Source organism: Macrotis lagotis, chromosome 1 (assembly GCF_037893015.1).
Source record: "Macrotis lagotis isolate mMagLag1 chromosome 1, bilby.v1.9.chrom.fasta, whole genome shotgun sequence".
NCBI classification, from domain to species: domain Eukaryota; kingdom Metazoa; phylum Chordata; class Mammalia; order Peramelemorphia; family Peramelidae; genus Macrotis; species Macrotis lagotis.
Window position 1 is genome coordinate 401,229,269 of NC_133658.1, and position 121,896 is coordinate 401,351,164.

The 121,896-nt window shown below is 40.2% G+C and overlaps 2 protein-coding genes across 5 annotated transcripts in view; one reads left to right on the forward strand and one right to left on the reverse strand.

Annotated features, from left to right (window-relative positions):
- The window catches only part of CDX1 (caudal type homeobox 1), a 13,035-nt gene extending 3,593 nt beyond the window's left edge, over positions 1-9,442 (reverse strand). Inside the window, exon 1 of the mRNA XM_074230418.1 lies at positions 8,986-9,442. Within this exon, the coding sequence (XP_074086519.1) occupies positions 8,986-9,442 (457 nt within the window). The remainder of the gene's footprint in view (positions 1-8,985) is intronic.
- Positions 9,443-48,477: 39,035 nt separating this feature from the next.
- PDGFRB (platelet derived growth factor receptor beta) lies at positions 48,478-117,387 on the forward strand. Of its 4 annotated transcripts, none has more exons than XM_074212646.1 (23): positions 48,478-49,027; positions 72,718-72,800; positions 75,000-75,308; positions 76,593-76,859; positions 78,473-78,600; positions 79,900-80,074; positions 80,350-80,542; positions 82,903-83,018; positions 83,191-83,314; positions 84,699-84,910; positions 91,814-91,908; positions 92,499-92,631; positions 98,205-98,309; positions 99,009-99,119; positions 100,225-100,378; positions 101,996-102,156; positions 102,661-102,779; positions 105,769-105,891; positions 110,598-110,709; positions 111,562-111,661; positions 111,790-111,895; positions 112,775-113,007; positions 113,562-117,387. In XM_074212646.1, the coding sequence occupies exons 2-23, from the start codon at positions 72,782-72,784 to the stop codon at positions 113,752-113,754; spliced, it is 3,288 nt and encodes a 1,095-aa protein (XP_074068747.1). In that variant the 5' UTR covers positions 48,478-49,027; positions 72,718-72,781; the 3' UTR covers positions 113,755-117,387. The 4 variants fall into 4 exon arrangements, with proteins under 4 accessions (XP_074068747.1, XP_074068748.1, XP_074068749.1 ...); XM_074212647.1 differs by having other exon boundaries at positions 48,478-48,915; positions 72,713-72,800; XM_074212648.1 differs by having other exon boundaries at positions 48,478-48,915.
- Positions 117,388-121,896: the final 4,509 nt, after the last annotated feature.

Below are 121,896 nucleotides of genomic sequence, written 5' to 3' on the forward strand. Positions count from 1 at the left end.
TGAAAAAGGCCCAGCTTTCATATTGATGGGAATTTGAGAAACATTGAACATGTAGGTGGAAAGGACCTTAGAAATCATTTAATCCAATTTTCTCATTGTGCAAATAAGAAAACTAAAACCCAGAAAAAAAAACCCTGAAACTTGGCCATGGCCACATAGTCTTAGAAAAGGTAGGACTATAATAATTAACCAATCCAGAGAGGAGAACTCATTTAAAACTTAACAAAGGGAAACAGAGGACCGAGGCCCCTGGGGAGTGATGAAGTTTTCCTAAAAACAAATTAACCAAAATATCCTCAGGTAGTTTCTCCTCTCTTCTTCCCTCATCTCCCTCTCTGGTACCCAGTGTGAGGCTCGGATATCCAACCTCCAGGCTTCTGTGGGACAGAGGAGTTGGTAAAATAGTAAAAGAGATTCAAGGGAAAAGTATATGTGGATTCCAGGGGAATTGGGAATTGGGCTAGGGAAAGAGTCCCACATTAGACTTGAGAAAATTTTTGTTTTCCAGTCATTTCTTCATTGTGTCTGACTCTTTATGACCCCATTTGGGGTTTTCTTGGCAAAGATAACAGAGGGGTTTGCTATTTCCTTCTCCTGTTCATTTTAAAGATGAGGAAACTGAGGCAAACAGGGTTAAATGATTTTCCCACAGTTACATGGCTAATAAATGCCTGGGAGATAAGTTATCCTGACTCCAGGCTCAGCATTCTCTATTGTACCACCTACCTGTCCCAAAAATAAGGAAGAAGAGGAAGAAGAAGAAGGAAGAACAAGAACAAGAGAAGGAAAAGAAGAGAAGAAAGAGGAGAAGAAGAAAGCCAAGAGGAAGGATAAGAAGAAGGAGGAGGAGAAAGAGGAGGAGGAGGGGAAGGTGAAGAAGAATGTTTACAAAGTACTTTACATTTTTAACTTCATTTGATACACTCATCACTAGGTTGTTGCTATTATTATTCCCATTTTACAGATGAAGAAATTAAAACTGAGAGATTAGGTGATTTTCCAGTGTCTGAGGCAGGCTCCAAGCTCAAGTCCTCTGGATTCCAGTCCACCCCCACCCACTGTACTTCATAGAGCTGCCCATAGAGCTGCTGTTTGACCCATGAAGAATTTCTGCTGAATGAAAGAACTTTCTAACAATCAAAGCTATCCAACAATAGATGGTATACCTTTGAGAAATAGTGATTTCCCCATCATAGGAGTTATTAGCATAATGAATCAAGAGTGAGACAAGGTAGGCAAGGAAGCTAAAGCTGTGTTAGGATGAATTAAAAGTCTGAGGTGCAGAGAAGGGCCAGGTAACTGCTTCAACTCTGGTTAGATAACATCTATAGTGCTGTGGTCAGTTCTGGGGGTGACAATTTAGGAAGGATGTTGACAAGTTAGAGAATGTTCAGATGAGGACCACCAGGAAAATGCAGCTCTCTCTATAAAAACTGGTTAAATTCTTATGAGATTTGGTTGGGGAATGGGGTGGAGGAAGAGGTTTGTGGATGAGATGGATGTCTTCAAATATCTAAAAGGATGTCTGAAGAAAGAAGAGGCTTATTCTGCTAGACCTCAGAGGGCAGAAGTAGGGATAATGAGGAGAAGGTAAAAGAGTCAGATTTCAACTTGACCTAAGGAAAAGGCTCCAAACAGCTTAAGCAGTCAGAAAGTGAAAATGGATAATGGAGTGCTTCCAATCTAATCATTTGGAAATGTTCTAGAGGGGGGATCAGTCTCTGCTCAGTTATGGATTGGACTAGATGATCTCTAAAGTCTCTTCCAGTTCCAAGTTCCCATGGTTCTAAGTAGAGACTGTCAGGGATGCTTTAAAGGGATGTCCTGTATTGGGCAATAAGTAGGTGGGATTACCAGACCTTCAGGCAGAGCACTCACTAGTATGAGAAGAAAAGGAAGAGAGGAAGGAAGGGAGGGAGGGAGAGAAAGAGGGAGAAAGGAAGGAAGAAGCTTTGGAGCTTCTTCAATTTGGCAGCAGTGGGGCTGTTGCAGAGGTTGTTTGTCCTTCATTCTAGAAGATCATGACTTTGGGGAGGTGATACAATGGGAGACCTTGACTTTTTTAAGCTAGGTCTTTCCCAGGTCACAGTTTGACAAAGGCAAGGCCCATTTGATGATTGTCTAGGTGAGAAAAGAAGCAAAAAATGGCCTCTTTTACTTGTCAAAAAAAAAATCAATTTGGGAGGGGAAGACCCTCAGAGTTTCTGGTCAAAAAAGAAAGAGTTGTTTGCATTCATTCTGAATCAGTGCCAGGTAAGATTTCTTGGGGTTTATAGGTCTCAAATCACTCTGGCCGTCCTTAATTGGCCAATAACAAGGTTAAACCCACTTGGTCATTGTTTGAATCTTGATTGGTTCAGAGTGAATGCAAACATCAATTCTTTCTATTTTGGTCAGAAAGGCTGAGAATTGTTCCCTCCCAGATTTTTTTTTTGACTATGCAAAAGAGGCTCCTAGCCTCTTCTTAACCTTATCTGCTTTAATCACTCCCCAAAACCTTTTTAAGATTTTTTTTTTGGAAGTACTCATTCTTGGCCTCTTTGCCTCATCTTCTCTCTCTCTCTCTTTTTTTTTAAGGTTTTTGCAAGGCAAATGGGGTTAAGTGGCTTGCGCAAGGCCGCACAGCTAGGTAATTATTAAGTGTCTGAGACCGGATTTGTTGAACCCAGGTACTCCTGACTACAGGGCCGGTGCTTTATCCACTGCACCACCTAGCTGCCCCTCTCATCTTTCTCTTATCTAACCTTAATGACTTGATGGTGTCAAACTGTGAACTGGGAAAGACCTAGTTTTAAAAGGTTAAGATCTCCCACTGCATCCAGGGTCATCTCCAGCAATTCTGATCCATATCTGTTCACTGGACCCAGGTGGTTCTGAGGGGGAAGGGCTGGTGACTTTGCACAGCTGGGGTGCACTCACTAAAATCCCAATGTCATGGTTTTCTTCAAGAACAAAGGACAAACAGCAACAAAGTGGGACTAAATGACCTCCAAAGACCCTTTGAACTCTGAGAATCTGTGATTCTGGACCAACTTAAAGGGGGTAAATTCTTCTCTACACTTTGGAGATATTTTTAGGGTTAGCATTCAGTAAGTGTAGCTATGGCAGATAGCAATAAAGATAAGGAAAACTAGGGCGGAGTAGATAGGACATTAGATTTAGAACTGAGTTCGTATCTTGCCTCAGTCACTTTCTAAGCTGTTTGACTTGGGCAAGTAAGCCTATAAAATAAAGGGGTTGGATAAGAAGATCTCTAAGCTTCATTCTAGTTCCCCAATTCTGTGATCATATTCCTTCTCCAAAGAAGGTACTTACCAGCAAATTGAGGGGATCTCTAATGAAATAAGTGTACCTCTCAGGAGGTATTGGTATTTCTCTATAAAGACTCATGTCAGTGTTGTGAACTGAACTAGGCTTCCTCCAAAACTCTCCTCTTCCATTCAATGATTTTTAGGAGGCCATAGTTCCTTTTGGAAATGCCCTCTTCCCCCTCTGCCCCTTATAGTCTTGATCCTTCTCTTTGGGAACCAAAAGGTAGCAGATGGCCAAGAGAGGCAGGAAAGAAATGGAGAGGCAGGATTAACTCCTAGGAGAATGCAGACCATTTCAGATCTTTCTGAGGGCAGGATTTCTTAGTTTATTCTAGCAAACTTGGGTCAGGGGGAGAGCAACCTCTTACAGAGGATCTGTGTTCTAATCCTAACCTCTGTGAGTTTAGATCAGTTGTTTTAACCTCAGTGAGTCTCAGTTGACTCAGGAAATTGGGGATTTGGACCAAAAAGTTTCTGTTGAATAGATCTGTGATTCTAATGTGATGATTAGCACATAGTAGGTGCTTAAAAATGCTTTTAGATTGTTATATGAAAACATGGTCAATTCTGCCATACTGGAAATCCTCATTTGGGTTCATCCTAGCATGTTAATGTCCCTATTAAAATGGGGTCATTTAGAAATATGTAAAAAATTCTTTAGATGGGGCTTGATTTGAAGGAAGCAGAAGGATGATATAGAGATTAGCTGGTTCTATTAAGGAAGTCAAAGGAGAGTTTTTCTTTTTAACTGCTCAAAGTGATTTTTTTTTTTTATCAATTATCACACTTGGTTCTCACACCTCAGATGAAGACAGGTCATAGGATTTGGAGCTGCAAAGAGCCTTAGAGATCAGCTAGCCAAATTTTCTCCTAAAAAAATCTCCATTTTAAAGATACAAGTGTGGGGGTCCAGAGATAATTTCTTGCCCTAAGCCCATTCAATAATCATTTCTTAAGTATGGTGCTTTAACACACAATGTATTTGTATTGTTGAGTTATTCCTGTCTAATTCTCTGTGGCCATTTGAGGTTTTCTTGGCAAAGATTCTGGAGTGGTTTGTCATTTCCTTCTCCAGATGAGAAAAACCAAGGCAGACAGAGTTGAGTGACTTGCCCAGCATTACACAGACCAATTTTGAACTCAGTTCCTCCTGACTCCAGAGTTGGTACATATCCTCTGTACCACCTAGTTGCCCCTGTATGGATTGATTTATTCTGGCTTCTTGCTTCTGCCATCATCTTCTTCCTAATAAAGACAGTGTTTTAAAGTTCCACAAGCTAGGTAGTATTATGCACCATAGGGAAGTTTGGTATGTATGATCTGGAGCCTAGACAAGGTGTGGAAGTGGGAGAAAGTCATGACATTCTCCTTGAAAGAACATAGGATAGTGTTGTTGTGGGCTGTAAGAGACCTTAAAGGCCATTCAATCATTCAAGTTCCTCATTTTATAGATGAGGAAGAAGAGGGTATGATTTTACTGAAGATCATAGAGGCAGAGAGTAGCAGGGATCTGCCTTTCCTGCCCTGGGCAAGTCCTCTTACTTCACATCCAGTTTTTCTTCCATGACCACAAAGCTGTCTCCTTGGTTTGAGCTGGTCAGTTGTGTGCCCTAAATATGGACTGTGATCCTTGACTTCTGTGGAGTCTCTTACCCAGTTTCCATGGGGGTTCATGTAACTGGTGGATGGCCTGGACATAGGAAGGATGACAAAAGCATTCAGGTATGTCAGGATGGGGACATTGAGACAGCTGAGTCTTCTGCCGCCAGTTTCCTAGACAAAGAAAATGCCCCAAACTCAAACCCCAGGAGTTCATTAAAGCTTCTATTGAACAACTAAATCCTGACTAGGCAGATCAGGTTGTCTCTTTTGACAAAGGAGAACCTGGGCAAGGGATCCTTGTCCCCAAGATATGTTCACCCTTTCCTTTCCTTGTCAAACAGTGTCACATTCATCAATAATGATGATGATGATGATGATAACAAAAACAACTACTTACATTTCTATTACACTTTTTTATGTTTTATAGAATCTTTTGTAGTCTGGTAGAGCCTATGGATTCCTTCTCAGAATAATGTTTTTAAGCATAACATATATAGAATTACAAAGGAAATCAATTATACTGACGTACTTATCCAAATATTTTAAAATGCTCATATACTTAAGCTACAGAACTGTAAAGTTTACAAGGCTTTTCTCTGTGAAGGGTCCTATAAATTGTTTGTGAGCATTATTATATCTGTTTTACAGATGAAGAAACTGAGGCTCAGTAAAAGCATAGTGTAGTGGAAAGAGAGATGTATTTAGGATCAGAGGACCTGGATTCAAACCCCAGTTCTGTTTTTATTATGTATATGATCTTAGGCAAGTCACTTAACTTTTATGGGCCTCTGTTTCCTCATCTAAAAAATGGTGATAATAATAGTATTTAACTCATTGCTATGTCTTGAAGATGAGATTTTTACACACACACACACACACACACACACACACACACACACACACATACACATATATCCCTTATATAAATGCCAGTTATTATTCAAATGTCCCTATTGTTTTTTCCCTCTTCTAATATTCTTTGGAGCTAAGAACTTCCTATTTTTCTTTTGTCTTCTGGTTCAGCTCTGTGATTTTATTAACAAAGGGGATTCCATGTATGTAAACTTTCTCCATCAAGGCAGTTAGGAACTTTTGTAGTGTATAGTTTCAGAGCTTAACCTTGAACACTGAGAAGCTAATGTTGAAGTCTGAGAAATGTTGCTAGCTCATAGCAAAGGTTATGTTTGAACCTGAGTCTTGCTGAGTACAAGACCTTGATTACACTACATTAAGTTGCCTCTGCCCACTTTAGGGCTGGAAAAAGTAAGATATTGAGATAGCACTCTCCAGATAATCTTCCTGAATGCCCTCTGACCTACTTAAAGGCTTTCCCCATCCCCCACTCTCAGAAGCAGCCTAGAAAGCAGTCTCTTTGATAACCTGAACAAGGATTTCTTTGAAGTTTACTATCTCAAAGGCAACTTCCTTGGCTTTAGTAAAGGAATCCTAAACAGTTGGAAGGGAGCAAACACCTGCTTTTTTTTTCCAAGCCTCTGTCTGTTGTGCCTCAGTTTCTCCTTCTGAGGACAAGACGAAAGAGATCATATTTAATTTCTCTTCCCTCACTAAAATTCCACATTTCAGAAACCCTTCCCCAACTAGAGATTATCTAGAACAATGCTCTCATGTTAGAGAAAACCAAGAGAAATTACCCAAGGTCACATAAATGATGATAATGGCTAACATTTATCATATCACTTAGTTGCAAATATTATCTCCTTTGATTCTCACAGCAATCCTGAGAGGGGGTGCCATCACCCCCATTTGGGGGAACTATTGGAAAAACTGAAGCAGACTGAGGTTAATAAGTCAAGGATCAAATAAGGACAGGAATCTATTCTGCTGATTCCCAGTTCGATGCTCTTCCTATTCTACTGCTCCTAGGAAGAAAGCTGAAGGTAAGTCTTGGGTAGCTGGACCACTGGACTTAGAATAAGGACATTGAAGACCTAGTCTAACCCATTCTTTTCTAGATGAGGCATCTGAGGCTTGAAAGGTAGACTAACTCGCCCATCATCACTCAGTAAGTAGCTGAGGTAGTCTTCAAACTCAGTTCCTTCCACTGATTCCTTCAAACCCAACTTTCTTCTCCTACTCCAGCTGTTTCTTAGAAATTCTAATGAGTGAGGGTGGTCCAGTTAACATTCACTGAAAGAGATGGAGTGACTGAAATCTCCTGCAGAGGGTTCTGGCAGAGCCAAATTGGGATGGGGAGGGGGGTAGGAAAGAGAGACTACCAGAGTACAGGACCCTCTTAACCCAAGAAACTGGACTATTCTTTTACCCCAGCACCTTAAATGAAAAGGCAAGGTGTTGGGGTGAGGAGGGATGAAAGAACCATATTTGTTTACTGAGGGATGGGTAATGGGTGTGGAAGGAACAGGCAAAAGAAGTTTGTGGAAGAAGATGGCCAGGGCGTCCTAGAGTAGAAGTAGAACTTAGAGGCAGATACCTTCAAGGCTCCGAAGTCACGGAGGAACTTCTCCCACCGAGTTGCTTCCTAGCACCTGCCCCAAGGCCTGGGTGGGAGGAAAGGGGAAGTTGGGGAGAATTTGCTGGAGCTGCTGTGGCAACAGCCTGAGGTGTCGGACCACATCAAAGCCTCCCAGGCAGGCATGTTTCCCCGCCCCCAAATCCAGGCAGCTTTTGTTAGGGACTAGGTTTGGACAATGGGATGCCCCCCTCACCTTCCTGCAAACAGGAGTCCCCCCGTGGGCCAGGCGTGCCCCGTTTACATGACAAAGGGAAATCCTTAGAAAGGCACTTGCCTTTCCCTCATTAAAGCCCGGGTCTTTGTACTCTTACCTCCCTGGGCCTTTGAAGAAAGGGGATCAGAGGCAGTCTTAGGGGAGGAGAGGAGAGGAGAGATGCCCACCAGCTTCTTTGGGGTTTCCACTTTCCCACCAGCTTTCCCTCCCCGGGGAGGTCAAGAGTTCAGGCAATGGTCAGAACTCCACCCTGGCACTAAGGAGGAGAGGGCTCAGGGAAGAAGACTAGAAAGTGCCATCCTGTGCCAAAGTTCATGGATGAGCTCTCTGGCCTTTAATTCCCCAAGTGGAAAAGGGTTTTGGGGTCCAGCCCCTTGAATCCTCCAGTCACAGCTTTTGAAGAAGAAAAGAGATACACAAATAAATTGGGAGACAAAATGTAGTGGAGACGATTGAATTTGATTCAAATAAAATTCAAATAAATTTCAACAAACATTTATCCAAAGTACACTCCAGTTCAAGTCCACTTAACAACTGAGGGAGATATACAGATAAATAATGCCTTCACAGTTTCCTTTTGAGGTTGAATTAAGAGAGAGAGAGAGAGAGAGAGAGAGAGAGAGAGAGAGAGAGAGAGAGAGAGAGAGAGAAGGAGTGTAGGTGTGTGGGTGTGGTAAATAAGAGGTCTGTAAAATAATTGAGAGTTGTGGGATTATGGACCAGGTTTACTCCTCCCTAACTCTGAACATTTTGCTCGGGTCTAGGACCAGTTGGCTCGGGAAGCTGGAATTGCTGGCTGACAGACATGAGATTCCACTGACCCCCCCCCCCCCCCCAAGAGATGATGGAGGCTAGAATTCCGTGGCTTTTTTTTTTTTTTGTGGCTGCTGGCCCACTTCCTGCAAAGCACCTGTTTCTGAGTTGGGGACTACTAAATTCAAGTGCTAAGTGGAGGTGGGGGATCAGAACTAAGAGTTTATAGGAACTATGCAGCAGAGAGGAACCCCCAGGGAGTTTACTTAATTTATAGTCTGAAGGCAGAAAAGCTTGGTAAATGAACTGGGTGTGAAGATCTTTTAAAAAAGGCAACAGGGTAGAAGGAAAATAAGGCAGGACATAAAACTATTAGACATGAATTTTAATCCTGATTCTTTCACTTACTGGGGAGATGACCTTGGTTAAGACACTGAACCTCTCGGGACCTCAGTTTCCTCATCTGTAAAATGGGGGATAGCAATCCTTGCCACCCTAGCCCACCAATCTGCTAATCTCACTTTAGACCTTCATGGCCATCTCTTAGTCCTTGTTAGCACTGGGTGTCACCCAGCCCTTGAGGAAAGTGGGAAGGGGTACAGGCTTGGGACCTGTTGGAGCCATCTTACCGCTGCTGTGGCCCGCCGACCCACTGCGCCTCATCCACTCGTAGGGTGTGCGCCTCTGTGCGCTGGGCGAAAGCGGTGCCCCCGGGGTGCTCAAGGAGGATGGGAGGAGGCCCAGGCCAGAACCTGGGGGAGCCTGGACGGCACCAAAGTCTGCAGGGCTGTAGCTGATCTGGGCCGGGCTGGCAGTAGGGGCTGTGGGGCCTGGTCCGTAGGCAGTCCAGTCATCCTTGGCTGGGGGGTAGGGTGAAGACCAGGCTGTCCCAGGCAGCCCATGGGAAGGATCGCTGTTAATCCCCTGGACATGTTGGTAGCTGGGAAAGTCCGAGTACTGAGTTGGAGGCGAAGGTACATAGCTTTGTGGACTGAGGTTGAGCCCCGCGTGCCGGACAGGGCTGGGGTACATATTGGCATCCTTCTCGAGCAGATAACCCACGTACATCTTTGGTGGGGAGCCCCCCGTGCATGCTGGGCACTGCTGCCACCTTCCAGGTCTTCCTTGGCTTCAGCCCGGGCCCCAGTCCCAGTCTCTGACCTGGCCCCAGCACTTTGCCGGATTAACTGTTCACCTGAACTTACTCGCCCCCAGCCGGTGAGGCACCACCCCGATCTTTTATAGGGCCTGGCCTCCTGGGCCCTTTGCTTGGAAAGGCGGGTTTGCATTTCAAAGCCTAGGAAAGCTCAGAGTCCCGGAATCAAAGGGAGGAAGACCCGGGAGGGGGCAGGGTTCAAAGGGAGACAAATTGCTCTGGCCTAGGGGGCAACTAAAGGACTGTCACCCTGGCGGGACCCGGGGTTGGGAAGGAAGGGGAAACTCTGACTAGGGTTGGGGGTGGTGGGGGGGCAGGGGAAAAAGGGGAGAAGACCTTTGGTGAGGGGGAATCAGAAATCTTAGACAGAAAGGAAAAGTGTGACCTTACTTAAATTTCAAGTGTCTGGTCTCAGTTTCCTTATCTGTAAAATAAGAGAGGTGAATTAGATTATCCTAACCTTTCTGTCTCTAAAGTCTAAGACCTGTTGCTCCCCAGCTTCCACCCCAAGGATTTCAGGTCTAAATGGGAGCTGGGCATGCCCATCCTCCATCCTGATCCCCTAAACTAGCTTGATTCTCCCCTTCCCTAAAGATGGTAGAGGAAAAGGGGTACTGCTTAGACTAATGAAATTGAGATGCTAAGAAGGGGCAAGGGTAGGGTTAGGATTTTAATTGACAATGGGGAGTCTGGGTCTCTTTAGACTCCAAGGAGAGGAAGGATTAAAACAGATTTGGAGATATCTTGTACATCAGGATCTTGAGGAGTATGGAACTTAGAGCTGGCAGGGACTTTGAAGACACCTGGGTCAAACTCCTTATTTTTAAGCTGAGAAAACTAAGGCCCAGTTAAGGAAAAGTGACTTGCCCAAATGAATTTAGTAGAATTGAAATAGAGATTCTTGGATACCAGATCACTTGCTCTTTGAGGTAAGTGGGGAGGGAGAAGAAAGGAAAAAAAAGGTTGGGGAGAACTTTATTAATGGAATTGTAGTGTGGAACAGTATTATGGCTTATTTTAGATCCACATGATCTCTTTAGTCCTAACCCTAGAACCAGAAGTGCTTGCTCTTATCTCTGGGGGTGGAAGTACTTGATCACATCCCCTCCCCTCCCCCTTTTTAGTGATTCCTGTTATAAGATGAACTAGTGCAGTAGATTCCTAAAAGTCATTTTTTTCTCCCAGAAACATAAGCACATGAGCCTGAAAATACTTAAGCACAATAAGCTATCTCCTCAACCTTCCCTTCCACTTCACTTCCCCAGCAACCACTTCTATTTCTTCTTTATTCCTCTGTACCTCTCTTTCCCCCACTGTTTCTTTCTAATTCTTCCCTTTGATTTTTCTCTCCCCAACCTCTTCCTCTTCCCTTTTCTCTCCCTCCCCCCCTCCCCACATGAAAAAGAAAGCATGGTTAGGCTTAATCACTCAATTTATATAAAACTTCAAAGGGAAATAGTGTTGGACAAAGCCCTCCCTTTCTGGCTTTTGACACCTCTAACCCTCAGCAGGGCTTCCTTCTAAGTCTAAACACATTCTTATGGATAGAGTTCTGAGTTTAAAGTTAGGAAGATGTGAGTTCAAATTCTGCCTCCCTCACTTAGAAACTATTGTAACCTCAACAAATAGCTTCACCTCTTCCAGCTTCAGGTTTGATCTCAGATACCTTCTGACTTTAAATATACAATGATCCATAATTCTATAGGTAAAGACCTGGGAATTTTTAGGATCTTTGTCTCTTATGGAGTCAGAAATGGAAGGAACCTTAAAGTTTCAAAGCTAGACATGATCTCTATAAGGCCATTTTCAAATATAGTGCCTTAACTGGGAAATACCTTAGAGTTCATGAAGCCCAATTTCCATTCACCCTTCTCTCACCCATTGTAGGCAAAGAAACTAACCTCCAGAAGATGAAATGATTTGTTCAAGATTATATCCTTTACTTGGTAAAAAAAAATTCTGAAAAATTAATAAATATCAAATAAATGAACATTTTCATATATATTATAACAGGAAGAGATTGCACTGTGATCTTTTATGATATAGAACTTGTTTTTCTTTTAAATTAAATTATATAACAAACTCAACATATAATTTTTCAAAGATATCCTGCTTGTCAGTGGTTCCTTTTGGCTTTTCTTCTCTTCTTTTTTTTTTTCTTTTTGGGGAAGCTACCCTTAGTCCTTTTCTCCCTCCCATCTCCACTATACTCAATGAAAAGAAAAAGACTTTTGTAATGAATTTGTATAATTCCCAAATTAGTCACATACAAACATGCATGTTGAATACATTAAAAAAATTTTTTTAAATTTTATTTAAGGCAATAGGGTAAGTGACCTTGCTCAAGGTCACATAGCTAGGCAATTATTAAATGTCTGAGCTTGGACTGGAACTCAGATCCTCCTGACTCCAAGGTCAGTACTCCATTCACTGCGCCACCTAGTTGCCCCTAAATAAATTTTTTGAAAAATTATTTATTTATTTTGAATTTTACAATTTTCCCCTAGTCTTGCTTCCCTCCTCCTTACTCCCCACAGGAGGCAGTCTGTTAGTCTTTACATTATTTCCATGGTATACATTGATCTATGTTGAATGTGATGAAAGAGATGTATCCTTAAGAAAAAAAATAAAGTATAAGAGATAGCAAAATTACATAATAAGATATTGGTTTTTTTTTAAATTAAAGGTAACAGTCTTTGGTCTTTGTTCAAACTCCACAATTCTTTTTCTGGATACAGATGGCATTCTCCATCACAGATATCCCAAAATTGTGCCTGATTGTTGCACTGATGGAATGAGCAAGTCCATTAAGGTTGATCATCAACCCCATGCTGCTGTTAGGGTTCTGAATACATTTTTTTAAATCATTTTTCTTTTAGGAGGTGAGTTGCATGCTTAATCATTTGTACTCTGAAATCATGGATGATCATAATATTGATTAGTGTTCTTAAGTCTTTCAAAGCTGTTTTTCTTTACATTCTATTTATTTTTCTTCTTTTTCTGCTCACTTCACTCTGCATCAGTTCATATCAGTATTCCCAAGTTTCTTTGAAACCATTCCTTTCATAATTTTTTATGACAAAATAATAATCCCTTAAATTCCTAACCCCCCACCCCCTTACTTTCTTTGTCAATAAAAAAAAGACTAGCTTTAAATATTTTTGTATTTGGATCTTTTCCTCCTTTTTTTTGATTTCTTGAACATAAGTCTAAGTAGTGTTTTCATTGGGTCAAAAAACAAAAATTAAGTAAATATCCTTCAATTGGGGAATGAATTAACAAACTGTGGTATATGTATGTCATGGAATACTATTGTTCTTTTAGAAACCAGGAGGGATGGGAATTCAGGGAAACCTGGAGGGATTTGCATGAACTGATGCTGAGCAAGATGAAGAGAACCAGAAATACATTGTACACCCTAACAGCAACATGGAGGGGATGATCAACCTCAACGGACTTGCTCACTTCATCAGTGCAACAATCAGGCACAATTTTGGGGTATCTGCGATGGAGAATACCATCTGTATCCAGAGAAAGAACTGTGGAGTTCAAACAAAGACCAAAACTATTACCTTTAATTAAAAAAAAAACCCGTTATCTTATTATGTAATTTTGTTATCTCTTATACTTTTTTTTTCCCTTAAGGATATGATTTCTCTCTTATCACATTCAACTTAGTTTAATGTATACCATGGAAACAGTGTAAAGACTGACAGACTGCTTTCTGTTGGGGGGGCGGAAGAGGAAAGCAAGAGTAGGGGAAAAATTGTAAAACTCAAATTAAATAAAATCTTTCTTTTATTTAAAAACAAACACCCCCCCCCCAAAAAAAACAGGCACAGTTTGGTGACTTTTGGAGTATATAGTTTCAAATTGCTTTCCAGAATGGATAGACCAATTCACAGTCCTACCAAAAGTATATTTGTTTGCCTATTTTCCCTGTAGTCCCTTCAATGTTTGTCATTTTCTATTTTTAAGATCAATCTTAATCTCAATCTCAATTATGGGTTTGAAGTAGAAAATCAGAATTGTTTAATTTACATTTTTCTAATTTGGAGCATTTTTATGCCACTGTGACTATTGATAGCTTGGATTCCTTCCTTCGAAAACTACCTGTTGGTATTGGGAATGGCTCTTGCTTCTATAAATTGGAAACAGTTTCTTCATGATTTAGAAATAGAATCCTTATCAAAGAAGCTTTCTACAAATATTTTTCTCCCACTTAATTATTTCTTCTTATAATTTTTCAAAACTGCATCCTAATTAATTAGAATTCAGGTCTCTTGATGGATTCCATGGGAGTTCTTTCCCCCTGCAACTCTGATGAGTTTGTGTAGGAAGGGTTGCTGACCAGGTTCTGTAAGAGCATTCTCTTCCCTGGACACAGTTCTGCTTTCCTATATCTTTTCTTTGAACAGTTGCCTGGGATTTTGTTTAAACAGAATAACCCTGGCTCTTCCTTCTTTCTGCTTCCTCATCCAAGAGAGGGTCCAGAATTCTTTCCTACCCTCTCAACCCTTAATAGTTTGCAAGATCAGTCCTTAAGGGGCTGTACTGCCCCAGGATCTTGGGCCAAACCTGGTTAACTATTTATCATTTGGTTTCATTTTATTGTTGTTTTCTTTTACCTTAAAGTTAGTCTTTGTGTATATTGTTTTCTTGGTTCTTCTTACTTCACTTTGTATCATTTCATGTTCTCATTCTTATCTGAATTCTTCAAATTCCTTATTATTTATTTATTTATTTTTAGATTTTTCAAGGCAATGGGGTTAAGTGGCTTGCCCAAGGTCACACAGCTAGGTAATTATTAAGTGTCTGAGGTCTGATTTGAACCCAGGTACTCCTGACCCCAAGGCGGGTGTTCTATTCACTACACCACCTAGCTGCCCCCAAATTCCTTATTTCTTAAGGAATGATAATATTCAATTACTTCATGTGCCACAACCATTTCCTAGTTGATGAACATCTGCTTTGTTTCTACTTCTTCCTATCACATTATAGCATTTATATATTTATAGTATATATATATATATATATATATATATATATAATATATATATGTATGTATTTTACTGTGTATATGAGACCTTTCCTTCTGTCTTTGACCAACTTGGGGTATATGCCTAAAAGTAGGATCTCTGGGTCCAGAGTTATGAAAATTTCATACTAGATGACACCTAAAGATCCTTCTAGATTTAGAGCTACTAGGTTTACTCATAAGAGCACAATCAATAAATGCATTTATCACCTTAAGTTTCCAAGCATTTGATTTTGAGTGTGCCATATGTATCACAGAGTGCATAGATTGCCAAAGGATGGCCACTAGGTTTATGAGATTAAGAATGAAGAAACCGAAGCTATTTCTATTGGGTGTAGGGTGTGGTGGTGGTAGAGAGTAATTAAATTTAGCAAATATTTAATGCTGTTCCTATTATATGCAAAGCAACAAGGTGGTGGAGTGGACAGGGCACTTAGCCTGGAGTCCAGAAAACTCATCTTTGTGAGATGAAATCCAGCTTTAGACACTTACTAGCTGTGTAATAATGGTTACTAAGTTCTATCATCTCTAAAGTGAGCTGCAGGAAATAGCAAGCTACTCTAGTATCTGCCAACAAAATCCTATGAAGGGTGAGACACAACTGAAATGACTTAACAACAAAACAGAGGAAAGATCACTGGACTTGGACTCAGAGGCCCTTGCACAGATTTCAAGTAAGTCCCTTAACTTCTCTCTGAGCTTCAGTTCCTCAACTACAAATGAAGATGTTGGTTAACTGTCCTCTAAGGTACCATTTAGCTGGACATTATAGAGTAGAATGGGGTAAATGAACCAGAGGAGCAAAGTTCTGGGAGGGAGAATGCAGAAGAGAGAGAAAGAAATCAGATGTGGCTAGGGAGATCAAGAAAGATTTCATGGAATAGGCATCATTGGAATTAAGCCTTGAAAGATAGGTTGGGAGAGACTGGAATTCCTGCCAGACAGAGCCGAAGGGAGTGGCATGTATATGATAAGGAAAATGGATCCCTCAAATCACATGTAGCAAGATTGATGAGCCCTGACCCTTTTCAGCCAGCCAAGTTGATCCAAAGTGTCAAACTATTTAAGTCACAAGAAGCTCATGCTCAGGTACTATACCCTTTGTTATGCACACTTATTCTGTCCAAAAAACATACTAGCTCTGACTGGGGCAGAAATAGGGACTGAATTGAAGACTGATCAGATGGGGAAATTGAGACACAGAGAGAGAGTTCCTGTTGGTGCCTAGAGCAGCTTTCCCAGAACAGGCAATGACCCTTGATTTTCAAAGGAAAGAAGGGTCTAACTTATTTAGCCATGAAGTTCTGGAGAAAAAGGAAGTATGGGTCAGTCTGCAACCTGATGGGTGGGACTTGCCTGGCCCTGGGAGGTCCTGAGAAAAAGAGAACAGCTGTGGGAAGAGAGGCCCTGGGACCAGTGGGGAACTTCTTGTTCCTCTCTCCAGAACCTTATCTCTAAGTTAATGCTTTTTATTGGACAAATAGATTGCTAACCTCCCACTCTCTCCCACAGTTCTGGGCCCCTTTCTCTACTCCCACCAGGTTCAGGACCTAGCTCCCCTTCAGTACCGCCCTTTCAGAAGGTGTGGATGTGGGAAGGGGATGGGATTGTGTGGGGAAACAGGGAGTGGCCAGAGACAATAGTGCTGTAAAGATCTTGCTGATAATGACTTTTTTTTATTCTGTTTATGGCTCCTGGGAGAGGACTGCAGATTCACATTTACTACCAGGGAGAATCTGTGGCCTCTGTGGATGGAAAGAAGGTTCTTCCTCAGCTTGCCAGAAGCCCATGACTCTCAGAATCATCAGCTACATGGAGGGCTGACTCCTTCCCCAACCCCAAGCAGCCCAGCTTCCCCCTACCCCAGTTTTGTCCTTTCCTCCTCTCTCCTCACTCAATCTCTGGCCTGTGCTCAGACACCATACTTGGATCCACCCTCAGATCCCAGGTGCCTTAGTCTACTCTAAACTTTTCTCTTATAGAGTCAGAAAAGGGGCTGGTCCGTTTCAAGGATGAAAGAAGTTAGGATCCTGGAAGATTGATGAGGAAACCCTCCTAAAAGGCAAGTAGAAATATCAAATGACATGCATTAAACATCAACAGTGTTGGGACAGTTAAGTAGTGCAGTAGATAGAGCACTGCCCTGGAGTCAGGAGGACCTGAGTTGAAATCCAGCCTCAGACACTTAATAATTACCTATCTGTATGACCTTGGGCAAGTCACTTAACCCCACTGCCTTTCAAAAACCAAAAAACCCAAAACAAAACCCATCTACAATGTATAAGAAACTACAGTTGATACTACCAAAAGAAAAAAGAAAAGAAAAAAGAGAAAAAAAACCTTCTTTCAAGAAGCTTTGGTTTAATAGGAGAGACAATATGTATATATGTGTGTACAGATACAAGACATAGGTAGTTGAAAGAATGAAGGGATTGTATTGTGATCAACTGTGAATGAATTAGTATTCTCAGCAATACAATGATCCAAGACAATTTCAAAGGACTTATGATGAAAAATGCTATATCCATCTCCAGAGAAAGCAGTGATGGAGTTTGAATGCAGATCAAAGCATACTATTTTTACTTTATTTTTCCTGGGGTTTTTTTTTGTTCAATGTTCTCTTTTGCAATATGACTAATATGGAAATATGCTTTGCATGCCTACATATTTAATCTATATCAAAATACTTATCTTTTCAATGGGGGGAGGAGAGAAGATATTTGGAACTCAAAAATTATAAAAAGTGAATATTAAAAATTGTTTTTACATGTAATTGAGAAAACATAAAATAAAAACATTTTCCAAAGAAAAGTGTATTTTCTGGACCTGCTAAGGTCCACTTCTATGAATCTCAATTTCCTTATCTATAAAATAAAAGGTTGAAAAAAATTGATACCTGTCCTTTGGGGAATGACTAAACAAATTGTTGCCATAATATAACAGAACAATTACTACTTCATAAGATATAATGACTATGAAGAATTCAGAGACACATAAAAAGACTAATGAAATGATGTAGAAAGAACTAAGCAGAACCAGGAAAATAATACAAGGACAACAGTGTATATACGAAGAGCCACACAGCTGAATCTAAATGTTATGTGGCTTGTTTCCAGTAAGAGATGAGGAAATGCAAACTCTTTTCTTCTTTGCAAATATGACGTTCAGTGCAAATATGGACAGATGTGATTTAGATTTTGCTGAACTGCTTTCCCCCTTCCCCTTTTTCTCATTCTTTGTCAAAATGAGCAACCCTTTTTTTAAAAGTTTTTTTGTAAGGCAATGGGGTTAAGTGGCTTGCCCAAGGTCACACAGCTAGGTAATTATTAAGTGTCTGAGGCTGAATTTGAACTCAGGTACTCCTGACTCCAGGGCCGGTGCTCTATCCACTGTGCAACCTAGCCTCCCCATGAGCAACCCTTTGAGTAAGGAAAAAGGGAGCTATATAGTTTAAAGACAAGGTGATATAAAAGCAAAAATATACCAATAAAATTAAAAAGAAAGAAAAGTGAGGGGGAGGGAGGAAATTAGATGATTAACTAAGCTTACTTTCAACTCAATACTATGCTCTTAAGCATAAAACAGAATCAGGAATACATCAGCATCAAAGTCAAAGAAACTACAGAAATATAACATTTGTGTGGCAGACAATTTGCTTCTTGGAGCTCTGAGCATTCATTTCCTGAGAAATACACTGAGAATACAAATGATTTCTACTGAAAATTTAATATTGATAAGTTTGTTTCCCTCAAATAATAATTTAAAGGATATGCTTCTCTAAACTTATACATGTTAAAAAAAATGCTAAATGTTCAGAGCCTCATTAAATTCAGCAATGGTTTTTATTTCCACTGAATCTTTTTGTGATCTCTAGTGGTTCACACACCTTTAGGACAGAAGCATTCTTGGATCTCCGAGGCTAGAAATTCCTAATCTCCAGGTATTAAAGTCATACCAGGAGGGAACTTGAAGATATAAGGATCTGATGCTCCTCATTCAGGAAATAAGAACCTGGGAACATATTAGGAGATTTCTGATACAAAAAGATCTTGACAGAATGGATTAAGGGCCGATATATATAACAAGATGAAACTGGAATAAGAAATAAGTATAATAATAATAATAATAATAAATGGCAACAACAGCTAATATTTATAGAATGCTTTGTGTTTAGCATTTAAAAATTATTAACTTATTTGATCATCACTACAACCTAAGGAAGTAGGTGTTGTTATTATCCCCTTTTTATAAATGAGGAAATTGAGTCAAATTGAGGTGAAGTGACTTGTTCAGAGTCACATAGCTAAAATCTGAAGCTAGATTTGAACTTCTTGACTTCAGGAAAGTTCTACATTTGGATAAAACAACAACAACCACCAAAATAAACACCCCCGAATAAAATATATGTGCAAATACATGAGAGTAATAGACCCTTACCTCTTTTTTACCAATCATTCAACTTTCCAAACCCTTCTTCCTCTTCATTGATTAAAAAATAAAGACAAATCAAAACCCACCACCAATTATGAACTTAAGATCCTCTATTTCTTTCAACTTGATAATTCCTAGCAGTTTTTTTAGTTTTCTTTTTGATAGTATAGTTTGCCCCCATATGACCCATCAGCAGTGGGCAATGGTTATTAGATTTGAGAAGTCTAAGGAATCTTTCAGACATTCCCTGGACATGGACAATAATATACTACTCAATTGTTAAGTTAGGTTAACATATGGCTTCTTCCTTGCTCTTTAGCAAGGGGCTGACAACGGCCAGAAAAACATCCTTTCTTCCTGTGGCCTATCCAGTGTCTTTTCTTCTAGCGATGGATTCCATGGAGTACAATGCGCTTTCTCTTCAGAGAGGCTCATATAACCACTATGGAAAGAACCTAGCATTAGGAATCATTGGATTTTCTTTCTTTCATTCCTTCTCTGTATTAGTTTTTTTAAAAATTTATTTTATTAAAGATATTATTTGAGTTTTACAGTTCCCCCCACCCCCCCATGGAAAGCACTCTGTCAGTCTTTACTTTGTTTCCATGTTGTACCTTGATCCAAATTGGGTGTGATGAGAGAGAAATCATATCCTTAAAGAAGAGAAGTCTAAGAGGTAACAAGATCAGACAATAAGATATCTGTTTTTTTCTAAATTAAAGGGAATAGTCCTTGCACTTTGTTCAAACTCCACAGCTCCTTATCTGGATACAGATGGCACTCTCCATTGCAGTCAGCCCAAAATTGTTCCCAATTGTTGCACTGATGGAATGAGCAAGTCCTTCAAGGTTGAACATCACTCCCATGTTGCTGTTAGGGTATACAGTGTTTTCTGGTTCTGCTCATCTCACTCAGCATCAGTTCATGCAAATCCCTCCAGGCTTCCCTGAATCTGTATTAGTTTTCTAAGTTCCAATCTCCTGACAGGCTTGCCAAAGAAACTTTCTCTAGTTTGAATTGGGGGAGTCACGGGTAGCTAGGTAGGTTAGTGGATAGAGTGCTAGGCCTGGAGTCAAGAAGACTCATCTTCCTGAATTCAAATCTGGTCTCAGATACTTACTAATTGTGTGTCTACTTAACTCTATTTGCCTCAATTTCCTCATCTATAAAATGAGTTAGAGAAGGAAATAGCAAACCACTCCAGTGTCTTTGTCAAGAAAACCCTAAATGGGTCATGAAGAGTGGGAAATAGCAACTACCAATGAGATGAGGAAAGCTGCCTACTCCATTTGAAAGAGTGTTGAACTTGGAGTTGTAGAATCTAAGATCACCTCTTAACTCTGATATTTACTATTTGTGAAGCCTTGGGAAAATCATTTGATTTGATTTATTTAAGGCAATGAGGTTAATGACTTGTCCAAGGTCACACAGCTAGGTAATTATTAAGTGTCTGAGGTTGGATTTGAACTCAGGTCCTCCTGACTCCAGGGCTAGTGCTTTCTCCACTGCACCACCTAGCTGCTCCAGGAAAACCATTTGAGCAAAACCTCTCTGAACCTCAGTATCATCAAATATAAAATGTTGGTCTTGGACTAGTTAGCCTCTTGGATTCCTTCCAGATTGCAATCTATGATCATTTTATATTAATATAGTTATTAATTGACTGTAAAATAATTGTAAACATGGAAAAATTTCTGCAATTCATTGGTCAACTCCTTTACTTTCCATATCTTACCAAAAATGAGATTTTCAAATCTCAGCAGCTTTTGCTAGTAATTTCCATTGTAAATTGCTTAGTCCTTATATCTGGAATTCTGTTGGGAGAGCTATTTGGAAGACTTCTAAATGAGGTAGGCTTTCCTTTCTTTTTATTGAATTTTCTGTCTTTACATAAGTAAATGAGCAATGAGTAATTAGCAGATTGAAGTCCTAATCCAATAACTCAGCTATTAATTTCTAGGTCTTTTAAAAATTCTAACTTCCAGCCACTTTTCCTCTTCTTTCCTCTCTGTCCTCTCCTTTTCTGTCCTTCCTTGTCCTTTTCTTTTCTCCCCTCCTCTCCCCTCCTCAACTCTCTACTCCTCTCTTCTTCTCACTGTTGTATCTGATTAGACATAAGTTGCTTCCATTTGCAATCTTTGCTATATTTTCTCACAAAATGAGTTTTTAAAAACTTTTATTTATTTAAGGCTAGGAGGTTAAGTGACTTACCCAAGGTCACACAGGCAAAATGAGTTTCTAAAAGCAGATGGAATAATACCAATGATTTGCTCTTATCTTCTTTATCCAGGAAAATTATCTTTAAACTGGAAGAAAAATAGAACAAAAATGACTAAGAAAGTTGGAGCCAGAAATTGAAGTTGGAGGGTACTTAGTGATGGAGACTGGTATTTCATTGGTATAGGGAACTCCTGGGTGAATAAAAGCTCCCTATTGATGTAGAGTTCAGAACCCCCTCTGTGATCCAGTCTGAGTACGTTGCCTGGGGGCATTGAAATATTAAGTGCCTAGCCAAGGGTCCTTTATTTATATGGATCAGAATCTGGACCAAAGCCCAAGTCTTTCTGACTTCAAGGCCAGCTTTATTTTATTTAAACATTTCCATAATAGTAGAATAGAAAAAAAAAGATGATTGCACATAAAACTTTAACTTTATTGTGTTCAACTTGTTATTCTTTTAAAATATATATTAACACTGGCCCTGGAGTCAGGAGCACCTGGTTTCAAATCTGGTCTCAGACACTTAATAATTACCTAGCCTTGGGTAAGCCACTTAACCCCATTTGCCTTGCAAAAACAAATTTTATATATATATATATATATATATATATATACTATATATATATATATATATATATATTAAAGCTATCATAACTCTTTTTTCCCTTTTCCCTCCCTCCTCCCAAGGCTACTATTAGACACAAATGTGTGTGTGTATGTATATATATATATACATACACACACATATATATGTGTATATGTACACAAAATCATCTTCTAGGCAGCTTTCTATCCACTATATTCCTTTGTCTCTACAATGTGCCTCCCTGCCCTCAAACTTATTCATGTGACCTGACCCATCCAAATCCTATTCCAGGATGCTGAAAGCATGAGCAGATATCATTAATGAATAACTGTAATTGATGTTTGAGAAACTGCAGAAAATGGGAGAGATTTTGCAAAACAGGAGATGGGAAAAGTTGTCCTATTTTCATAAAATGGGAAGTTGGAAAATTCCACAAACTTTATATACCACTGAGCTTAACACTGATCTCATCCAAATGTTCAAAATGGATTATTCAGGGAATGGTTTATGATCACTTAAAAAGGTAGTACTGGTCTTTTGAAACCAACATAGGTTCATTAAGAACATGTCATGCCAGAACAATTTTATTTCCTTTCTTGGTAAGATTATTAGATAAATAGATCAGTTAAATTCTATAAGCAGAATGTACCTGAATTTAGCAAGAGATGTGGGAAGATTTGGAACTTAGTTGAATGACTGGAGCCAAAGGATGTTGATGGATGTCGCTTCCTTCCTCAAAAAGTTCTGGGGACTGGCTCCCTATTGCCTCTAGGATTAAAAATAAACTGCTCTGTTTGGCATATTATGGTTCTTTACCTTCTGGACCCAGTCTTTTCTTATAGACATATTAAATGCGAATTCCATTCATGTACTCTTCGATCTTGTTGAACTGACTGCTTTCTGCCTTTTGTACATGAGATTCCATCTTCTATCTCTGTGCCTTTGAACTGTTTATCTCTCATGCCTAGAATGCCTCCTTCCTTGACTCAGTCTCCTGGAATCCTTTCTTCCCTTCAAGGCTAAGCTCAAGTAAAGGCCACCATCTTATATGAGGAGGCCATTCCTGATTCTTCTGCTTTAGCCACCTTTCCATAGAATTACCTTGTATTTATCTTGTATTTACTTATTTTGTATTGCATGCATACATGTCATTTCCTTTCTCCCCCTTCCATAGAATGTAAACCCCTCAAGGGCAGGGGCATTTCCCATTTTTGTCTTTTATATTCTCAATACTTAGAACAATGACTAGCACATAAGAGGCATCAAGTAAACATTTGTTGATGAATTTTTAAATTTTTTTATCTATTTATTTTTTTGCAAGGCAATGGGGTTAAGTGACACACAGCTACATAATTACTAAGTGTCTGAGGCTGAATTTGAACTCATGTCCTCCTGACTCCAGGGCCAGTTCTCTATCCATTTTGCCACCCAGTTGACCCTGTTTGTTGACTTATTAATTGACTTGAACCTTGGGCATGATTCTACTATAAACTTGTTATGTGACATTGAATAAACCATTCCATCACTAAGTTCAATATTCTTATATGTAAAATGGTGATAATATTTTGTACTATAGTATCTATTTCACAAAAGATAATGTGAAAAAAAAGCTTTGTTAATAACTTTATAAATCACTGTTAGCATGGTTTTTAACTTGAGTCCTATGAATCCCCCCCCAATATTTTGATAATTGTGTTTTAGTATAATTGATTTCCTTGGTAATTCCTAATATTTTATTTTTTGCATTTTAAATCATTATTTTGAGGAGTTCATGGGTTTTGTCATATTACTAAAGGATTCTATAGGAAGAAAAAGATTTAAAACTCCTGAACTATAGAAGGGAAGGGAAGAGGAAGGGAATAAGCAATTATTAGGTACCAACTGTGTGCCAGAATCACTGCCTTTTTGTGGCAGAGAGGCTTACTTGGCTAATGAAACTATGAACTCTGCTGTATTAGGTTATCTAAGACACACAGGTCTTAGTAGAGAGTTTTGACAAAAGGTGACCCATTTGAGAAGGAAATGGTAAACCTCTCCAGTATCTTGGACAACAAAATCCCAAAGACATAAAGTGTGATGTTATAGTCCATGGGTTGTGAAGAGTTGGACAAAATTGAATAACAGTCTGCCAGGAATTATATAAGCTAAATGCTTTACAAATGTTTTCTTAAATAATCTTATAAATTCAGCAGATATATGTATTTATTTGATTATTTTTATGAATAATTAACAGTTTCTTTAGAGGCAATCACACATTTAAATCATCAACCACAAAGTCATAGAATCCCTAGCTTGTTCAGCACTTTTTAAAATCAGTGACTGGGAGGAGTCAAATTTGTGAGGAGTCAGTCAGTTGCTGTTTCCATCTTCCTTTGTTTGTTCATAGACACTTGAGAATTGGAGACATTTTTTTTTTGAATTCAGGGAATTGTACCTGTTCTCTCTCCCCCTCCCAACTTGAAAGTCCCTAATTTTTCTTCTGATTAAAAATCAGATTATCTAATGTTGTGTCTTCTTTTAATTAACTTACTTCATTTCATTAATTGTTTTTAATGTATAAAAGTCTGGCTCTCCCTGTATTCAGGGAGTAAGTTGAGTAAAGGCTCTAGTACTGATTTGTTAGGCAAATACCATGCATTGCTTAATAAATTGATATGGAAACATCAAACCTCGGTTTCCTCAGTCATTTCATCTTTCATCTACCACAGAAGCTAGGAATTAATGTACTAGATGCTAGTTCAGGATAAAGGGAATTATCTACAATAATTGGAAATTGACTAGAAATAGTCCTAATGTTCTGAGTTTTGGGTTATAATAATCAATTATACAAGAACAGGATGGAGCATATATATATATATATATATATATATATATATATATATATATATGTATATATAAAACTCAATAGCAGTTCATGTGATAAAAGCCTTGATGTAATGAGTCAGTTTGTGATATGGCAACTATATCCAGGGTCATCTTAGCCTGTATTCTTAGGTGAATAATAGCTAGAGGAAGGGAGGTGATGCTCCTACTATCTTCTGTGCTAGTCATAGGATCATGGATTTAGAAGTGGAAACCCTGAGAGGTCATCTGATTCAATCCTCTTCAACCACATTTTACAGATGAGGAAATGTTTGTTCAGTTGTGTGACTCTCCTTGGGGTTTTCATGGAAGAGAGTAAAGTGATTTGTCATTTCCTTCTCCAGTTCATTTTACAGTTGAGGAAACTGAGGCAAATATAGTGAAATGCCTTGCCCAGGATCACATAGTAAGTGTCTGAGACCAGGTTTGAACTTAGAGAGATGGAGTCTTCCTGACTCCAGGACTTGCATTCTTTTCCACTGTGCCACCAAACTGCCCCTAAAATGAGGAAATGGAGCTTCCTAATATTGCCTCTTAGATTTTCTTTGTAAAAAAGCTCTATTAATTTTCCATTCTATTGGGGACCCCTGCCCCCCCCACACATTGAGTGGTATCTTGTGGGAATGACTCAGCCTTGGGGAAGATGAGACTCCTTTTGGGGACTATCCCACTGCTTAGACCCTGCTAGCCTTCAGCAGCTGCTACCAATTACATTATCCACACCCCCCCAAACACCAGAAATCTCCAAAAGAAAGGCATGGGGCTTCTATGCAACAAAGAAATTTGATGGATTTCAAATCAAAAGACCCAGATTCACATTCTACTTCTGTTATTTTCTTTATGAATTTGGGCAAGTCTATTAATGTCTTTGAGTCTCATTCCCTTCCTCTGTAGAGTGGGTGTGGGTCAGATGAGATAGAAGTGTTTTATAACTCCAAATGCTATTGTCCAATGAAGCACAAAAGTAAGGCCATCAGTCAATCAACAAGCATTTATCAAGTGCCTATTTTGTGTTAGGCTCTGTATTAAATTCTGGGAATATAAATACAAAACTGACAAAATTCTTATCCCCAGTGAATTTATATTCCACTAGTAGGCAATAAGTTCATGGCTCATATAGAATAGATACAAAATAATTTGAGAGGGTTACTTAAAACTTAGAGAATCAGGAAAGGCTTTTTGAAGGAAATGCTGCCTGAGCTGAACTTTGAAGGAAACTTGGGGTTACAAGAGGCAGAGGTGAGGAGGGAGAGACAGAGACAGAGAGAGATAGAGATAGAGATAGAGACACAGAGACAGAGACAGAATGAGATTGACAGAGAGAGGAGATCAAGAAAGAGGAGAGAGAGAGAGAGAAAATGGAAGAAACAGAGAGAAGATACAAAAAAGAAAGAGGAGAGAAAAAGGGAAGGGGGAAACAGGAGAAAGTAAGTGAAAAATAGGGGAGGTAGTAAGAGGAAGAAAAATAGGAACAGAAAGACAGCAAAAAAAGAGAGTAAGAGAGGAAAAAGGGATAGGGACAGAGACATAGAGAAAGGAGAGAAAAAAAGGGAAAGAAAGGGGAGGGAGCCAGCAGAAGAGAAAGACAGAAAACAGAAATACACAGAGAAAGGAGTAGGGAGGGAGGAGAAGGGAGGGGGATGGAAGGAATGAGAGAGAGCGAAAAAGAAAGAGAGGAAAGGAGAAAGAGAGCAGGAGAGGAGGGGAAGAAAGGTTGTGATAGAAAGAAGAGAAAGAAAGTGAAAGAAAGGGGAGGGAATAAAGGGGGAGAAAAAGACACACAAATAGAGACAGAGAGGGATAATGAGAGGGAAAGAGGGAGAAGGTTGAGAGGGAGATAGGAAATGAAAGAAATTGGAAAGGAGAGAGTAGGGGAGACAGGTAGGGATGAGGAAAGGGAGGGAGAGAGAGAGACAGAGATGAAGAGACAGACAGATAGAAAGAAAATGAAAGAGGGGAAGGAGCAAAGGGAAGAGAAAGAGACACAGAGGAATGGAGGAGGGTAGGGAAGGAGGGAGAAGGAGAGAGAGAGGGAGGGAAGGAATGAGAAAGAGAAAAAAGAAGAGAGAGAAGGAGAGTAGGGGAGAGAAACAAATAGAGATAGGGAGGGAGAGAGAGAGAGAGAGAGAGAGAGAGAGAGAGAGAGAGAGAGAGAGAGAGAGAGAACATTCTAGGCTGTACAGAATCCATAAGTTCACTGAGTTGGGAGAGATAGCAATAGTGTCATATGCAGAGAATAGGAAGCAGCAGAAGTAGAGTGTGTAAGAGGAAGTAATATTTAATTATTCTGAAAACTAGATTAATTGGAATTAAACTGTGAAGATTTTTGATTGCTAAATGGAGTCTGTATTTTATTTTAAAAGCAATGGAGAGGCCTAGCTAGAACAGATCTATAGGAAAAAAAAGCAGGGGAGAGGCCTAGCTAGAACAGATCTATAGGAACATCACTTTGGCAGACATGTGGAAGAAGAATTGGAGAAGGAAGAGCCTGGATTCAAGAAGACTAATTAATTAGGGTGTTATTGAAATAGTTCAGTTAAAAGGAAATAGAGTGAATGCATGAATTGAGAGAGAAGGATGATATTGAGGAACTAGACAAGACTTGACAATTGACTATGGAAGATGAATGAAAATGAAGAGTGGAAGACAACTCTTGAGAGAGTTTGAGAAGATGACTACCAGGGTGAATCAGGGGGACTGGAAGAATGGCAATAGCTTAAACAGAAATTTGGAAATTAAGAGTACTGATAAGATTGGGGGATTGGGTGGGGTGGGGAATAATGAGTTCTACTATGGATATGCTGAGTTCACATGCTTATGGGACAACCAGGTGAAGATAGGAATGAAATGTAGAGAGAGAGAGAGCAGGGTTGGATTGGGGTATCATCTAATGGCTCATTAAACATGTAGAAGCTGATGAGATCATGAGATTAAATGTGGATAGAAAAGGAAGGAAACCAGAACGGAACTCTGGGGTGCCATGTCGCCAGTCCCCACTCTACATGGAATGATGGATGATGATCTTTCAAAGGAGGTAGAGAAGAGTGAGTAGGATATGTAAGACTAGAACCTTAACAGAGTAATGTTACAAAAATTTGGAGAAAAGAGAATCTTATTTAAAGAACTTCCTAATTGAAACCACCAGTCATTGGATATATCCAGTTACAGACCAGGGCATTGGAGCATGGATCCCAGCTTTTGGTAACTTGGATCAGTCCTTCTGAGTTTCTGGTCAAGCAGAGGAAACGTCTGGATTCTTGCCCTGCTTAAAAAATGTTTCTCAAACTCTGGTTCCCAAATTTCCAATAATGTTAGCACAGTAGATAGAATACCAGCCCTGGAGTCAGGAGGACTTGAGTTCAAATGCAGCCTCAAACACTTAATAATTACCTAGCAGTGTGAACTTGGGCAAGTCACTTAACCCCATTGCCTTGCAAAAAAAAACAAAAACAAAAACAAAATTCCAAACAGTGATTTAATGAACTCTGGGGACTGGGAGGTGTGATAGGTAGGGATGGGAGGGTGGTATGAAGTTGATAATTTAATTTATGATGGAAGTTCGCCCCCTGCTGGGTAATATTGCAAAGCTTGCCTGGGTGATCAGGCAACCCCCCAAATATAGTTTAGGCACAAATTGCCAGGATACACATTTCAGGTCCTTAAATGGGCTAAGTCATCAACTATTGCAGTGCATTCTGGACAATTAATCAGATATTTAATCAGCTTAATCAGAATGAAACCATACTAATGGAAAAATATATTCAGGGACATGTGGCCTCTATTAAGGATGAGCTCCTAAGTGTAGAGCTACATTTCTGCCCACTCTAATTTGATGAAATCTCCATATTGAGAATAGGCTTTAGATCTGTCCAAGCAAAATAGAATCCTGTATCTACTCTGACCCCCTCCAAGTTTGACGGGAGTCGCATACCTGACCCAGAGAAACCTGATAACTGGGCAGAGTGAGGTCGTGCTTGAACCATTCAGAATGAGCCAGGTAGCTGTCCAGCCTAACCTGGCCCCACCCTTGAACAGGACTGGCAAAAGAAAAGCCAGCTTCCCCTCTGGGCCCAGACTCAGGATGTGTGAGGAGAGTGAATCAACAAGAATCTGTTAACAGAATCAGCAAGAGGGAGAGGCACAAGACCTCTCCATAGAGAACAACAGCCAGGGGTCAGCCCAAGAGGAACCCTCGTCCTGCAGGACCAGGGAGGGCTTTGTCATTAGGCTCCTAAAAATGTCTGCTCAGGAGACAACAAACTGTATCTTTCTCTGAAAAGCTTAGACTTAGGGTCCAAGTGTGAAGTAACAAGGCAATAACATGGAGATAAGCAAAACAGCATCAAAGGGCTGCTATTAGAAGGAGCAACAAACACTCTTTTTCCTTCCAGGGGGTTGCTCTGGTAAATGTGAATCAGAGCTTCAGATGTCAGACTTCCATCAGATACAGTTTTTGTAAATTCCACCCCTCTTCAGCTGTTACATTTTTTTCTTTTGGTTATATTGTTTGTCTTTCAGATTAAAAAAATAATTAAACCTTTGAATCCTATCTATTTTGTTCCCAATAATTTCTTCAATTTATTTAGGGCTACAAATTTATCTATTCTTCATAACTGGGAGAAAATAATAGCTCTTGTCCCTATAGATTAGGCTTTACCTTTTACCAAATTTTCTTATAAGAACTCTGTAATATAGATCATAGGGAAAATATTATAACATAACTTTTACAGATGAACAAAGAACCTGGGAGAGATGAGCTGATTACATTCCTTCTTCCTCCTCCTTCCCACCTTGCAACTTTTAAAAATCTTTATAATATTAATAATCCATTTGGAATTTAATATACCACATGATATGGGCCATTCATAGTAGCAGAGTAGGTACTTATTAAGTCTTTGTTTATTGATTATCAATTATTGTTTTAAAAGTTCATTCCATGTTTTACTACCTACTACAGATATTTCTAAAAATATCTCAGACTGAAAAAAATTGACAACCCATTTTGAATCTATTTTTCATGTGAATGTTCCTCCATTGTGTACAATGTCATCTCTTGGTTTCAAGTAGTTGTGTTTTAAAGATGATATTAGGTAAAAACTCCTTTTATCCTATAATTTTCTATCATATCAATGTATTTTACCAAAGGTCTTTTCTTCATCTATTGACATAATTTTTAAATTATTTCTCTTGTTTTGATTTATAGTACTGACCATTTTCCTCATGACTCTTTCCCAATGTGACAGAGTTTAGGGTTATTAAAGAAATCTGGAGTCAGCAAACTCATTGCTTAGCTCTTGCCAAGATGAACAGGGTAAATTTGTATGAATCAAAAATGTTATTTCTTTTCAGTACAGAAATAAAAGTAACACAGAGAGAATTATATGGCCTTGGTTCACTTAAATTGAACAACAGTCCTTAGAAAGGTTAAATCATGACTGTCCATGTTTCTCTTCCTCCATGTGTACTAGCCTAGTTCTCCAGGGGTGAGTGGGGGGGGGGGAGAGCATCCCTTCCTGGCCTGTCTTGTCCCATGTCTCCAAAGAGAACAAAAAGTCCATGGGAAAAGGCAGTGTGTGCAATGTCTTATTCTTTGTGCCTTAATCCTTTAGGGAAACCACTGCTGGAGTGTTGACTTTAATTCCCTGAATCCCAATCTCTGTTTTGACCTTTCTAGCATCATACGTAATTGTTGAGGAGACTTGGCTGGAATCTCTAGCTAGTTGAAATCCAGGAACCTTCTCATCTGGGAAAAGTAAACTTATTTAAAGTGGTTTTTAAAAGTTTTTCCACTTTGTTTTCCAGAATAATTCTTGTTATAAAATCTATTTACAGAAGTAACCCATTGGTAATTTGATTGACATTGCAGTAATCTTATAAATTTGAAAAATATTGATAGTGGAAAGAGTTAAATTTGGAATCAGAGGAACTAGTACATTGGAAACATTCTTGTGATTTTTTGGTGTCACTTCTAGATCTTTACTTTTAGGATCTTGCATCTTAATGAGTTGAAAAGGTAAAGGGCAGCTCACCCATTCTGTGACTGCTATCATAAGCTACCCTCTGTGGCACAGAAAATGGGGTGATCTTACAGATGAAGGTTATCATACATATATAATACAATGTATGTATGCACACATACTTATTCAGAAAAAAGTCAGGAATTCAACAAACAAGCAAAAACATAACAGTGTGTGTATATATGTGCATGCCTTATTTAATATATTGGGTAGCTTAGTGGTGCAATGGATAGAGCACTGGTCTTGTAATCAGGAGGACAGGAGTTCAAATCCAGCCTCAGATACTTAGTAGCTGTGTGACCTTGGACAAGTCACTTAATCCTGATTGCCTCATATTCAGGGCCATCTACAGTCATTCTGATTCATATCTGGTCACTGTATCTTAGATGACACTGAAGGAGAAAATGAGGTTGGTGACTTAGCACATCATCCCCTCACTCAAAACCAATTTATGTGCTTGTCATGGCATTACCTCCCTGATGTCATGGTCTTCTTTGAGAGTGAAGGACATATAATATTCCTAACTTTACTTGATGTCTCCTATACAGGTATATGTCCTTACAACCATAACATGTCACACTGCTTACTCTCTGGTCATCATCCTTTATCTTCCTTCCCCTATTTCCCTCACCATTGGAACTGCCCCATGGCAGAAGTAAAGGATAACAAATGGATAGCCCAAATGTGGTAGTTATTCATGAAATATCAAAAGAATTAGATAAATGCCTTCAATGCAAAAAAAAGGAAGTAAAGAAATAGGAAGGAAGGAAGGAAAGAAGGAAGGAAGGAAGGAGAGAAGGACTCTGATAGATTAGTCTTTCACCTTCACTTTCTTGGAAGACAGCTTCCACATTCTGAGTCATCTCTACTTCTTGCTGCCTGCACTTCATCCCCTTCCCCCTACCTTTTCCTTGATTACTGTTATTTATTGTATTTTTCCATGAGTATGTAAGCTTCAAGAGGTCAGTGATTGTCTTGATTGCTTGTATTCCCAGGGTCTGACATACTGAGTGACTTAGTCTCTACCCTTAAAGATTATGCTTACAGTGGAATCAGTATAATCCTTTCCAAATCCAGTTGCTCAAGAGTTGGCACCATCTTTATGGGGAAAAGAATCCTCCTAGCACAGTGCTTGACAATGAAAAAAGTTAGGAACAGAGAGAAGTGACAGGATAGCCAATGTAAGAGAGATCTTGGGTTAGTCAGTGGAGGAGAAAAGAGGAAGCTGGGGCTGACAGAGGAGTAAGCTCTTTTGTTGAGGATAATGATAACTGAGGACAAAGAAGCACAATAATCCAAAGAAGAAAAGAAGCTCTTAACTTGCTCCATGAGCAAGCTATTTGACATTTTCTTTACTGTGCAAATCTACTTACTATTTTGTGAATCTGAGTGCTTGTGAAGAAAAGTGATGGCCATTCTTTTTGGGGAGCATTCCCAGATTTTACCTGAATGGATGCAGACAAGCCACAAATTTTGAGATATACATATTTGTAATGTATACCTGGGTTCTTCATGTGAAGAGGGGGCCTCTGACACAACTGTTACCTTAATATTGAAATAATCTTACATATTTTGTTCCATGATGTAATTAAGGTGAGTGATCTCTAAATTCATGTAGATCATAGATCAAAGCCTATCCATTCATTCTTAAAATTATTCATTTTGCATTTTATAATGTTCTCCATCTCTTATTTGGTTATAAACTCCTCCCCTCTCCTTATCTGACAGATAAACAATTCCTTGTTCTCCTATTTGGCTTATGGTATCACTTTTCATGTCTAAATCCTGTACCCATTTTGACCTTATCTTGCTATAGGGTGTGAGATGTTGGTTTATACCTAATTTTTACTATACTATTTTTCAGTTTTCTCAGCAGTATGTGTCAAATAGTGAATTCTTAGCCCAGAAGCTGGAATCTTTGGGTTTATCAAATAATAGATTACTATAGTCATTTACTACTTTTTTTGGTACCTAATCTATTCCACTGGATCCATCACTTTATTTCTTACCCAGTAATAGTTTTGAATAGTTTCCCTTGAGTCTTGATCTTTTTTCCCTCAAGATGAACTTTATTGCTATTTTTTATCCATCATTCTTATTTTGCATGGTTTTTTCTCCCTTCCTCCCTCCCTCCCTCCCTTCCTTCCTTCCTTCCTTCCTTCCTTCCTTCCTTCCTTTCCTTTCCTTTCCTTTCCTTTCTTCCTTCTACTTCTTTTTTTGCATTGAAGACATTTATCTGATTCTTTTAATATTTCATGAATAACTACCACATTTGGGCTATCCATCTGTTATCCTTTATTTCTGGTACATGACTAGAATTTGTTGTATTCTTGCTATAATTCTTATTTAGTCCAAATGACTTTATCTTTCAACATTACTAAATCCTACTTGCTAATATTTTCTTTAGTGTTTTTGCATGGAATTCAATAAAAGTTGAACCTATTATTTCATCTTGGTATGGAGTGACCCTAGGTTTTTGAAGATTACACCAGTAGTCTGATGAAGACAGAAAATCTTCTGTTTGGAGCTTGGCCATGAACTTAATGTTTATCATCCAAGAACTAGCCTCTATGAGTATGAAGTGACATCATCAAAAGGTTGACTAGCAGGTGATGAATTTGTATTGGCTACAGCAATTGGTAAAACCATTTACTAACTTTTTCTGATTTACCTAGGCAGAGGAAGTATACATATGATGAAATCATAAGGATTTTTTGAAGCAATCAAGTTAGTATAATCATCAGCTGTGATGCTGCATAGCTTGAATAATGAAATATAAGAATATCACAGTCTTCAAAAAATTGAAATTACTCACCTGAAGATTGGTGGAAAGACTTTTGGTGGGCATAAGCAAGTTGCACTATATTACCAATGAAGATTTACACAGGAGAAGTGATATGAAAATTGTCATCAGAAAAATATAGGATCATTAAAAAAGATGGGTCAATAATAACGGAACACCTTTGTAAAAATTAATTTTAAATAAATAAATTTTAAATTTTAATCTGGTCATTTTTTCTGAGTGAACAAGTATTTATCTTTTCCTCACATTCCACATGCAATAAAAAATTTTAAAAACACTCAAAATAAATCTTCATAGCCAAGCAAAATGAATTCCCATATCAGCAGGGATTACCTCTTTGACTGGAGGTGGAGAACATACTTCATCTTTGGTCCTCTGCATTGGTTTGTCATTGTATTGATCAGTATTCTCAGATTTTTTTTTGCAAGGCAAATGGGGTTAAGTGGCTTGCCCAAGGCCACACAGCTAGGTAATTATTAAGTGTCTGAGGCCAGATTTGAACTCAGGTACTCCTGACTCCAAGGCCAGTGCTCTATCCACTGTGCCACCTAGCCGCCCTATTCTCAGGTTTTTTAAAAGATTTTCTTCATCATATTGTTAGTATATAAAATGTTCTCCTTCCTGAAATTGCCTACTTAATAATATCTTATGGTACGATAATATTTCATAGCATTCATACATCATAAATTATTTAGTCATTTCACAGTAGGTCAACACATCCTTATTTTCAGTTTCTTTCCTACTATATAAAGAATTGCTACAAAAATGTTTGTATATATAGGTCCTTTTCCTCTTTGATCTCTTTAGTGTAGATGCCTTCTAATGATTTCTCTGATCAAAGGTTTATGCAGAGTTTAGTGACCTTTAGAGGCATAGTTTCAAATTGCTTTGCAAAAGGGCTGGCCAAATTTTCAGTGCTACCAAGAGTGCACTTATATATATAGTCTTCCAATAGTTTCCCTGCATTTGTCAACATTTGTCATTTTCTTCTTTTGTCATCTTTCCCAATTTGATGGTATAAATCTTAGAGTTGCTTTAATTTGAATTTCTCTAATAATTAGTTATTTGGAATATATTTTTTCAAATAGTTGTTGGTAGTTTGCATTCTTCCTTTGAAAACACCTGTTCATATCCTTTAGTCATTTATCTATTGAGGATTAACTTTAACTTATATATATGAATTATTTCCTAATAGATCTGAAATATAAACTCTTTACCAGAGAAACTTGCTGCAAAGAAATTTTTTTCCCAGTCACTTTTTTTCCCTTCTAATTTTAGCTGCATTGGCTTTGTTGTGCTAAACTTTAAAATTTTATGTCATCAAAATATCCATTTTATCTTGTGTGAGCCTCTTGTGTGCTCTTCCTTTATTCATAAACTCTGTCCATGAACTCTTCCTCTATTCATAGAACAGAAAGGTAATTTTTTCCTTGCTTCTCAATACCATATTTTTTGCCTGTCATGTATCAATTAGGAGTGTATCTTGATATATGATATGAAGTGTTGATTAGTATATAATTTCTGCCAGACTGCTCTCTAATTTTCCTGGTAGTTTTTGTTAAATAGTGAGTTATCTTTATCTTCATCAAACACTGCATTACTATGTTTGTTTGTTCTGAATATTGTGCACTTAATCATTCCACAGATAGACTCTTACATTTTTTTACTACCACAAAATTATTTTGATGAGTGCTATCTTGTAGCAAAATTTGAGATTTGGTACTGTTGAGCTCCTTATTTCCTCCTTTTTTTCATGATATCCCTTGAGATTCTTGATCTTTTATTCCTTCAGATGAATTTTTTTTTTAGTTCTATAGAGTAATCCTCTTATATTTTGGTACAGCATTGAATAAATAAGTAAATTTAGATGCTATTAATGTTTTTATTATATGCCATTTTTGTCATTTTTATTTGGTATCATTATTTATCATGTCATTTATCATTATATGATATCATGGCCTGAGCAATTAATATTTCTTCAATTATTTAGATTCAATTATTTCTGAAAGTAGTATTTTGTAGTTGGATTCATAGAGTTTCTGGGGTATGTCAGGATAGTTAGACTCCCAAATATTTTATACATTTTGTAGTTAATATAGATAGGATTTTCTTTTTATCTTTCCCAGATGGCTTTTCTGGTTATACTATCAACAGGAATGCTGATGATTTTTTGGATTTACTTTCTAGCCTGAAATATTGCTGGATCTGTTGTTGAAATTAACTTTTAGCTGACTCTTTAGGGTTCTCAAGGTAACCATGTCATTTTTTAAAAGTGATGATTTTATTCCTTCTTTGCTCATGCTTATTCTCTAGATTTCCTCTTGTATTATTGCATTTTTAGTATTAATTAAAAGTAGTGACAATTTCTTTGCAACTTTAAAAATAGTTGTTATAAATAATTTTATACATAAGGGTCCTTTTCCTTTTTGATCTCTTTGGAGATCTTTCCCCCTGATGTATTTTGGAAAGGCTTCTAGTATTTATTTATTACTATATATAGTTATAAATAAAACATTTGCTCTTAGTTTTAGATAGAAATTATGTACTGTATTTAAGGAAAAGTCAAATACTATTATGTTTTTAGTATTTAAAAAAAGAAATAGATTTTAGATTTTTTCAAAAGCCTTTTTAGCATCTGTTGATACAATCAAGGAATTTTTAATATGTTATTAATGTGTTTTTTATTTTTATAGTCTTCTTTATATTACATTCTTGATCTAAATCCACCCTAGTCATATAATCTTTCTAATATGTTTTTGGATCCTATTTGCTAATATTCCATTCAAAATGTCTGCATTATAGGGATCATTAAGGGTATTGGTCTATAGCAGGGATTCTAAACTTTTTTGTATCATAGACCCCTTTGACAGTCTGGTGAAACTTATGGATCTCATCTCAGAAAAAAATTTCAATGCTTACATGTCTACATTCATAATTAAAGGAAATGTTAAATTTCAGTTAGAGTTTAGGGGAAATAATGGTGTATTTCTCCCCCCTCTCATGGTCATTTGAAATCTATTTATGGACCCCTAGGTTAAGAATCCTTGTTTATAGTTTTCTTTCTCTTTGTCTCTCTCCCTGATTTAGATATCAAGACCATATTTTTATGATTGAAACTTATTGTAAAGGCCTTTTCCCCCCTCTGCAAATAATATTATATGTCTTATTGAGGCTGTTCTTTGGATATTTGATAGAATTCACTTATAAATTCATCTGGTTCTGGTGGTTTTTTCCTTTTGGAAGGAGTTACTTTATAATTTGTTCAATTTCTTTTCCTGATATAAGAATATTTAAATTATTTATTTCTTCTTTAATTAATGTAGGTAGTTTGTTTCTGTAAATATTCATTCATTTCTAAGTTATCAACTTTTTTTAGCATATAATTGCCAAAATAATTTCAGATAATTTCATTTCTTTCCCTATTTAATTATTTCGAATTCTCATTTTGCATTTTTGATAGGAACAATTGGTTTCCCTCTCTTTTAAAAATAGATGAACATTTATCTATTTTATTACTTTTGTCAAAAAATTGCTGCATAGTTTTAATAAATTCAGTATTTTCTTTTTAAAGTCTTTTCAATGTTATTAACCTCTTCTTGTTTGTTTTCAGAATTTCTACTTTGTTGTTTAGTTGGGTTTTTTATTGTTACTCTAGTTTTTGAATAAGTTGAAAGACCAATTCAGTTTCTTCAATTCAAGTTCTTTCTTTCTTCTATTGATGAAAGTATTTACAGATATAAATTTTCCCCTAAGAATTGCTTTAGCCATATTCTATAAGTATCTTCACATGTCTAATTGTTATGCTTTTTCTTTGATGGCATTTTCTACTGTTTTTATAATTTGTTCTTTGATCCACTTATCACTGAGATCACAAGTGTATTGATACATATTCATTAATGAGAGAAGACAATAATTTTCTTTTAATCCTGCTTTGCTGGTTTTGGAGATCAAAACTGTATTTGTTTTATGTAAGAAATTGGATAGCATATCACTTTTCTCTATATTTAGAAACAATCTGTGTGATACAGAAATTGTTTGTTCTTTGAAGGTTTGAAAAAATTTGCTTGTGATGTAGCTGGTCCCAGAATCTTTTTATGGAGTCGTTCTTTATTGACTTGCTTAATTTTTTTTTTTTTTTTTTTTTTAGTTTTTGCAAGGCAATGGGGTTAAGTGGCTTGCCCAAGGCCACAGCTAGGTAATTATTAAATGTCTGAGGCTGGATTTTAACTCAGGTACTCCTGACTCCAGGGCCAGTGCTCTATCCACTGTGCTACCTAGCCACCCCGACTTCCTTAATTTTTTCAAGATTGGGCTATTTAGTTCATATATTTTCTGTTATATGCTGTTTTGGTCTTCAACATCTTTATAGATATTCATTCATTCTTTAAAAAAATTTTAACCTGCTTTAAATAATCACTGATAATTTTATTAATTTCTTTTCCATTCATTATGATCTTTCTGTTCTCATTTTAATATGTTAATTTTATCTTTAAACAATCAATTAGTTTTACTATTATTTTATTTATTATTTTGCTTATTATCTTATCCATTTTCTATTATTGCTATAATAGTTTTCCTTCTACTTTCTTTTCATTTATTACTTATCTTTCCTTATTTTTAAAGGTAAATTCAATTAATTTAGTTTTCCTTTTTCTCTCATTAGTATATGAATATTTAGGGCTAAAAATTTATCTTTGAGCATTCCTAAGGATGGATCCCATAGATTTTGATATTTAGTGCTTATGTTGTCATTGTCTTAATCTGAGATTTACTTCAGGTTTTTAAAAATATACAGCTTAAAAATTTTCATATAAACCTGTGTCTAAAGTTGGTCTGCCATCTTAGCAAAGATAGCAACTATCATTTTCTCTGTAAGTCTCTACTAGGGGTAGTTTGGAGCTATCCAGTTGCAGTTTTTTTTTTTTTTAGTTGTTTAGTTGTCTTAGTTTTCTCTAACTTGATAATCTCATTTGGAATTTTCTTTTCAAAGAAGTGGTCTAGTTCATTTTATAGATGAGAAACTGGGTTTTGAGGCAAACAAGGTTAAAAGACTTGCCTATGGTCACATAGCTAGTAAGGGTCTGAGGTTGGGTGGGACCAATCAAACATACCTAAGCATGAAAATTGCCCAGTCCTGAATGAAACTGAGTGTTACAAGTTGTACTGAACTCTATAATGAACCTTCATAATCTTTCTGGTATTGATCCTTTCAGCTGACTCTAGGTATGGACTCTTCCATCTGCCTGAAAGTATGGGCCCTTCAACCTGACTCCAGGTGTAGACATTTTATCAATTCAAGCTAACTTGCTGATTTTGCCCAACAAACTTCATTGTGTGCAGTGGTGTCCCCCAATAGGTCAATCATACAGCTTTCATGATGGAAGAATGGAAGAAATGCAGTATCATTTCCTGCAGTATCACTTCACAAAACAATAAAAATGATAAATAAATAAAAAGAATTGGTTTGAGGAGAACTTTGAACATCTAAGACTGATTATCTCAAGAACCTTTGTAGATTATAGGACCATAAATTCAGAACTAGAAGGGACTAGTGAATATCTTAACAATCATTTAGTCAGATCTCTGGGCAGCTAGGTGGAGCAGTGGATAAAGCATTGGGCCTGGAGTCAGGATGATCTGAGTTCAAATATGACTTTAAATACTTACTGACCATGTGACCCTGGGTAAATCAGTTAACCCTGTTTGCCTTAATTTCCTCATCTGTAAAACGAGTTCGAAAAGGAGTTATATAGGTGTCTGACAAAAAACTCCAAATATGGTCATGAAGAATTAGACATGATTTGATCAACAACAAAAGTCTTATTCCAGATAGGGAAACTGAGAAGCAGAGATATTAAGTGAGCCAAGGTTCCTGCAAGTGGCAAAGAAAAGGTTTGAATTTAAGTCTTCTAACCTCAAATTCAGGATTATTTCTACTACAATATGGATGAAATTGGTAGGATTTCAACCCAGTAACATTTAATGTACCAGTCAAACTTAAAGGCTTAGCTAATAGAAAAAGTAAGCCAGTAACAGTTCTTCCCAGTCATCTACCAAAAACTTAACTTGAAAAGGATTCCCAGCTTGGTTAACAGTCACCCACCTCCTCCCCAGTCAATGCCATTACTCTTGGAACTTCTTCTCCCCATACCATGACCATAAAACTGGAGTTTAATTGCTAAATCTATGAGTCTGTGACTTTTGGCTCAGATTCAGCTCTGTGAGGGCAGGGCCCCCCCCCCATGTGACTTGGAACAAATTGTTTCCTGTCTTTGTCCTGTCAGACACATTTCCCCTCTGATTTTGGGATGGTAAGTAAGTATTGAGCCTTGGATATATCCTTAAGCCCCACCAATCCCTCTTCTATGATGTATCTCTATGTGGTTTAGTAGAAAGAGTGCTAAACTTGGAAAATCTATAAAATGGGGATGATGATAATAATGCTTATTGTACTTATACCTCTAGTACTTATTCCCACAAGATTTTTTGATATTCTAATAAGATTATTAGTTGTGTCCAATTCTTCATGATCCCATTTAAGGTTTTCTTGGCAAAGATACTGAAATGCTTTAACATTTTCTACTTTAGCTCATTTCCCAGATGAGGAAACTGGGGCAAACAGGGTTAAGTGACTTGCTCAGGGTCACACAACCAGTAAGTATATGAGGCCAGATTTGAACTCAGGAAGATGAGTCTTTCAGACTCTAGACTGGGTACTCTATCCACTACACCACCTAGTTACAATGAATGACATAATACATGTAAAGAACTATGGAAAACTCAACTACCTTAAGTACTGTCTTCCCAGAATCACAGAATTACAAGAGTTGGATGGAATTCCACTGGCCATTTTTGTTACCTCAACAGGAATTCCTTCCACAATATCCCTGACAGTCAATAATTCAGTTTTTGCTTGAAGACCTTAGATGAAGGAGAATCATGGCCTCCAGAGGGAGTGCATTTCATTTTTAGATAGCTCTAATTATTAGAAAACTCCTTGCATCAAGTCTAAATGTTCCTCTGACTTTTGCAATTTCCAATTAGGGTTTCTAGTTTTGTCCTCTAGGGCCAAGAAGGACAAGACAAGGGGTACATTGAAACCAGCTCGTGCTGGCTCTTGCAGGCAGAGTGTTAAGTTTTCAGTATGAGTGTTTACCTCTCAGAAATTGGCAAATGCTACAAACTAAGACTTAATGAATTGTTTTAGTGATTATACAGATATTAAAAAAAGTGGTGGGGAAAATGTTAATAATGTATATTAGACTGGATGAACTCTATCATGCTATAGATTCATATAGACCTTGTAGTCTTCTAAGACCCCGAGATCTTTTTCAGACTCACAGGAATATGATAGAATACTATTTTGCTGTAAGAAATGGATGACCTTGGCATCTGTGATGCCTGATGTAACTCTAAGAATTCTTCAGTGTCTGCTGCAGTTGCCTTCATGGTTGTTGGAACAAATTGTTTTAATCTTCCCTTTTCAACCTAAAGTCTAAATGGTCGAGGTAGATATTCCCCCTAAATCACCAAAGAGTTTGAGGGGAAAAAATTTCAGGCATATTAAAAGTACACAATAAATAGAAAGCAAAAATAAAGTGATTAAATATAGGGTATTTGGGTGGACAGTTAGATGGTGAGGTGGATAGAGCATTGGTCTTGGAGTCAGGAGTTCAAATCCAGCCTCAGACGTATGATACTAGATATGTAACTTTGAGCAAGTCAATTACCCTTGATTGCCTCGAATCCAGAGTTGTGTCTGGTCATCCTGATTCATATCTGGCCACTGGACCCAGATGGTTCTGGAGGAGAAAGTAAGGATGATGACTTAGCACAGCAGCCCCCTCACTTAAATCCAATGTGCTTGTCATGGCATCACCTGCCTGACATCACGGTCTTCTTTGAGAACAACGGACAAACTTCAATATCATTTAGGGCAAATGGCACTAGCAAATGGGGGAAGATCGAGAAGATGAGGAAAAGCTTTGTGTAGAAAATGGCAGGTCAGCTATATCTTGAAAGAAGGAAGGGGTTCTATGAGGAAGAGGTAAGGAGGAAGTATAAAGTACATTAAGAGCCAGCCAGTGCCAGGATGGGAGATAAGAAAAGAAGATGAGTTCTGTATTAGGTATGTTGAATTTGAGATGGCTATGGAACATCCAGTCCAAAATGTCCAGTTGTTTGTTGTTTATCTTTTATTTTTGAAGAGTAATGTCTTGACTTGCATATGAATTGAATTTAAGTAAGGCAGAATTACACAAAGTTCTCAGTCTCACTCTTTCTTCTTTAGTCACCAAAGTGAGTGGTGATTTGAGATTGAACCTCAGGGGTGAGATTGGGGCTGGAAAGTGAAGGAGTAGCCAAGCTGAAATAAGCACAAAGCTAGGGGATATGACATGAGTGATGAACCAGATTGAGAAGGAGCATTCAGACAAATAAGAGATAGTATGCAAAACCAAGAAGAGAATTTACAATTAATGGTTGTCAGATTCTATGCTCTCCCTTTTTGGAAAACTAGGACATTTGCCCTTTTCCAATCCTGTGGTGCTTCTCCAATTCCTCTACTTTATTGGAAAGATTACTGACAGTGAGAGACTTTGTCAATAATCAAAAGTCTACAAGCATTTATTATGGCACTATGGGTCAGATACTATGCTAAACAGTGGAGACACAAAGAAACACAAAAGATAGTCCTTGCCTCCAAGGAATAATGGAATAAGATAACATATCCAATAGAATAAGACAACATATAAAAAGAAGTTGAGGGGGGATGCATTTCAGGAATAGAGGGAGGGAAGATGGGTGCCAGGTGCAGGGACATAAAGATCTATAGTCAGCTAATGCCAAGTGAAGTGAGCAGAACCAGGAGAACATTATACCCATCACAGCAACTTTGTGAGATAATCAGCTATAATGGGTACTGCTCTTCTCTGTAGTTCAGTGATCAAGAACAATCCTGAGAGAACTGTTATGGAATATGCAATCCACATCCAGAGAAAAAACTATGGATTCTGAATGTAGAATAAAGCATACTCTGTTCACTTTTTTAAAATTTCTTTTGTTTTTTCTTTCTTTCTCATGTTTTTCTCCATTAGTTCTAATTCTTCTTTCACAACACGATTAATATAGAAATATGTTAAATGTGACTTTATATATATAATCTATATTAGCTTACTCACTCTCTTGGGGAGGGGGGGAAGGAAAATGTGAAACTCAAAAGCATGCAAAAGAATGAATGTTGAAAATTATGTAACTGGAAAAAAATGTAATTGGAAAAAAAATCTGTCATCAGGTGGGAATTGATGAAATAGTTTTCCTGAGTCCTCTTTTGATAGAGAGTCTAGGGATCCTCCAATGACCACACTCCACTTCTCCAATCAGAGAGAGGCTCAGCAGTAGGGGGCACTGAGAAAAATAATCACATTGGCTAGTTTTTTCAGTGTCCTGGAGATGAAGTTCTGGGCTAGATGAAATGAATGCATCCAGAATTGCTCTGTGCCCACTCATTATCTCCTCATTATCTCGGATATCAACTCCCTACCATAAATTTTTGTTCTCCCCAGTCCAAAGACCATTCTCTCTATTGGAGAAAAAAGAAGCAACATAAAAACTGACTGGTTGTCAGTTATCAGTGTCTCATCTTTTTTGAGTATCAGTTCTATCACTTCTTGGATATTCCTTTTCTTCTCTAATACAACTTTTAAAACTCTATTTGTTATGCTAAGCTTTTGTGATTAGCTTCTACTCATTCTAAATTGAGGAAATCATTTTTCAATGTCATTTTTTTTTGGCACTGTAATACTGTCCAAGAGATTTTCTTGGCAAAGATACTGGAATGATTTGCCATTTCCTTCTCCAGTGGAGTACCCCCCTCCCCAAGTGGACTGGTCCACTATGACCAGTCCAAGATAACACTTCATAACATAGTTCATAGTTTCATTGAGCTACACAAGACACTGCCATGACAAGGCAGTGATCTAAGAAGGGCTCCATATGTAGTACATATCTTTAAAAAAAAAATCTAAGCTGGTTATTGAGTTCCCTGGGCACCCATATTGGTCTCTCTTTTTTGGCAGCATACTTCTGGCATTCTACTTTTTTGGGGGGGGGTTGCAGGGCCACATTGATCTCTTTAGAGAACTCTCTACCCTCCTTTTAAATTGTCATTAGTGGTGCTGGTTTTGTCTTCAGAATTTTATGCTTGAGAGCATACCATTATTTTTAGGTTGACTTTCCTTGCAGATATTTAGTCCATGGGATCCTATTTATCTTTTCTCATCTGTTTTCTCAAAAACCAGGAGGTTTTTGTCACACTGCTTCCAACTTTCCTCTTCTCTATCACAAATCCAAGATGGAACAGGCACTTCTTTCATAGGTTATTATCGTTTCCATTCTAGATGCCAGTGACTCCTTTTTGTACATAAGAATCAAATACAGAAGAGAATTTCCTTTCTTTGATTCTACTTTCTTTTGAAAGACAAAGCTATCATTAAGGCAAGTCAAGAAACTGTTAGGTGATCTGCTTTTGGTAGAGAGAGAGAGAGCCAGTGGATGCTTAAATATGTGAAGTCTGCTTTCCTCATTGCAATATACTTCTGTATTAGGCTTATAATGTATTTCTTGAAATTCTCATTTACTTTTTCTTTCTATCCAGATAGTCTAAGACATACTCAGATATCATTATTGCTTCTATTTCTTCCTTCATTTTCAGCTAAACTATTCTAGACCATGATGCTTCCCTTAGGTTCCTAGATTTCCTATCATGAGTGTATCTTAACAAGCCTTCTCTCTTCTCCTTCTCCCTTTCCCTCATCTTTACCTATTGTTTCTTAAGAATAAGATATGCCTATCCTGTATATTATCACAGACATAGTCCCATCCTTGCAAGTCTTAGTAATACTCATAAGGTCACTTATACCACTTTGAATTGGGTTGCCTAGTTAATCTTGTTTTTTTTACTTATACTTTGTGTATTATATGTATCAACAATGAAAGTCATACATTTTGTTACTGGTTCCTTTTGGGGATTTTTGCCTGATTGTATTTTTCTTTTTCTACTGCAAATATACACATATATACTTTTTTCCTTCTTGGTTCATTTACATTTATTTTCATTAGATTTGCTAAACTGCATACAACATTTGCATATTTTATGTGTGGCTGGCTAGAAATTCAGTTCTCACTCTTGCATACCACCTTCTTAACCAGTTGTCCAGAGAGAGAGAGAGAGAGAGAAAGGAAAGATATAAGAAGGAAAGAAGGAAGGAAGGAAAGGAGGGAGGAAGAAAGGAAGGAATTGTGTATACCTCTAAGGTTCTAAGGTTTTGTAATCTTGACTAATGTTTTCTAGATGCCTTTTCTGTTCATATGAATCAGTAGAAATGGGTAAAAAGCAAGTAGAATAGTGAACTTTGGGAAATTTCCTGTTAAGTCTTAGATGCATGTCTTAGGAAGATAGCAGATCTCTTATTATTATGATTGTCATTATTGTTATTATTATTATTAGTTTGACAGGTTTGTCCCTGTTTGTCCCATATTTCATCCCTATTTGTCCTATCTTTCTCTTACTGAATGATCTTCCATTTGATAGCCCTTACAAACCCCACACCTATCTTATCAATCCTTAGAGGACTAGAAGCTGCATCCTCTTCAGGTAGATAGCTCCCTCTTCCTCAAGGAACTTCTGGAATTTAGCTAGTTAGCATTTAAATAACATTTGATGGTTTGCAAAAGGCTTTTACTAATATTTCATTTTCATGACAACTTTGGGAGGTAGATGTTATCTTAATTTTATTGTAAGATGGAGAAACTTAGAAAGAGAATGGTAAAGTGATTTTCCCAGGGTCACAGAGCCAGTAAGTGATTGAAGATGAATTTGAAGTCAGGTCTTCTTGACTGTGGCTAGTAGTCTAGATACTGAACCACCTAACTGTGCCAGTATGTCCTAAGGAAGTCTTAAATTTATGTAAACCAGGCTTCATTTTGTCCTATCCACCTTTTTAGAAATGCTTTCCTAATCTGTTTCTTTATTATAAGTGTTTTCCCCTATGTGACCTTCTTCTACCCTCCAACTTCCTACCATCCCTATTTCTCCAGGTTCATTTCCTTTATTTTTGGATTTGAAGCCCTCTTTCTGCTTTATTTGTTTGATTTCAGTTTCTATTATTATTAGTTTTTTAGGGTTTCTTTGCAAGGAAATGGGGTTAAGTGACTTGCTCAAGGTCACACAGCTAGGTAATTATTAATTTTTCTAAGGCCAGATTTGAACTCAGGTATTCCTGACTCCAGGGCCGGTGCTCTATCCACTACACCACCCAGTCATCTCTCAATTTCTATTATTTTTGATGACCCATAGAGCAAAGGGGCATTCCTTTTTACCTTACCTTCCAGAAGTGTTAGTAGCCTAGGCACTGAATATAGATAGCAATAATTTGATTGAGGCAGAAATACAAACATGGCCCTCAAGGCAGTGCAAATTTTCCCCTGCCAACCATATTGACTGAAGTGATCATCTCCATCCCTTACGTTTTTGTTAAATCCTCTGGAAAGCTTCAGTGGCTAAGGTTTCTGGGGGTCTTTAACTCTACTCTTTTCACTCTTCCTCACCCTATTAAGACCTTGCTAGCACTTTGACACCTATGTTGAACTTTTTCCCCTTCCCATCTAGTATGAATCAACTTGTCATATACCAACTATATTCTTTTTCCTCTTTCTTCTTCTTCAGCTTGTCTTTGACTTCTTGACTTCTAACCTTTCTCTGCCTTCAACTTATTCATCTTTTCCTTTCTGCTAAGTTCTTCTCTTCCTTCAACCTCTTTTCAAGTGTTCCTAAATTTCTACCTTATAAAGTCAAACTTTCTTCACACTCCTATAACCCTTCAAAATACCTTCCCAGTTGTCTCATTCCTGTTTTCCCCACAATTTTTTCCAGTGGAAGCTAATTCCTGTCACTTCATCCACTGGATCTCATTTAGGGCATTGCGACTGGACTTTAAGAACAGAAAAGAGTCCTCTAGGTCCTCATTGCCTCTAGAAGGCAATGGAGGAGGAATGGGTAGGGGTCTTTGTGGAAGTTAGCTCTTAGACCTTCCTCTATGGGAGAAGAGTTGCCCAGACAGCCAGCAGAGGGGGGTGCTAACCTTTCAGATTTGTTTGCAGCTTGACAGTCTGGCTTTAGAGGGCAGGGCTGTTGTCTGGACCACAGAATCACAACATTTCAAAACTGGAAGGTACCTCTGAGGTCATCTAAGTGCAAACACATCTGAAGCATGAATCTTTTCAAAAGCATCTCTGACCAGTAGTTAGCCATATCATGTGTTAGACCTGGAAGAAACCTTAGACATCATATAATTTCCAAACTCTTTATTTTAGAAATGTGGAAATAGGAACCCAGGGAAGGGAAATGACATAATAGCAGCATTTATCTAATGAATGATTTCATTTAATTCTTATTAAAATTGTTAATAACTTGTTTTACAAATGAAGAAACTGAGGCAGTGAGCAATTAAGTGACTTGTCCAGGGTTATACAGCTAGTAAGTATCAAGGAAGGTCTCATACTCAATTTTCCAGGTTGCAAGTCAGGAAACACTCTAAGCATTGTACCACATGGTGGCCTCTAACCTTGGCCTGTAATCACATGTAAGATAAGAGCAGGGCCACGACTAAATAATGTTCTTTCCATTATATACCATTCTGCCTTTTCTCAGGGTGCCTCTCTCCAAACCAACCATATCCTTTCTCTTTCAACTCTTAAGGTTTCTGCTCCCCTCCATTCCTTGTTAGGAACTTTCTCCATCTCTGAGGGCTTATTAGATATGACCCACTCAGAGTGGAGAGATGAGATATTTCCCATGATATCTCCTACTTTGCTTCCCACAAATTTGGTTCAAATTCTAAACACTTTTCATCCACAACTCCTAGAACATCCCAAGACCAGGACTTAAATCCTATGCCATTGCTCTCCCTTCTCTCAATGCTCCCCACCCCATTCTCTGACTAACTCAGGCTGTGAAGTGCATAGGATTAGTCTTATGCTTAGACATCCCTGGACCGGGGAGTAAGATCATCTTGGACTGTCCAAGCAATGGACACACCAGCAATAGAGGCCACAAAGGGTTAATGACTACTGGGGCTAAGTGACTCCAGATGTGCTGGACCAGCCTGTGGTTGATTATGACCAGAAGCCAGGCTTCGCTCTGCTTCCCTCAGCCACCCCCTCCTCTCCCAGGAGAAACCCCTGGTCCTCATTCTAGAAGGAGGTAGGCAAGACCTTGCTCTCTCGGCCATCACTCCATGTGCACTCCAGCCTTGAGTTCAATCAGATCATAGGACTTAGCATTTCAGAACTGGAAAGGAACTTAGAACAGAGAAGGTGAGAATTGGATGTTCTTTAGAATGGCAGAGATGGCAAGACTCTTGCAAACCATCTTAGTTTGATGCATTCATTTTGCAGATGAGGAAAATGAGGCCCAGAGATTGGGGAGCAATGGTTACCCAAAGATTATTTCCTGTTTCCTCTTCTTTCCTGGGGACCCTCTCCCAGAGGTTCACAGCCTCTTGACATTCCTCTGCCTAGCATACGATCCCTGCCAATCCTGGTGATCACCAGGTTGCCAATTTATGACCCCACCTTACTATCAGTAGTAGAACCCCCAGACCCTATTTGTGCCAAGCCTAAGGAGAGAAGAGGGGAGGGGAGTCACCACCCTGGGCAGAACGGGCTGGCCTCTCTTAATACACATGACTCAGCTGCTGGCGTGGGCTGTGGAATTTCTAAACATCCCCTCATATCCTGAGAAAGAGGGAGAAGGCAGAGAGTGAAGGGAAAAGAGAAAGAAAAACAAGAAACTCAGGGGAAAAAGACCAAATTGAAAACAGACACACGCACACACACTCCTCTCCCTCCCTCCCTCCCTCTCACACTCCCTGCCTGCCTCCCCCCTCCCTCCCTCCCTCCCTCCCTCTCACACACCCTCTCTCACTCAGAGAGACCAATCAAAGGGACCTCTTCGGCCTTTCCCCCCAAGTTGTAGAAGACACAGCTTTCTCTCTCACTCAGATTTGTGTCAGCCTCTTGCTGCTGCCACCCCTGCCCGAGACCTGGGTGACTTGTGCCTAGCTGCTGCCCATCCTCCTTGTCAGCAGGCCAGGAGGCAAGGATGAACCAGGAGAAAACTTTGTAAGCAGAGAGTGGATCTGGAGGGCTTACCCCTTCCTTTGCTTCCTAACTCTCCATAAACTCCCCTCAGGGAGACAAACATACAGAAAGAGCTCAAGCTAGACAGGCTCTCCTGAGCCTGGAGATGCCCACAAGGATGCTCTAGAACTGTCTCTGTCCTTCTTGCTGCTGGTCCTCGGGGTCAACTACTCCTCCTGTGGCCCAGTCACTCCTGCTGCCTGGAGCTCCTTCCACTGGGGCCAAGGAAGGTGAGATTGGAGACAGACAAAGAAGGGGCAGCATCTGGGGACTTCTCGAAGGTAGGGAGCTTATAAGGCTACACTGAGCTCAGCAAAGCCAAGAGAAGACTAAGGCAGTAAGGTAGGTGCCTGGGTCCCCAACACTTCCTGCCCCTCACCCCAGCCCATTTCCAGGGCCCCATTGCTATGTCTCCACTGCACTTTGGTCAAGTTGAAAATGGAAAATATTTTTAGCGAAACCAGATGGGAGAAGCCCGGAGCAGGGTTGGGAGATGACAGTTTGAAAAAGAGTTGAATCTCTTTTGCCATCCCCACGCCTAGTCATTTCCTCCAGAAGGGCCCCTCTTTTCCCCCTCTTCTACCCTGTGCCCCAAGAAGCTAACACCCCACCCCCCTCCACTCCAGCCCTCATTCACACAAAACCACTGGGTTTTCTGGGCTCCATTCTCCTGGCTCAGTATCTTAACAGCAGAGGGTCTGTTTGCCAGAGCCAGGGGGCGGGGCCTGGGGCTAGGGGTGGTTTGAGGGGCTAGAGAATGGGCAGGGTGGGAAGGGGCCATTAAAGATGAGGGCTACTAAGGGAGGGAAGATATTGAGGGAAAGGAACTGTGGAAAGGAGGAAGGATTACACGGGAAGACAGTCTATGAAGGGAGGGGACTCAGAGAAGTGGGGCTGAAGGGGTGCTTAAGTGGATCAGACTGGAGATAGAGGACTAGAGTTATGGGGGGAGGTGGGGAGTAGATCTGGTTGTGGGGGGAGAGGAGATTAGATGACCAGGGTTGTCAAAAGGGAAAGGGGGAATGAGTGTGAGACGAAAGGATAAAATAGGGAATGAGGCATTGGGGTCAGCAAACAGGAGACTGGGGACCAGGGGTGGAAAGGGGAGACCTTCTGCCTCAGCTAAAAGTCTGCAGCCGTTTTCCCAGAAAGGAATTGGCTTCAGGCCAGTCCCTAGGGCCATCGAAGCCCCAGGGATTTAAAGAGCTTTGCAAATTTTCCAGATTCCTAAGATGTCCTTCCAAACCCCCAGCTGATGGGAAACTGTCAGTTTGTTGTAGCTCTCCTTATGTTGTTGGGGGGTGGGGGAGGAGAGGAGTGGACAGGAACTGAGTTTGGACACACTATGAATGGAGCTAAGGCTCCAGTGTGTGTGTGGGTGGGGGGTACAAAGGGGGAGGGGACAATAGGAGACCTCCTAAGAAAAGCATAGATCACTCAGACCTCTCTGCCTTTTGCTAAGGAAAATACAGTTCCTCAGTCAATGATAAATTTTTCTAGGTAGCTGTAGGATAATTGATATATAAGTTTGTACTTCATCCCATAGTCTAGAAATATTTCTCAAATTTATCTCTTCTTCACCCCCACAGTCACTATCCTGCCTAGGTCCTCAATCTCTTCTGACAGAATGCGTTATTAAAGTGATGTTTTGTGAGTTCTTGGAAAAGAAAACAGTGATTACTATGATCCAGCAGGGGTTCATACAGAATAAGTCATGCCAGACTAACTTCATTTCCTTTGACAGGGCCATACTCTATACATAGCAGACCTAGATTTTAACAAGATATTTTTTACAGTCTTTCATTCTCTTGTAGAATGTTAAATAGGAGTGATTAGATAGAGTAGGGGTCAGCTCATCCCCACAGCCACTGTTCAAGGTCTGTCCCTTTCTCCCAAAGTCCCCAATGAAAGCCTTAACTCCACACAACAGCAGATGACTCAAACTCTTACTTCACTGAGATGAAAGTGAATCCCCCCAGACCTTCTTCCTTCCTTTAAAATTCAGCAGGAACATCCTGTCTCAGACTAAGCCTGGGCTAGCCTTCTAGCTGAATTCTTGATCCTGTCCTTTCCTGACTTTTCTCTCTGGTTTCATCAGTTCTACCTTTTCTCATGCACCTCCAACCTCTGCTTCTCCGGGATCTCTTTCCAATAGGCCTTAAATAAAACAATGTTCCACTGAAGGATCCACTGACTCTTCTCCATCTAACTACTTTCTCACATCTCTCCCCTATTTCACTGCCAACTTTTTGAAAAAATTGTCATATCATGTAGATACTTGATGACATTAGTGTCCTTCCTCTCTAGTTGGCTCAGGAGATAAAGGCCAGCCTTGGAGTCAGGAAGACCTGAGTTCAAATCCAACTTCAGACATTTACTAGTAATGTGACCCTGGGCAAGTCATTTAACCCTGTTTGCCTCAGTTTCTTCATCTTTAACATGAGCTGGAGAAGGAAATGGTAAACCACTCTAAGAATCTCTGCCAAGAAAATCTCAAATGAAGTCACAAAGAGTTGAACATGACTAAAAAACAGTAACACTCATTCTATTTTCAGTCTCTTTCTATGTTCCTCTTACCTACTAAATTTGAACACCTTATCTTAGCATTTGGGGCTCTCCTGAGCAGGCGCAACTCAACTTTTCCAGATTCACTTAGTGCTACTGCTCTCCTTAATCAAATTGAAGTGCTTGTCCTGAATGAGTACCACAAACTGAGTTCTTGACTTTACTACTACGTTTTCCTTCCCTCTTTCCAATCTCCTTCTACTGAAATTTCAAGGTGCTTCCATGAGACGGTGTTGGATCTGGAGTCAGGAAGACCTGAGTTCACATTTCACCTCAAACACTTATTAGTCATGTGTCTGATAAAGTAATTTAAACTCTATTGGCCTCAGCTGTAAAATGGGAACAATAATAACACCTACCTCCCAGGGTTGTTCTGAAGATCAAATGAAATACCTACCATCAAATGAAATACCAAGTGCTTGGCACATAGTAGACACTTAATAAATACTTGTTTCCTTCCTGTCTATACTTTAAAATCTAAAAACCATTTTATATCCTATAGGAATCCTTTTGTGATTCCCTCATACAATAACAATTTTTCCCATCTGGATGTTGATAACCCATTGTTTTTGTCTGTTCTGCCTTGGTCAAATATGATGTAGCAGAAGGAACAGGGCTAAAGACTGTGGTTAAAGAACTGGGTTCTAGTCTCAGATAACCCTAGGCAAATCATAATGTTAAATAAGGATAATAATACTTGCAATATCCAACTCATAGGGTGCCAGGAGGAGAAAAGTGCTTTGTAAACCTTAACCCACTTATTGAGTCCTTTCAGTTGTGTTTAACTCTCTGTGACCCCATTGAGGTTTTTCTTGGTAAAGATGCAGGAGTGGTTTGCCATTTCCTTCTTCAATTCATTTTACAGATAAGGAAACCGAGGCAAATAGGGTTAAGTGACTTGCCCAGGATCACACAACTAGTTAGTATCTGAGGCTGGATTTGAACTCAGATCCTCCTGACTCCAGGGCCAGCACTCTATCCACTGTGCTACCTATCCTTGCATGGCTATATGAATATTATTTTTTACATATCTTGGTTATTTTTGCTTGTATTAGTATTTGTAGGGTTATGTTTCTATCTAATCTTTCTATTTCCCCAACACCTCTGGAATGCACTTAAGAAGGTGCTTAATAAATGTTTGCTTTTGAATTAAATAAAATAAACAGGATCTCCTGCTGCTCTGGCCATATTCCCACAGAAAGAAGACATGGGGTCAACAGGAACATATCAGAATATATCAGAGACTAGTCAGTTCCCCTGGACTCCCTTCCTTTTTGAGGAGTTTTCCCCTAGTACAGCTTTGAAACTCTTCCCTGCTGTTTTGCCCTCTGATGTGATGGAAAGCAGAGACAGTTTTAGATCTATGATCAACCCCCACCCACCTACCCCTTATCCCTTCATTACTTTTGAAAGGGCTGTTTGAAGTTGCTTCTGTGTGTCTTTCCTTGTCTTGGGAATCCTTGCACAGAGGTGATACTCTGAAAGTCTGTCAATGAGTGCCCTCTCTCCAAAAGGAAAGGGAAAGGGAATACATAGATAGATAGAGGGAATCTTTAAGGAAGGGGGAATAGAGGGAATCAGGATTGCAGCTAGGTGGCTGCTCAAATCTAGTTTCAGCCTGGGCAGGTCACTTAACCCCACTGCCTAGTATAAAAAAGAGAAAGAGGGAATCTTTAGAGAATGAAATAAGCATTTATTATGAACTAAACACATTTACAAATATGATCTTATTTGATTCTTACAATAACCCTGAGGGGTAGGTGCTATTATTATTCTCATTTTACAGTTGAAGAAACTAAGGCAGACAGAGGTTAAGTGAATTTCCCAGGGTAATACAGTTAGGAAGTGTCTGAGACCAGTTTTAAACTCATAGCTTCCTGATTTCCAGATCCAGTACTCTATCTACTGTACCATCATATGCCTTTTCAAATGTAATTAATTTTTTAGCATAATTTTAGATTAAATTTTTAAATATAATTGTTAAATTAAATTTTTTTTAACAGTTCCCAATACATTTCTCTCCTTTCTCTCCCAGTCTATCTAATCTGACATTCAAAGTCCTCAAAAATCTTGTGATTCCAGCCTCATCTCTAAATAGGCAAACTGGACAACTGTCTGTCTCTAAAGCAGGAGTTTTTAACCTGGGTTCTGTAAACTTGTGCTTTGTTTTTTGAAAAATATTTTGGGGGCGGCTAGGTGGTGCAGTGGATGAAGCACTGGCCCTGGAGTCAGGAGTACCTGGGTTCAAATCCGACCTCAGACATTTAATAATTACCTAGCTGTGTGGTCTTTGGCAAGCCACTTAACCCCATTTGTCTTACAAAATACCTAAAAACAAAAAAATAAAAAATAAGAATATTTTGTTACCTGTACTTCAGTATAATTTGCTTCCTCTCTAATTTTGTGTACTTTATAACTTTAAAACTATTATTTTGATAAAGTGTTCATTGGTTTTATTGTATTAACAAAAGGATTTATGGCCCCCAAAATGTTAAGAACCTGTGCCTTATAACAAAGAAAAAGGGGGGGGAACCAGTAGAGCAAAACGAATCAAGCAAGACATTGGCCACCAAGTACATTAAAAATAGCATTCCATCCCCATCCAAACTCCCTGTAGGATGTAACTATAATAATTAGGGAAACTCAAGGACTTGAGCTTCACTATTTTGTTGATGTTAGTTGTTTCAGTCATGTCCAATTCTTCATGACCTCATTTGGGATGGTTGGCCATTTCCTTCTCCAGTTTATTTTACAGATGAGGAAAGTGAGGCAACTAGTGCCCAGGGTCACACAGTTAGGAAGTATTTAAGACCAGCTTCAAACTCATGATGAGTCTTTCTGACTTGAGACCCAGAGCTCTATACAGTGCACTACCTAGACGCCTTCACTATAGGGAAGGAAAAATCCAAGGTAACTTCTCCTGGCTCCTTTGTGAGATACACAGAACCTGGGGGACACTGTTCTCTAGACTGAGAACAACAGATTTAGGCAGATGGTATGAGACAGTGTAAAGACCACAAGGCAGACATTTGGGAAACATGCTTCTTAGTGCTGGCTTTTCCATGACCATAGAGCAATAACTTTCAGGGGTCTCAGTCAAGGGGATCCGAGTTCAAATCTTGTTGCTATCACTTACTTATTCCTTGGGGCCCCAAGGGCACTTAACCTGTCTTGGCCTTTTATAAAGGGAGAGGGTTAGAGTGGAGGGTCTTTTAGGTCTCTTCCAATTGTAAATCCATGAACCATTATTCCCCTCTAGTTCTGACTGTGTTCTCTCTTTTCATGGCCTTACTCTCTGAGGGTCTCAAAGCTTCCCTGTCTGATCCCTTGGTCCTGCCTCCCTGCCTGGATCCTTGGTGGTTCTGGGATGCTGTTCTTGGCTTCTAAACCTGAGGTTTCCTGACCAAGACTGGATTGGGGGGAATTTCCATAGCAAAAAGTCCCAGTACAACTGTCTCTCTGCTTGGAAAATGGACCCTTGAGGAATGTGTAAACAGTCTACTCCTCTCCTCTCAATCTGCATCCATTTACCGGATCTCCTCCCTCTTAAAGAGTACTGGATTCAGAGTTGGAGGCCCCGGGTCTGAATCCAGACTCTGTGACTCATTTTATGTGACACTTTGGGCAAGTCCCTTTGTCCCTTGGGTCTCAGTTTCCTCATCTGTACAATGAGGGGGTCCTCTAAGGTGTCTTGCCACTCTAGATCCTATGAAGCCTGATCTAGGGTGCTACTCTCGTATCTCATCACACTTCCCCACCTACTTGACAGGGTGCCAGTTGTGAGGTCAGAGATCTAGAACTGGAAGTTCAAAGTATACGAGGGCCTTGTCCAAGGTTATACAGGCAGTAAAGCTTCCAGGATAAGAGCTGAATACAGACTGACTCCTGAGGCTCGGTTTTTCTACCATATGGTGAAGTCTATGAGTTACTTCCTTATATGGTTTTGATTGTATTTTTGGAGACAATTGGGATTAAGTAATTTGCTCAGGGTCACAGAGTTAGAATGTGTCTGGGGTCAAATTTGAATTCAGGTCCTCCTAACTCTATGGCTGGTGCTCTACCCACTGCCCCACCTAACTACCCCTAGTTGTCTTACAAAAGCTTGCTCAAGTATTATTCTCCATTGCAACAGGATAAAGTTCAAACTCCTTGGTCAGGCATTCAAGGTCCTTTGCAATTTAGTGCTGATATTTTCCCCTGCAATACTCTTTCTGCCATACTACTCAATTCTACTGATAGATTAGTAGACACTTTACAGTTTCCTTCCGAGTTGCATTGTACTTTTCGGTTTTGGGGATCTTAGTTCAGGACATCTTCCTGAAACATCTTTTCGTTCCTACCCTAGCCCCACCTGTTGAAATCCTACATGGCTTTCAAATGTCACCTTCACAAAATCTTACTTGGGATGTGCTGGTAAATGCTCTCTATATAACTGGTTCTCTGACAAAAGAGAGGACATTTTAAAATTTAACTGTTATTAATATCTTCTCTATCATTTTCTTGAGCCTAGACAATCAACAAAACAATAAATTAAGCCCTGATTTGTACAGATTTCAGAATTGTAAATGGTTACACTGAAAATTTAACAATTGACTCTTGGTATTCTATTTGAGCTGGCTTCAACTTTACCTAATTATTTTACTAGTTAAAAGTTAGAAAACAGTCCACCCTCCTCTGAACTTCCTTAACTCTTGTTCAGTATCTTTTTGATACACACACACACACACACACACACACACACACACACACACACACACACACAAGAGTCTGCTACTTACTGTAACTCCTTGTGTACAATTTACCCAATCTTCCCAAGCAGTTTCCTTAGGGTAGACCTCTTATATATCTTAGAAGTTTCCCCATCACCTAGCACAAGTTCTGTCCATAGAAGGTGCTTGATAGATATATTTTTGATGAACCAAATGAATCAATTGAACCTAGAGAAAAGGAGGATCCAAGAAGTTCACAATTGGGGTGTTAATGGAGTATTCCCTGAGAATTCTATGAGAAAGAATGAAGATCTTTTTCATCATCCAATTCTACTGATGAAAAGCCCTCCAACCCCTACCCCATTTCTCATTCCTCCCTCATTATTTTGTAGCAGGAAGAATTGAGGATAATTGAGGATAATCTCAATGCTTATTCACTGTTTACAATGGGCTCAGAGGGAGATGGTAATTTACTCAGGGAAAGGGACGTTAGTAAAGGAATGAAGTCTCAGGGAGGGAATTGGGTTTCACTGAAGGAATGGGAACTCGCTGAGGAGATAGGGACTCAGGAGGATGATGATTTAGTGAGGGTATAAGGGTTCAGTGAGAGAATAGGAGTTTGGCAAAAGAATACAGTTTCAATAAAAAATAGAGGCTCAGTGAAGAGATGAGGACTTAGTGAGGAGAGATAGTCAGAGAATGGAGGATCACAGAGGGATATGGGAACTCAATGAGGAGAATGAAAAAAAAATTATTCCTTGGTCCAGATTAGTAATATGGGACAATGAACGGGTAGGAAATGGCACTGCCCATTTTTTATTTCCAGAATAGATCCATTTTCCCAGTCAGTCTATTTTTCCAAATGGTATAAGGAGAGATAGAAAGTCCTGCCTCATCTTTTTCTTTGAATTTTAATTGCTTCCAGATCTACCAGATGTACTAAGGACCTTTCTTCCTCTAACGTTTTGTGCTCTATATTCTGATCTTAGTTCTTCCTTTCAGTGCTGAGAGCAGCAAGGTGGTAAAGGGGGCTTGGACCTAAAAAGATCTGAGGTTCGAATCCTATCTCAGATATTTACTAGCTGTCCTTGGGCAATCTTTCTCAGCTTCAGTTTCCTCATCTGTAAAATGAAGGGGCTGGACTCAATAGTTTCTGAGGTTCTTTTCAGTTTTAAATCTTTGATCATATATGTTATGAAGAACCTTTAACCACTGTCACTGTATAGTTTAATGACCCAGCATGCTCTATGATTAGGCCATTTCTGATGGAAGAGAGAGACAGCTTTGTGCAACTCTGCCTCACTCTCTGCCTCACTTAAATCCTATTCATGTGCAAGTCAAGATATCATCTGTGATATCACTTGCCCTCTTTGAAAATAAAGGACAAATCATCCATGTCCCCCGATTTAATTGTAGGTGGGAGTCCAAATAGACCTTTCTGTCTTGTGATGGATATTAGACCAGACTGATTGGGATCAGAGAAATAAGTGAATGATGAGGCTTAAAATATAGGTGATATAAAAACAAAAGATATTGATAAAAAAACGAGACAAAACCCAGGTGTAATGGGAAGGAAGGAGTCGGGGGAAAATGGAAAAATTAATGAGGGTCAGAAAGCCAATGGAATAAACAGAAGGACAGCAAAAAATTGGGAAGTTCTGGGCAATAAGTGGAGTAGGTTATGAGCAGTAGAAGTGTGTGGCTCTGAAACTCAGGAAAAGCAGGGCAAGATCTGAACTATGGCAGGGAATTAAAGAACTACAGTTAGAAAAAAACTGCTTCCCTAGTTTTGAAGCCTGGACTGAGGGAAAATACCAAATAGAATTGGGAAGAGAAATCTGCCTTCCCTGAGAACAGACAAGAAAGAAATGATGCTGAGAAAAAAACTGCACATTGAAGGCTAGACAGAGAGATACTAAAGAGGGAATCTTTAGATTCCTTTTACCTCTTGTGTTGAGAAGGAGGAGGCAGGATTCTGTAGCCATGCTATGAATCCCAAACTGCCTTGTCTAATAGGAAATGTATTGTAGAATTCCTCACACTTCAGCAATGTATTTGTTGGATTGGGACAAGTGGTTTGAATGGATTGTGGTCAGTGACTCACTCCTGAGAGATCACTGGACTGTGAGTCAGGAGACCCAGATTCATCTCCCAATTTTGACCCTTATTAATGTGATCTTATTAGTTGAACAATAGATTGTAAGCTCGTTAGAGGCATCTGCTTCTTCTTACTTTTGTATACCCAACATCTAGTGTGGTGCCTAGTTCATTGCAGGTGATTAATAAATGCTTGTTGAAGGCTTGATTAGACTATAACTACAGTTCTCAAAACTTTGGTCTCAGAACCTCTTCACACTCTTAAAAATTATTGAGCACCTTTAGGTGTGTTTGTTTCTGTGGCTTATTATGTATCCACATTTGCCATATTAAAAATTAGAGTTGCTAGAATTTTTTATTTATCAATTCATTTAAAATGTTATTTTAAATATTATTATAACATATACATTAAATGTTATTGCACCACATTATAAATTAACACAGTATATTTTTGTGAAAATAACTATTTTCCTCAGCAAAAATAATTAGAAAGAAGAGTGGCATCATTATGCACATTTTTGCAAATCTCTGTAGTCTAGTTTAATAGAAGACAGCTGGATTCTCATATCTGCCTCTGCATTCAATCTGTTGTGATATGTTGTTTTGGTTGAAGTATACGAAAAAGAAATCCGGCCTCACAGAGATATGTAATTGGATATGTATTTGTATTTTAGTAGGTAAATAATCTCTTAGTATAATTATGAAAATTGTTTTGACCTTATGGATCCCTAAAAAGGGTCTCAAGGAGTTGAGAAAACACTTTCTAACAGAGCTATCCAAAAGTGGAACAATTTGCCTTGGGAAATAGGGGTTCTCCTTTCTAGAATCCTTCAGTCAAAGGCTGGGTTCTTGGGTGACTTGTCAAAGTTATCATAGACAGGATTGCTGTATGGACAGAAGTTGGTCTTTGATGACCTTTAAGACCCTAATTCCATCTGAGATTCTTCAATTCTGGAATGGATGGTCAAATGAGACAGGAAGTGCTTGGGGGCAGGAAGGCATGTTGAACCTACTTCTGAGAAACTTCATCTCCTCCCCCACATGTTTTCCCAGCCCATGTGGGAACCCTTGATCTGCTTAACCTTTTCCTCCATTGCAGCCCATCCCCTTTCCCCTACCCCAGGCAAAGACTTAGACATTCCCCCCCACTCCCCACGGCCCCAGGTTCTCTTACATTTCCAGGGCTCCCTCTCTCTTAACATTATTGGCTCTTGTTTTTGGAACTCCCCAGCCAGGTTCCTTCTTGGGGTGAAAATGAGGGGGTGGGCAGGCTGGGGAGGTGTGGGCAGAAAGTGCAGAGACGGCTGGTCCTTTGGGCCAGAAGATGGTTATTTATAAGCTTGGCCTCACTCCAGACAGATGTTTCATTTTATTTTGAACTCTCAGAAAATAGGTCATTTCTTTTTGACTTCTCCCCATGGACCAGCTGGGTGCAGAGTGAGGGGGAGACAAGAAACAGGAAGGGAGAGAGGCAAACAAGATGATAAGGTAACCATTGCCGGTCCTTGGGGAGGAGGAGAGGGATGATATATTCTAAAATACATTCCCATCCCACTTCAGAATTAATTGTAGCCAGGAGGGTAAAGGGGGTCTGGGACCCAGGAGAGTTGACTTGGACCACTCTATTGACTACAGTTCTCCACTAGAACTCAGTGATCTGGAGAAGAAAAAGGCAAGGAAGAATGAATAAGAAAGAGTGGGATAAACTAGCAGATGAGTCATAGGAAGACTAAGGGTGGAGTTGAAGTGGGGCAGTCCTAGGATCATGGGATTTGGACCTGGAAGGAACTTTGGAGATCATTTAGTCCAGGGATTCTTAACTTTTTTGGTATCATGGACCCTGTTGGCAGCCTAATGAAGCCTTTGGACCTCTTCTCAAGAGAATGGCTTTTAAGATAGTAGCATAAAATACATAGAAAGAAAGAAAGAAAGGAAGGAAGGAAGGAAGGAAGGAAGGAAGGAAGGAAGAGAAAGAAAGAAAAAATGAAGAGGGAAATTAGCATTTCCTAAGTCCCAGGCAAAATATTAAGTACTTTATAAATATGTCATTTTATCCTCACAATAACCCAGAAAGATAAGAGGCTATTATTCTTCCCATTTTACAGTTGAGGAAACTGAGGCAGAAAGAAGCTAAGTAACCTTCCCAGGATCACACGGCTAATAATGTCTGAGGTAGGATTTACTCCAGGTCCAGTATTATTAATTTTTTTTCTCTATCCAAATTCACAGATCCCTTAAAGTCTATTCAAGGAATCTGTGGTGCCCAATTTAGGAATCCTTAATTTTATGAAACCACCTCATTTTACAGACATGAAAATTATGTGGGTAAAAATCTAGTGGATGAAGTATCACTTCTCCTCTCTGTCTTCCCTAGATTAAAGTCAAGGTTTCTGTTCCCCTCAAGATCTCTGTCCCAGGCAGGTGAAGCATTGGCATGTACTATAGACATGATGTACATTTTCCCCACTCCCCACAAAGGCTATCTGACATGATGGTCACATTTTCTCCTAGGTCCCTGCTAAGCTACCCTTGCTTTCCTCAGGCCTCACTCACGCTGGCCCAGAGGCTGCTTTCTGGCTAAGGCCCAGTTTGAAGCTTGTAGCAGAGACTGCCCAAGCACCTGCCCCCAGAATTCCTAAAGCTGGGGCTCTCTTTGTGGAATGCTTTGTCTTGACTGTTACAATCACAGAATAGCAGAACTATAGAGATTGAGGAGATTTTTCAAATCCAATCTCTTTATTTTACAGAGGAAGAAACTGAGGTTAGGCAAGGAGGTGAGTACAGAGAGTACTTTACAAGCTAAAGATACCTCCCTCCCCTCTCTCCTGAGTTCCAGTGTCCACTCCTACCACTTCCCACCCAGGCAGAACTTGACTTTGAAGTCAGAGATCCTGCCTCTGATACTTACTGATACTTACTAGCTTTGTAGTGTGATCTTGATCAAGTCCTTTACCTCAGTTTCCTCATCTGTACAAAAACAAGACTAGACTTGGTTGGCCTCTGAAATCTTTTCTAGTTCTAGGTCTATGCTCTCCAACTGTCTGTTGGACATCTGTACATAAGTGGCCTGTAGGCATCTCAAATTCCACATGTCCAAAATGGAACTCATTATCTTCCTCCCTAATCCCACTCTTTTTAAAATTAAATTCTCTATTTCCGCCAGGGTTTGACCACTCCTTCAGTCAACTGGATTTGAAGTCTGGGAGTAACCCTCAACTGTTCCCTTCTCCAGGACCATGATACATAATAGTAAATGCATGGTGCTGATTGTTTTCTCCTCTCCTTCCCCCATATCCAATAAGCTGCCAATTCTTGTCAATTCTGCATTGCTTTTCACTCATATGGCCACCGTCTTAGTTGAGGCCATGTTTAGAGTTTTTGTCTAGATTACTGTCATAGCTTCCTTTGGAATTGACAATTCCTAATTGATCTGTCAGCATCCAGTTTCTGGTCACCTAGTTATCCAAAGGGTATTCCTAAAGCACAGATCTGACCATGTCATTCCCTAGTCAAAAAGTTTCAGCAACTCCTATAGCCTCTAGAATTGGGAAGCTGTGTGTTGCAGTGGATGGAATGCTGGACCTGGAGTCAGGAAGACTCCTCTTCCTGAATTCAAACCTGGCTTCAGACATTTCCTAGCTTTGTGATCCTAGGCAAGAAACTTAACCTTGTCTGTCTCAGTTTCCTCATTTGTAAAAATAAGCTTGGATAAGGAAATAGCAAACTACTTTAGTCTCTGCCAAGAAAATCCCAAATGGGGTTATTGAGTTGGACTCAATTCAACAGAAATTGCCTCTAAAATAAATGCAATTTTTTTCTTTGGCATTTGAGACTTGCCCAGTCTGTTTCTAGACTGGACCCTCTCTCTTCTCATTTTAGCCTCTTGAAAACTCAAGCTCTCTTCTAGGCTTAGCTCAGGTGCCAACTCCTCCAGAAAGCTTCTGCCATTCCCTCCAAAGGTCAGTGCTTCCTCCAATCACTTTGTGAGTGTTGTTCCTCCCTCTCCTAAATAGAATGTAATCTCCTTGAAGGCAGGGACTAAAGACATTTGGCTTTGAATCCTAGGTGCAGAGCATATAGTAGGAGCTGTATAAATTCTAGTTGAATTGAATTAAATGCACTCTGCTTTACAAACTATCCATCCTCTCATTTGTCCTTCACAGCAGTGGGAAGTGTCAGAGAATCACAGATGCTAAGTTTGAGGAACCTCCACTACTCTGGGGCTTCAGTTTTCTCATCCATAATATGGGGGATGAGGAGGTTTGATAGCCTCTGATATCTTTTTCAGCTTTAACTCATTGTTTCTTTGCCTGAACTTCAACTTGAATAGGAATATTCTGAATACTCTCTTTCTTTAGGAATGGATAACACCATCTCCAAACATATATCACTTTTCCGTCATTATGATAATTAGGAAGGATTTCCTCCTATTAAGACCCTAAATCTTCATTTTGGCAGCTCTTATTCATTTGTTCTTAGTTCTGTTCTTTGGGGTCAAGTTAAAACAAATCTAATGCATCTTCCACATACTTGAAGACAACTCTCTTAGCCCTCATAGGTTTTTCCCAAGTTATATTTAAAGACCGAATACTATATGGGTTACCCTATTATGGCCTGGCTCTAGCATGTCAATGACCTTGCTAAAACATGATGATTAGAGCCAAATTCTACTCCATATAAGAACCAAAGAGTGCAGGGGATAGCAAAAATATTATGCTTTTATCATTGTCTAATTACATTAGCTTTTTTGGGGGGGGCACTGCCGTGATACACCTTTGTCTCTTATTAATCAGACAGTTCACTAGCCCCCTCAAGTCTTTTTCACATGAAAGCTTATCTAGCCATGTCTTCCTAATCCTGAATCTGTAAAACTGATTTTTGAAGGACTTTGTTTTAGAGTAGAGGACAACATCTATTTCTATAAAATTTGGATTGGTCTATTGTTCGAACCTGTTAAGCTGAATGAAAGAATGAAAAGCATTTATTATATCCTTAGTATGTGAGGCATTGTGCTAAGTGCTGGGTAATATAAGTATTTTAAAAAAGAAATAGTCCTTGCCCTACATTTTAATAGGGGAAAATGCCATATGTTGGGGAAAGGTCATAAAGGGAAAGAATTTTGTTCTAGAGGTTGAAAGGAAAAGGGGATTAGTCAGTCGACATTGAGTCCCTACTACTGTGCTAAATTTTGAATGAATACAAATAAAAACAAATATAGTTCCTTCCTTCAAGACAACTTACAATTTAATTGGTGGGGGGGAGAGTACTTCATGACACACTTGATAGATGGTGAGATGGGATGTGGAACTGAAGCATGGCCTGATGCCTAAGACCAGCCAATAGTCGACTCAGTGGGCTTGTCTGCATACACATAGTCACTCAATGGTTAATTTTTAAGTTGATAATTTTGTATGACCCACGACTAATGTTATAAATATCCAGAAATGGCAGAAAGAAGATTCCCCACCTGTGCTCTTTGCCATAGTGACTCTAGGGATGGTAGGCAATATAATACAAACCCTATGATTCAGGCATTTCCAAGTTAACGGAGGGACAAGATGTGCACAAATAATCAATGCAAGGGCAAAGAGGAGCAATAGAAAGGAAAGTTTCAGACACATTGCTAGGAAAAAGAAATGATTTTGAAGTTACTTCATCTGAGTTTTCCATCCATACAATGAGGGAGTTGGCTTCGTTGATCCCTGAAGTCCTTCCTAGTTCTCTATGATCCTATGAAAGATAAAGCTGAAACCATCCCCGGGCTTAAGAAATGTAAATCCTATCTAGAGAGTGGCCTGAGAAAAGTCTGCTGACCTCTACAGAAATAGGAAAGTTGAGTGGAAGGGCAGCTTTTGAGTAGAAGATAAAGGATGGGCTCAATTGGGGCATGTTGAGTTTGTGGAGTTGGTAAAATATCCTGGTGGGAATGCAGAACTGAAGTTCAGAGAGAGGATGGCTGTATCCAGATTTGGGAAGCATTGACCTGGAGGTGATAATTGAAGCCAGGGTGGCTGATGAGATCAGCAAGGGGAAAAGTATTGTGGGTATATATGTCTACATATAATCTATGTGTGTCTATGTGGGCATGTGTGTGATTTTCTGTAGGGTTGTGTGTATGGATAGGATGTGTGTCTGTGACCACACATGTACCTGTGAGAAAGGGTCACATGTCTTTAGGATATGCATATGTCACATGGATGTGTTGTGTGTGAGTGGTCCCACATCAGCCAGATGCTTGATGCAGGCACTGAGCCAGTGATCTGGCCCCTGAGGCGTGACTGTGTCGTGGGATCCCCGGGACCTCAAAAGAGGGATGTTGCAAGGGAGGATGTGGGCCAAGATGGCTTAGATTTATTTAGATTAAAATGGTGGGAAAGGAGCAGAAGCTTGGAGCGGGGGCAGGGTGGGGGGGAGGGTAGGAGGGGGATAGAAGAAGGAAGTAAAGATCCTGGGAACTGCTGAGGAGGCTAGCTAGACCTCTCTCCCTTGGTTCCCCTCTGAAGTTTCCTGCTTACCTGGGCTGGCTGCATCTCTCTCCCTCTCCTCCTGATCCAGAGACAGCATTCCCTGAACCAAAGGATCCACCTTATCCTGGTGAATAATGGAGGTCCTCCTTGGCTGATCATGGTTTCTTAGTCCCAAGGGATTATAGATCTAGATTTAGAATTAGGATTTCAGATTTAGAACTAGAAGGGACTTCCAAGATTAGTAAGTGTGACCAAGGCCCAGAGAAGTAAATTGGCTTCTCCAAAGTCACTCAAATAGTAATGAACCAAAATTCAAGTCATGCCCTTTGTTTCCAGATGCAGTGCTCTTTCTATTCAATCATAAGGCTTCTAAGAAATAGGGGAGTAGATTTAGTAGAATGGGTCTATTTTCTGTAATTATTCTTGAAGTCATTTACATTTTAACTACTCTCCTATCCCGTATGCCTCTATTGTGCAACATTTCTAGAAGGGACCCTGCTACTCATATTTTGGGGAGATCCTAGATATGGACCATACATTAACTTTGTTTTAGAGATTTTCCTGGTGTTTTCCACCAGGCTGGAAGTAAATTAAAGAAAAGGGGGAGACCTGATCCTTCTCTTTAGGATCAGGAACCCCTCTTCCCCCACCCCTTTCTCCAAGATGAATGGAAGGCCATATGAATCTAGGGCAAGCACATGTTACTTTCATTATCCCATTTGAAACTCATTATAACCCTGCAAAGAAGGAACTTCAGATATTCTCATCCCCATTTTACAAATAAGAACTTTTCACATAGCCAGTATCAGAGACAGAATTCAAATCCAAAGTCTTTCTTTTACACACACACACACACACACACACACACACACACACACACACAGATTATTTTTGTTGTTGTTGAGTCAATTGGGATTAAATGTCTTGCCCAGAGTCACACAGCTAGCAAATATCTATGGTCAAATTTGAGCTCAGGTCCTCCTGCCCTCAGAGTAGGTGTTCTATTCACTGCACCACCTAGCTGCCTCCTCTTTCTTACTCTTTCATGCCTCAGATATAGTGTAAGTAATTCTATTTTCCCCAGGCTCTTGCACCTTGGCAGACTGGGAAGTATCAAGGTTGGGATTCTGGCTCTTAAAACCAGGGCTCTCTCCACCACTCCAGGATGTCTCTTCTAAACCCATCTCAAAAAAGACAGTTCACATTGGTTTCCACTTCTATTCTGGAAAAATACCTCCTCTGTCCTAGTCCCCTTCCTTCTCACTCCTTGCAGAACTTGGTTCTCAAGGCTTCCCAAGAATTCTTCCCTTTGCCCTAGTAACATTTGAAAAGTTCCTAGCCATAGGACTTTACTTCAATCTCACCTATGCCTACTGTTCCTGCCTGAGGAGTCAGATCCTCTACTTGACCCCCGACTCAGGGAAGAATTGTCACTAGGAAGAGATGTTGGGTGACGTGAAGGTCAAACCACAGAAAGTGATGACAGGATCTTTGTGAACTTTCCAACTTCTAGACCCTTGACATCCTATGCTTCTGCTCTTTGGAGCCCCAACAGTTTGGGGAATTTCAGAGTATTAAAAAAAATCAGACTGAGGTAGAGGAGACCTCAGATGGGATCTAGTGCAGCTCAAACTTAAGGCAGAATCCCTCTGAAATTCCCTCAATAAATGGCCATCCAGCCTTTGCTCAGATACCCCTATTGATGGGTAGATTCTTAAGATAAGATCACCTTATCACTCAGCTGTCAATGTTAGGAAGTTATAGAGACAGTTTCAGAGGCAGGAGAGAGGTAATGACTGTAGGTCTTTCTACTTCACCAAAGCAGCATCCTCCAGCTTACTATTTGGCCTTAGGTATGTTCTTCTCTCACTGCCCTAGGCCTCATTTTCTTTACTTGCAAAATGAAGGAACAGATTAGATCATCTCTAAAGACCTTTCCATCTCTGATAATAGAGGTTTCCTTAAAGCAACCCCATCCTCAGGCATCTCCTAGGAAGGGTCCAACCAAAGTATGTTTACCAAGGATAACTTGGATTCAATTCCCTCCAATTTCTGGGTCTGTATAATGGTTCGAACATACTGGAGGGTCCAAGGTCCATGACCCTGGAGGGCTCAATCCCTAAGGCCCAGGTTTCAGCGGCCAAGAAAATGTCTTTCAATGGCCAACCCCAGCCAGGGCCTGGCTCAGAGCCTGAGTGACCGCCTGTCTCTACGCTCTGGCCAAATTCCTGCTTTAGAATAATAAACAGTGCAGCTCTGGAGAGACGCACAAAAAGCCCCATCCCCCCAGACTGCTAATGGTTTCCCTTGGCCAGGCCCCCCTGGCAGGAATATGGGAGGAGGAGAGAGAGGGCACCATAGGGCAGATCAGCCTCCCTGGGACTGGGGGAGGGGAGCTTCTGAGGAGTATGGTACAGAATATGGAGAACAGAGCTGAAAGGAGAGGCTTTCTGCTTTCTCTGCTCTAGAATTTGCCTTTCATCTAGTGAGAGTCTACTCATTCTTGCTGTTTGCATGTCTTTGACCATGTCACAACCTCTCCAAGCATCAATTTCCCCAACTGCAGTTGGTCCAGGTCATCTCCAAAGTCCTTTACAGCTTTAATTGCTATGATACCATGAGATTCTGCTTTGCCTGGTGGCTTCCAGCTGGAGAGGACTTGGGATTCTTATCCACAATGTCCAGACAGGAGTGGGGAGGGAGGCAGTCACTGTAGATAGTAAGGGCTGGGGCAGACAGAATAGGCTAACTATAGAAGGCATTATTAGGTCAGGGCTTGGCTGTCTCCTGTGATCCTGTCTCTCCTCTGGCTCTCTCTGTCCTCTCTCTATCTCTCCACCACTGTTCCTGATTGTCCCTCCCCTGCTGTTCTATACTCTAGCTTTCCCAGACAGTGAAATCGTTAGAGTCATGATTTTGGGTTTATCCCTGGCTAAGCCTTTCCCTGGGCAGCATTGTGCTTCCTCCCTCAGTCACAGAATGATGGAGGCATGTGCACATTTGCAAATCACTCTGTGGTGTACTCAACAGGGTGGATGCCCAGGCTGGGACTCATCGGTGCACAACCCTGGACCATGCTAGATGGGAGTGGAGATGGAGGTGGAGCTCTAGGAGGGAGTATGAGCTCCTGAGAATGGGGGGAAAGCACAGATTTGCTACCCTGCTCTCTTTCTTCTTTCTCCATTCCCCTAGGGAACAATGCCCTCTTCAGCCCTGATGGAATTTAGACCTAACCCATTTTACCATCCTCTCCTGTCCATTCCAAGTGTATTAATCTCCCAAAGATTCAACCTGTCTTCTGATTTGTGAGAAGTCTATGTCCTCGGGCTCAGACCTAAGACTTTCCATGTCTGTGTTTTAATCCTTCTATTCTATTCCTAGCTTCCTTATCTTTGATTTATCCTCACTCCTTACTCTTCGGTTTATCCAACTGTAAAATGTAGTCCTTAGTTGTCAAGACATACAGGGGAAAACAAAGATTACATTTAATAGAGCAAAGGATCTGTGACCCAGTGCAAGGTTGGTTTCCTTGATCTTAAGTTCAAGAGAGATTCCTCTTTGGGCAGCTGTTGGCCCTAAATCTGATCCTCTCATATGTAGTGAGTCACTTGCCCAGAGCTAGGGGAGTCACAGTTAGAACATAACAGATCATTACTGCAGGGTAAAGAATCTTTGGATTCCCTTTTTACTGAAGCAGGCCAGTTCTAGGTGGACAGTCTAGCTAGGGTGAGCCTCATTTAATTTAGGAAAGGAGTCAGATTTGAGATTTCCTTAGTTCTGGAATCTCTCTGTCCAACTATCTAAAGTCCACTTGTTTTCTGCTCAGCTCTCAAAGAAGTCTGGTTTCCTTTCCCAGTTACACCTAGCCTAAGCTAGAAAAGCACTTTCTCCCACCTAAAATATAAAGTTCTATCAGTTTGGACTCACCAGATCTCTCCTTGAATTCAGGTGACAAAGAGATTCCTGACCCTTCAAGGGATGATACTCTTTCTCTTCTTGATCTGGGCCTCTAGATTGACTCCTATCTGTTTCCAGTATGAACCAATCTAGTTCTTGGCTACTCTCAAATTTCCTAATTTATCCATTCTTTTCCTATTCTCATATTTTCCTCTTTCCCCAAATGTCTCATCTCAAACGTTTTAGCTCCCTCACCAGTCATTCTAAACTTGTATACAAGCATCTTCATCTCTATGGGCCACAAGTAAGAAAAAGCATACGGAATACATATGTGATAAGATACATTTAAACTTGGTATTCATGAGGCTTGGGGCAGGACCACTCATCAAACACTTAAAGGCAGCCACTGATGAAATGAACTTAAGCTAACAGAGGAAGAAATGGAGCCAGGGAATCATAGATTGATTAGATTGCAAAGCACTTGGGGAAGTCTTGACATTGGTACCATTTTCTAAGTATCCAAGGTTTCTTTTGCACCCTCCTCAATTCCCTGTCCTCAAGATGCTTACATTCTAATGGGATCTATCTACCAGTGGTGATGGCAGGCTTTAGGAATCTCTTCTTCAGGGACTTCTAATTCAAAAGATAGTTTGTGTGCGAGATTTGACTGGAGGCAGGGGAATGGACTCAGTAGCTCAGGAACCTTTCCACTCAGTGATTGGGATTCTAAATTAATGAAGCAAATCCAAAACTCCCAAGACCTATATTTTCTCTAAATATTTTTTCTTATTTCCTTGAGAAATGGAACAGTTTGCAAAAGCATAGTCTCCAGACACATGAGGTAAAAGGAAAGATACCAGGTTGAGAGTCTAGTATCCTTGGTTCAAATCTTGGATCCACTTTGAACTTTCTTATACAAATCTCTTCCTTTATTTGGGCGATAATTTCTTGGTTAAATCAAGGTGACAAGGGATATGAGCAGGAGATATGTAGAATAGATTATTTATAAAATCTCATTAAAATCTGACATTTTGTGTTTTCTAATTCTCTCACCCATGGTGTTGGTGCCAGCAAAGCACTCCATCTTCACCGCCACCTCTTAGAATTCCTGACTTCCCTAAAGTGCCCAATTCAGGCACTCCTCCTTTAGTAAGCCTTTGATCTCCCCTCTCCTAGATATTAGTATTTTCTCCCTCTAGAAAATCCTGTTTTCCTGACTGATATGTGCATTATATTTCCTTAATTGATTGTAAGCTCCTTGAAAGCAGGAACTGTTTTATTTTTATCTTTGTATTCTCAGTGCTCAGCATAGACTTGGAATATGATAAGGTTTCAAAAGTTTACTGGATTGAATTAAATTGAATTGTATCTATAGATGTCTTCATCTGGAAGTAGAGGGTGGTAGTTGTGTGGGAGTGGAGAGGAGGAAGAAAGGAGGAAAGGGGATGCAATGAGGCACACTTTTTCATATGAATTTTTCCAAGTGCACATTTTCTAAATGCCAGAAAATCCTTCTCTCTAGAGCTGCTGTTTATTTTGTGAGGAGGCAAGTAGACTGAGTGACAGAAGCAGCAAAGTCTCCAGAGTACAGTACTCTATCTGGGCAAGGTTTTTTATGCCACGGTGTGATACTTGGCACTGGTTTCTCTCCCATTTTGAACCTTTCATTGTCAGATTCATCTTCTTTCAACATAAAATAATCCCCTACTCTAAACCCTGTAGTGACTGTCCCTATGGGTGAGAGTTCAAACTCTGTAGGTGTTCATGAGTCCTGATGATCTAGCCTCAGTTTTAGAGTTAGGGTTCCCCTCAGTTGAGTCAAAGGGTAAGGCTCATCTATTGTCCCCTCTTTTAACTTCAGGCCTCCCCCTCTTCAGAATGCACATTTTCCCTCTTCTCCTTTGGCATAATGTTGTTACTCAGTGGTTTGAATTGTGTTAACTTTTTAATGGCTCTTCTTGGCAAAGACACTGGTGTGATTTTTCATTTCCTTCTTCAGTTCATTTTACAGATGAGGAAACTGAGGTAAGTAGAGTTAAGTTACTTGTTTGGGGTAACACAGTAAGTGTCTGAAGTTGAATAGTAAACCCTAGCCCAATTTCTTGATTCAACACATATTTAAAGCAAAAAGGAACTTAGTAAGGATTGTATCTTAGGACCATAGATCTAGATCTAGGAGGGACTTCAGAGTCCTCTCATTTTACAGATGAGTAAACTGAGGTTTAGGGTTAGGGCAACTTTTCTAAGTTCACCAAGGTAGTAAGCATCAGAGATAGGATTTGAACTGAGGTAGTCTAATTCCAGAACCAGTGCTCTTTTTATAGAACACCCTTTCATTTTACAGAAGAGGAAACTGAGACTGAGAGAGGTCTAGTGTCTTAATTACATGTCTATTGTGGGAAACAAATCTAGGTCTCCTGACTCCAAACCTAATTCACTTTTCAAGGTCCCTCTCAACAAGAAAATTCTACATCTCAAGACCCACCTCTTCCCTGAAATCTTCCCCAATTGTCCCCACTTTGATGATGGGTGATGTATCATCACCTCATCTGATTTTCATGGTTGCACATACCTAGAATTCATCTAGGAACTTGGAATACTTTTGAGTATTCTATCGATTCTCCCTGCCTGCCTCATCTTCTCCTCTAGACTCTGGAAGGCAGGCAGCTTGTTTGTCTTATCTTTGTTCCCCCAACAACACCTAGCCTTGTTTCCTACACATAGTGAGCAAACTTTGTGAATGATGAATGAAAGAAAAAAAGTTTTACAAAACTTTTGGCCAATAAGTCTGTTAACAAACATTTCCTCTAAGTCCTTCCTCTCCAGCCACTATGCTAAATGCTGGGGGTAAGGAAAGAGAAAAACACTGAATTGATGAGAAAGGATTCCAATGTCCACTTCAGTCCTACACTCAATAATAAAGTGCCATCCCTACTCTCAATAATTGACCTGCTTCTCTTCATTGCAGCCCCCCTCCTGGCCCAGCCCTCATCCTAGCCTCCAAGCTGAGTCCCTACTTCCCTCCCCCTCCTGATGTCATCTCCCATCCTCTCCACTGGATCTTCAGTCTTTATAGGGAAAACCCAAGAGACAACAAATTCTCTTAGTGACTGTGAGGAATGTTTGTGAGATTGGGGGCATTGGCAAGGGGGAATGGGGAGACGGGGTGGGAGGTGAGAGAACTATGGCCAAGACCCTTGTCAGGGGCTTGGAGGGACTCCTAAAAAGAGACTATCCTTTCCTCCACTAATCACTCTATGCCTGGGTTTCCTGGTCCTTGCTGTGGCCTGGAGATAGGAACAGCCCCTGCCCCCCATCAAATTCCGATGGTCAGAATTCTCCCTTCTATTTTCTTTTCCCGCCCACCCTCATTTCCTGTTGTGCTTTCTCCCCCTCCCCCGTGGGACCTCTTTGGATACTGGTTTAATTCCCCCCACCATTTTCCCTCCCCAGAGTACATCTTTTAAATCTTTTTTCCAAATTGTCTGGACTGGGAATTGTGCTTAGGAAAGTTAGTGAGGGGACTCTGGCAGGGACTGAGAGATGGTGGAGGGGGAGGGTCTTAGAGACTTGGGTTTTGGAGGGAGTATGTTGTCTGATGGCTGTTAAGTGCAAGTGGGTAGTAGTAATGGGATGGGGAAAGAGGTCAGCTAGTGACTTCCCTTATCTGGACTGACTGAGCTATCCCAGCTGGGGCTAAAGGGAGATAGGGAGGGAGGAGGAAATAGGGATCCTACTCAAAGTCCAGTGGCACTGGAAAGCATGGGAAATGGGGGATTGGGGCAGCCTGGTCCTATGGGATGTGATGACCTTATGAGATATTTTCCCCCTACAGTCTTGATTTCAAGTAAAGAAAAACACTTTTAATGAGGTCTGACTGGAGGGGGTCTCCTTTATCAGACCATGTGTCTCTGACATATATTTAAGAAATGTAGTCACCTTAACTCCAAGCTAGGCTCCTATAGGATTGCATCTCTGTAAAGAGATCCAGAGATTCTCCTCTTCCTTTATTTCTCATGCTCCCTTCTCTTCAAGGGAACTTGGGCCACAGTTTTTATCTCTCCTTCAGAAACTATTCCAACACATATTCCATGGTTGCCCTGCTTTGTTTTCCTCTACTTCCAGTTTTTTCTCTACCCCTTCCTCATTCTCCCCTTTTTTCTCATCCCTACTCACCTTCCCTTTTTTCCTCTTTCCCCCTTTCCCCTTTTCTCTTGTCTTTTCCCCTGCTCTTTCTCCCCTCCTCTCTTGGCTACTTCCTGTGTTGATCCTGATCCAAGTTTCTTTGACAGGACAGAAAGACAAGGACAGACCCCAGCTGGGCCCCAGTGAGAGAGCCAGTGCTGCCTCCAGGTCTGAAGATGCTTCCTGTCCTCTTAGGTAAGTGTGTGTGTGTGTGTGTGTGTGTGTGTGTGTGTGTGTGTGTGTGTGTGTGTGAGAGAGAGAGAGAGAGAGAGAGAGAGGAGTAAGAAAACATGAGTTGAGATGGAGAGAGGGAAACAAAATGATGGCTTATTGGATCAGAAACCCTACAGCAAAGGTTGGCAGGGTAGGGGAAAGAGGTGCAAAACAGAGGAGAGTACACAGGATTCTGGAAACTCAGTTTACCTACTGTGTTCCCAAAGTGATTTCAAGCTTCATTTTCCTCATCTTTAAAACAGATCAGTTCTAGGAGTTCACTCCATCTTTGCTTTTTTTTTTTTTTTTTTTTTTTTTTTAGTTTTTTGCAAGGCAAATGGGGCCAAGTGGCTTGCCCAAGGCCACACAGCCAGGCAATTACCAAGTGTCCGAGACTGGACCTGAACCCAGGCACCCCTGACTCCAAGGCCGGTGCTCTAGCCACTACACCACCCAGCCGCCCCCCATCTTTGCTTTTTATGACTTTTGTATTTCCCCCTGCATCACTTAACATTCTTCTTATTTGGAATGACTTACTTGTCTACCAAGTCACCATCCTCTTATCCTCCAAACTCACATTTTCCATGAAGCTCTTCTTGTCTCTCCTCAACCAGTTCCTATCCTTTTATATACGCTAATTTTTCTTCAGACCCGTCATTTGTCTGTTTGTCCTGTTCATGGCAACACTTTTCCAGATGCTTCAGATTAAGGTTCTCTGGTTTATACATTTCATGGATGTTGAACCTATCACACCTCACCTAAAGGCTATCAATAGTTTCTTTTCTATACCTCACCTCCATGCCTAAGACATTATGTCTGTATGAAATGGAATCCAGACTGAGGGATCAACCAATAAAGTGATCAATCAACCAAACAACCGATCAGATTAATTCTTTAATTTATCAAACAAACATTTATCTACTTAGTACAATCAACATTGCATTGATACTCTAGTGGAGTCAAGGATGAATAAAACACGGAGATGGGCAGGAAAGTGAAGTGTGCTGTTATGTGACTATTATAAGATTTTCAAATAGTAAGTGTACATCTTTCTGCCAATGTCCTGACCCTCCTGTCCATGTCTTAGTTTCCCAAATCACTCTAACTCCTTCCCTGCTCCAGAATGGTTCTGGAGTTGGATCTATAGGCTCTGGCCCAAACCAAGCCTAAGCAAGAGAATGGCAGTAGGGCAGAAGGGCAGGAAATGGCCTAGGAAGCAATGCAGGAAGCCAGAAGTCTAGAGATTGTTTCCTGGGGATTTCCCACTACTTCTCCTTGGCTCTCAACTGGTTTCATTGCTGGGAACTATGGAACTGGAACCTGGACAGATGGGGAACCTTGAGAGCCAAGATTAGGTAAAAAAGGATGGGGACCAGTGATCACAAGTACTGGGACAATCCTGGGAATGCCAGAGTGAGTTGGGTTGGTCTTCTCAACTCACTCTCCAGTATAGAGAAGCTTGACCCAGAGACCAGCAGAAGGTGAGGCATCTGCTATTTTAAATGAAGACATTATCCTTAGAGAGAGGGATTACAGAAGGACCTGTGTTCTAATAGCAGTAATAAGCTCAAAGGATTCATCAGTTAGAAAGGCTCTTAAAAATAATCTAGTTTCAACATGGAAATATGTTTAACATAGTTATACATGTATAACCTTTATCAGATTGTTTGCTATCAAAGGGAAGGGGGAGGGAAAGGAAGGAGGGAGAAAAATGTGAAACTCAAAATCTTGCAAAAAGGTAAATGTTGAAAACTATCTTTTGAAATAATAAATAAATTTTAAAAAAATTCTCTACTCTCACAATCCCATTTTATAGGTGAAGAAACTGAGTGTGTGTGTGTGTGTGTGTGTGTGTGTGTGTGTGTGAGAGAGAGAGAGAGAGAGAGAGAGAGAGATTAAGTGACTTTTTTTGGAAGGCAATTGTGACTTGCCCAAGTCACATAGCTAGGCAATTATTATTGTCTAAGGTCAAATTTGAACTCAGGTCCTCCTTACTCCAGGGCTAGTGCTCTATTCACTATGCCATGTAGCTGCCCCTAAGTGACTTGTTAAAACTAGCAAGGTCAAGTTTCAAACTTAGCTCCTCTGATTCCAAATATAGTTTATGTATTGGAGAAGCTCTGAATGGGGTATCTTAGATCTTCTCCTTTATACTCCTTTTTGTCTCCTTTTCTTTCCAAGCTTGGCTGTGGCTGTTGGTATTGTTGCCTGAGGTTGAGTCACTGAAGATAACTCCCCATGGCTCAGAGTTTGTCCTCAACGTCTCCAGTACCTTTGTCCTGACTTGCACAGGGGATGCCCCAGTGATCTGGGAAAAAATTCCCCAACAGACCCTACCACCTGTTCTTGAGACACAGGATGGCACCTTCTCCAGCATCTTGACCCTCACCAATGTCACTGGCCTCGACACAGGAGAGTACATATGCTCCTACAATGGCTCTCAGGGACTGGAGTTTGGTGGGCAGAAGCGGGTCTACATCTTTGTCCCAGGTGAGTGGTAGCTCTGAGGTCCAATAGTGAAGGTCCCTGCCCACTTCTTACAGTGACACACTGGGATCCTGATCTTTGCTGTCCCCGCCCAAGGAATATCATTATTATAACTATTTTCACTGTGATTTCATTCTTTTCATCTTTTCGAGATAAGTGTTCAGATTGAAAAGATCTAAACCCAACCTTGTATTCTGCTTATAGATTTATGATCTTTGGATTATTATGAAATTAGATAAAAGGTTGCATTTTGTGATTGAATAAGTGTATTGAGATTTGAGCTCACCTTCTTTAGATTCACCTCATGCAACTTTGGGACAGCCCCATTGACAATCAGGATGACAGGAATTCATCCTTTCCCCATAAATTTCTTCTACTAAATATATTTTGCAGTTTTTCATTCCATACAATTTGAATATTTTGAGTATTCAGGCAACAGCTATTCAAACTGTTATTGTTAACTTCTCATTCCTCAGAGTTATGTCTGCACAGCTGTGGGGAAAAGTTCTGCTGATCCAATTCAGTTTATCTGTTGAATCTTCAAGGCTATTTGAAGTTTATTTGTTTATTTTTCCCCATTCTCATCTTTTTTTTGGTGAGGTTCATGTAGAGATGGCTCTCTGTCACCCAGTTATTGTGAATACTGTTTTTGAGGCAATCAGGGTGAAATGACTTGCCCAGAGTCACACAGCTAGTAAATGTCTGAGGCCTGACTTAAATGCAAGTCTTTTTGTTTTGTTTTGTTTTGTTTTTTGCAAGGCAATGGGGTTAAATGACACATAGGTCACACAGCTAAGTAAGTATTAAATGTCTGAGACTGGATTTGAATGCAGGTCCTCCTGTGTCTAGGGCTGGTGCTCTATCCACTGTGCCATCTAGCTGCTCTGTAATGACCTCCTAATCAAGGTTCCATCTTGGAATTTATTCCCTCCCTAATACATCCAGCATATTCTTCTTGATTGATCTTTCTAATATTTCTAATCCTGTTATTTCTTTGTTTAAAAAATTTCCCCTGACTCCCCATTGTCTATGAATCATGTCCAAACTCCTCTATCTAGAATCAAGTTGAACTTCCTCAGTCATTTGCCACCATACATCAATATGGATTTACTAATCTTTCTTTTCAAGCTTTGGCAAGGCAGAAGTTTCAGTTTTAGGGGTTAGGTGGAAGGGAATCCCAGTAGAGAAGCCAATGTCTCTGGGACACATTATGATTTGACTCTTCCTCTAGGATTCTCACTCCTGTCTGCTTCCTTAACCCATTCTTGTCTCCTCATCATTCTGTAGACATCTCTGTGGGCTTCCTCCCTGTGGATCCTGAAGAGCTGTTCATCTTCTTCACGGGAGACAGTGAGACAACAATCCCATGTAGAGTGACTGATCCAAACCTGGTGGTGACACTGCATGAGAAGAAGGTGGACGTGTCACTACCTGTTCCCTATGACCACCAACGTGGCTTCACTGGCCCCTTTGAGGACAAGACCTACATCTGCAAAACCATCATTGATGAGAGAGAGGTAGACTCAGAAACCTATTATGTCTACCGCATCCAAGGTGAGGACCTTGCCCTCCTGGGCTAACTTCCCTTGCACCTCTTTTCCCTTCTACAAATCAGGGTGTGTTTATCCATCACCTTCTTTGTGCCAGACAAAGAAGGGTTGTTGTTCAATAGTTCTTCAACCTTTGTGATACCATTTGAGGTTTTCTAGGTAAAAATACTAGATTGATTTGCAATTTCCTTCTCCAGCTCATTTTACTGATGAAGAAACTGAGGCAAACATGGTTAAGTGACTTGTCCAGGGTCACACAGCTAGAATACATCTTGGGCAGATTTGAACTAAAAAAGATAAATCTTTATAACTCTAGTTAGAGGCACTCTAAACATTGTGCCATCTAGTGGTCACAGCATTTTGTTGAGCACTGGGTGTTCAAAGATAAAAAATGAAGCAGTCCCTGTCCTTAAGGCAGTTTTAGTCTATTGGAAGTAACCAACAGGCATGTACACACATGCACACACACACATACATACATACACACACAACAAATATAAAGTAATTTGATAGAAAAGAGGCACTAGCAACTGGAATCAAGAAAGGTCTTATATAGGACAGAGGGAATTAATTCCTAAGCCTAGAAAGCAGCCTGTACAAAGGTATGGTGTTGGGAGGTGGGGTATCATGTGAAGAAAGGCAAGAAGACCTATTTGTTTAGTCCCATAAAGCCCATTCCCAATTAAGTGTCATATTACAGCACCAAGGACAGGGAATAGTTTTCTCTTGGCCTGTCCCCAGGTTCTAAGCACGTCTATGAATAGTTAATAAATTATCCATATTAACAATACAAATTCACATGTAATAATCATCAGCCCACCCATATGTCAATCATTTTGTCTTTTCCAAAGAAGTTTCACTTTCCATACCTTCTGTGAATCGCATGGTAATCACATGAGGTAGAGAGGGACAGGTATTGCTATTTTCATTTTATTCATGAAAAAATTGAGGAAGGTTAGGAGCATGGAATTCTAGGATTTAGAACTGCAAGGCACTTCAGAACTCATCAAGTTTAACCCCCTCATTTTATAGATGTGGGAACAGAGGCCCAAAGAGATGAAATGATCATTGATGTGTGGAGAGTCTTTGATGTGAGGGTTTGTTCTTGCCTATGCCTTTCCATAGAAGTATCAATCCAATACACTATAGAACTTAATTTGATTCTGGATGCCAGTGCAATTCAGTTCAATTCAATAATGATACTCTTTTGTATTATTCCTTCTTACTATCCAGTCCATTATTGTACATGTCTTTGAGGAGATTATAAGGTCATAGATCTAAACTGGAAGAGACCTCAGAAGTCAATCAGTTTAACCCCTTGGTTTAACTGATGAGGGAAATGATCAGGGAAATTAAGTGAATAGTAGAAGAACAAACACAGTAACCATCAGCAGCAGGATTTGAACTCATAGTCACTGACTCCAGAGCCAGTGAATTTTTTTCCCCATTGTATCATACTACTTCTGCTGCTATGTCTCACTTCATTCCTCTTCAATTTCATCTTATTAGGCTCAGCTGATGACGCTCCCCTCCCAAATCTCAAATCTTTTATCAAATATCAAATCCCTAGACTTCTGACTACATCGCTCAGGGTCACTTTCCTCTTTCTCTACACAGTCTCATCCATCAATGTCTCAGTGAATGCAGTTCAGACTGTGGTACGGAAGGGTGAGAACATCACTGTCCTCTGCATTGTGAAGGGTAATGAGATGGTGAACTTTGACTGGACCTATCCTCGAATGGAGGTAAGGAAACAATTAGGAGATTTGGGAAGGGTGGTAGGTGGTCCAGTCTTGACAGACACAAGGGTAAAGAGGGAGGATAGAAGGGATGGGGGTGGCCATTCTTGCCAGGGCCAATGCTCAATGTCAATGAGGGAGGGAGGGCTCTGAATGGAGGTGGGTCATAAAAGACTGGGCTCTATGCTTTCTTCCAAAGGACCCTCAGAGTGAGACCTTCTGGTCTGCATTAGGCTGAAGTTTTCTTTTTTTAAAATTTTTATTAAAGATATTATTTGAGTTTTACAGTTTTCCCCCAATCTTGCTTCCCCACCCCCACCCCACAGATAGCACTCCATCAGTCTTTACTTTGTTTCCATGTTGTACCTCGATCCAAATTGGGTGTGATGAGAAAGAAATCATATCCTTAAAGAGAACAGAATTCTCAGAGGTAACCAGATCAAACCATAAGACATCTGGGTTTTTTTTTCCGAATTAAAGGGAATAGTCCTTGCACTTTGTTCAAACTCCACAGCTCCTTATCTGGATACAGATGGTACTCTCCTTTGCAGACAGCCCAAAATTGTTCCCAATTGTTGCGCTGATGTAATGAGCAAGTCCTTCAAGGTTGAACATCACTCCCATGTTGCTGTTAGGGTGTACAGTGTTTTTCTGGTTCTGCTCATCTCACTCAGCATCAGTTCATGCAAATCCCTCCAGGTTTCCCTGAAATCCCGTCCCTCCTGATTTCTAATAGAACAATAGTATTCCATGACATACATATACCACAGTTTGCTAAACCATTCCCCAATTGAAGGACATTTACTGGATTTCCAATTCTTTGCCACCACAAACAGGGCTGCTATAAATATTTTTGTACAAGTAATGTTTTTACCCTTTTCCCTCATCTCTTCAGGGTATAGACCCAGTAGTGGTATTGCTGGGTCAAAGGGTATGCACATTTTTGTTGCCCTTTGGGCATAGTTCCAAATAGCTCTCCAGAAGGGTTGGATGAGTTCACAGCTCCACCAACAGTGTAACAGTGTCCCAGATTTCCCACATCCCTTCCAACAATGATCATTATCCTTCCTGGTCATACTGTAGGCTGAAGTTTTCAATTGGAAGTTAGTTATTCTTTCCCCAAGTCAGATAAGCCAGTCTTTTGGCATATCTTCTTTGTCTTCATACACATGGGTCATAGAGGAAGCCATGGAAATTCATGCCTATTGGCTTTCCTATTCTGATGCCATTTAACCCTGAAGGTTTCTTTTAAACCTTCCCTGATTTCTCTGGAACTGGGACCCTTTTCCTGTGCTATCTCTGCAGAGCAAGAGGCTGGTGGAACCAGTGACAGACTTCCTGTCAGGGGTAGAGTATGACATCCGTTCCATCCTGCATATCCCCAGTGCTGAGCTGGGCGATTCTGGTACCTACATCTGCAATGTCTCAGAGAGCTACAACGGCCATAGGGACATGAAAGGGGTCAATATCACTGTGGTTGGTAAGTGCAAAGGTCCAACCCTCACTCTTACCTCACTGGCCAAACAAATGTGGGAATGGAACCACCCTTGAGAATGAGGGAAACAAGGCATCAGAACTATGCTTGGTTTACTGTATAAATGCAGAACCTATCTCTGGGAGATTTCATGATATTTGAAGTGCCACTATTTCCTTAACTCTTCCCTGAGCCCAAATCTTCTCCTCTCCATCCTTTCTGAGCTCATGGCTCTTCTGAAATTCTGATCTCATTTCTTCTGATTCTTTGACCTCTTTCAGACAAAGGATTTGTGAGGTTTCTGGGGGACTTGGATGACCTGGAGTTTGCCGAGCTGCACAAGAGTCGAACACTACAGATGCTCATAGAAGCATACCCTGCACCCACCATTGTGTGGCTCAAGGACAACCAGACACTGGGCTCTGGGACTGCCAGTGAGATCTCTATCTCTACCAGGAATTTGTCTGAGACAAGGTGAGCCAAACTCCTTGACAAGAGAAGGCAAGATATGGATGAAATTTGTATCATCACTTTCTCTAGCATGATCCTAGGCTAACATCAGCTTGACCTCAGTCCTTAGAGATACTTTCTGGTCTGCCACTGACACCTTTCCTAAAGATGTATTCTTTATGTACCAATGTCTAGGTGGAGGCCAGAGCTATAGGCATTAACTGGGAGCAGGAGGCTTTGACTTTACTCAAAAGAGGGTTGTCCAGGATAGGGGGAGAAACAGAGATATGATTGCAATAAAGTAGGAACCAGGACATGAGTTATTTTAAGTGGAAATAATAAGGAGAGAGAAAGGGAAGAAGATGGGAGTAGAGAAAGGAGGAGAGGAGAGAGAAGGGGAGAGTAAAGAGGAGAGGGGAAGAGAAGAGAGGAGAGAGGAAGAGAGGAGCAGAAAAAGGGAGAAGAGGGGAGAGAAAGAGAAGGTAGGGGGAGAGAGGTGGGAAGGTGTGAGAATGGTTAGAAGCAGAGAGAGAAGAAGAGAGAGGAATAGCAGGGAAAGGAGAAGAGAGAAAAGAAGAATGCCTGCACTAGCTACTTGACTGCCTATGGATTAAGTACCATGTTCTTGGGTTTAGTTATCTTTGCAATCTAAATAGCTTCCTCTACCCCCTCTCCACCAAGTAGCCATAAAAACATGCATGCACACTCACACACACACACACACACACACACACACACACACACACACACACACTGCCAGAGCCCTTGTTCCATCATAACAGCTGATGAATCCCAACTCTTAGTGTAGTAGAAAGAAGCACAGGACTGCACTAGCATCTTAGAGATCTAGATTTAGGACCCAGAAGACTGGAATTCTAATACTGTTTCTGCCACTATAGTATTTTGGGAAGGACACTTGTCCTCTCTGTGACTCAGTTTTACCATCTTTAAAGTTAGAGGTTTAGACTAAATTAGATTCAATAAATCATTTAAGAGCCAACTATGAGAAAGATACAGTATTAGACTCTGGTGATACATATCCAACAAAAATGGTCTCTGACCTCCAGAAGCTTACATTCTGCTTGGGAAGGGGAGTGAGAAGACAATGATACAACATTTACACAGACATGAAAATGCAATATAATTTTAGAAAAGGCAGCTAGAGAGATCAAGAAAGGCTTCCTGGATGAAGGAAAACCTGGGATGAAGCTTAAAGGAAACCAGGGATTCTGAGATAACAGGGTGAGAAGGAGTACAATGATTGTCAGTTAATAGAGTTATTAATTGCTTACCCTGTTATAGGCATGGTACTGAAAATATTGTTGTTGTTTATGACTCTTTGATATCTCATTTGGGTTTTCTTGGCAGAGATAATGGAATGATTTGCCATTTCCTTCTCCAGTTCATTTTATAGATGAGGAAACTGAGACAAACTGGGTTAAGTAACTTGACCGTGGTCACACAACTAGGAAGTATCTGAGGTCAAATTTGAACTCAGGTTTTCCTGACTCCAGGGCTAAAACACTATCCATTGTATCACTTAGCAGTCTGTGGTGACTATATACAGAAAGGCAAAAGATAATCTCTGTTCTCAAGGTGCTCACAGTGTAATGGGGAAAGGAGACATGTAAACAGCTATATGCAGAGACTTGGAGGCAGAAGATGACTTTGGACAACAGGATTTGAAAATTCAAATCAAATAGGACAGTTTTCCTGGAGCCTAGAGAGTACATGGGGAGGAATGATATGAAATAAGTCTGAAAAGATGCAGCCAGACTATGAAGGGCTTTAAATGTCAAACTGAGGAGTTTGTATTTTGTCTGGAAAATTATTAATTGGGAAGCACTGAAATTTCTTGAGCAGTCAGCTGTCTAAAGGATGGATTGCATCCTATAGGGATTCTAAGCATGGAGACCATTTAGGAGGTTATTATAATACTCTGAGTTAGAGGTAATAAGGGTGATACAGGAGAAAGGGAGAGATGTTGAAGAGGGAAAATTCACAACTGATAGTATTTTTTTTTTATTTAAGGCAGTGGGGTCAAGTAACTTGCCCAAGGTCACACAACTAGGCAATTATTAAGTGTCTGAGGCTGGATTTGAACTCAGATACTCCTAACTCCAGGGCTGGTGCTCTATCCACTGTACCACCTAGCTGCCCCCACAACTGATAGTATTAAGGGAGAAGTGAAGGGTAAGAAGAAACAGTGAAGGACAGCACCAAGATTGTAAACCTAGATGTCTTAACAGATGGTGGTACCTTTGACAGGAATAGAGAAATTTAGAACTGAGACACTGTTGGGGTGGGATGTTTTCTAGGGTGCTTTCCAACTTTAAGCTTCCATAAGTCTGTAATGTTTCCTTCCTGGGTGTGGTTCTCCACAGGTATGTGTCAGAGTTGACCCTAGTACGAGTAAAGGTGAATGAAGGGGGTCATTATACCCTCAGAGCCTTTCATGATGATGATGCTGACTCATTCTCCTTCCAGTTGCAGATCAATGGTGAGGAGAGGTACCTTAGAGGGCTCACCCCCTCCCATTCTTTCTTTTCCTTCCCTAGCCTTCCACACCCCTCAATTCCCTCCCTACCTCCTTCTCCCAGTCCTTGACTTAGCTCATCCTCTTCCCTTCTGCCCCCATACTGATGCTCCTCTTTTTGCCCCACTTTGGACAGTTCCTGCTAAAGTGATGGATCTGAGCGAGAGCCACCCCAGCAGTGGGGAGCAGCTCCTTACTTGCCGAAGCCAGGGAATGCCACAGCCTGTCCTTAACTGGTTCAGTTGCAGTGATTTTAAGAGGTGAGTGGAGACCCCAATCAAGTGCCTAAGGCCTTCAGCTTACAGGACAAAGGAGAAATCAATCAACAAGTATTTATTAGGTGTTTGCTATGAGTCAGACACTGTGCTAAATTCAGAAGATACAAAAAAAAAAAGCAAAAATATTCCCTGCCCTTAAAGAACTTACATTTAAATGGTGCTGGGGAAATATGTATTCAAAGCTCCTAAGGTACATAGAACCATCAAACCCTTGAATTTGGTCTGGGAGCCCAAAAGGAGATAAACTCAAATAGCATTTCATCCATTCCACTGCTTTTGGCTCTTTCATTGCCCCAAGATAGAGATGATTTCTTTTGTTATCAAAACACTGAGAAAGAGAGACCCTATAGCTAGCATGGTTCTGTACCTTATAAACTGAAGGAAAGTTCTTCCTTTCATCTATTCTACATTGATCCAGCTACCAAGTGATTTCTTTCTATAGATGCTCTTGGCCCTTTAATCAGAGGCACAAGCTCATTCACTCACTAAAACAGGCCAGTTCTTGAGAGCTGGCAGAACTGAACTCCTCATAACTCCTTTCTTCTCCTTGGAATTTCTCCTTTTGGCTACCCATAGCTCAACAATTCATCTGGGACCAAGAGAGCCTCTTGGAGGGAGAGCAAGAAAGGGCAGCATTTATAAAGGAGCTAGTGGGCTGAGCAATAACAGGTTCTGATATAGAAGAATTGAGGAAAGGAGTTGTAGGAGATAAAGATTTCCCTTAAGCCTATCATCAGTAGACCAGGTTATCCAAGCAACTACTATTCCTCTCTGACATTGCCAAAAGGCCCCTGTGAGGTAAAGGGGAATAGAAGCTGACACTCTAGATTCACCTTCTACAAGAGGTCTTTACTAATCCTTCTTAATGTTAATACTTTCCCTTAGTTGATTCTTTCCAAATTATCCTGCATTCATATTTTGTTCATATATAATTGTTTGGATACCTCTTCCTCCTCAAGAGCAGGGACTAATTCTTTTTGCCTTTCTTTGTTCTTTCACTGCTTAACATGGAACATAGCAAAAAGAGCTTGTTGACTGACTGAGTAGGGATTCTTCACCTTTTCTTCAACATAAACACCTTGGAAGGTCTGGTGAAGTCTATGGATTCCCCAGAATAATATTTTTAAGTGCATAAAATAAAATTCCTAGGATTACAAAGAAAACAAATTATTATATTAAAATATAGATAACAAAATATTTTTTAAAAATTTAGAGACACTTGGTTAAAAACTCCTGGAGTCTAAACCATTAGACAAAAAGGAAATTTGGGAGGAAAGGGTAGTTAGACTGGTGGATGAAACGATGGTCTGGTAACCTGGATAAAGTAGGACAAACAGTGATTATGCTGGGGTTCCATCCCAAATAGGTGTCCCCGTGATGTTCTGCCTACTCCACTGGGGAACAGCTCCAAGGAGGAAACCCAACTGGAAACCAATGTTACCTACTGGGAGCAAGAGAAATTGTTTGAGGTAGTCAGCATCCTGCGCTTGCAACGTGTGGACCAACCACTGTCTGTCATCTGTGATGTACACAACCTTCTGGGGAGAGACAGCAAGGAAGTCACCATTGTTCCACATTGTAAGTCCCAAGGTCCATAGCCATAGTAGCCAGACACAGGGGCATAGCTCTGAGAGGTCCAATTATTTTTCCTTCCAATCCCCAGCCGAAGCCCAGATCAGGAACCACTCAAGTTCTATATAGAGTGAATTGAGGAGATGCAATAATTAGCTGAAACAGACCACAGATATAGAAGAGAAATATCCTAAAAAATATTATTCTATGCAGACAGAGGAACAAATATTTTTGATGGGGTAGTTGCTTATTTAGAGGGATACCAAGGGGACTTGAGTTCTTTTTTTTTTGTTAGGCAGGGAATAACAGGACCACCATTAATAAAAATAACAACAACAACAATAATAATAATATTTGCATACCTTTATATGGCATTTAAGATTTACCAAGCATCTTTCTCACAACAACCCTGTGAACCAGGTAGTGCAAATATTATTAAATAAGGTTTTATTATAGAGAAGTAAAGTGAGAACTAGTATCAGAGCCCAGACAATCACTCTAGTCTTTTGACAGCAAGACCAGTGAATTCCTAATGATTGAGTGACTAGCTTTAGAAGAAGAAGACAGTTTGTCCAGAGGCTATTTGGGGAAATGGAATGGTAGGGTAAAAGAAGTCGCATCACCAGTCTGGAGAGGGTCCAGATATGAGGGGAGCTCTTTCAGAGGAAGGGAATAATTTTTTTTATTTAAAATTTTTTTTAATTAAAGATTTTATTTATTTTGTTTTGCAATTCCCCCTTATCTTACTTCCCTCCCCCCCCACCCCCCACAGAAGGCAATTTGTCAGTCTTTACATTGTTTCCATGGTATACATTGATCCAAATTGAGTGTGATGAGAGAGAAATCATATCCTTAAGGAAGAAACATAAAGTATAAGAGATAGCAAGATCAGACAATAAGATATCAGTATTTTTTCTAAATTTAGAGTAATAGTCCGCAGTCTTTGTTCAAACTCCACAGTTGTTTCTCTGGATACAGATGATATTCTCCATTGCAGAGAGCCCCAATTGTCCATGATTGTTGCACTGATGGAATGAACGAGTCCATCAAGGTTGATCATCTCCCCCATGTTGCTGTTAGGGTGTATAGTGTTTTTCTGCTTCTGCTCATCTCACTCAGCATCAGTTCATGCAAATCCCTCCAGGCTTCCCTGAATTCCCATCCCTCCTGGTTTCTAATAGAACAATAGTGTTCCACGACATACATATACCACAGTTTGCTAAGCCATTCCCCAACTGAAGGGCATTTACTTGATTTCCAATTCTTTGCCACCACAAATAGGGCTGCTATGAATATTTTTGTACAAGTGATGTTTTTACCCTTTTTCATCAACTCTTCAGGGTATAGACCCAGTAGTGGTATTGCTGGATCAAAGGGTATGCACATTTTTTGTTGCCCTTTGGGCGTAGTTTCAAATTTCTCTCCAGAAAGGTTGGATGAGTTCACAGCTCCACCAACAGTGTAATAGTGTCCGAGATTTCCCACAACCCTTCCAACAATGATCATTATCCTTTCTGGTCATATTGACCAATCTGAGAGGTGTGAGGTGGTACCTCAGAGAAGCTTTAATTTGCATTTCTCTAGTAAGTAATGATTTAGAGCAATTTTTCATATGACTATGGATTGCTTTGATCTCATCTGTAAATTGCCTTTTCATATATTCTTTGATCATTTGTCAATTGGGGAATGGCTTTTTTTAAAAAAAAAATTTGACTCAGTTCTCTGTATATTTTAAAAATGAGTCCTTTGTCAGAAACATTAGCTGTAAAGATTGTTTCCCAGTTCACTACATTTCTTTTGATCTTGGTTACAGTGGTTTTGTCTGTGCAAACCCTTTTTAATTTAATGTAATCAAAATCATCTAGTTTGTTTTTAGTGATGTTCTCCATCTCTTCCTTAGTCATAAACTGCTTCCCTTTCCATAGATCTGACAAGTAAACTAGTCCTCCTTGATCTTCTAATTTGATTATAGTATTTTTTTATGTCTAAATCCTGTATCCATTTGGATCTTATCTTGTATAGGGTGTGAGGTGTTGGTCTAATCTAAGTTTCTTCCATACTAACTTCCAATTTTCCCAGAAGTTTTTTATCAAAGAAAGAGTTTTTATCCCAATAGCTAGACTCTTTGGTTTTATCAAATAGCAGATTACTATAATCGTTTCCTGCTATTCCTAGTCTATTCCACTCTATTTCTTAGCCAATACCAGACAGTTTTGAAGACTGGTGCTTTATAATATAATTTTAGATCAGGTAGGGCTAAGCCCCCTTCTTTTGCACTTTTTTTCATTGAATCCATGGAAATTTTTGACTTTTTATTTCTCCATATGAATTTACTTACAACTTTTTCTAACTCATTAAAGTAATTTTTTGGAATTTTGATTGGTATGGCACTAAACAGGTAATTTAGTTTTGGTAGAATTGTCATTTTTTTATTATATTAGCTCTACCTATCCATGAGCAGTTGATGTTTGCCCAGTTATTTAAATCTGATTTAATTTGTGTGATAAGTGTAGAAGAAGGGAATAATAAAGCTGGAAAGAAGAGGATCTGACAATGGAGTTTTATCATCTCCACCCCATCCACATGCAACCAAACATATAAGAAGTGATTCACAAAACCCTATTTCTTTGGTCAACCACAAAGTGATGATCTCTCACCTCAACATCAGCTTTTTTGCCAAACCATATAATCCTTTTGTTTCTCCTATTGACTCTTTCCATTTCCTTCCATGATGATTCCAAACCAGTATCTCTTTTCTCATCAATCCTTCTCCTAACTAAGGCTAATTAATACCTTTGCTCTTGTCTCTCCTCTCCTTTAAGATCTTGTCTTCTCTCCTTCATGAATTTCCAGCCTTTTTCCTGAACTCCATTGACTCATTCTCCTCTGCTTGTGTCTTCCCCATTAGATGTGAGGAGATTTGAGTGTAAGGACTGTCTATATTTCTCCTTTTTTTGTATCCCTAGCTCCTATTGTCATATGTCTAGAGTATAATGAGTGCTTGATAAATGCTTGTTGGTGACTGCTTTCAAATATATTCTGGTCTCTTCAATCCTTAAAAAGAAAGGAAGAAGGCAGGAAGGAAAAGAAGAAGGAATAGAGAAAGAAAGGAAGGAAGAAATGAGGGAAGGAAGGAAGAAGAGAAGGAAGGAAGAAAGGAGAGAAGGAAAGAAAGAATGAAGGAAGGAAGAAGGAAAGAAGGAAAGAAGGAAAGAAGGAAAGAAGGAAAGAAGAAAGAAGGAAGGAAGGAAGGAAAGAAGAAAATCCATGCAACCAAACTTCCCTTGACACAAAGCAATACAATCTGATGGAAAGAAAGCTGGATTTGGCATTGCTTTACTTTACTTGGCATCTTTGTTGACTTTAACAAAACTGCCCTTTCATTAGGGCTCTTTTCCTCATATGACTCTTCCATGCCTTTGACTCTTACATGCCTTAAAACTATCAACAGGTCTCTCTCCTTTCCTTCACTGCCAAACTTGTAAAAAGAATAATCTTGCTTCTACTTCCCCACCATTCATTTACTCTTCAGTCCCTTGTAATGTGACTGTCATTTTCTCATTTTATTGAAACATCTCTTTTTCTAACTCTCCTTCACTCTCACTTCATTCTTTATCCTTCTTTACTTTACTGGAGGATTTGACTTCTTGTGGTGCTCTCTTTGCAACTAGGTGGTGCAATAGATAGAGCACTGACCCTTATAGTCAGGAGGACCTGAATTCAAAACCAGTCTCAGACAGCTACCATCTGTGTGATCCTTGGCAAGTCATTTGCCAGGTGTTTACCTCAGTTTCTTCATTCTAATGTAAAATGATCTGAAGAAGGAAATGACAAACTACTCCAGTATTTTTGCCAAGAAAACCCCAACTGTGGTCATAAAGTTGGATATAACTGAAATGACTGAACAATAATAGCAAATGTGATGCTCTTCTCTCACTGGCTTCTCTGAAAATACACTTGCAAAGTTCTCTTTCTACTTCTCAGATTGCTCTTTCATGTTCTTATTTCTGTTTTTTAATTGTCCTTTAAACATAGAAGTCTCCCAAGGTCTCTGTCCTTTGCCCTATTGTCTTCTCTCTCTACCTTTTCTCCTGCATCATTTTCTTTTTTTAATTTTTTTAAAAATTTTTTTAGTTTTTTTTTTGCAAGGCAAATGGGGGTTAAGTGGCTTGCCCAAGACCACACAGCTAGGTAATTATTAAGTGTCTAAGACTGGATTTGAACCCAGGTACTCCTGACTCCAAGGCTGGTGCTTTATCCACTACGCCACCTAGCCGCCCCCCTGCATCATTTTCTAAAGACTTCATTTACCATCTCTAGACAGGTGACTCTCAAATCTATATTTCTAATCCTTATGTCTCCCTGAGCTCCAGCCATCAGCTTTATGCCCCATTCAAACTCAACATGTCTTGAATTAACCATTCTCCAACAATGAACTCATCATCATCTCCCCCAAATATAACAGCAACTAACATTTATGTAATGCTTTTAAAGTTTTCTAAGAATTTTACAAATATTATCTCATTTGATCCTCACAACTAGGTGGTACAATGAATAGAGTACTGACCTTATAGACAGGAAGACTAGAATTCAAAACCAGCCTCAGACACCTTCTAGGTGTGTGATCCTTGGCAAGTCACTTGCTAAATGTTTGTCTCTGTTCTTCATTCTCATGTAAAATGGTCTGGAGAAGGAAATTACATAGGTGTTATTATTATTCCCATTTTAGAGAAGAGAAAATGAAGCGAACAGATCCAGTGATTTGCCCAATGTCAAATGACTAGTAGGTGTCTGAGACTAGATGCACTATATTTTTAGAGTGCCATCTTCTTGTACTTTATTTTTCTTCCTTAAGGATATGATTTCTCTCTCATCACATTCAACTTAGATCAATGTATACCATGGAAACAATGTAAAGATTAACAGACTGCCTTCTGTGGGGGGGTGAGGGGGGAGGGAAGTAAGATTAGGGGAAAAATTGTAAAATTCAAAATAAATAAATAAATAACTTGAAAAAAAGTTCTATCTTCTTCCAAATGCTACCTTTTTGTATCTCTATTCCTATCCTAGAAACACAGACTCAAACATCAGAGTATATTTTTGGTTCTTCCCCAATAAATTGTTAGGGTTCTGTTGATATTTAACTGTGCTTCCTTAGTTTGGGTCCTTAATGCCTCCTCCTAGATTTATTACAATAGTCTTCTAAATGAATTTAAGGCTGGCCACAATTTCAGAAGCCATCTACCAATCCCTTCATTTTACAACTGAGGAAATTGAGGTCTGTGTAAGGTCACATAGGTGGGAAGTTTTAGAGGTAGGAATTGAACTCAGTATTTCTGACTTTTTCCTCTGTACTATGCTGCCTCCAATTGTTTTCCTTCCTGCAATTTTTCTTTTTTTCAAATGCACTATTTACACCCCTGCTGACAGTCTTCCAAATTGTCCAGTCTCATAATATCTCTCTCCTCCTCCTCAAATGATTCCCTACAATCTATGACCCAGTGAATAAAGATTAAATTCTTTGTCCTAGCATTCAAAGGACTCAACATTCTGAATCCATCTTACATTTCTGTCCTTATTCATACTATTTTTTCCCACATAGTTTATATTCTTGATAATACTTTTTTTTGTTTTTTTTGCAAGGCAGTGGGGTTAAGTGACTTGCCCAAGGTCACACAGCTAAGTAATATTTAAGTGTCTGAGGCTGGATTTGAACTCAGGCTCTGACTCCAGGGCAGGTGCTCTATCCACTCTGCTATCTTACTGTAAGATGATATCTTACAGAATCATCCCCATCCTATTTTTCCTCATTGCTACTCTTATCTTTGCTTAAATCATCCTTATGCCTGGAATTTTCTTGTTGTTGAGTCATTTTTCAGTCAAGTCTGACTCTTCATGACACCCTTTGTGGTTTTCTTGGCAAAAATATTGGAGTAATTTGCCATTTCCTCCTCCTGTTAATTTTACAAGTGAGAAAAGAGGAGCAAAATAGAGTTAAGTGACTTGTCCAGGATCACATAGCGAGTAAGTGTCTGATGTTGAATTTGAACTCAGAAAAAAGAATATTCCTGATTTCAGGCCTGTATACTATGCACTAGCTGTCCCATGCCTAGAATAGGCTTCTTCAACACTTTTGTCTGTTAAAATCCCTTCCCAGCAAAAATTGACTCTCCTTCCTCTTCCTAAGGGAATGTTCTTTCTTTAAATTTCTTGTGAGTTTGCCTTGACCTTCCCTTTGTATTTAGCTCACTCTTCCATGAATATGTCATTCATCAACATTTTATCCTCTTTATTAGATTGTAAGTTTCTGGATGGTAAGAACTCTGTGTGTGTGTGTGTGTGTGTGTGTGTGTGTGTGTGTGTGTGTGTGTGTGTGTCTGTCTGTCTGTCTGTCTTCAGAGCCAAGTACAGGGTCCTGTGTATATTAGGTACTTAATAAACACTTGTTTAATTGAACTGAGCTGACTTGAATTTAATTTAATTGGGGAGAGGGAGCTTAAGGTTCTCATGTTGGGGAGAGGAGGCTAAAAGCTTGAAATTGAGGTGAGAAAGCTAAGTGTTTGACTTTGGTAAGAGAATATTCAGGATCTCACACTGAAAAGCAGAAGCTGAAGGTTTAACCTTAGTTGCCCAGGAAAGTAAAAGCTCCTGGACAGATTTTTTGTTTGTTAGGTTTGGCATTTATGGTAGGATTGATTGGATGGTTAGGGATGGATGGGATGGGTTCCTGGGGTTTTGGAGAGGAAAAAATATCTTTTCTTGGGCAGACTCAAATGGTGTTGGACAAGGTAAAGGGGTCCAGACTAGAAGTGGGAAGAATTAGGGTGACTGGGGGGACTTTTCAGAATTTTATCTTTGTGTTTGGTGATAACCTCATATGAGGGTGAATTACCTATTCTCTGCTTCCAGCCCTACCCTTCAAGGTGGTTGTGATCTCAGCCATCCTGGCCTTAGTGGTCCTCACAATCATCTCCATGGTCATCCTTATCGTTCTATGGCAGAAGGTAAGTAGATTCTGTAACCTTTCTCTCATGTGTACCTGGCCTAAGATCTTTCCATTCACTCCTGACCTTAGCCTTGCACTTAAATTCTTTTATTCTATCCTAAATCTGATTAATTTTTTTTAAAAAAATTCATTATTCCCCAATTACATGAAAAAATAATTTTTAACATTTGTTGTTTTTCTAAGTTTTAGTTTTAAATTCTATCTTGTTTTCCCTCTTTTCCCCCTTCCCTGAGATAGTGTGCAATCTGATATAGATTATATATTTGTAAAACCCGTAAATACAATTAATAATATGCATATTGAATTTTATATTAAATATTGATGGATCCAAGTTAAGATGGGCCAGAGTCCCTACCTCCATGGTCTGGTGGGAAGTGATCCCCTTGTCCAATGTCTAAGGCACAAAGACTTGGACCTGCAGAAATCTGGCTTCTAGCTTTTCAAGTCCTTGTTGAAACTTTCTACAGTTGTCCATAGTTGCTGGTTTCCTGGGGAGGGTCCTTGGCACCTTCTCTTCTTTGTATAGATTAAGCCCTGGCTTAGGTGAATTTCCACGATCCTATTATTGCTGTTTTCCCTCTTTCCCAGAAACCCCGCTATGAGATCCGCTGGAAGGTGATTGAATCTGTGAGCTATGATGGACATGAATACATCTATGTGGATCCCATGCAGCTGCCCTATGACTCTACCTGGGAACTGCCCCGAGAACGACTTGTGCTCGGTCAGTGAACTAACTTCTCTTCCCTGGAGGGGAACAAAAAGACCCTGATTCTCTAACCTGAACCCCTTCTTGAGGGCCCATCCCTGTACTGTGGGAGATTCAACAATATAAGAGGGACACCCAAGCAATGGCCTCAGGGAACTCAGAGAACCTAGATGGGAAGGTAGAACTAACACCATGTTAAAGATCCTTAACCCAAGGATCAGATGTTCACTTACGTGATATTTGCCATATGTGATTCCAGGAGGTTAGAGAGGGGTAAATATAGAATGGAATAAGGAATGAAGTAAGGCTTACATGGGTCTTGAAGGATGTGTGGAAGAGGAACATTATAAATAAGTAAAGGCAGGGAGGTGAGGCTGAGTAGGGCCAATGTGAGAGAGTGAGATCAATATGACTCATTTTTGTTGGTGAACAATTAGTAATAGACCAGCTATATAGAGAAAGATCAGATTATGAAAGGCCTTGGATTCCCTAGGATTTCATGATGTGATCACAAAGAACCATGCAAGATGTTTGAGAAAAGTAGAGCTTCCCTTATAAATGTGCTGTTGTTCTATAGGAAGCAGGGTTACGTGACTTGCTCAAAGTCACACAGTTGATAAGTGATGGACCAGTTTTGAACCCAGGTCCTCATGCCTCCAGGGCCAATTCTCTATCTACTGTACCATGTAGCTGCACCCCAGATTTAGGAAAGTTTACATAGTTGGATGTGCAGGATGGATTATATGCAGGATGAAGGCAGAGAGAATAGGTTACAAGGCTATCACAAGATATCAGGTAAGTAGTGATGAGGCACTGGACTAAAATGATTGCAGGTATAAGTGGAAAGAGAAGTTGGCTCAATAGAGATTTTAAGTTTTAAAGATAAGAACTGACCCAGTTTAGGGCATGAAAGAAAGGATAGAGTCATAGTTTCTACATTCAGGGAATAGACATTCAAAGAAAAGGAGCAAGTGGCATTGAAGCTAATATTTTTTCCTTTTTTTCCTTTTCTTTTATTTATTTTTCAATTACATACAGATAGTTTTCAATGTTCAAACTTTTGCAAAGCTTCTGAGTCTCACATTTTTTATACCTCTTCCTTTCCTTTGCACTCCTCATGGCAGCGAACAATCTGATATAGGTTGAACATGTACAATTATGTTGAACATATTTCCATATTAGTCATGTTGTAAAAGAAGAATTAAAATTATGAGGGAAAAACCATTAGAAAGAAAGAAAAAACATAAAAGAACTTTTTTAAATGTGACACAGTATGCATTGTTCTGCATTTAAACATCATAGTTTTTTCCTCTGGATGTGGACGGCATTTTCCATAACAGATTTCCCAGGATTATCCTTGGCTGACACTAAAATAATCAGCTGATGACATAGAACTTCATAATTGAGGGGAATCTTCTAGTCCAAACTCTAACTGAAAAGAAGTCCTCGACCACAACTCACTAAGTGATTGTCCATCCTCCACTTAATGACCTGTAAGGAAGACTTACTTTGAGGACAGCCTATTGCTTTAATTATGGCCCCAAAGAATAATTAGGAAATTTTTCCTTATAGTGAGCCAAAAACTGCCTCTATACAACTTTAACCCATTGTTTTACCTGCTAAGGCCAAGCAGACAAATCTAATCCCTCTTCCTTTAGCATGACATGACAGTCCCTCATATTTGTAAAGACAACTATTATGTGTCTCTCCTTCTCCCCAACCCCCATAACTTCTCTTTTTTCAGCTTAAACATCCCTAATTCCTACAGTCAAAGAACCAACCAGTTAGTCAATTGATCAATATTTATTAAGCAGCAAATAAGTTCCAGACCCTAAGGATATAAGCAGAATAATGAAGGAGCACCCATCTATGACAAAAATTCCTTTCACTGCTTGGGTTTCCCACCTCTGTATGTTTTCCTACTTGCCTAAAGGGTCACACCAAGAAATTAATAGAAGTGGTCTAACCAGGAGAGGGTGCAGTAGAATGGTCATCCTTGTTCAGGGCACCATTTCTATTTATGGTGTGGTGTTTTGTGCTTGCTGTCTCATACTGTTGACTCACCAAGTTTGCAATCCACTAAAACTCCCTGGGTCATTTTCAAATGACCCCTTCTCTATCCCATACCTACCCCATCCTGTTGTTGAATACAAATTTAGAACTTAAAATTTATTCCTGTTAAATGTCATCTTGTGAGTCTCCCTACTATTTGAGTCCATGATGACAAAATCATAATCAAAATCATAACAATCCCCCCATTTTACTGCAGCAATTAAAGGCCATCATCATCGAAGGAAGGGAACAAGTATTTATATAGTTCTACCATGTACCAGACAATAGGTTGATCACTTTGCAAATATTATATAAATTTTGTCCTCTCAGCAAACTTGCTATTGGTGGTGCTATTCTTCTGATCTCAAAACTGAGGAACTGAGGTAGACACATAATGTGATTGTCCCAGGGCCACACAGGTAGTGTCTGAGGTCAGATTTGAACTCAGGTTTTCCTGACTTCATGGACAGATCTAGGATGGTGCTGGTAGTTTGCAGGGTGGATAGTATTATTATCACTATCATTGTTATTATTTTTAATATTGACTTCTGAAGTCTATAGAATTTGGGATTAGAGGACCTAGATTCAAATCCCACCTCTTATATTCATAATCCTCCCAGAAGCCTCAGTTTTCTCATTTCTAAAATGAGGGGATTGGGCCACATAGCCCCTGAACTCTCTTCTGCCTTTTGACCTGGGATCCTATGATCCAAGATCCAAATTGGGAAAAGCAAGGGTTATCAAATCAAAGAATCCTGATTCTGTCTTTGATAGTCTCCCCTAGGACTCATTTTCCTTTTCTGTAAAATGAGGAGGTCAAATGAGGTGGTCTCTGAGGCCCCTTCCCTTACCTAGATCATAATTACCTCACTCTCCACCTTGTTATGGTGGGTTGGGGACTTTATGAACTTGGAGCATAAGTTCTACCAGGTCCTACCAAGCTGAGAAGGTGTCAAAAAAGGACCCAGCCCAGCTAACCATGAAGAGATTTACCACCATAAGACAGGCTACTAGGTGATGGTTTTTTAGTTATAGCCTACTGAGGCTTTTAGGGCTTAGGGCCTGTGTTGGTAAAGGGGGACACCCAGTGACATGGGGGATCCTTGAAGAAAGCAACATTGATAACAACAATTAATAACAATAATAAAAGGCACTTACATAGTACTTTAGAGTTTGCAGAGTGCTTTATAAACGTTATTTCCTTTGAGCCTCAATACATTCCTGTGAAGGACAAGAGGTACTTGTTATCCCAGTTTTACAGATGAGGAAACTAGAGATCAGAGAGGTTATGTGAACTGTCCATCCATGACCACATAACTAATAAGTGTCAGAGGGCAGATCTGAATCCAGGTCTTAGTTCAGGACTCTATTATCCAATGAGATAATATTTGTAAAACACTTACCACCTTGCTATGTGGTAGGTGCTTAATAAATGCGTATTTCCTTCCTTCCTATCACGAGATATACAGATAGATAGGGACACCCAGGTGGTGCAGTGGATACAGGATGGAAGCTTGAATCTGAACTCAAACACTTGCTACTTACTAGCTGTATGACCTTGGGCAAGTCACTTAATCCTGATTGCCTCATGTGCAGGCTCATCTCCAGTCATTCTGATTCATATCTGGTCATTGGACCCAGACAACTCTGGAGGAGAAAGTGAAGCTGGTGACTTAGCACAGTACCCCCACTCTCAAATCCAATTCATGAGTTGTCATGACATCACCACCCTAGTGACATGGGTTTTCTTCAAGAACGAAGGACAAGCATCATCATCATCACCAGATAGATAGATCAATATATAGATGATAAATAAATGGATATATAGATGATGGAGATAAAATAGAAAGACAGATAGATGGACAAATGGACAAACTAGAGAGATAGAGATAGACAGAAAGAAAGAAAGAAAGAAAGAAAGAAAGAAAGAAAGAAAGAAAGAAAGAAAGAAAGAAAGAAAGGAAGGAAGGAAGGAAGGAAGGAAGGAAGGAAGAAAGAAAGAAAGAAAGAAAGAAAGAAAGAAAGAAAGAAAGAAAGAAAGGAAGGAAGGAAGAAAGAAAGAAAGTATAGATAGGGTAGATAGATGGATAGAAACTATTCTAAATACAGGTCTGGACCACATACAATTACAACTATTCAGCAAAAACAATTCTCCTAAAAGATAAAAACATACTCATCCTATTGAAAAATAAGTGTTACAATATTCATTGAAGAATATAAAGCTGGAAATAGCAACATAAACTAAAGAATTTTAGATTGTAAGTAAAATTGGGAACCAAATGGAAAGGTTTTAACATTTTACTATTTATCTGGCACAAAATAATAATAATAGCTCATTTATGAGATCCTTTCTTATGCAACAACCCTGGGAAATGGTACTGTAGTTGCAGATAAGGAAGCCAGTGATTTAAGAATTTAATACCAAAGTTCAAATATTTAGAATCTGAGGTGGAATTTGAATGCTGAGCTTGTAATTATAGTCTTAAAGCTGAAACCTAAAGGAGAGGAAAGTTGTTGAGTAGTACACTGGAAGGGGGAGGTTTTTCTTTGTGGTAACTGTGTGGGATAGTGGAGAGATCACTGAATTAGGAATCAGAAGGCCCAAGTTTTAACCTGGGCTCAGTACTTTTAAGATCTATGTGACATGGGCAGCTCATTAAATATCTCTGAGTCTATTTTGCTCTTTTGTAAAAATTAGATTGGGGCCAAACAATCTCTGAGGTTCTTTCCAACTCAAGTCTTATGAATTTTCTTAAAGCCCTTGCAGTGTTAGGCTAGGAATTGGGTTGGGATAGGGTGTGTCAACAGATGGGAAGGGACAGTCTTCCAGTTTAACCCAACCCAATTCTGCCATCCACACATCACCTCATTCCTCCTCCTTTTTCCCCCTCCATGTTCCCCACCCCAAGGAATGAGCCAGATTAGGCAGCTGGTGTGAACACGTCTGCCAGATTATGTTGGGGTGCCCTCTGCTGGCTTTAGTGAGATGGACTGAATTTATGGCCTCAGCCCTAGGACAGAACTGACAGAGGCTCAGGCACAATGGATGACTGGGGACTTAAGACCTCTCAGCTGTGGAAGTGAAGGCCAAATTATTTATGCCAAAGTCACTGGTACTGATGGGCATATCATCTGCTTATTAAGTTACATGTTAATATAATGATCGAGTTCAGGTCAGTACTGGACATTCCTCCCCACCAATAACTCCCTTTCAGCTAAAAGGGATTAATGTCTTATGTACAGATAACTCCAGGGTTTTGTATTAAATCATTATGACCTGATCTTAGCATTCTTTTATTAAAAAATATTTTATTTATTTGTTTTTCCAATTACATGCAATGGCAGTTTTTACCAATCTTTTTTTTTTTTTTGCAAGGTTTTGAATTTTATATTTTTCTCCCTTCCTCCCTTTCCTGTCACCTCCCCTTAACAGAAAGCAGTCTGTTATGGGCTCTGCATTTATAACCATGATAAACAGATCCATATTGATCATCTTGGGATGGAATTGAGGCAATAACTTCTTGTCTCCCTTACAGGTCGCACACTTGGTTCTGGGGCCTTTGGACAAGTAGTGGAGGCCACAGCCCACGGACTGAGCCACTCCCAGGCCACAATGAAGGTGGCTGTCAAAATGTTGAAATGTGAGTTTCTCCTTCTTTCTTTTCCTTTAACTTCCTCAATCTCTTCCCCCTCCCACTTTCATTTTTGTTGGCCTTCTCTTTGGACAACTTTCTATCATCCTATTCCTCATATCTTTCTAGGGCATTGTTCTTCCTTACTTTCTTGTAGGAATCCATCTCTAGTCTAAATCCACCTATTCTTTTCCCCTTTTCTTGCTTGTGGCCTGGGAAGGGGAGGTTTAGGGTCTTCTCTCTTGTTCAGAGAAGCACTCCCAACTCACCCTTACCTCCTACTCCCATGGCCCTGGGAGAGGCAGGAGATCTGATATAAAAGATCTTTTTTGGGGACCTTTGTTTCCAGTCATGCTAGTTTTGGGGTCATGAAGAAACTTTCTCTAGGAGTGGGAAGATAGGATAGGGTAGCTCAAACCCTCTCACAAGAGCTGATTGTTAAATTTTTATTATGAGCATTTACACCTTTACAAATACCACAAACCATCTAATGATTTCTTGCTTCATTGTCTCATCTGAAGAATGCAGACAAAATGCAAATGATGTATTAAATTAAAATCATGCTGTAGGTTCAATTTTTTTTTTCTGGAGAGCTGGTTGTTTTATCAGCACAGCCCTAGATTGGGGTTACCTTATCTGAAAAGGTTCTAAATGCCTAGGTCTTAACTGTTTTATTCTTTTTCTCTCCCTCCTAACCTTTTGCCTCAGCCACCGCCCGGAGCAGTGAGAAGCAGGCCCTTATGTCTGAACTGAAGATCATGAGCCATCTCGGGCCCCACTTGAACATTGTCAACCTATTGGGGGCATGCACCAAAGGAGGTAAGGGCATCCTGCCCCTTACCTCAGGCCATACAACCCAGAGGGTCTGGGAGAAGTTCCCTGGAGAACAGAGAGAACCAAATTCAAAGGATCCCATTAAACTCTGACTAGTCTTGATTGTGTCTCTAAGGAATGACATTCAAGGAATCATTAATACTAATAGCTATCTGCCCTAGATTCCTATCCTTAGGTTTCCCTTGTCAGGATTTTCCAGTTCATCTGGGTTTTGATTGCATAACCAGAATTCCTGTCTTGAATTAAGTCAGTGAGGGAGATTCACAGATTAGAGTTAGATGCAACTCATTTTACAGATGAAGAAACTGAGGCACAGGGAGGTTAAATGATTTACCTATGTACACAGCTAATAAATGGGATAGAATTTGAACCCAGGTCTTTTGGATTCCAAGTCCAGTGCCCATCTAACACACCATATAACCTCTTAGCTTCCCCTTCCCTCCCCACATACGTTATTTAAGACCATTTTATACACACACACATACACACACACACATCACACACACCCATAAACACACACATACCCATACACACATATACCCACTCAAGCACATCCATACACACATACGCACTCCCATATATACACACACACATACACACACCCATATGCACATATCCTTACACACACACACACACACAGATACACACACTCTTTCACCCATACCCCTTATGCAATCATGTCCTGAGTATCAGGACCAGTTCTAGGAACTTAGCAAAGCATGGTCAGGGATGTTGCCTGGAGTAGAAACCAAGTTGGAACCTGAACTCCTGGTGACAGACCCAATGAGGAGGAGAAACAGACCAAGCCTGATGTTGGTGGATTAGAGAAAGGGGAAGAGTAATTGAGAATTACTTTTTGGAGTAAGAAACCCTAAATTTTAACCTAAAGTAGTAAAGACCTATGGAAGTGTGCCCCCAATTTTCAGTTCTTCATCCACCCAAACACATTCACACACAAACTCAACAAACACACACACACACTCTCATTCACATACAGTCATGCACATATACTCACGTTCACATACATATACATTCATGTGAACACATACACAGTCATGAACACACACCCATCAGCTCCCATCTTTCCCAGGTCCCATCTACATCATCACAGAGTACTGTCGATATGGAGACCTTGTGGACTACTTGCATCGAACTAAGCACACATTCCTGCAGCAATGCCCTGAGAAAGGAGGACCTTACCAGTCCTCAGAGATCCTGGACCATCCTGACCATCATTTGCACAGGTGAGTCAAATACTTCATGTCCCTACCCTCAGAGAAGAAAGGTTTACTTCTTACTCTATTTACATTAGAAACCACCCTTTCTCTCAAATCAGATCCTCTTGTCCTTGCTTTGTGCTTAAAAAGTGAAATTCTACTCTTTCCTCTCCTCAACTTCCCTCCTTTTTATCTTCCTCTCTTTTTCTCTGACTCTAATATGCTCCCAATTTGGTTCCTCCCTCCCATGTTCCAGGTTTGGTATCAGAATATGGTGCAACCAGGGTTTTGACCAGGTTGGGTTGTAGTCCAGGGTGGTCAGGGTGGGATATGGTTGAGGCTGGGAAAGACTGAGATATTTATGGTCAGAATGGGTATGGTTAGAGATAGTGGTGAAGGGGTCCAGTCTAAATTCAATGAGTATGGACCATAGAAAGTACTATAGTTCCTTTTCTCTTATCCTCATCCTTATCAGACTTTTCCTGAAGCTTTGTGATTGTAAGAGGAAGGAGGGGACCAGGATTGTGAAAGAACTGAAGAATATGAGCAATGGTTAGAGGAACTGGAATGTTTTTTTTCAAGAAGTATGGTAGATGCCTTTTAGATATCTGAAGTGCTCTCTTGTGAAAGAGGGATTTGGCTTATTCTGTTTAGTCCTAGGGACCAGAAGCAGAGCCAGTGAATAGAAATTATAGGGAGGTGGATTTAAACTCAATAGAAGGTCAGGGAAATTTGTTTAGAATTAAGAATTGGACCAAGGGATTTCAAAGATCCTACCCAGCTCCAAGATTCTATGATAACTAGAATTTTCCAAAATATAAAAGAATTGATTTGGGTGAGAGTGAGTTTTTCATCTTTGGAGATAAGCAAGATTAAGTCTTGTTGGAAATGCTATTGAATTTTGCCCTGTAAAGAGGATTGGACTAGGTACCCTCTATTTTTTTTCTGAACCTTCAGATTCTAAGATGCTTTGTTGGGGAATGCAATCCCTATTTTTACTAGTACTCCCAGGGTAGGAAGTCACTTTAAATACCTTTGGCTAAAGGGAATGTACTGAGAACCCATCTTTAGAAAGCATACTACCCCCTTCTCTCAATACACTTCTTATCTACTTAGCCCTACATCCTGAATGTAGACCTTCAGGGAAGAGGCAAAGAGGACCAGAAATGTGGGAATGTGGCCCATTAGGGTACTGATCTGGCATGTTCTTCTTGTACCAAGAATTTCCAATTCTAGTATGTCACATGTAGTAAATATTCAAGAAGGATTTCTGTGGGGTGGGTGCCATGATACTCAGATCTAGACAAAATCAATTATTATACAAATAAAATTTTAGAAGGCAGACTTTAAAGCTGAGAGGATACTTAGAATAAAGAACATGGGACGTTGGAACTAGAAGAGACCTTAGAACACAGAACATAGAATACGAGAGCATTTGAACTTAGAACACCAGAGCTAAGAAAGGTTTTAGAACAAAGAAAAATGCTGCAATTGAAAAAGAGCTTAGGTCATAAAATGCCAGGGCTGGGGGGGGGGGACTATAAACAGTATAATATAGAATATGAGAGTTAGACAGGCTCTCAATGATCAAAGAATCCAATTCTAATTTCCACTCTTTGGAATCACTGTCTTTGCTATCTCCAGACAAACCTCACTATCAGGGGAGAGTGATGGAGGCTACATGGACATGAGGAAGGATGACTGTATGGACTATGTTCCAATGCTGGGCATGAAAGGAGAGATCATGTATGTGGATATTGAGTCCTCCAACTACAGTTCACCCTATGATAGCTACGCACCCTCTGGTAGGTAAAGAGGGAGCTCCCTAAAAATCTCTTGGGCCTGGGGGGAGTGGAGGAGGGGAGGGTTCTACTTTCTTGAGGTGAAGAATCAACTACCGAGGTGAAGGCAAAGGGAAACCAAAGGATGCAATGAGGATGGCATTGGGGGTTCCTGGGAAAGAGGGAGTAAACTCAGGTTGAAGCAAAGAGCATTGAGGATAGTCATCAGTAAGAACTTTCTGACATTTCAACCAGTGGAACTCTAATATGGATACCAAGGGAGAAGGCAGAATTTTTTTAAGAGTTTTAAAAAGTCAATACCAATGAGCCAGGGAGTAGGTAGTCTTGTCTTAAGTCAGGGAAGTAGATTATCTAACCCTTCATGGTCTCTACTAGCTCTTTGTCTTACCCTTGGAGAGACACTAGGGGGAGATGAAGTCAACTCCATAGGATCCAATTGCTAGAAGACATTTGAATTTGAGAAATTTGAGAAAATCATATATTCCTCTCTCATTCTTTGCTCTTCAGTTCCTGAGAGATCCTACAGGGCAACCCTGATCAATGAGTCCCCTATCCTCAGCTACATGGACCTTGTGGGCTTCAGTTACCAGGTGGCCAATGGCATGGAGTTCCTGGCTTCCAAGAATGTAAGTCTTGTGGGCTTCAGTTAAGAAAGAAATAAGAAAAGTTGATATTTACATGGAGCTTTAAAACAGAGAAAGTGTTTTACATATCCTATCAATCAATCATCAAGCATTTATTAAATGTTCAGACACTGTCCCTGCCCTCAAGTAGCTTGAGTTCTGTCGACTCAGGCTGAAAAACCTGAGAATATGAATAAGAATATGACTTCTGCATGGAAGAAGGAAGCCTACCTGGCCCTGGAATTCTAAGTCATTTGTTATGTTATATAGAATATTATATTCTGTTGTTCAATTGTTTTAGTCATGTCCAACTTCATGACTCCATTTGGAATTTTTTTTTGGCAGTGGTTAACCATTTCCTTCTTTGGATCATTTTTACTGATGAGGAAACTGAGGTAAACAAGGTTAAATGACTTGACCAGGATCATGCAGCTACTAAGTATCTGAAGTCAGCTTTGAACCGAGTCTTCCTGACTCCAGGCCTAGTGTTTCATCCACTGTGCTACCTAGTTGAGTTCAAATCCCACCTCTAATGTTAAGTATTAATGTTTTGAAATGTTGGGTAACTTCCTTAACCACCTGGAGCCTCAGTTTCTTGATCTGTAAAATGATGAAGTTAGTCTAAGTGGCCTCTGAGATCTTTTCCAGTTCTAATCTGTGAGCCTGTGATTGCAAGATTTTTGGACTTTCCATTGCATCCATCATTAACATCCTCCTTAGCCTCCATCCATACCCTCACCCTCTTGCATATATACCCAGATGTCAAAAATATCCTGGCCAATCATTATTTCTTTAAAGCAATAACCCTAACACTTTCTTTTTGTCCTTGAGTTATCATGTGGTGCTTTGGAGGGGGTGATCTCAATTAGATCAACTAGAGATCAGCTAGAGAATAAGGCCATTAAGCCTGAGGACCATAGGCATTGGTCATGGTGCTACCCAGAGATAACAAGTAACCCATGGAGAGAAAACTGTAGGAGTGAGAAGAGGTTTGTCTCCATAGTCAAAGGTTCTGGATTCAAATCCTATCTTTGATGTCTCTTACCTATGAAACTTTAAACCTCTCTTAGGCTATGTTGTTTAGCCTCTCTGTCTCTATGATCTCATCTGCAAAACAAGAGGGATAAAATAGATGCTTCCTGAGGTTCCATCCAGTTCTAACTCCTAGAATCCTATTGCCTACAGTTGGCTACACTGCCCTTCTGCCTTTGCCCTAGGAGACATCCCAAAGGATGTCCACCAACAAATCAATCAATCATTAATTAGAATTTGAACACCTCCTGTTGCCAGTAGCCAACATAGATACTTGGTAGAAGAGAAATAAAACTCACAATTATTTCTCTGAAGCATATTGATCTAGGAGAGGAAAAACCATAATCTAGAAACACAAAGCTAGCAAGGTAATATGACTAAGTGATACAGTGGGCTTGGAGTCAGGAAGATCTGAAATCAAATCCTGCCCCAGACACTTATTGTGTGATTCTAGGCAAGTGACTTAACTGTTGTCTGCCTTAGTTTCCTCAACTGTAAAATAGGAAGAATAGTAGCACTTACCTTCCAGGATTGTTGTGAGGATCAAATGAGATAATATTTATAAAGAACTTAGCACAGTATCTGATGCATATTAGATAGTCATTTTAAAAATTATTTCCTTCCTTCTTCTTCCTCCCTCCCTCTCTTCCTTCCTTCCTTCCTTCCTTCCTTCCTTCCTTCCTTCTTTTCTTTTCTTCTTAAATATATAAATACAAATTAGAAGTACTAAAGGATTTTAGAGACAGGAGAAATTGGTGTGGGCTGGAGAAATCCCAGGTTTTTTTTATATTGTACTTTCAAATTTGCAAAGTACTTATATATATGGTGCTTTAAATTTAGAAAGCTATTTTCTCTCTAACACACACAGACACACACACATACAAACACACACACACTGTGAATAAGGTAGCACTTATAAATAGTTGTTTCCATTTTACTGATGAGGAAACTGATGCTCAGAAAGGTTGAGTACATGCCCAATATCATACAGGTAATAAGCATCCAATCCACTATTCAGGTTCAGGTCTCTTGACCCTGACAACAACTCTTGTTTGTATTCATCTCACTGCATCCCAGTGAGGGAAATCTTTCCTGAGCAGATGCCTGGGTGGAATAGGAAGAAATGAGGTGGAGGGACTTCCCAGAAGAGGGGAACAATATGAATGTAAGCCCAGTGGTGGAAGAGAACAGTGTTCTGGTGGGGATAGTAAAGGTATCATGCTAGTTGGAGCAAAGGATAGTGGGAGGAAGGAGAAAGTTGGAGTGCTAAATGACACTGTGGTATAGTGGGCATAATAGCATTAGATCTGAAGACAGAAGCACTGGGATCAAATCCTCCTTCTTCTAAGTACTATCTCAGTAACCTAAGAAAACCCCTCTCCTTTCTGGACCTTACCATTCAGGCCTTGTTGTGAGTGCCATATTTTCTCATCTCAAAATGGGAGGTTGATCTCTATAATTTCTAAGATTCTTTTCAGCTCTAAATGTCAAGAGAGGAGTTTTTACTTAGGATCATAGAATTTATAGCTGGAAGACATTAGTGATGATTAAGTCCTATTCCACTCATTTTACAGATGAGGAAACTAAGGTGCAGAAAGGGGAAGCAACTTGCCCAGTGAGTAATAGAATATGACTGCGTTCTCTACAAGTTCCTGTCCATGGAAGCTCATACCCGTGGTCCAGCCTGTAGGAGGAAATAGTTTTAACCATTTCAGGTCTTCCTGAAGCCCAGAACCCCAGAATCTCCCTTATCCTTTACACTCATCTCACATGGTTCAGCAGGCTATTAGAATGCAAACTCCTTGAGGGCAGGGGCTATATTTCTACTTTTTTGGTAGCCCTAATACTTAGCACAGTGTCTAATATATAGAAGAAGGTTATTAAATTCTTGTAGATAAATCAACTGACAGTATCCAAGCTTTCTTAAATCTGTCTTTAACTTGATTCCTTTCTATGACAGTGTGTCCATCGAGACCTGGCAGCCAGGAACGTGCTTATCTGTGAGGGCAAACTTGTCAAGATCTGTGATTTTGGTCTGGCCCGGGACATCATGCGTGACTCCAACTACATCTCCAAGGGCAGTGTGAGTAGCTTCCCTACTTTTATCCCAAAGGATTTCAGGACAGACAAAGACAGAGAGACAGGAAAAAAAAGATATATATAGAGAGTTACAGACTAAGCTATTGAAGGGGAAGGGAGAGGAGGGGAAGAAAAAAAAAGAGTGGAGTGGGAGGAGAGAGACAGACAGACAAACAGACGGATAGGGAAGATAGGGAAAGTAGAAAGAGGAGAGGAGGAGGAGGAGGAGGAGGAGGAGGAGGAGGAGGGGAGAGAGAGAGAGAGAGAGAGAGAGAGAGAGAGAGAGAGAGAGAGAGAGAGAGAGAGAGAGATACAAGCTTTACCTCAAGGAGCTTACATTATAATGGAAGAAGGCAAGAGATCTAGGAGAGCTGAAAGTTAGAAGGCTATACTTCCATGGATTGGTATAGAGAAATGGTTCCACACAAGATGAAGAAAAATCTGACCTATCTGAGTCCAGTGTTCCAGAGTTAGAGCCTAAAGTTGGGGAAGTATGGGGAGAGAACAACAGCAAAGATAGTCCCCAAACTATGCAAGGTTAGGTTGAAAATATTCTGTGAAATTTGTTTGCCCCAAATAGAGGGTCTCTCCAGGTCATACTAGCTGAAATTAATAGGCATTAATAATTGGAGATCATACCTGCCTTGTCTCCCTCTCTGAGATCTGAATTTTAAGAGAGATAAAATATATAAAATCCCCATCAATGTCTAATAAGTTTGAATCCCAGATAGTAAAGAGATAGGCTTTTACATAGCTGAACACCAATCAAGTCTTAAATTTTCTTCCATTTACTTCCTGACTTTCTTACTGAAAGGCTTGCCTCCCAATGCATTTGGGGTCGAGGCACCCCCTGTACATCTCTCTGCAGCTGTCTCTTTCCCCTGAGTCATCAGAAAAAGAGGGTGGAGTTTCCAAAAGAGCTAAGAGAAAGAAGGAAAAAAATATAGAAATTTGCAAAATTCAGAACTCATGAGTTACAGAACATGAAGATCTTATCCTAAAATATCCTTAGCATGTCCATGGAAGTCAGACCAGTTTTCTGGGCAACAGAGGGAAAAAACAGCATTGGCCCAGTCCCTATGTGACATAGGACAAATTATTTAACTTCTCCTTTAGCCAAGTCAAGTTTTCTCATTTATAAAATGAAGGATATTAAATGAGATAGTCTCTGAGGTTCCATATATCTTTGGAACAAGAATTCTTGATGTTCTCTGTACCTTGAATGCTTTTACAATCTAGTAAAGCATATGGATCCCTTTTCAGGAAAAAATATTTCTAAATATTTAAAATAAAATACAAAAGATTATGAAAGAAATCAATTCTAGTGAAATAGTCATCATTTTTTTTAAAAAATCACAAGTTAAGAACCTTGATTTCATTTGATGATTCTATGGTGCTTCTTGAATAATGTTGAATAATTCACTTCCCCTTTCTAAGCCTCAGTTTCTTCTTCTGTCAAATGGGGGACTAGGTGTTTATTAAGGCCAGTTATAACTCTATATTCTTTGATCACTTTCCTTTGGTCCCATTCAATGGTTGCTGCCATGAAGTTTCAGGTAAAAGACCTGTTTTGCTTTCTCATAATTCCTGGAAAATACAGAGGGGTCAAGTTAAGAATAGGAAGAAAAAGAGAGAGAGAAAGAGAGAGAGAGAGAGAGAGAGAGAGAAGAGAGAGAAGAGAGAAGGAAAGAAAGAAAACAAGAAAGAGAGAGGGAAAGGGAGAGAGAGAAGGAGAGAAAGAGAAGGAAAGAGAAAGAAGGAAAGAGAGAGAGGGATAGAGAGGGAGAAAGAAAAAGAAAGAGAGAGAAAGAGAAAGGAAGAGAGAGAGAAAAGAAAAAGAGGGGAAAGGAAGGGGAAGAAAGAAAGAAAGGCTAGAGAGAAAAAGAAAAAGGAAGGAAGAAAGAGAAATAAAAAGGAAGGAGGGAGGGAGGGAAGGAAAGAGGGAAGGGAGAAAAAAGAAAGACAAAGGAAAAATAAAAAAGAAAGAAAGGAACAAAGGAAAGAAGGAAGAAAAATAAAGAAAGAAAGGGAAGAAAAGGAAGGCAAATAAAATTAAAAGATCTGTCTTATTCCTTCTCAGTCCTCACCCATTCTATCTCTTCCATTTTTAATTTCAGTCTGATGTCTTTTCTGAGCTTTCCCAGAGCCTAACTAGGGTGAGGTGATCAGGCCTTACTAAGGAGGTTCTGTAGAAAGGTTTAAAAGGGCTCTGATGGCTCTTACTCTCTCTCAACACTTAAAACAATAGAATTTGACATTTACTTAACAAATATAATTAGTTGAATAATAAAGTATAAGATGACCAACTAGATTCTGAATTTCCTTCCTTCTCTAGCTGATCAGAGACCACTCCCCCCAGATACACCCATTTCACTGATAGTGTTTGAGGACATGCTTCATGCTATTTGCTAGTTATATGGGGGAAATGGGGAAGGAAGAAGGGACAGAGGAGAGCAAAATTTGTTTTTCCCCTTTGCAAAAGCTCCACTTCCACACCCAGGTTCAAATGAATCACAGTAGTACACCCTAAACCCCATACCCACCTTCACCACCAGGGAGCTACTCTCTTCCCACCATCCACCACAAAACAGTCAATGTAGAGCGCCTCTTGTACAGTAACAATCATATACGATTCTCTTCAACTAATTGTATTTCTCACAATAGGGATACAGATCTGTGCCCACCTATTGCCTTGTGACGGGTGACATGTAGGTAACCCAGAGAGCCATGTGATTTAGTTAAACATGGCTCTTCAATAGCCCTGACCTATGGGATAAATTTGTCAATGAGAAACCTGTGTATGGCTCTCTCTGTGCTCTAAGGAAGATTTCATCTCTGGGGGAGTCCCTCAGGGAGTAAGATTAGAGCAGGACCCTTTCCCACCTCATCTCCTAACAGTTGCCACCATCCTGAACCACAAGCCCCAGCTGTCTAGCCTGGGGCTTTTCCCATCAGTCTTCAGGATGGGGTTTACCATTCTCTCCCAACAGGAAATGAAACCTCAACCCTCTGCAATCCTCTAGTCAAGGCTAATTTCAGCACTGAGTTGCTTAAGGGGATCTGCTTCCCCCCAACATCTGGGTTTCTGAAGCTCAGTTTCAGGGAAACCTCATGGGGAGAAGGGGTGGAGGGAGATGAGGGTGACAACAATAACATCAACAGTACCATTTTTGTCATGCTTTAAAGTTTGCAAATCACTTAATAGGTATTATTTCTTGTGTGTGTGTGTGTGTGTGTGGCAATGGAGTTAAGTGGCTTGCCCAAGGCCACACAGCTAGGTAATTATTAAGTGTCTGAGGTGGGATTTGAACTCAGGTGCTCCTGACTCTAGGACCAATGCTCTTTTCCACTGGGCCACCTAGCTTCCCTATAGGTATTATTTCATTTGTTATTTATAATTAACCTCATTTTATAGATTAGGAAACTGAGAGAGAGAGAGAGAGAGAGAGATTATACATATTGAGATGACCCTGTTACATTGCCAATAAGTAACTGAAACAGGATTTGAACTCATCTTCCTGATTCCTGGTCATTTCTGATTGCAGTGACAGTAGAGATCAGACTCAGACTTCTCACATTATGCCCTAGTCTTGATGGTGCAACATAGACTCATATCTCTGTTATGAAATCCATTACCCCTTAACTTTTCTTCCTTTGGGGGCCATCTCCACAAGGAGGACAAAGCTAAGTTGTGGATAGCCCTCTTTATTTCTCTGAAGGAGTAAAAAAGGGCTATCCCAAGTTTGGTTGAGCATCTATAGCCTCAAAGAGAGCTCCGTTTGGAGATCAATATTGGAATATTGGGAATGCAATCAAGATACATTAATTAAGCTCCAGGTGCTGTGTCAGGTTCTTGGGAAACAAAAACAAAAAAAATATAGTCTCTGATCACAGGGAGCTTCCAGTCTATTAAGAGAAACAACACATACATATGAAAAATAAAAGGATGATCAGAGATTTCTTGGAGGTATTTATCAGGCACCCTCTGACCTATTCCAGGAGGGCAAGAAAGTTTACTCCTATAAACCATGAAAGAGCTGCTCCCAGAAAGGAAATTTCCCCATATTTTAGAAATCTCAGAAAAGGGTCCCCGAATGAAATGGGTCAGAGATGAAGGGCAGTAACCTCCAGTCTCTGATTCTGTGTTAACTTCAAGCCCAAGGTAGGTCCTCAGTCCCCAGAGGCACTTTAATTCCTGAATTAGCTGAGACTTTAGAGCTAGAGTTGTCCAGCCTTGAGAAATATCTTCTTATCTAAAAGTGATCATGAGTGGTAGCTATCACTTTCCACATGGATTGAAGGCAGGACAGTACAGTGGTAAGAACTTTGGATTTGGAGTCAAATGATCTAAGTTGGAATCTCATTGTATCATCTTAGAGTGTCACCCTTATGATTTAGAATGACTCAGACTGCCTCTATGAGTCTCAGTTTCTTCGTCTGTAAAATGAAGAGATTGAACTAGATGGCTTTTGAGAGTTCTTTCTAGGTATAAATCTATGATTCTATAACCTATGATTATTCTGTCTGAAAATGTTTGACACCTCTTTCCCAGGTTTCTGGTTTAGAGGGTAAGGAACTGTCATTACTTTTGATGAAGATGAAGGATCTCCATGAAATCAATGCTTTTCTGGCTTCTGTTGGGTAGAATACAGATTTGTGGTGTGAGTAGAAATTTGTTCCATATTAATTTGATCTCTTGTTGCCTCCTAGACTTTCCTACCTCTGAAGTGGATGGCTCCAGAGAGCATCTTCAATAGCCTGTACACCACTCTGAGTGATGTGTGGTCCTTTGGCATCCTTCTCTGGGAGATCTTCACCCTGGGTATGGGATCTGCCTGTCCATCACTTCCTTGGAATGTTCCTTGTGACTTTTCCCTTGACATACTCCTACCAAGAAAACAAGGGACCTACCTTTGACTCTAGTCTTTGTCTTCCCTGACAAGAGGAGTATCTGATGTTTTTCCATAGAAGGAGACTACTCTGAGACTCCTCATCCCCACCTCATGCCCTCCACTGCATACTTGTTTTTATATCTCCAACCTCCCCCAACTTTCTGGAAGGGTCACATTTATCCAGATTATTAGGGGACATCCAGAATTATGAGGCATACTTTCTCTTAATCTGTTCAGGGAAAAAGGCACCCCTAATCCATTAGTCTGAAGAAGAGAAAGTTTTGAGGGTACATGACTCGGGTTTTTCGAAAATCTAAAGAGATTCATGTGGAAGAGATTAGCTATTACTAACCCCCAAAAAGACAGAATGAGAACCGTGGGAGGAAGTTGCAGAGAGGTGATTTCAGGTCAGGATAAAGGAGAACTTCCTAAGCGATCAGTAATGGAGCAGGTTACCTCATTAAATATTGAGTTACCTATTATTGGAAATGTTCAAGCAAAGACTCTGGACATTGTAGATGCTATTCTAGTGTTGGATTGTGAATTAGACTAGATACCCTGATACTATGAGTCTGTTATTCTTAATTTCCAATTACCCTGGCATTTCTTACTTATGTGACTTCAATAAAATCACTTAATCTCTCTGGGTTTCAGTTTTTCCATCTGTAAAATGAAGGGATTGTTCTAGGTCTTCTGCAATTCTCAGTTCTATACTATTAGAATACCTCTAGCTTTGATGCCCTGAAAATTTATGATTCTGTGATTCTTTGTGTCCCTGGCAGGTGGCACCCCTTACCCAGAGTTACCCATGAATGAGCAGTTCTACAATGCCATCAAGCGTGGCTACCGCATGGCCAAGCCCACCCATGCCTCAGAAGAGATGTGAGTGTGACCTAAGGAATTCATACCCCTCTAACCCCCCTGCCTCCACCCCTTTCTAACTCCAGCTTTTGATTCAAGGGGAAATGCAGTTTTTGGATCACCCTTAAACTCCCTTCTTTCCCCCTCAGCTATGAAATCATGCAGAAGTGTTGGGAGGAGAAATTTGAGATTCGACCCTCCTTCTCTCAGCTGGTCATTCTGATGGAGGGCCTCCTGGGGGAGGGCTACAAGAAGGTAAATTGTGGCCAGTGGCTTTGCTACTCATTCTTTCAGAAGAGGGAGAGAACGCTTTCAGCTTGAGGTGGGGATGTGGATAAGGGGATCCAAGGAAGACATCCTAGAAAGAGATCTCCCACCCCAAAACTTCCACTCTTTATATATAAAGATAATATAAAGTTGGGAGGAGATATAGGCCTACTTTTGACCCTCCCTACTTGTATCAGTGCCTGAGACAGTCTCCCACATTTCACCTGCCCCCCAAATACACCATAGTTAATGTCCTATGGTTGCCAGTAAGTCTGGTTCATCCTTGAGAACTTGCAGATTCGCTTCCCCTCCCGAAGTCTCACTTTATTCCTCTGTGAAAGAAGAGGTAAACTAGAGGATATAGATAGAAACGAGTTGGGAGAATTTAACTTTTTCCCTGTGTCTCACTAAGTAGTTGTGTAGATGGAGGTAAAATTGGCGGGAGATCTAGTGCTCGGCGCAGTGGGCTAATAGATTGGACCAGATCTATCTCCCAGATAAGGTTGAAGGATTAATGAAGCTTTTCTCACCCCCACTCCCATTTTTGCTTCCATTTCACAGAGAGGGAGTCTCCATTATAGTAGAGGCAGGAATTTAGGTCATATGTCCCCAACTGTGGCTATTTTGGAGACCCTAATTTCACTGAAAACTGAGTAGAGCATGGCTGAACTCTGTACGTTCCCCTTCCCTGAAGTCAAATAAAATGAGACATAGGTGAGAGGTAGAGATGATTTAAAATGCGGTTATTAATATCATAGCACTCAGAATAGTGAAGTTAGAATGGGTCTCAGTATTTTTTTGTATCTCCAACCAATGCTGTCCCACTCACCTCACCCTTTTTTTTTTGCTTGCTCCCCATGAGAGCAGAAGTACCAGCAAGTAGATGAAGAATTTCTGAGAAGTGACCACCCAGCCATTCTGCGTACCCGAACCCAACTCCCTGCCTTTGGTGGCCCAAGGGGTCCCCTTGACACCAGCTCTGTCCTCTATACTGCTGTGCAGCAGAATGAGGGGGACAATGACTACATCATTCCTCTACCAGACCCTAAGCCTGAAGGACCGAATGCAGCCCCACTGGAGAGTTCCCACAGTCTTGCCAGGTAAGCTAAGCATTTCTTATCAGCCAAATATCTTCCACAAGGAAGTTCTAGTTTCATAGTAGTCTATCCATCCTAGGCTTCTACTATGGACAGAGTACTGTCTAGGCAGAGCAAAGGGATACAAAGAAAATGATAGATGAGGAACAGGAAGAAACAGATATCAGACAGCAAATCAGAATGATGTTCAAAGCCCACTCCAATTGTATAACTCTTTCTTGTGCTATAGAAAGACAAATGAATGCTTGACTAGATAATGGTCATAAGAAAGGATCTGGATTTCTTAGTGACCTCAAATTCAAACTGAATCATCTTGGGGAACATAGTACCCTAAAGAGCTAATATGATCTTAGCTTGTCTGAAGAGAAGCAAAAGGTTCTGAACAAAGGCCATCATCCTGTAGTCATCTACCCTTATTGGCTCCTATATGGAGTATCATGTGAGCATCATGTTTTAGGAAGAACAAGTGGGTGCATTTCAGAGGAGGGCAAATCCATAGCCACCATACTTTTCTACTTTCCTCTACTGGTCTTTTACTAGCCTGCTTTTCCTTTTAGCTCTACCCTGAATGAAGCCAACACATCATCCACTATCTCCTGTGATAGCCCCCTGGAACTACAGGAGGAACTTGAACCCGAGTCAGAGGAGCCAGAACCAGAGCCAGAGCCAAAGTTGGAGTCAGAGTTGGAGCCAGAACCAGAGCCCACGCCAGATCTGGGTCACCAAGAGGTGGAGGATAGTTTCCTGTAGCTGAGCTACCCAGGAGAAGAGCAGGCATCCCCATCCTGCCTCTGCTTTATGGACTCTCCTCTCTATCTCTCCTTCCTAGATGAATGCTGGCTTCCTAGATGAAGGCTGGCCCTTTTCATTATGGGATAGAAGACTTCTAGCCCAAATTTGGCAGGAACTGGTCTTCCTCAGGGAGGAGCCCCAAGCTCTTTCCTAGCCAAGAGTCTTCCCCTGGAAAGAGGTTAAGGTTTGCAGAGATTCCGGTATTGAATGTGACTGCCTGGTCCCCTGCCCCTCCCTATTTCAGCCAGCCCCAGGCAATGCCCAAAACAGAGATTCCCTGTGCAAATTAGGGGATTTTTAATCCTGTTGAACGAACAGAGGAGGGGCATTGCTGAACACTCCTCAGTGTTGGAATTAGGCCCTTAGATTAGAGGAAGGTATGGGCATCTTCAGGTTGATGTGCTGATCCCTCCAGACCACACCCGCCTCTGGCTTGCAGACTTTGCTTAGGAATGGATCCACATAGTGGTCATGCTTTGACCAGACTCTTAGCAACTGTTCCCTCTTCCTGAGTCACTGGATGTATGAAGTCTCTGACTGTATTGGGACTGACTCTTGGGGAGAAGAAAATGGTGGGGAAGGAAGAGTAGGGTCTCTGCAGAATTTGGCCTCTGGTGGAAGTCAGAGAGCAGAAGACATAGGATTCTAGTATGAACTTATTCTATGTGCTCCCCCTACTCAGCTCCCAAGGATTAGTTCATCTCCAGGATCTCACCTTTGCCAGAGGCTTGCTTGTCTAGGTACCCACAAAAATCTCTTCTCCCTGGAAGAGAAGAAAGGTACATGAGAAACATACAACCAACCTTGAATTCCTCCCCTCAAGTCCTCCTCCCCCATGCCAGCTGGACTGGCCACTGCCTTTGTATTTTCCCTCTGACATTTGACTGAGAGTCCCTACAAGGTTGCTGTCTCTCTTTTCCTTGGGCTTTTCTTGTTTCCCCTGGTGACACTAGTCTGTGCCGACCAAATCCCAGACCTCCTTCATCACCATGGGTGGTGATTCAAAACAGGACTGATAGGTGGAAATTTCAGGAAAGAAGATCTGAGTTCAGTCCAAGGAAGAACTTTATGATCATAGCTCTCCCACGCTGGAGCAAGTTGCCTCAAGGGCTTCTTATCACCAGAGGTGTTGGAGAGAGACTGGAAGACCATCCAACAAAAAAGTTGTCAAGAGGATCCCTGCAGGGAATGGGAGGTTGAACTAGGTGATTTCTGAAGTCCTTACCAACTCTCAGATTTAAAGATTCCCTCTAGCTAAGGGGTCCTTAGCAGAACCAATTGTGTGAGGCTGTTCTCTCCACTCAACAAGGACATGGAGAAAACCTTGGTGTCTGAGCAGTCAAGATAGGGATGCCTGCTTAAAGGCTACAGCTTTTCTGATGCTTACTACCTGGTTTATTTTGGGCAAGCCATTTAGCTTCCTTGTGCCTCAGTTTCTTCCACTGTAAACATGAAAGGGTTGACCTCTGAGGATTGTTCCAGTTCTCATGCAAGATGATTTGGAATGATCCCCATATACACATCTGCCCCACATCCTTGGACAGAGGTAGTCTCCCACTCAGTGAGGTGGCCTCCTGTCCATGTAACTGGGTGATGCCTTCAATTGTCTCCATTTACTCACAGGGAATGGAGGCTACATTTGAAGTTGAAGTTAAGTACTGTCCTATGTGGCTTTTTTCCCAACGTCCCATACCTTCCTTTAGCCAACCAGAGTAGACTGGCTTCCCTGTCTCTCAGGCCAGTTGGGGATCCCAAGCTTGGAAAGTCCCAACACCCTGCAAACAAAAGGTGGGGGCCTTTCCCTTTATCTTACTCCTCTGAAGGCATTTGACATATAGGCACATGCTCTCTCCTATGCCCAAGATAGTTTAGCTTCAACCAGACTCATGTGGAGGAAGAGGATATAACATGAACCAGTGATTAAGGGTTGGGGAAACCCATGATTTTGCCTGCTCTCCTGCCTCCTGGAGTATACTCTTTTTGACTCCGGCTCATTGTCCTCTCTTAGGACCATAAAGTTCACATCTACACTAAGAAATGTATTTCAAGATCATCTGACTCTTTCCTCCCCTCCTTCATTAATCTTCTCAGTAGAGGAGGGTTGCGTAGAGGAACCTCTCAGTAGATGAAGGGAAACTTCTTTGTCCATCATTTGACTTTTAATCTATGAACACAGAGAGGCAAGGATCAATTTGCCAGTTCCCGCTCTCTACCAATCCTGTGCATATACAGTGTAATGGAAATGCTGGGATAAGTGGATTAGGGTTTCCCTGGTCCTCATGGCTAATGGTGAAGGATATGACTTTGGGATTCAGTATATTGAGCAGTGACTGACTGATTCACTTGCTTGTCCATTGAGCTCAGAGCTGTGCCCAGCATTACCTGACTTGGATCTTCCTAACCCCTCAGCCCACCTACCCCCTTAGCCCCCTCTTATCCCCATGCCCGTCCATGCTAAACCTAGACTAAGAGAACTTTTAAAGTCAGAGTTTCCCTAATCAAGTTTCCCCTGACTAGAATGAAGGCAACTCTCTGGGTCTAGATTAGATAGTGGTCAGGAAATGGGGCAGTGACAGGGTCGGTGAACAGGATGTAGGTAGCTGACTTGGTTGGGTATGCCAGCACATGGACATATATACATAGGAGTCCCCTCCCTCCTTCCATACTCCCCCCACCCCAATCATTCTTCCAGAGGAGCCCCAAGAGATGTTTAGGCAGAGAGTAGCCCTGAGCAAAATCACTCTGAGCATCTCAGTTCTATATCTGAGCCCCTGGAGGGAAGCCTACTCCTTGTCAGCCTATGTTTAAGACAGGTAGGGAATCTTGGATGGGAGGGAAGGGAAATAGAGGGCACTAAGGTACCAAAGATACCATCACCGCTAGCTTACAGGTGTATACTTAAGACTCACAATAACTCACATTTAAACAACTGAGATACTATTTTTTACACACTCAACTTTACATATCTGTATATGTTTTTGCTTCTTTTTTTAAAGGGAAAGGTTTTAATATTAAACATGGTGCTCTGGATCCTCTGTCTTTGTTATTTCTTTACTGGGCCTTGCCCTGAAGGTTGTTATGGTAGCTGTGAGAGGGGAAAGGAAGAGAAGAAGCAGGTATTAAGAGGCTACCATGCTTCAGACACTGTCCTAAATATTTTATACAACAGCCCTGGGAAATAGGTGCTATCGTTATTCCCATTTTAAAATTGAGGAAACTAAGGCAGACAGGGATTAAGTAACTTGCCCAGGATCACACAGTTAGTAAATACATTGAGGCAGGATATGAACTCTGATCTTCCTAATCTGTCCACTTTGTCCTATCCAGTGAGCCACCTAACTTTTAGAAATGTCCAGAGAACACAGTAACATCTCCAAGGCGCTGTGTACATTAAGTTCTCCAGGAGACAGAACTCTTTCCTACCAGAGACCCTAGTATTTCCTTTTTCTTCCACTCACACCATGATTGGATGACTGGTTCCTCTCTGGACTCTACCAGCACTGGACAAGGAAACCAAAGAACTGAGTTCTAGACCCTGTTTTGCTTCTAACTTGCAAGGCAATCGTGGCAAGTCCCATCTACCCTCTGAACCTCCATTTCCATATCTCTCAAACGAGACAATAAATGTTAATCTGTCTCCCTCACAGGGATGTAAAAAAATTCTCTTAAAGTTGAGAAATACAGAGTAAAAATACGCAATTATCAGAATTCCAGAATACATAATATTGAAACAAGAAGGGGTCCCAGAATATAGAATGCTACAAGGAATCTTAAAATAATGGTTCTCAATCCATGAGCTATGAACCCCTGGGAGATATGTAGTTATTTTTTATAAGGGGTCTAGATACATATATTTACAAAGGGTCTAGATACATACATACAAATATTTTGTCAAAGTTTACTAATAGTACAAATACTATCTGGTAGGGGGGTCTGTGATTTTTTTTTATTACATCAGTAAGAATTTTTCATACTTGAAAAAGTCAGGAACTACAATCTCAAACAATGTAATAGAGCTAGGAAAAACTCAAACCACCTTAAGACATAGAAGTTCTGTGCCAGAATCAATCAACAAACTTTAATTATCTTCTATGTGGCAACACTGAGCTTAGATGCTGGAAGAATAAAAGACAAATGTGGAACAGTCCTTACCCCTCAAGTATATTATGCTTTCTTGGGGGATACAATAAATATGTTTGCAATTATATGCAAAATATACCCAAATAAATATAATTCAAGGCAAGTACTAACAGTTTGGGGGGCAGGGTAGGGCAGATCAGGAAAGGCTTTATGGAGAAGGTGTCAGTGAAGCTGTATTTTTAAGGAAAGCACAGACTCTAAGAAGCAAAGGTGAGGATGTTGTATAACCCAGGGATTGAGAAAATCTGAGAAATTTCAGAAATGAAGGAGTATCATAAGTGAGGATGAGGAAGAGGAAGAGGTCAGTTTAGATGAATCGTAGCGTTTCAGGGCAGCTAGGGGAACAACGGATAGAGTGCCAGGCCTGGAGTCAGGAAGATTTCTCTTCACGAGTTCAAATCTGGCCTCAGATACTTTCTAGTTGTGTGACCCTGAGCAAGTCATTTAACCCTGTTTACTTCAGTTCCTCATCTGTGATATGAATTGGAGAAGGAACTGTCAAACCACTTCAGTCCCTTTGACAAGAAAACCCCAAACAGAGTCACCAAGAGTTAGATACGATTGAACAACAGTGACAGTTTCAGGATTAGGATAACATGTCATAACACTTGAGAGTTGGCTTGGGGCTAGATTGTAGGGATCTTTAGGGATCTTTAAATTTAAACAAGGAGTTTAAATTAGATTCTAAAAGCAGCTGGGAGTTATTACAATTTTTTGAGTAGGGAAGAGACATGATCAAAATGGAACTTTAGGGGCAGCTAGGTGGTGCAGTGGATAGAGCATCGGCCCTGGAGTTAGGAGTACCCGAGTTCAAATCTGGCCTCAGACACTTAATAATTACCTAGCTGTGTGGCCTTGGGCAAGTCACTTAACCCCATTGCCTTGCAAAAACTAAAAAAAAAAACTTGGAACTTTAGCAAAATCATTTTAACAATTGCGTGGAAAATAGATTGGAGAACAGAGAGACTAGGTGATGAAGGCCTGAACTAGGATAGTGATTATATGAGTGGAAAGAAGGTAGAAGCAACACATTATGGCAACAAATTGGACATTGGGTTTAAATGAGAGTGAAGAGTTGAGGACAATTTCATGGTTTTGAGCCTGAATGACTGGAAGAATGATGCTATCTCTCCCACTCCCCCAGAAAAATTTTTCAAAAAATAGGTGGATTTTTGAGGGAAGATAATGAGCTATAAAACTGTCAGAATATAGAATGTCAGAATTGGAAGGATATTGGGACAAAGAATGACAAAACTTGAAGGCAACTTAATCAATATTCCATAATATTCAAGGAACTTTGCAACTTTGAATATGGAGCTAAAAGAGAACTGACAGATCTAGAACAGGAATTCTTAACCTAGAGGACATGAACTTTTTGAAAAAATATTTTGATAACTATTTCTATGATTAGTTTCTTTTGGAATCTTCTGTATTTAAACATTTTATCCAGAGAATCTTCACCAGGAGTGAAGAGGTCCCAAAGGGGTCCATAACACACAAAAAAAGAGTAAAGAAAAGTCAATCATGTCAAATCTGCTCATTTACACAGGAGGATATTGAGGTCCAGTGAAGGAATATAATTTTCCCCACATCACATAGAGGCATTGTCTGGTGGCAAATGACACCAACACAAGACTCATAGCTAATGTTTAGCCTAACATTTTTTTCTACCTCATGGGGTTGTCTTTTTATTAATTTTGTCTTATTTTTTTTTTTATTGCTACAACTGATGATTGCTCCTGGAGCAGTGTGAGTGGGCTGTTGGTGCTTGCCAATTGGGAGCTTATCTTGGTGGTGCTTAGGAAAGTGGTCCTGTAGGTCACTTGACCTGCTCCTCTCTCCATCCTTCATGCCAAAATATAATACAGCTACCAATCAGTGGGAGGGTCTTTCCTTGGTTTCTTCCTGATTCCCATTAGGACTTTCATGGCTCTCTCCTGGCATTCACCAGTGCCCCTCGTGTTTCAGCTTATACTAAAGCACAGCTCCAGAGACTTAGCAAGAGTTGGGCAATCCCTAGGGACGACTGGTGGAAGTTCTCCGGCTTGAGCTTGTGGTTGAAGGTCAGAGTTGGAGTAGATGAGGGAAGCCTCAGAACCTGGAAAAGAAGAAGGAGCTAAAGAGTGAGTCAGTAAGGGTGTGTGTTTGTGTTTGTCTGTGTGTGTGTGTGTGTGGAGAGGAGTAAGGAGTAAGAAGGAGGAAATAGAATAGAAGGGGAGCCAAGGAGGGAAAAGAAGGGTAGCATAATTAGAATGGACCCCTGTGGGAGGGGGGGTCTATATGGGTCAGACAGCAATTGAATCTGGGTAGCAATACTTAAAGTGGGCACTGTGATGATTCCCATTCATGGAGAACAGAACAGCAATACGTCATGATCCTTTCTGGACATGACCACTGGATCTGAATCAGGGAAGTGGTGGCAATTTGGTCTGTCCAGACGTGTCTGTTCTTACCAGAGAAATTGCAGTTTCTCTTCTGGTCAGGCCACTCAGAGTCCCTAGCCCAGCCAACACACATGCATGCCAAGCTTCTTATCATTGAGGGTGAGGATGGGGGTGCAGCACCTGGAGAACACAAGCAATTAGTGGAGAGTTGAGGGTAGGGGATTCTCTAGGTACCAGTTTGATCCAAACCTGTCTAGTGGTTCCAGAGCTATAATCCACTAGAATCCCTTTCAGAGAAAAGAGTAGAGATATTAGGGAAGGTCTGACACAGGCTGGCATGTTCTTAATTCAGTTCCAACATTATCTCAAAGTGGATGCTCATAAGTTATTCACCAGTTAACAGGAGAAAAATTGCTTAACCAAAGCAAGAAAGTATATTCATTAAGGGACAAGGATGCATTTGGAAATGTATCTGGTCAACAGGACTGTAATCTATGGATACCCTCCAAGTCTGAAGAGACATTACTCTAATTGATTGAAACCTTTTATATTCAGTGGCCATGTCATTAAAGCCAGGTGTTACCTGGAATCTAAATAATGGGAGTCTCAGGGAAATGGCTTAAGCCTTTGCAGCAGTCATTGCCCTCCCACTCCAACTAATCAAGACCCAGATCAGTTTTGCTACCTTTTAGGGGAAAACTAACCTAACCCATGTTGGGTCTTTTTTGGGGGGGGGGGGGTTCAGGCAGGGTGGAGAGGAGAGTGGTCCTATCATAAGAGATATAGTGACTTTAACAAGTTACTTGGAATTAGAAAGACTGGAATTAAATCCTACCTTGAACAGGTATATGTGTGACCCTGAGCAAGTCACAACTACAACCATTCAATTTTATCACTTATAAAAAAAAATAGGATACTTTATTGTCCCATCTAGCTCTAAATCCATGATTTTATATTCATATGAATGCTGAAGGTTTAGGTCACAGGGGAGACAATGTGATACAAAGAAAAATAGCATTTTCCTGGGAGTCCAGAGACCTGGGGAGAGACAATCTTGGGGAGAGTCTTGCCTTCAGTATAGATTCCCTTAAGAGTTTGGGCAAGTCATTTAGTTTCTCTGAACCTCAGTTTCTTCATCTGTAAAATCATGGTAGGACCATTTAATCCAAAAGTGATTATTACTTATACTTTATGCAGAGCATTTTGCTGTGATGGGGATACAAAGAGAAAATGAAGGGGGGAAAATCCCTGTCCTCAAGGAACTTATATTCTAATTTTAAAGTTCCTTTCTAGGTCAGACATAGGTTCCTCCAGTCAGTTTAAATACTCAGCAAGTAACCCCTAAAATGTTTGTTCAGAATCCCAGGCAGGTTCAGTTCTGCCCCCACCCACCCAGGTCATACATCAAGGGAGATAATATGTCCCCAGTACTGCTGCCTGAAAGATGCCTTCCTATAGTAACCATGTATCACTGGGCTTGGGTGTCACTGAGGAATCCCAGGGAATCTCATTTCCCTTTCAAGAACATTCCAAGATCCTAAAGATATCAAGATAGCCAAAGTCCAAACCCAGGAAT

Bases quoted from the DNA above. Each gene is read 5' to 3' on its own strand.
- PDGFRB (XM_074212646.1), top strand. The intron at 110,710-111,561 runs GTATGGGATCTG...TGTCCCTGGCAG, and splicing joins CTGGGAGATCTTCACCCTGG to GTGGCACCCCTTACCCAGAG. The intron at 111,896-112,774 runs GTAAATTGTGGC...CCATGAGAGCAG, and splicing joins TGGGGGAGGGCTACAAGAAG to AAGTACCAGCAAGTAGATGA.